The 121,896-nt window shown below is 41.9% G+C and overlaps 1 protein-coding gene and 1 long non-coding RNA gene across 6 annotated transcripts; one reads left to right on the forward strand and one right to left on the reverse strand.

The window, feature by feature from the left end:
• The first annotated feature begins 9,665 nt into the window (after positions 1 to 9,665).
• LOC118099902 (1-phosphatidylinositol 4,5-bisphosphate phosphodiesterase beta-1) lies at positions 9,666 to 120,167 on the forward strand. Of its 3 annotated transcripts, XM_035144699.2 has the most exons (34): positions 9,668 to 10,018; positions 15,188 to 15,265; positions 43,552 to 43,620; positions 70,035 to 70,175; positions 70,802 to 70,881; positions 73,249 to 73,302; positions 76,453 to 76,528; positions 78,149 to 78,249; positions 79,265 to 79,431; positions 83,820 to 83,966; positions 85,101 to 85,258; positions 89,485 to 89,567; positions 89,812 to 89,896; positions 93,848 to 94,022; positions 95,677 to 95,763; positions 96,196 to 96,266; positions 96,505 to 96,601; positions 97,242 to 97,326; positions 97,942 to 98,066; positions 98,168 to 98,322; positions 98,401 to 98,565; positions 98,821 to 98,920; positions 99,202 to 99,306; positions 99,426 to 99,541; positions 101,699 to 101,834; positions 102,311 to 102,364; positions 102,713 to 102,932; positions 103,958 to 104,126; positions 105,313 to 105,389; positions 105,493 to 105,582; positions 105,734 to 105,791; positions 105,965 to 106,051; positions 107,034 to 107,058; positions 117,639 to 120,167. In XM_035144699.2, the coding sequence occupies exons 1-34, from the start codon at positions 9,920 to 9,922 to the stop codon at positions 117,734 to 117,736; spliced, it is 3,633 nt and encodes a 1,210-aa protein (XP_035000590.2). In that variant the 5' UTR covers positions 9,668 to 9,919; the 3' UTR covers positions 117,737 to 120,167. The 3 variants fall into 3 exon arrangements, 2 of the variants coding, with proteins under 2 accessions (XP_035000590.2, XP_035000589.2); XM_035144698.2 differs by lacking the exon at positions 107,034 to 107,058 and having other exon boundaries at positions 9,669 to 10,018; XR_004694384.2 differs by lacking the exons at positions 105,493 to 105,582; positions 105,734 to 105,791; positions 105,965 to 106,051; positions 107,034 to 107,058; positions 117,639 to 120,167 and having other exon boundaries at positions 9,666 to 10,018; positions 102,713 to 102,922.
• Positions 9,667 to 39,287, reverse strand: LOC118099903. 3 transcript variants are annotated; one of them, XR_004694385.2, is made up of 5 exons: positions 38,915 to 39,275; positions 32,225 to 32,326; positions 22,461 to 22,560; positions 11,691 to 11,777; positions 9,667 to 9,792 (listed from the first exon to the last, which is right to left on the reverse strand). It is a non-coding gene; the product is annotated as an uncharacterized LOC118099903 (long non-coding RNA). The 3 variants fall into 3 exon arrangements; XR_004694388.2 differs by lacking the exons at positions 9,667 to 9,792; positions 11,691 to 11,777 and adding an exon at positions 13,096 to 15,241 and having other exon boundaries at positions 38,915 to 39,287; XR_004694387.2 differs by lacking the exons at positions 9,667 to 9,792; positions 11,691 to 11,777; positions 22,461 to 22,560 and adding an exon at positions 29,525 to 32,080 and having other exon boundaries at positions 38,915 to 39,287.
• Positions 120,168 to 121,896: the final 1,729 nt, after the last annotated feature.

A 121,896-nucleotide genomic window follows, 5' to 3' on the forward strand; every position in this document is an offset into this window, starting at 1 on the left:
GAGCCAAACCCTCACTGGTGGTTGATTGCTGTGTGATACAGCTGCATGCAGTCCCTTTGTTGGGTCTAACCTGGTGCGAAATGAAAATGTAACGCTTATATCTCAGAATACAGTTAGATAATGTAACAAGCCACACTTTTATAACACAAGCATTTCTCAAAGTTCTCATAGAACAGTAAAACTGGGATTTAAAGGTTTGAAGACATTTTTTTATTTCTTCTACTCTTTACTATGATGATCTCATGATAATCATTGCATATGCATTAAGGTGACCAATCAACAGAGTGCCTGTGTACCAACGGTCACTCACACACACCTGTTTTTCTCATCCCTTGGGATCATCTGGTGAATGTACACTGAAGAGAAAACTTGAGATTGGACAGGAAATTTCCTCTTTGATAGTGCTTGTTTGTTTAGCTGGACACAGTTGACCTGTGTTGACCTATCTCCTCAAGCTCAGCAGTCCGCAGCCAGAGCCCTGCCCAGCACCCACAGCCATCCACCAACAACACACAATGTATTACACTGCTTTACAACACTGAGTGCATAAATGAAAACACTATCCAAACTGGGGATTTTCTATGGGATTGACAGGGAATATGCACATATCAATTACATCTTCTGAAACACAAGTACTGTTGAAGCAACATTATGTTTGAAGTTGGTCTCCTTGTATTTGACCTATATCCAGTGTCGTATGACTACTTTTTTCAAAGGTAGAGGCAAGGTTCATCAGATTTGGAACCCCATCAGATTAACCTGCCACAGCTGTATGCCCTGTTGATGATCCTGGCTTTCGCATGACCTTTGGGGCACAATGTTTTTTGACAATGCCATTAGATAAACGTTTCAGGAATCCCCCTCAAGGTGTACAGTCAACATGCCCGATTTGTGTGGAATTACAGCTGATTATATCAACAGGATTTCTCACCTGGCCCAGCGCTTATTCTTAGAAGACCAAGTGGGGGACTCATTCAGAATTTATGTCTTCGTGGACCCTGAATCCCTGTGTCAATGACAACACACACACACACACACACACACACACACACACACACACACACACACACACACACACACACACACACACACACACACACACACACACACACACACACACACACACACACACACACACGCATTAAGGAACACACACAAACACAGAGGGGTTAAGGGGTTTTCTTGTTATCATGCAGGTGCCCTGTGGCTGTGATTAAGCGATGTTTTCACTATCCCTCTGGTGTCCTAAAGCTTAGCTAGATGTCACAGCTATGGCAGGAATGCTCGAGCGGAGAGGCCAAGAGGGGGTCACAGCTAGGATGTAAACATCAACATTTTCTTTCTTAAAAGGATTTAGGCACACTTTAAGGGAAAAAGCTCTACCACAGCACAAAGCCTGATCCCTAACTCCACACCTGGCCCTAGGCACAGACCTATAGCCAGCTTACCTCCTCCTAATCCTTCATTTAAAACCATTTGTGGGGCACAAAACTGACCTTAGATCAGCATCTTAGTGTGGCCTAGGCTTTGTCAACACTGGGTTGTTGCTGCGTGTAGGGATTGGGAGAAGGGCTTTAGCTACAGATTGCTATCAGAGCAGACAGGAGTTTTACACCCTCTCTGGAACTGTGCCATAGCGGGCCATGGACAATAGACCCTTTGTGCATTGCTGATTGGCAGATCTACTCATAACAAACACGCTAAATGGTAAAGTCACAGTGAGAGGCGCAATGGTCTGATAAATCCTGGTTTTCATTTAGACACAATGATGTCTGTTGCTTCGTCTCAAGATGTCAGTTTTGAAATGACAATTGGACATTGTGTAACATAATCACGATTAGGGGAATGCCATATAGGCAAACTATGACTGTGAAAATATTAAATAGCTGAGGAGACATAAAACATGTTTCTCTCCCTTTTATTTCTTCCCACTTCTCTCTTCCAGCAGTGTGGAGATGGTTTGAATTAGTCCCACCAACTCCCCAGAGGATGCGCTGTAATGATGCAAATTTAGGGCCTTTCTGACAAGACCTTGACACTTGATATGTTGGTCAACTTCCCGTTCCATGTTGGTTTTACCAAACCATAAATATTGAGTCCACGGGGACTAGTGAAAAGAAAAGAAAAAGGGCTTGAAACAAGAAGATTGGGTTAAATAGTTGGACTCTGTTCTGTTGAAGTGTTACAGACCTGCAGCCCCATCTACTGTTGCGCCACACAATAGGAACCTAAGTAGCCCAGAAGCACAGATGTCTGGGGTGAGCATGTCTCTTAACCCAAAGCAATGCCCCGCTGGGAGGGAAGTGGTCAAATGAATGGCAATCAATTTTATCCGGGGTATTTCTTTTTTGTTTGTGATGTGTTGTTATTGTTCAGAGCTGCACTGTAAAAAAGGAGAATTTCAGTCGCTCTTTCTCCCTCACTCGCTCCGTCTGTGCCTCAAACATGTGACCGTGGTTATGCTAACACAGCATGAGATGTGAACCATTTTTAGGCTGTGGCCACAACCGTGGCATCTGCAACCCTTCCACTGGCCTCATCTGGAAGTTGCAAAATCTGGATTCATGTGGTGGATGGATATATTTAAGTAAATATTAATTCAAACACAGAAAAGCTGTTTTGTTTGTTGCAAACCTGAAATATAGTTTTCATGCCAACTGTAATGACTGTGTATTTAGTTTTTTTTGCTTGTAAGCGCAATAATTTAGATAAAATAACAACATGACAACTGCAACCAATACTTAAAGACACAAAAACAGACAAAATGCAGCTCCTTTCTCCTTTTCATTACTTTGGTCGAATTTACTGCAGGATCCTTTCAGAATAATTAGTCCATTGAAACGCTGGCAGTTACGCCATATCTGCGTAAGTGTAAACACTTACTAGTATTGGTCAGTGTTTTGAAGTAGCAGTGTTTTTCTTCTGTGATCATTCTGACGTGTAGTTAATGAGTTCTTTCTGACAGAGTGAAACTGGCCCAGCTGCGGTTCTGCAGGTGAAAGATGTCTTCTGCTTCCTGGCTGTGAATGGGCTCTGTGTGGTCCCAGTTTCTTTACATCATGCCAAAAGGTGCGCAGATTGGGAGCCTGTCATACGTGTTGCCATTTGATATTCAAGAATACTTAGTTGATTGTTGACATTACCAACTGACCTTTTTTTGTTTTTGGTACCATGTGAATGTGCGTGTGTGTGTGGGTGTAAAGCTTCTGTCGAGGTATATAGTATCCACAGCTGTGAGGTAACTGTGCCTCTAATCTGTCTCACCAGAACTGTGTAACCTGAGTTAGAGTGAGGTTAGGGGTCAGTTATTGAACTTGAATTACACTGGGAGAGGCCTCCCTCGGCCTCTCACCACCCGTCTCAGCCACCCCGTAGGGTTTGTTTGTTTTCTTTCCCAGTCTCTCCCAGAGCTTACCCAGTCCTCTGTAATGAGTATCTAATACACACCCTCAGACATGTTTACACTACATGTAAAAGCACTGCCTGTGTGATCTTACAACACACTCAGACATGTGTGTCAAAGTATATGCTTATGCATGTGTGCGTGTATATGAGTGTGTGTGTGTGTGTGTATTGTTGTGTGCATGTGTATGCATACATTCATGTCTGCGCGTTCCCTTTCATTCCATCTCCCACCCTCTATTTTCCTCATTTCTGAAGTCTGTAGCCCGAGGGGAAGAACACCTGCCAGTTTTTTTCCCTCCTCAATCTCAGATAAGACAATAGAAGTAGTAGAGGAGTTTGGTTACAGAAACAGAGCATGGAATGAGACGTATTAAAACCTCCGCTGTCTCGCCCACAAGGCCGCTGCAACTCTCCAGGTGTGAATAATGTGAAAGAAACACATTTTTGTGTCAGTAGAGTCCGGTTGGAGTGCAAAAAGAGCTTGTGCATTTTGCTTTATACTCATAATTTGACCTGAACCACATGCCCTGGGCCCCCTCTGCAAGCTGTTAAGTTTTTAACATATCATTTTTCACTGCACATGTTCTGTGTTATGTTAGTTACCAGGAATTTGGACTGAATGGACAATGAAGTTCCTGAACCTTGAGAGAAGGATTATTTTTAATCGTAAGCAGAGGAGAGCCACCGGTGACGTAAAGTTAGGCCACAGCGCACTCTGTTGGTGAACTTCCTGCACTTTCCCATTAGAAGCCTTCGAAGTCCCAGTTCGTCTTTGGTCTTTTTATAGGCAAGAAACCACATCCCTGGTGCCTTTGAAGAGCTCGTATTCACTAAGTAGTAGTTAAGCTTGCCAGTACTTACTCACCATTTTATAAGTACGAGTGGTAGAGAATCCCTTTGAACTGTACCCATTTAGAATCCCAAGGCTGATGGTCTCATAATACAGAAGTAAATACACTATACTCACATAATTAGCAGGGATGCCCATGAATTACTGTTGAGTGTTTTCCCTTGCACAGGTGGATGAGAGAAATATAGTCAAAACCACTTAGCTTCATATTTAACCCCCGCCTCTGCAGTTGGTACTTAACACACAAACACACACATGACTGTATGCCTACACCCTAATTTGTAGCGTGACACACACCGCCAGTTCAGGATGTCAATGTGCACTAGAAGCTTTTTTTTCCTTTTCATGTATTTCAATCAAGATAGACCTATATCGAAACAAATACAGAGTAAATTAGAATCAAATTAGATTTATTATTAACAGAAGAATAGACTTTGGTGCTTAGACTCCAGCAGGAAGTATAATGCCATGGAAGCAGTCCTATAAAGTAAAAGCAGCATAAAGATGAGGTGTCTGATGAAGTGTTCCTGGTTGGATGGTTTCAGAGAGATGACCCGGTATCCAGAGTTGAGATGGTGCAGGGGTGGAGGTTGGTCAGTGATTGCAGTACTGAACTGACAGCTGAATGACAGGAGGGAGAGAAAGCGTTTTAAAGTTTGACAGTTTACAGGTGATTGGCTCAAGGCGACTCGTTTTACAATATATTGTAAAGTAATGCTTTAGCACTTTGCTCCAATAAATGTTAAACAAATTATTAAACAGATTACATGCAGGATCCTGACGTGTCTTTATAAAAACTAATAACAACCTTTGATTGTTTTTGAGAGTGGGAGTCTTTGTATGATTTCAGATCAAACTGATAAAGTTTCTTGATTTGACTGGTATTTCCTTTACTGTAATGAAGTAAAGCTAAAACCACCAAATTTTCCTGTCTGGTAATTTAATGTATCCAATTAATTATCAGTAAATGTATTTCATAAAATGGGCTATTTTATGGTTTATCATTACTTATCGATAACTTATACATATTTAACTAATGAGTAATTTATTCATATTGCCCACTCCCTTTTCATTCAAGTGTCTCTTGCACAGGATTTGTCTGTGATGGCAGTTTGTCCTGCTACAAATTTGACATACAATTAAAATGTCATCATGAAAATTGAGTTATAAAATACATTACCAGTCATTCTATTTTATAATTTAGGTTTATTTTTTAAAACCTCGCAGAAACCTGTTCACATCCGATGCACATCGTATGCAATGGTGTATTCAGCCCTCTGTGAAATGTGCTATACGTGCACTGGCATGGAAGATCCAGAGGAGGCTGCTAATGTTCTTTATACTGCAGGATTCTGTTGGGGTTCATAGAGAGGACAATGTGGGCATCAGCTTTGAACAACCCCTTTGCCATTCCCAGAGGTCGTCCTGTACTGCAGTCCTGAACACTTTAGCCCCGTCACATCTGAAGGACCAGACATCTGATTTCAAAACAACAATTCAAAAATCATGAACCATATCAGATATATTTCATTTGAAATGTGGCAGAAACATAAATATTTTTTTTGCAAACAGCCAATTAGCCCCATTTTAAGCTACTGATGTTAATGATGAAGTGCTAGTTTGTTTGAAGTTCGGTATTACATGATAATACCATTTACAATTCCAGCTAGTCTTAACGTCTAAAGCTAAATGATACGAGCAACAGTTGATGTCTGAAGATGAGAGGGTAGAACAGCATGCAGGTCTGAAGTGTTGGATTTTATCCAGCTTAGTTAATGGGATGCTGAGTGTGTTGCTTGGGAGGGAACTGGTGTTAATCTCGATAATGAAAGCTCCGGCATGGCAGTCATTTCAGAAAACCTCTTCCTCATCATGTGCATGTAGAAACACTGCTGCACCGAAACGCAAACAAAGCCAGTGTAAGATCCTGATGGGGGGTTCAGTATGGCAGGTTCTTCTGCGGGTCAGACAGTGACATATAGGTCAGTGCAGCATAATAGATGTTCAGTGTTCAGATGCCAGCACCATTGACCTCAATCACATATTGAGTGCTACAGAGCCTGGGGTCTTGAATACAAAAAACTTCCTGCATTAGCAAGTAGTCAGCCAACCGGTGCTCTTGCCCGACACAAAAAAGGATAATAAACCTTGAACATGATATGCAAACATGTGTCTCACAATGTTGGCTTGGGTAATAATGTATAGGATACATCAACTCAGGGATCTTCTATTGTCTGACTTGTGTCATTTGTGCCCCTCAAAAGATTAATTTAAAGACATGTATATATGCTAAGAGCACATGTGTATATGCTAGGAGCGGCGGAGGACTAGTGGTTACAGAAGAGGGACATCGGACTGGAAGGTCACTGGTTCGAGGTTCAAAGACTGGCAAAACATAATACCTGGTCCATCACCAGACAATGGATCCTTTCCAGTCCAAGACGAGCGACAGATGGGCACTCCTCTCCCTATCCCCCTGTCTAAGTGCCCCTGAGTCTTATTTTCTAACATCTGCTCCCCGGTGCTTTCCAATATATAACTGCCCGTGTGTGTGCATGATTGATGTTGAGGTTTTTGGTGCTGTTGTTCCAGCAGAAAACACTAAAGCCATCTCATCAACAATATAGCACCAACTGGACAGGCCAAAAAATGTCCATCACATCCCTGAAACCCTTAACCCGTAGTCTTTATTAGACCAATAAATATATTTTCAACGAACAAAACAGTTTTGAGGAAGCTGGGAAAGTGTTGATCTCTGTTCACAGGGCCAAACTACCAAATGCAAATGGGCAACTGCCCGGCGGCCCCAAACTCTTCTGGGTTTTGCATGCCTCAGCTCATCCGTGTGGCAATACAAGTTTTTGGTGTTTGGTTAATTACAATTGTTTGTCTGACAACTCACAATTAAGGGGATAGTTCACCCAAAAATGAAAATGCACTCATTATCTACTCACCAGTATACCGATGGAGGGGTGGGTGAAGTGTTTGACTCCACAAAACACTTTGCCACTGGAACTAGCAATGCTACCGGTACTTATCGTGAGTTCTTGCTAAACTCATCTGGCGCACCTTTTTGGCAAGAGCTTGTGTGCGGTTTGTGCACGTGAACGTAAACGTGTCTCCTGGCTGAGGAAAACAGCGGACTAAAAACATCTTGTAAATGATGCCTTACTGACACTTGTTTTACTTAAATTGTATTGGATTTGAATGCAACGCTGTTTACCCCTGAAACTCCAAAAGTGTTTTGTGGACCTGGAGGCTCATTGTTGCCCTGAGTCGTCTCAGGATGCTGCACTTGCTTAAAATAAATTAATCCATACGACTGCTTCCAAGGGACAACCAACCTTTCTGCAAGATGAGATTGATCCCTCCTCTCACTACTGTGCTGCTTTCCAGTGTTTACGAATATTGTAAAACATAAATTATAATGTATGTTTAGTTTTGGATCTCCTTTCACTTTGCTTCCTAAAGCAACCTCCCCATTATCAGTTTCCAAAAAAGGAAAAAGAGAAACACTATTGACAACTTGGAGGACTTGGTTTTAAAAGCTCAGTCTCTCTCGGAATGAAGTTAATGGGGATTTGTGGTCTTAAGTGCTTTTATATACTGACAATCCAATTCTTTGTCCTCACTGTAGGCCTTTGCCTGTGAGAGTGCTGTGGCTGATTTTAGAGTTAGCTGGAACCTCGGGGCTGATATAGGAAGACAGATGACGGATATCAAAGTCTTTGGCATGGAGGATAACAATGACTCATAAATTGTGTCCCTGCAGTGGTGTAACAGTGTCCTGTACGTTTGTTGTTCTTGCTGAACTACGTGGTTCTACTTTGGAATTGTTACTCATCATAAAAATATTGTCTTTAAATAGGATTTTCTTCAATCCAGTACATTTGTTTTCTTTTCTCTACTCTCTGCTTTTCTCTCTCTCTCTCTTGAATCCTTCTCTCACTTCCCCAAGCTCTGGTATCTGAGATACTATTTGGGGCCTGGTCCCCAAACTGTCACTGTTAATCAATCATTAATGACAGGAGGCAAACTCAAACAGACTCCCTATTACGACTGACATGAGACGTGCCAGTCAGAATTTGACAGGTTTGACTAGTCTGACATGTCGGACTGTCAGCACCGGCCAGTGACTGACCACAGAGACACACAGAGCAAAAAAAAACGCTAGGAGGGCTCGGATCGTCTGTAGTCCCTTTTTGGATATGGCAGAAAATAAACAGTGTGGGTGGTGCAAAGCCCCAAGGGCTTCTATGTTTTATTTAATAAGGAAGTTAAACTAAGAAAAGTCCTTAAGGCAGTGACGTACTCTTGACTCATGGAACTTTGAAGAAGTTTAGTCATGAAGAAGTAAAAAGGCCCACAGCCTTGTAGGCGCACTGAAACAGAAATCAGTGTCGGTTCCAGCTGATGGCTGAACGTCCACATAGATACTAGGCTGCTGCTGATAATATAGTGAAAGCAACACCTCTACCCTGTATCCACCTAAGTCGATGCTCAGAGCCTCCCCTCTAGACAGGAAGTTATCACCAGGCCCCAGCCCCTTGACTGTCAGCGCTTCTGGGTTGAGTAAGAACTGTCATCAAAAGAAAAGGGCTGATGGGGGCTGCACATTACGTTTCTCAGCTACACATTGGTGGTAGTTACAGGTTTATAGTCCCATTTGTTTGCATAAAGAGGATGAAAAAACCTACACCTTTATGAAACTATACCTTTAAACCCACTAGATCTTTTTTATTGATTTATGTATCGTTTGTATTTGGCTCTGCACCAAATTGCACACACTCATCGATACAAAACCCCCAAACAAGTCTGCATCAAAGTGCACACAAATATTTAATGCAACCAAAATGTTGAACAATGCATCTCGCAATCTTAAAGGAAGTGATAGGAAATCCCTGAATCTGCCCCTTTAAGTGGATCTGCACCAAACTTTTATAGAATTTAATGGATTGGCCCACATCACATTCTTCCACCAAGTATCATAACCTCCTTGGCAGAGGTAATGATGAGATGGGAGGGTGATCCATACCCGGCATAATACAACGTATAATCAATGTATGAAATGTTTTTTTCCATTATCTTTTGCATGTATTCATTTTACACAAGAGCACTGAACAAACAAAACTGTTGCATGCACCTGCTCTGAGTGTGACATCGCTCCCAAGTTTTCCCACATCCCCTGGCGTCTCCTCTGCGCGGAGACTTGGGGCCGTTAGTGACCACCGTGTTGCCTGGGACGCACGGAGGCGCTAGATCACTTCTGGCATCGATCCTTTACCCGCATTGACTTGTACCATTTTCAACCAGACGTGCTACTCATTCAGACCCCCTCTCCTCCTCCCCCCTTCTTCGCTTTAGCTGCATGTCTCTCAGTCAGTCAGTCAGTGGCCCCCGGTCTGCTGCTGCGCCTGCGTCCGCCTCCTCCGCCGCCGCTCTCCAAAGCCGAGACGCGCCACAGCCACCGCCGCCGCCGTCAGTGCGGGAATGACATATCCTGGCAGCAGCAGTTGTGGGCTTCCGTCCGCCTGCTTCTGAGCAGATCACAACAGGGAGAGGAAGACAAGTAAAGAGTAGAAGACAGGGAAGAAGAAGAAGAAGAAGAAGAGAGAAGTGACTCATTTCCACCGCTGCCGTGCGTCGAGAGGAGCAGATGAGTCAATGGCAGGGGCACAGCCTGGAGTTCATGCGCTGCAGCTCAAGCCAGTGTCCGTGCCCGAGAGCCTCAGAACGGGCACCAAATTTATGAAATGGGATGATGTAAGTAAATGGCAAGAGTGGGGGAATTCTCTCTATTTTCTCTCTCGATCGTTTGTGCACGATTTGTTTGCATGCATGCACCAACCACCGGCATGCATTAGAGAAATCCATAGGCTACTCATGCAACAGTAGTTGACTGACGGGGACTGGCTGCTGGTTTAACATGCAACAGCTGTAGCGTCTCTGCTGACATGTGCGCGGTTCACCGATCCACAGTGCCCTTATGTGTACATGTTTGCGCGTGGGTGAGAGCTTGGTGCGCGCGCGCGTGTGCCAGTGGGAGAATGTGTATTAAACATTTGAACGCCCCTCCCCCTTTCACTGGGAACCTTTTATCAATTAAGTGCAATTAATTAGTGTATGAGGGCTGAACACGCTGCTCCCAGTGTAACTACCAGGCAAGACTCGAATAACCACTGTTTCCTTTTTGTTCTTCCCTTCTCTTAATATTCTATACTGGCAGTCTAGCTGTAGTGAAATGACCTTGATTAAAATTGATTGCACACTGCTGCTGAGTAGCCAGTGAAAACATAATAGTAGTAGCCCCTTTAACAGACAGCCATGGCTGCACTGCACCTGCAAACACCACCTAGTACGGAGAATGGACATATAGCTCTTGCCCTACAAATTCAGTTTAAATGCATTTTGTTTAATGATTGCCTTTATCTCATATTCTGTTACAATAACAGATCTTTATGTTCTGACCGTGACCTTCTGCAGTTTATCTTTCTACATCTCCACACAGCCCATCTCATTTGAATAACTGCTGGCATTCCTCTGTTGTGTAGTGCATGTTTACGGTGGGAGCATTTGAATATGAGCACGCTTTCATTTGCGATGAGAAAACAGCGTAGAGGCGTGTCCACCTGTGTCTGTTTGCTTCACCGTCGCATGTGAAAGGAGAAGCGTGGTTTCATAAAGATCAAATCATACATGTTGATCACCACAGGAAGTCCTGTTTGGATCATTGGAATCTGTGCTGTTTATGTAAGTGACATTTTGAAGTATAATGTTATGAGATCATCCCAAGAAACACACACATACGAGAAATATTAATATTCACTGAGCTCAGGTTATTCAAGCGCAGCGCAGATGGCATTAGGAGCAGTGTTATAGAAGTGTGAGTGTGGCCAGTACAGATGGCAGGAAGGAAATAATTCACACTTGCAAACCTAACCACTCTGTCAATCATCAATCTTCAGCTTAAAGAAGAGAGCTTAAGTGTTTCCTTAACTTGTAATTACTAACGAGCGCTCACCTTTTCAGCTCTGTGGTTGGCGTGTTGTGAGAAGGGGTGGGCTCAGTGTGTGTGTGTGTGTGTCTGTTTCCCCTAACAGCCGTGTTTGTGTACTGCAGTTTGGACACAAGGGCCATATCTCCAGAACCAACTGCCCACCAGGCCTTTCCTGCAAAAACACACTCTCAAACACAGACGCATGCACAGATACTTTCTCTGTTTCATTTCCCACACACTCCTTCCTTCCTCTCTCCTCTGTATCATTTCATGGAAAGAGTCACAGAGATAGACAATGAAATACGTTGTCATTAAAAGAGAGGACTGCATTTTCCACCTATTGTTGTTGTGGCCCACTCTGACCTCTCTCAACCAAAATCTGTACATGCAACAGACACTTATAGGAAGTCAGTACGATGTTGAGTTTTTTTTCTTTACTCCAGAGGGTGCTTTTCGTTTTTCTGGCAGACGCGGTGGCCGCAGGCATTTTCTATTCGAGTTGCTTGTCCATCTGTCAGTCTCATTCTGAGGAAAAGGATATTTCACAAATACGTTAAAGATCGTTTTTCAAATTTGGCACAAAGTGTTCACTTGAACTCAAGAATGAACTGATTCCATTTTTGGCCATAACTCAGGAATTCATGTGCAAATTATAACACTCATTTCTGATGGGATACAAAAATGACTATTTATATCTGAGATGAAAGTGCAACTTAATTGTGTATCATCTCATTATGTTCTGCAAAAAACACCTTTCTGGCCATTTTTCAACTCCATAACTCAAGAACAGAAGGGCAGATTGTGACCATATTTCCTGCAACGATGGCGGATTCGCACAAACAGGGAAGACTGCACATATTGTCACACTGCTGAACATTCAGTAGAGTCAAAAAGTTGTTTCTACTGAGCGAGGTTGGCATAACACACTACATGAACAGCAGCCACGAGTTTTCAGGAGCTGAGTGTCTAAATGGTGAAGAGCGCTGCCAGCACTTCAGCACGCAGCGCTCGGCGGTTCACTGTTGAAATAGAATAGAAGAGCAATCAGAAAACCTCTTGAAATGTTTTCTGAAAGTGGCGGAGCCGCAGACGTCCCCGACCTTCCTCACACAGACATGCACATACATACTTTGTACTTCTGCTGCTGCCACTTGCAGACCGGCTGCCGCTGTAACGCATAAAATACCAGGCTGTGGTTTAAACTATCGCCTGAGTTGTGTTATTATTTGTCAGCCTGAAGAAACGACACATTCAGCACGACGGTTGCACTCTGTTATGAGAGTGAGGGACGGGCAGACATCTGAAATCCTTAGAGCTTTCGTGTTGAAGATCCCTCACGGAGACGGACGAGGTCAGAAATATGTGAAAGACGATGCTGAGTACGCTTGAGCAGATTTTTTAAATCTCGTATCAGGCCCCTCTGGTGTGATGTGCGGTGAATAGGATATTATCAAGCGCCACAGGGGAGCATTAAATCCCTTAAAGTTAAGAGATGCGTCGTTAGCATTGAGAGCAAGAAATATGCTCAGCTCAAATCTCCTCTCTAACATGTCTCCCTCAGGTGATGGCTAATGGTACACACTCTTCGCTGAAAATGTGAGCATCTTCTACCCCGGATTTGTTCCCCTCAGGGAGTCTGTTTCTAACTTCAACTAAAGAGGACGCCATCACCGCCTAATGTCTTCCCATTAATGACAAAGCCTCAAAGTAGTCAAATGACAATAAAAAGCGTGAGCATTACGACTCCTTGTAATCTCATCACTCTGAAGTCTAATCCACATCGTTGTGTGGTTTCTTTGTAAATGCAGACCCATGAGGAGATCTTTGAGTCCATAATGGCTTAATGTGGTTGTAGTGGTGGTCTTAGAGAGATAGCTCATTAAGAAAGAAAGCTGGTGAAAGTAACTGCTCTCGCATCATTAGGCAGATTCCCGGTGCTCTCAAGCCTCCTTCCCGTCCCTCTGACATAACAGATAATCCATCAATCAGTGCAGCTCGCCCACTTAGTGAATCCTTGACTTGGTTTATTGGGAATATAAACTTTGTGACATCAAGTCATCCAACAAATTTATCTATCAATTCCATAAATCTCTGTCTGTCTTTCTGTCTCTCTGTGGAATGCATATCTTGAGAAACGTTCCTCTTATCTGCTTCAAACTTTGCACGTGTATGATTAAGGTAATTAAACTACACTGTAGAATTTGGTGCGATTTTGGACATGTGATACGTTTTAATATTAACAATCTTTGAATAAACAGGTGACCAGGGAGTCATCTGCGTATTATAGGTTGTTGATCCCTACAACAGCACGTTCACAACAATGTCAACAACAACTGATTCTCCAGTTCAGTGTTCTGCATACAAAATCACCTTTATGAGAACTTTGAATAAACAGGTGAACGGCTCTTTGTGCAGAAACAGCTTCAGGGTTCTGTGGACTGAGTCCTGCAGTCGGTCTTTCCTTCCTCAATTACTGCAGTCGGCTTTTTACAGTCTCAGAAAGAAAGCTGCAACCAGCATAAACAAACAGCCCATTAGAAATTTATAGGAGTACCCACAATATTCAGAGAGATATTTATCTGTTAAAATCTAAACTGAAAACATCGAGCCATGGAGTGTAACTCAAGGAGAGATCCGCAGTATGAAGTGTCAACTCTTATGACATGCTGTATCTAAGAACTGCGAACATTCGGCTTTTTTTCTTCCTGCCCTCGGGCTCTAAGTACTGTGTGTGTGTGTGTACGCTGCACACGTTCGATGGTTTGAGCTGCGTCTTTTGTCATTCAACCAAGCCTGTAAAGATTGTGCCGTCATGTGAACAGAACCAAAACGATTCCTCTCGAGTCTCTAATAGATTTCATGGGAATGGTGGGTTGCCATAGCAAGGGTCACTATAGCAAATGCCTCCGATGCAGCGGCGGCCGGCAAATGAGTCGTTTACTTTCCTCTCGTTTCCCTTTTTGAAAATGTATTTCTTCTTTTTTCTCCATGGGTTCATAATGAGGTGGAGTTCAGTGTGCAGCAGGTGTGTCAGGCTCTATAAACCGCACTTGTCTTATTTAGACAGTGTGAAATGATTTCAGAGCACTAATGGTTCTCTGCACCCCGGCACAGACTCCTCTGCTGTCTACCAGCTCGCAGCTCAACCCTTTCATGATGCCCTACACTGCAAGTCGCATTGGGTCGCACCCAAATCTGACAGGCATGTTGCAGATGCAGACCATTAGCGCCGTCTCCAAATGCTGTGATAGGGACATCATTAGAAGCCTTGTGAGGTCACTTTGAAGATTTTCTTGCTCTGTACAGCAAATGCAGTTTACATCACTTTGATCCCAGAGCCATGGCTGATTGAGGAGCACAATATGCTTCTGTTCAGCTGCACCACAGCCACTGTGGACACAGAGAGAAAAAAAAAAGCAAAGGCTCTTTCTTTTTATAGAAGCGTCCAATAATATCTGGCATTGCCATGTAATGCCTCAGGGTCAAGCTGTGCGTGCGCGCCTGTATGTGCGCGGCTTTGAGCTGTCTGCATGTGGGAGCTGTGGGGAAGCATTTGTCTGTTTCAAGACGGGAAAGATTGAAACATCAGCTGTGAAACAAGCGGCAGTTCATGTTTGCAGTAACAAGCGCTCACACACACACGTACACACGCATACGCACACACTCACACACCAGGCTGCTTGGTCATTTGTGGTGATGCCAGGTCATGGTGGGGGAAAGTACCATAGAAGGAAAGGATTGTGTGCATGCTTACAACATAAACAGCACTTCCAATGTCATTGCACACTCTGGTATGCATGCAGTATTAGAAAAACGAGAATAAGAAATTATCCTAAGAAATTAATTACTTGATCACAACATCATGTGCTCATGTAAAAACACAGACGCAAGCACACACATTGACTCCAGATGTCTTTTTTCTTGTTTTCCTGCAGGATTCTACCGCTGTGACCCCGGTGACTCTGACAGTTGACCCCAAAGGTTACTTCCTGTATTGGACAGACCAGAACAAGGTGAGACATGAAACCAACAAGACCAACTGACATGTTTTGGTCTCGAACACAAAGGTCACTCGAAACTGTCTTTGCCCTCCTGACTATTAAATTCTGAGCAAGAAATTCGATCAACAGCTGCTACAACTTAATAACACAACAGGCTGCTGTACTATGGATAGACATTAAGGATACAATTCAGGAAACGTATTGATCAGAAAAACACACCACAAGGAGGTTAACACTCTTAAGCACATGTCAGTTCTGAAATGTTAAAAAACAATTCAGCAAAATGCAATGAGGTAAACACCACAAGGTGTTCCACCTGAACTGTGTGCTTGCATGTATAAGATTAGTGAACACAGTGCGTCGTCACATGGTTTGCATTGCACTGTGGTTAAATGAATTAAAGACAGGACTGTTTTTATATTTTTATCCCTAAGTCCTTTGAAGTCTGCGCACTTGATGCATCAAAAAGTCTTCTTACTGAAATCATCGAGGACACTTGAATTTTTTATTCTTCCGCAGTGGTTTTGTTGGTCTGAGGACTTTAAGTGAGTCATGAAGGAAGTAAATCCCAGAATAAATTTAAGTGCAAGGAGCTTTAGTGCCATCCGACTTGTTAACCCCGATGATTCACTGGGGGAAAGCACGAAAGATACAAAGTACTTTCTGCTTTGAATGAATTATAGTCAATGTGAAACGACCTAACCTTCTATTTTGTTTTGTGTGAACCGGAGCAGGTGTCAGTTCTACAGTGTTTGAATTGTGCTGTCATGTTTCACAGAGCGTTGTTTGAAACTATCCAACTTTATCCTCTACTACTGTCATCGTATCTTTTACTGATATCCATGGCAACACCACGTAGTTCTGTTCTGGCCACATTAGGCGCACATTATAATTATCACAATTAGGATTGTTAGAAAAGGATTATAAAGTAACCTGGGAAGCGTTTACACAATTCTTTTTTTTCAAAACAAAACATACAATACAAACATAAAAAGACAATAATCACAAAGGACAAAAAAAGAGAAAGCCAGACTTACAGAGTTAAGCGACAGCATTACAGCCTATACTAATCAATCAATCAGTAAAAAAATAAAGCATATGGCGAGGAATAGCCAGAATGGGTATCACGCAAAATTTGGGGTGTCATTCGGGAAAGTTATGGCGCCTATAAATTGGGCCCCAGGTGATCTCAAGTTTTTCATGAAAACCTTGCGTGTTGCTCCGAAGCCTCTCAAGATGTATCCCTGAAACTAATTCCATTAACCATCTGGACAAACAAGGAGCACTGGTAGCTTTCCATTCGCTGAGTATTATTTGTTTTGCAACTAACATACCAAACACAAGTGTCTGCTGTACAGTATGTGGCAGTGCAAGAGAAGCCACAGAGCAGCCAAACAGGGCAACCAGTGCATCAGGTTCAATCTGTAAATCATACATTTTAGAATAGCATTTAAAAGTACCCTGCCAGAAGGGGACAATCTTTGGACAAAGCCCAAAGGTGTGGCCTAGAGTGCCTTCTGAAGATTTACATCTGTCACATATATCAGAGATATTAGGATACATTATTTAAATTTTTTCTTTGGAATAATGTAATCTATGCATGACTTAACATTGAATCCACTGCAACCTGGCATTAATTGAGCCCAAATGGAGTTTGTTTACACACTTTGCCTTTGTAGATGTACTGACATGATGAGAACACACAGACTCGTAAAAGATCAAAGATATTTTCATTTGGTATTTCCAACATGATGCTTGACAGATGGATTGTCTCGTGTCTTTGCAGTTTTACGTTGACATATTTGAGTTTCACTTTGCCTTACAGTTACATTGTTTTTAAATCTGTGCTTCACAACACTGACTCATCTTCCTTCCTATCCGTTCTGAATTGAGCTACTGAAAGAGCAGTGCTGAAAAAGGAGACAGACACCTGAACTGCTGCACCTGCACCAGCACTTAACTTGACACCCGTGAGAATATTCCATAGTGCATTGTTTTTTTTTCTTCGCTCCAGTTATGGGTCTCATAATAACAAGGAACAAGGTTGTGAAATTTAAGTCACTTGATACGATCAGGCTGGGTAAATCAAGCACTTCCCTTCAGTTTGACCTTGAAATCGTGTAGATTTGCAGATTTCAGTTTGGTCGTCATTGTTTGCTCCTTTTTTTGTATGTGTTTAAAGCTTGAGTACATCTCTGCCCATCCAGTGCGCCTCTATTCTTCAAAAACCAATCCAACTCCAAACAGCTTTGATGGCCGTAATGTGCTTCTGTTCTATTTGTGTGTATAACTGTATCAGCACCGGCAGTCAGAGGTAGACTAATTAATAGCTACCATTGATTTTATGTTTGCCTAGATGAGGGTATTTCACTGGAGCCATGCGAGAGCATAGACAGGAGTGCTGACTGAGACTTTACTTTACACACACACACCTCTGCACACACACACACACACTCATCATTTATGAGTGTACAACTTCTCCTGTTTGGTGAGAAAGAAAAGAGCTTATTATGTTGGCACCCCACTATAAATTTATACACTGTATGTGGAAAAAAGAGTGAGAGGGTGACTTCTGGGCATATATACAGTTCTGTGAAGCAATCAATGAGGAAACACTTGGTTTTTAAAAAGCGAGAAAGACAGAGACAGAATTCAATGAATCCTTTTGCTTGCTGTCGGTGTATATATGGAAAAGTGTATGTCTGTGGTCAGAGGCATCCAGCATCCAGTGTGATTCTCCACAGAGAGAATTGAAAGAGGCCCTTTGGCATCAATTCGTCATTATTTCCTGTGCCTCAGTCACATAGTGAGGATTTTGAAGGATGAGGGTTTTGTCTGTGTGTGTGTTTACATGTGTGGGTGTCTGTTCTGTCTCTCGGCATCGAGAGCAGTGCTGCTGCACAAATAATAAGTCAAATTGATACCGAGCACAGCCCCGGACAAAACTCTATTAGGGCATAGAGGAAGGCACCCGCTATATTCCTCAGTGCCACAATCAACAGAAACGTGTGTGTGTTTATGAAGATGTCTTGCCCTGTGTCTTTGTGCACATTTATTCATGGCGGTGCTGCACATCTGTTCAGCAGACCAATTTAAACAAGCTACGATGCTCTGTCCAGTTGTTATGTGTGTGTTTGTTAGAGACTGGGCCTGATGGCCTGCAGAGTAAAAGCATTCCTCAGATTCTTCAGGAGCACAGCAGAACTGTAGCCAGTGTGCCCGCTGCGCTAACTTTCAAACAGACATTGTCACTGATGGATACAGTTTGTACAGTTCACTGTGTTTTCAGTTTTAGTATTTCCTGGAGACCTTGCATGAGCTCGTTTTTTTTCCTTGATGCACTTTTTATTCATTATTATATATTCTTTATCCAGTATCAATCATTTATTGACTCATGCTGTATAAAATGCCAAAGTCATTAATCTGATTTCTTTAGAGTTGACAAAATCTAAACAGACCTGCAGCTCAACCTTGACTTTAACACTAATGACTTACCTCACACATTTGCTGATTGACTTGGACTGACATTACATGGGTTTTATACAATTATTTTATAAAAATGTTTCTTGTTTTCTTGTTTCTTGACAACACATTCAATTACATTTCACAAGCAGGAGGGAAAGGTGTTGTTGGCCGTGCACATCAGCAGTCATTTGTTAACTTTAAATCAAACTCTATGAAAACATGAAATCAATGATTCCTTGACACAGTCTGTGACATAGTAACAGATTTTTTAGCAGAAATATCACCCTGTAGAATCAATAAACAATTAGCGATGTTTAAGATAAACTGTCTGTCAGTGTTGGGTAGCCAGCAGTAAAATTAGGCTAATGTTTCCTCTGTGTCTAGTTCCCATTGACTAAAGCTAGGTTTGGTTGTTCCTTTTATCTTATTTGTTGAAATCCTCTTCATGTCCTGATGGCTGTCAAATAAAAAAAAATGAAAAAAAGTGTGGCCATCGCAGGTCAATTAATTTCATTCAGACTGAATGACATGTTTCGCTGGCGCACCTGTCTGTCACCAACCAGCTGGCCTGCTTGCACGCACCCTGCGTGTTCTGTCACTGCGCTTGACCAGAGTCTTCAGCTGAGGAGACATACACAACTGAAGTAGAGACGATAGCGAGTGAGTCATGGAAAAGTCTTCGTCTAGCAGTTGTCAGGAAGTGTGCGTTCATGAGTTTTGGGGGTGTAGCTCTGACCAGAAGGCCGCTGGGAGGGGGTGGGATGTATCGGGTGCATTTTTTCAAACTGTAGCCTGCTCTTGCTAGCTTTTCCAGGATTACCAACCCAAACTTTATGTATTTACACTTTTAGGGACTTTAGCTATTGGACTTGTTTTGGGGCTTGTCTTCTTTATAGTAGAGACTATGTGAGCATGTGTGTGAGAAAAAAAGAGGTAAAACAACCTCAAGCAAGCATAAAAACTTTATGATGCAACTGAATACAATTATTTTTTGTTTCCATCAACTTTTTCTGAATGTGATACTTGAAAATTAAAATTTAAAGATGGAAACAGGTCTTAGACAGAGATGGGAAAGGTGATATAAGGGCTACGCTGTTTATCCAAAGGTTTGTTTTTTCCATCTTGTGACGCGTTCCTCTGTCAGAGTCTGATCCAGCTGTGGATTTCAGCCATGTTTGAAATTCAGAAAGACAAAGTTTAGTTTTGATGGAAGCAGAAAATGTGATGTCAGATTTGTTTAGGCCTCCTGTTCTTTGCTTTAACTTTCTGGCTCGCCTGTAAATTGATGACTCAAGTCTTTAAGAGTCCTGTAGTTTCATCCTGAGGTTTTTGTTGAAGTTGCAGTAAGTTTTGCTGACAATACGGCCTCTGCTTCAGAAAGGTAGTATTCTGTTGAGGACCTGTCAGAACTCTGACATGATACTTTTATTGATTCCTGATTGCCTGTCAGAGTAATCGAGATGACTTAACAATGGCAGCAGCTTGGGAGATGAGCGAAGACATTCTTGATCAAGAGATAAGCTTCATTGGATTTTTCACTTCCTTCCTTCGAATGGTGGACGCTTGCCAAAAGAGCAGCTCGAACAATGCTACACTTGGTGGAGATGAGAAGTTGAAGAAGTTGTTGAAGTTGATACAGTCTGAATACAGTGAATAGGGATTACACAATCTCTCGTTCCCCTCTGTGGATAGAAACAGGTGCAAACACTGTGGATTCTACTGTGAACTCCACCTCCATGTCTGCGCACTGCTGTATTTTTAAACAGGGCACTGCTATGTAAACTCCCACAATCATAACTCTCCCGTGTTTGCATTTGTTTGGTTCAGAGTCCATTTGGCTGGCTTTTCATGTTTCTGCATTCTCTCTCCTTCACCTTGAAAGACCCCAACACCAACACACACACACACACACACACACACACACACACACACACACACACACACACACACACACACAATGTACAAACACTTCCACAGATGGAGGAGCAACATATTTGACAAAAACAACAATGATGGACACACATAATAATAATAATAATTAATAAGAAAGATAAAAAGGAAAAGGAAAGTCCAAGGGAAACGGAAAAGGTTTATGAATCTAAAGAGAGAGTCTTCAATTTGTCAAAGTATTGTATGATCGGCAATGATGCTGTTGATAATAATGTAAATGAGCATTACACTGCAATGAAATGGTAAGAGTGTGTTTCAATGCATGTTTCAACTCATCCGACATTAGGAATACATTTTCAACAGCGTCATATATTGGAGAACAAGTCAGTACTGGTCTAATCATTATGAGTGAAACATTAGTTCAATTCAAAAGAAGGCACATTTCCCACAGCTGTTGCATAACAACCCCTTTTAGGTTGAGAAAGAATCCTGGTGGCGTGCTTTCCCTTATTCAAGCAAAATATGCTGCATTTAAGAACCAGGAACTTGAATACATTTCTAGGTTCCTTCTTCATGGTTTTGAAATAACGCTCGTTTGTCCAGTTTTGGAACAGTTTAGGATCAGAGAATCTGAAATGGGCATTCAAATAGCTTTCATAACATTCCGTCAGTGACACATTGGTTGATTTGCAAAGCCTCTAATTTAAAACATTCACTCCTGTTTACAATGAACTGATGAAATGAGGCAGCAGTAACCAGCCTGACTGGTTTACATGACGTGATCCATAATGGCTATGTCTGCCCTCCACTATTGTTGACAACTTTACGTATCTCAGTTACAGTTCATTGTTAACCAGAGATTAGCCTGAGGTATTTAGAAGAGCCTTACTTACATATATATATCAATTGGCCGATATGATCCATATCTATAGGTATCTGTGTTTGCAGATATTCACTGATACGAAATTTTTTATTTTACAGGATTAACAATGCAACAAAAAATTGCATTTATGTTTATATTTTGGTTTAAAAAGTACATGCATTTACATACATGTACTGTATATGTAATGTTTCAAGTAACAAACATGCATCAACATTTGCACCAGCACCCAACTCATCACACCCATACGCCCACACACAGTCACACGTGTAAGCACCTACACACACACTAACATTCCTATAATGCCCAACCAGGAACAGGTGCTTCTGTCATAGGTTAAAAATAATTTCTCCTCCTGTTGGTGGAGTCTGCTTTCAATGGGAGGAGCCATGAAATGCTGAGAGGTGGACTGACTCAGTCAAATTAACAGCCTTTTGGTTTAGTTGCCTTGGTTGCCATGAGACAGCACACACCTTGGAAATGTCACATTGTCATTCAGCCTCCGCTTTTATTCTGGAGATTGTTGCTACTTTCAAACTGATATCATTGTGTCCTCGCGTGTGTGTGTGTGTGTGTGTGTGTGTGTGTGTGTGTGTGTGTGTGTGTGTGTGTGTGTGTGTGTGTGTGTGTGTGTGTGTGTGTGTGTGTGTGTGTGTGTGTGTGTGTGTGTGTGTGTTCATTTGTTTGCCCATTTGTGCGTGTTCCTCCCGAAGCTGTGGTTATAACAAAAGGTTAAATGCGTTCCCTCGGGGGATTTACGTTTTAGCTGTGAGCAGTAAGCATATGGCCTTGAATGATGTTCAGAGGTGAAAGACAGCTCACCCCAGGCCCAAACCAGACTCAGCTGCTGGGTGTGGGACATTTCTGAATGAGCCTGGAATGGACCTAATGCAGAACATGAGTAAGGCTGTTTTGGTGTTAAACGTGAACCTAATACACACTTGATTCACGTGCACGAGCAAAAACACACACCCTTTCTATGCTCTGTCGTTGTGGAGTTCCCACATCTGTTTTCTCCAACACAGCAGTTTTCTGTGATTACCGGCTGAGCGCTCCTCCACCTCCGTCAGCACTATATAGGAGGGAGAGACAAAGCATAAATCTGCAGCCAATCTACTAAAAGTGAATTGTGACCTTTGCCAAGTCATAGCTTGATGGGCCTTATTTCATCTGTGCCGCGAGTGAGAAAAAAAAAAAATGGAGGGAGACAGATGGAGAAACAGAGAGAATTAGGAAGAAAAGAGAAACAAAACCAAAAAAACTATACAATGATGATCACTGCAAAGAAAATGAACAATTTCGAGCTGGGGTATGGTTTTACTTGAATTAATCACTTTCTGCATTCTGTTGACATAATGGAGATCGTCATTGCATTTTCATTGGCTTTAAGGAGATGGGACCTGCTGATGTAATATGTCCGTACGATTTTTCATAATAACAAGCTTTCAAAGTCACCAAACATAAGGGTATTGGCAGTAGCCATTTGATAAAACTTTGAGTGTTATTTTCAAAAATGCACTAAACCTTATACCACTTTGACATCTTGCTGCCATTGTTAAAATTTTCACATTGTTCCCTGTCACTGACCCAGTTTTAGTGCTGCTTATGTCAGATGAAAGCTGTAACACACCAAATTATCACGAAGATTAAATAGCCTTGTCTAAGAATAACTAATTATAATTAATGTTGATGAATGATGTTGCCTTACTACTTCTTATTTCAAGGGCTTTTATGTTTTTTTTGAATAATTTAAGAAAATGTCGTCCTCAAATATGGATTTGGACGTTGATTACAATGGCAACATTCAAAGCTTCAAAGCCTTTGAGTCAGTCCTAGTCTACAAGGCAGCAACGTATTGAACACAGAATGTCTGGATAGGCAAAAATATATAGAAGATGACATGAAAAACTATGAAATAAGAAATTACAGTTTTCATTTATCCTCATGGAGCCGTGGTTTTATTCTGACAGTGACAGTTGATGGCGTTAATGAGCAAGAGACCAGCTCTGTACTTTTGACACATTAACTGGTATTTGAAATGCTCTGTTGCATTTTGACTTTAATTTTGCAGCTTTTGTGACACATTCACTTTATATGTAGATCTCAGGTCACAAAGTGTCACTGAGCTCTGCCTCAGATGTCTGATGTCTCTTCCGGCACAAGTGTAAGTCAACCATAGCACTATCAGCACTTTTAACCTCAAAAACTGCTTCTTAAAAATAGCGAAATCTACCTTCTCTGTTAGTGCCTTTCTTCTAAATCTCTCTCAAAGTTTTCGCCAATCTTTTTTCCCCATGAGTGAAAAATCCCCACAGTGAAATAGCTCAGTAAGGTGCTCAGACAGTACTATTATCTGCAGTGGATATCAGCCTCACAGGTGAGGTTCAGTCTTTACAGTGAACACTGAATAGCCAGCACTTCAGTAAAAGGTCAGGGCAGCGTTATTGATATCAGTCTTAACTGTCTCTGTACAGAATACTTATAGATGTTATTTATTGGTATTCTGGAGCAGGAGAAAATATTGTCAGTGAAGCATTTAAATATTATGACAGTTAAACCAGACACTCTATGTGATGTTATTTGGGAACGGCAAACGTGTGTACAACAAGGATAGCTTTTTTCAGTCTTGCAGTTTTTATTAGGTGGCATTAACAAAAGCTTGGCTCAGAGCACCAAACCTAAAACAAGAAAATGTAAACTGTTGAACTGCTGTTTAGCCGAGCAGAACTTAAATATAACACCGGCCTATATCTATATGTGGGGACTTGAGGTTTTAAAGTTAATAGCTCTTTGTTAGAGTGTCAGAGGCAGAAAAAGAGAGGTGTTAAAAGAAGAAAAGCGTTGCCAAGCTTCTTTTGGATTAGTATTTCCTGGGTGACTTCAGAAGGCTTTGTTTGCGCTTGAGTTAGTCCTGGATTTCTCCTTGAATTCTGATTAGGACTTCTTTTCCACTGCTCTGTGCTGGTCTGTGCGTAAACAAAAACACGCTCAAGCCTTCACGGAAAACACATAATGCAACACAGTGGAGGAGGTGAAGGAGGAGGGATTTGGTTCTGTTTATTTCCTCCCCTGAACAACTGGAGTACGCTCACAAACGTTGGAGCTGTGGATCCGGAAAGAGGGTTTTTGTGTCCATTTAGAGCCTCTTGGCTGGTTAGAGGCTCTGTCGCTGCCAACGTTGTTCGGCATGAATCTAAAGCTGAGCCTGCCAAGGTAATGGAAGTGACTGGCTCTGACCGGCCAGCTCAGAAGAGGAGCTTACGCATTCTGAATTCAAGTGATAAGCTCAACCAATCAAATGGCTTGTAAATGATGTTGATGGTGCAGCAGCGACTGAAGGGTAACAGTTAATACAAGCCCACAGTCTGTAACTATGGGGATGAACAGGGGTAAGATAAAATAACAGGAAGACCATGAAATAATAACTAAAATACGATGAACATAGTACATTCAAAATATTCAGACCCCTTTCTTTTTTCATATGTTCTATTTTTTCATCAATACCCACTCTATACTCCATATTGACAAAGTAAGTACTTGGTTGTAGCACCCTTGGCAGCGATTTAAGCCTCAGATCTTCTTGGATATGACGAAACAACCTTTTCACACCTGGATTTGGGGATTGTCTTTCATTCTTCTCTGCCGATCCTCTGAAGCTCTGTCAGGTTGGATGGGGCTCATCGGTGGACAACCACTTTAAGGTCTCCCCAGAGAAGTTCAAGCCACGGCTCTTGTTGGTCTACTCAAGGACATACTTTATGTTTTCCTGAAGCTACTCCTGTATTTTCCTGGCTGTGAGCGATAATGTGGCCATTGTCCTGTTTAAAGGGGAACCTTTAGCCCAGTAGAGGCCCTGAGCACCCTGGACCATTCAGTAAAGACATCGATGCTCTCGATTAAGCTTTGCCTCAACCCTGAGAAGTCTCTCCTGTCGCTACCTCTGATGCTGCATCAACAAGCAACATCATGCTTCACCATAGGGAAATGGTCAAGTGATGAATAGTGCCTGGTTTCTACCAGACAAGATGCCTAGAACTTAGGCCAAACAATCCAGTCGTAGTTTCATTAGACAAAGGAATCTTGTTTCTCATGGCCTGAGAGTTCTTTGGGTGATTTTAATGTGTCTTTCACTGAGGAAAGGCTTCCGTTAGACTTCTCCTTCATAAGATGGGAAGTGTGCTGTAGTGACGGTCCATTTGGAAGTTTCACTCATCTCCTCAACGGATTTCTGGGGCTCAGTCAGAGTGACCACCAGATTCTTGGTCACCTCTCGTACCAAGACCTTTCTACTTTTGTTTGGCAGGGCTCTGGTTGTTCCAAAGTTCTTTCATTGAAGAATTATGGAGGCCATTGTGGCTCTTGGGAATCTGCAATGCACCAGAATATTTTTGTAGTCTTCCCCACATCTGTGCTTTGACACAATCCTGTCTTTGAGCTGTGCAGCCAATTCATTTGATCTTATGGTTCAGGTTTTGGTGTGATGCATATCAGAAAGAATGAAAGAGAAAAAACGATCAACAGGAGTGGGAGGTACCAGAGCTTAAGTTCTACTGTCAAAACAGAGGCTCTGAATACTTACTGTCAATGTGATCTTTCAGTTTTTCCTTTTTTTGCAGAAATTTCAAAAATTAGTTAGTTTTTTTCCATTATGAGTAAATTGAGTATAAAATGATTTTATTATGTGAAAAAAGTAAAGGGGTCTAAAATCTTAGCAACTCAATAATTCATTTTTGAGACTGTGAAAGAGCACTGATTTAAATCCATATTGTTTTGCAATTCATTGTATTTTAAGACATTTCTCATATTACTTCACCCATATACTTACTCCTTCAGTGTAGCAATCATCGCCTGAACAAACTGTTGACTTTGCTCAGACGGATGTTTAAAGGACAACACCAGTGTAATTTCAGTATCCTCTTGTCACCGTTATTAGTTCTGATAGTAAACGTGTCATGTTCCTACCAGTCAGAAGCTACTGCCGTCTCCTCCACTGTATATTTGTCTTATACTCTACCAGAAGTCATTATGGGTTCAAACTCGTCATCTCTTGGTATAAATCACATGTCTCATGTTGCTGACGTGTTGTTGGGAGAAGTTTGCCTTGAGGGCTTTCTGCCAGAAAGGCTTACTGGCAGAAAGACTTGCTGACTTCAGCTTTCAATCACAGTTTGGTTGTTTTTGCAGCAAAACTGCTTGATTAGGTTTGGGAAAAGATGATGTTTTTGGGTGAAAATAAACCCATTTACCATCCACGCACACAGAGATTTCTCTCTCTCATGTGGACACTTATCTTTCAGTCTTTAGTCTGTGTACCTGTCCCTCAGAATCTGTTGCATGTGAGAGTGATCTACGTGGGCGTGTACATGCACCCCTCTTACCACCATAGATTGGATTAATTCTTTGAGAAACCCAGTTAGAATACTCCAAAAAGTACTCCAGTGAATTTACATTGTGAACTATCATTAGAACAGTTTTTTTTTATAAATTGTCACAGATTTTATAATAGAATGTACAACAAAATATTTTTCATGAAAATTCTGTAACACAGTATGAGTTACTGCCAACAGACAGCTCGTCTTGTGCAAATCAAAGGTGCTCTGTCAAACAGCTGAGCAAACAGGATAATTAAGCTTCTCGTTTTCTTATGGGTCCAGGTATTTATAACATTTATTCTGCCCTATTACTGCTCCACTCGCTCATTGTGTTGATTCCTCTCATCTGACTGCATTCACACTTTGACATTGAGTGCTCAGTATGACGGAGGTGCGAAAGAGAGACTTACCTTGGACGAGGATGACTTAAATAATTACACTTGCGTTTCTCTTTAGGTGTTCGTCTCACTTGAGCATTGTCCCAAAAACTTATTTCAAGCGTGAAACATTGATAGATGAAGAAAGGGCTTAATGAAATTTTGATGTGGCGCACGGAGATATGTGGTTAACAGTGATGGCGGTAAATTGACTTTATCTCCACTCAGTAGGCTGCAGTGAGCTGAGAGGTCTGCTTCAGTCTCACTCTCAATTCTGTCTCTGTCGCTGTCTCTACTTCTGTCTGTCTGTCATTACTGTCTCTGGACATGCTGATTACTTCTTCATTACAACCTGCCTGCACTCGTATATTGGTTTTCGTGCAATAATAAGGGTAGCTGCCCCTATTTCACACCAGTAATTCTTTTCTTGATGAAATGACAGTTGCTGCACCCTAGTTTTAACAAGTGTTGTTATAAGCCGATAAATAGCTCATCTTGGCCGGTGCCAACCAGATTTTGTTTATTGCTGCCTTGCTGCGTGCAAGCAATAAAACTCATAATCATATTTTCTTCACACTAAAGCGACTTTCAGGCGTGTCACAGAATTGTCCGGAGGGGCTATATGTGAGAACGCAAATGCCTGAGTCCGTTTCTCTGGACAGATTCAGAAACTTTTCCTGCCAAGCCCCTAGGAAAATGTCCCAGTGAGCCCATGAGAGAGTGCAGCACGAAAACGTATAGAAATTCTCAGCAAGTGAGGGGCCGTGTTGATGTTTCTAACTCGCGATGGATTGTAAAACTGGAAAAAAAACAAATATCTAAGGATGAAAGGGAGGAGCCATACACATAGAAGACACTGTCAAAGATGTCAACTTGGAAAGACAAGAAAATTCGAGCGCTTTTGGTGATAAGGTCAGACTCTGTTGTTGAACAAAACACATGCTTTTCGCAGCGGAATTTATGCATCATGTCCTGCCTCTTGCATGCTCTGCCTATACGCCACCCCCACACCTGACAGTTGGACATCATCCTATTTTTTTGAATATTAATATGTAAAAGGCAAACTCTGGAAAATGTGCGGACACTTTTTTTTGGTACACTTTTCGTTGCTGAAAACAGCTGAAGTGACAAAATCTCCCGTAGGCAACTGCAAGTCATTTTATCACAACGCTGTAAAGAACCTCAACTAAAGGTGAACCTTGAACATTTGAACCTTTTACCGTGATACATCAGAAGTAAGGATCTGTAGCTTATACGCCCCCAGGCAGCAGCAGCAGCAGGTTGGATTTGCTGTTCTGACACAGTCATGATTTGAATAGATTTAAATGTACAGCGGAGCCCTGCCTGCTGTTGTAGCTGTCAATTGTATATTTGCATGCCTGAGACAGAGCTTGGTTGAGCTATTTATCACAACACAGTGGAATCACTCAGAGTCAGTTTGCTTTTCTGCTTGTTTTTGCACAGGTCTGTCGGTGCCTGTATTACCCATTCAAACGTAAACAAATTTACACCTAGAATATGTATGAGTTTGTCACATGACCATAATTTGTTGGTCAATATTATCTCTTATCCCTAATTAACACCCATGTCACTGGGGAATTTGGTCACCAGTCAATAAAATGTGTAAATTAGCTGTGGTTGGTATTTGTTGCAATTGCATCACCTGACATTTGCACTGTGGGTCAGCACTCATAGGTTACAGTCTGTCACGGCAGCAGCTCTGATAGCAGTTTCTCTGATTGAGGGCTTCTGTCACGGCTCAGGAAGAATGAATTCAATCTCTCCTTTGATATTATTCTTAATCAATTACAGCAGAGGCTTTCTAGCTCAGACATTTAAGCACTGATGCTTGTATGACATTTGAAATTTGCGAGGAGTTGCATGAGTCACCTGGCTCACACAGAGGCTGACTCCCTCACTTCTTCTTCTCCCATCCCATCCCTTCCACTTCAAACGCTATAACCCAGCCCAGTTGCCATGACAATCCAATCCATGCGGCTTGTTTTTTTGATGCTGCAAAGTACTTAAAACCCCCCTGCTGATGGGATGTGACTGCCATTGCTGTACCAAGCCAGGTGGCAGAAAAAGACGAGATCCAGCAAACAGACTTTGAAGTCCCAGTGTAGACATGCTCTATATCAGAGAGCATCTTGTTGCTCATCACTTTGTTATTGTGCTAATGCTGCAAAAAAACAAAAAAAAATCCTCAGTATGATTAGTTTCTTAATCAAATAAGATACTGCAGCTTTTTGGTTTTTAAATTAAGGGACCAGAAGGAAACCAGAACAAAGGGAAGAGGAGATTTTTAATCACAAGTTGGATATAGGAGACAAACATGTTTAAATTTCTCAATCACGTCTAAGAGTAATGTACTGCTGCTTTCCGAATCAGTTTTCCTGCCAGCCCCCGAGTAGAATGTCTGGAGAGTGAGTCCATGTGAGAAAACAGCAGGAGATTCTCTGGAGAGTCTGATGGCACAACGGATGTAAAACTCACAAAAAAGAATACAAATATCTCAGGATGAAATAGAAGTTACTCGTAGAAGTTACAGATTAAGATGTCAACGTGGAAAGAAGAAGAGATTTGACAACATTAGGTGATAAGGTTGCTGGCGTCGCACAAAAAAACACTGTGCTTTCCGCAGTGGAATATATACGTCATGTCCAGCGTCCTGCATGCTCTACTCTGAATGCTCCGGACATTTTCCTGCTGTTGTGAACGCCTCTGACCCAGACAATTGCCTGCTACGTTCCTCATATGTGAAAGGTAAACTCCACACCTAATCATCTGGACATTTTCATTAGCTCATATCTGAATAAGACTTACAGTACGTAATCACCAGTTCACTTGACTAGCAGCACTGGTCTTGCTACTGTTCAGGATCAAACTCCACAGATAACCAAAGCTGAGATATGAATCCAGATATAAAATGTCAAAGTGCGAAACGCTGAGCTTCCCTGCGACCTGTCTTGTTTCAAAAATGAATAATTACTTCACAGTCAACTGGCAAACAGACCAAGATGAAACAAGTATGCTTTTTTTCCATCGTTATTTACAGTCTGTGGTGTAGCTATGTAGAATACAGTAGAGATTATTCCACTCTCTTCGTACTTATCTGAGAAAGAGAAGCTCACATAAAACTTTAATGTCTCAGGGTTAGATTAAAGATCAACGTGAACAGCTTCTTCAAGCTCATAATTTTTTCACTCCTTTTATAAGTGTGTGCCATACTTATTATAACACTGAGCATGTGCGCACTACATCAATTTTTTTGCCCTGTTAATATATAAAGAGCTGCCATTTGTCTCTCTCCGCTCTGTCTCTCTATTCATCTCAACTAATGCTTCGGGTTTTTCCATCCTCACCGAGAGACCTCAATAAATTTTATTTAATTCATTTTGCTGGAGGAATCAGGGCTTACACTCAAGTCCCATTTGCTGATCTGGCAATTATAGGCTTTTTGCCTTTTCGAACATTTCCCATTATGTCCTGCTGCTGAACGAAAATGACCGACTGTTCAAGTTAACGACTTCAAAAAAAGACAGATGTAGATAGTAAGTAGATAATCACAGTGAACAAAGAGGAAGTTTTTTTCCCCCTTTGTTAATCATTTGCAGCTACATGAGTGTAACAGAGGTCTGTATATTGTGTTCACTCCCACAAAACCCTGAATTAGACTTGTCTCAGGTTCCGACAGCTCTCTCAGACATATTTCACTTTGTATCATCGATTGCTTTGATGCAGACTAATCTAAATAATTACATTAGATTTGCTTCTGATATTTAAGAGGCCTGTAATTCCCACCAGCGAGGGGTTTGGGGTTTTCATGCCGCCCTGCTGCTTCTCATTTTAAGCCACATTCCTTTGTACTCTCGGCGCAATTATCTTGCTTCTGTCTTTCCATTTCCAAATGTTCGTGTCACGGAGCGTTTTAACAACGCTCTGAGGGGAGTGATTTTGGCCTTTATTGTAGATTGTTAACATCTCTACACAGAAACATGAACAAAGTGAATAAAAGTTGGAATAAATCAAAGAAATCTTGTCAAAACCAAATATAAAAGAGCAGGAAAGAACATTTTCCTCAACAGAAGATGTTACATTTCAAACAGAACAGTCTCTGACAGACTTGTTTAGCCTCAGCAAAGTCTTTACTCAGGCTTTTGTATCCACTATCACAGTGTTGTTACCGGCACAAAGGAGGTTATGTTTTCACCTGTCTCTTAGTTAGTTAGCAAAAATAAACAAAAACAACTAAATGGATTTCCATGTAATTTGGGATTCGATTAGGATTAGGATAACATTTTGGTGGGGATCCAGATCAGGGGGCAGGTCCAGGAGTTTATTTTCAATTTCTTTGACATTGTGATAGGGAGTTTTCAAAATTTTCTACAGTTTCCCAAAGAGTAATTTATGTATCATGATTTTTTTTAAATCAGGCACATTTAGGGAGCTGATACCCACGAGTGTGTGAAATTTGGTGCAGCTTGATTGAATCCTAGGGGACTGTTGGGCCTTGGCAGAGGCAGACATGACCTCAATGTTTCTTCATTGGTAAATATAGAGTTGAAGTGAATTCAGAAAGTTTTCTGCCAAGCCGCCACTCTGTTGTCCATCACCCAAATTTTCCTCTCCGACTCCCCTCTTCCTCGATGTTCCATTTCCGCTCGAGCAACTAAGTGTGTCACAAATGTGGGTCAGTCGACTTTCCTTCCCCCCTCTAAAGTCAATTCAATTTGGTGGAGTGATAAGAAGGTATCAAATTTAAGCAGCTCGGAGGTGCTCTGGGGCAAGACATGAGTCACAGCAGTCTGCCACACTTAAAACACCAGCTTCTCTCCAAAGTCTTCCGAGAGAGAGAGAGAGAGAGAGAGAGAGAGAGAGAGCACAGACATCTTGGTTATTAGAAGAGAGGATGAGACGGACAGGGAGAATATTACTTTTCGTCAGTACATTAGCAGATAAGGTGAAGTCGGGGTGCAAGTTAAACCTTTTAGACGGGGGCGTGCCTCCACTTTCCGGCCTCGTTGTTTGCTCTTCGCTCTCGTCTTTACGTCTGTGGCCTATAATTTGTGTCAAACACTTTCAGGACCTGTTGACAAACACACTTAATTGCCGGTGGTTTCTTTGACAGGAAAGAGAATAAAAAGGCAAATGGCTCTGTAGTAACTGTGGGTTGTGAGTGGGGCCTGGCAGATAAATCGACCTGTCTGATGCTGTACACTAATTGGCTGGCTGATTTATGTGGTTTTGTTTTGGATTTACCAGTTGGCGATCATCTCCTGTGACAGACGTGATAGTCTGTGCTCTTGAGGAAGTTATGCCTCAAGAATGGAAAGACCATATGTAACAAGAAGTGTGTGGTACAAGCAGCACAGTGAATTGTTTGGTTCTTATGTCCAGGAGGACCTAGTTACCACGCAGCCTTATACGGTCTATACCCTAAATACTTCAGCTTGGAGGGTTCAGTCATTCACAGTTCTACAGTCTTAACAAAAAGTTTTTCCGAATAGCAGCCGTCAGTATCTCTTGGCAGTCAATTAAAAATGACAAACAAGAACATCTGTCTTTGATCCCCGTTCTTATCGTTGGAGCAGTGGATAGCCGCACTAATAAAATGCAGAAGAAAAGATATCCAGCCCTCTAAAACATTTGGACAAACTGAGAGTATCTTTAAAAATGTTTATTCAAATTGCAACAATTATATTTCTAACATGTAACAAGATCTACAGAGAATCTTGGACATATTTTGGCTAAAAGCTGCTTAAATTAAAGATATTTTCTCTGTTTATGCCTGTGATTGCGTTTCTAGTTTTGCCATTTATCTGTCGTCTATGTAATCTCGCCCTCCTACTGGTGAATTAAGTGTTTACTTGTACTTGTTCTCATCCAGTCGAAATTTAAGAGGAAAACTGAAGTGGTGAGGGCTAAGGAAGGATAACCAGAGAGTGTTTGAGGAAGGATCTTGCAGAAGAGGAGACACAGACACAGAGAGGCGGACACAAAGAGCTTTGCCTCCACATAGAAAGTGAAAAGTGCATTTCTCTTAACCACTTTGTCTTGACTTCAAAGGGCCCATGACTTGCTCTTAGGAGGTGTCTAAATGAGGTGATGTGAAAGATGAGAGCCAGAGCAGCGCTGTATGTGCCGCTGGCAGTGATTCTCAAAGGACTTCAGCAGAGAGCTCAGGCACAAGCCCACACAGGCACACTGATCACTTTCAGCCCAGAACACTGAGATGTGATGTGGTCAGATGTGCCTTTTATCCATTGCTGGAGCACCAGGAATTACATTCTTTTGAAATTGTCAGGCTGTAGTCAACCAAAGAATATTTTCAACTGAAATCAATATTTTACAAGAAAAAGAAAATCAGCATTATAAGAAAATTGGTTGGTTTGTTCCTTTGTCAGCAGAACTACAGAAAAACCACTGAATGGATGTCCATGAATCTTTTTGGAAGGTTTGAACATGGGCCAAGCAAGAACTCAGTACATTTTCGGGGGATCTGGACAAAGAGGCTGATCCAGAATTTTTTTTATCATCATCTTTAACATTGCGAGATATTTTTTTACAATTTCCCATGGAATAAGTCATAGATCTTGATGAAATAAATCAGATACATTTGAGGACTGATTTCTGTGAGGGTGTGAAATTTGGTGCAACTTGATTGCATTTAAAGGGAGTGTTGGGCCTTGGCGGAGGTACGCACCCTACTGAATGCTGTTGTAGTTTGTGTGTGATTATGCATTCCTGCATGCGTGCAGGTTTTTCACTCAGACTTGATCTCAGATGTTCCACTGCAGCAGATAAGAGCCATTCACAGTTTGCCTGAAGGAAGGCACACACATAGAGGAGCAGAGTTAAATGGACTGGAGGTGCAAGGACTGAAGAGGGCAGTGGAAGGGATGGGGGGTGGTGTGTTCGCGTGCCTGCGTGTCGGCAGGGGATCAGGCAAGACAAGACGTGAACCGTCATCCATCAACCAGAGAGCTGCTTTTGAGATTCAGGCAGATGGGGAGCAAAGGATGGAGGAAAGGAGGATGAGGAAAAATAGAGGAGGCAGAGGTGAGACGAGCAGGAAAGAGGGGTGGCTGTCCGAGGCAGCGGAGGCAGAGATGGATAAGAGCGGACGGAGTGAGGGAGGGACGGAGGGAGGAGGGAGGAGGGGGAGGGTAAAAATCCTGCCAGAGGCATAACAAAGACACAGAGAGAGAGAGAGAGAACGGAGGATGATAGGCAGATGAGGGAAGCAGCTTTGCTTTCTCTGTCATCCCACTCAGTTCTGTTATCTATCAGAGAGGAGTGCACTCCCTCCAGTATCCCTCACTACACTCCATCAGTCACTGCGTTTGAATGTGTGTCTGTGTCTGTGTGTGTGTGTGTGTCTGTGATTTAAATTGGTCCAGCACGCTCCAAGGAAAATGGTGACCAGTGTGAGCTGACGAACCAGTCACATCATCGCTCTCAGTCCCCGAGTGTTTACACTGACTGAGCACAGCAGACACTGCAGATTGATGATAGTGACGACAGTTTGGAGTTTGTGCGTTTATGTGCACAGATGTGTGTGTATATGCCTATAAAGTTATCATTATAAGCGTTTGTGTGTGTGTGAGTGTGAATGTGTGCACTACCGTACTAGATGTGGAGATATTAATCGTTTTTTGATCATCGCGATCCGGACTAGACGATTCTGCATCGATGCAGAGACAGATTCATGTTTTTTGCTACGTTCATTTTTTAGCAACGTCCTGGCGCTGCATAATTATCACCACTGCTGCTTCAGAATCAGGACAGACGCACATTAAAGGTCCAGTCGTCTTTTACTGTGTCAGTTTCCTGTCTGAGTGTCCTCCCTCCACTCTCCCGCTGACATGCGCTCACATTAAATTTTAACAATAAACACCGACACTAATCAGAAGTTATGAGGACCTGGACAGTACTGGCGTTTACTTTGTGTTTGTTGATTCACCTTTCATGAGGCATGTATTTAAACACGAGCGCATTGAAGTACTTCCCGCAGATTATCACACAACACAGAGTTTTTTTTTAACTTCCTTTTTGCAGACGAAGTGGCGCCCCCTTTATCCAGGAACATAAATGTTAATTCGGCAGTTTTTTTGTGTGAGTGATAAGAAACCATCAGAGCAGCAGAATCTGTTTTTGACCAGTGGAGTAATGCGGTAATCAATGCTGCCAAGGCGGGGCCTACCTGATGCAGCACCCAAGTCTAAACTGAATGAATTTCGACTCAATGTGGAGTAACAGTAACCTCTATAGCCACTATACCGTACTATAGAACAAAGATTCCTGCGGCCTTTATCTCTGTGTTGGCTGTTTTGCGAAGCGTGTCCTCTGCTGATAGCCACTATCAGCTCCAACCATGCTTCTCCAATCCTCGGCCTCTGTGTTTTTCTCTACATATCCTTTCCTTCGTCCCTTCACTTCTTCCCTGCTGCCTTTTCTCCTTGTTTCCCTTCATTCCTAGTGACCTCTACTCCCTGTGTCCTCTCCCCCATCTGTCCCATTATGAAAACAGATTACCTACGTCAGGTGAAGCCACATATTTGTTACTCAACTCATGTTTTTTAAGACTTATCTTTATGCATGCTATTCTACAGGCCTGTTACAACACAAATAAAGCATATAGGAATCAGTGTAGCCGTAAATCTAACAAGATAAATTTGTAGACAATCACTGAATCATTAAAATTAAATCTTACATTCTGAAAAATAATCTCTCCACAACTTGCTTCGCTGTTATCCTCACTACATTAACTGCTGTGTTCTCCCTACCTCTATTTTAAAAAGCCTGCACTAAATTGTGGCTGGCTGAGCGGTCTGTGTAGTAATTGCTGTCAAAGGGGACAGACTCTGCTCACTAACAAGCAGTGAGGTTTTACAGTAATGGGACTTGATTTGAAGGTTGCAACACGGGAAGGTTTGTCCCAGTGAACAAGTGACTAAAGGACCAATGAAGTGTTTGTTTACAATGCAGAGTGACTGGATGCACACAAATGATGAGGGAGGGAATAAGACCAAAGCCAGTGCAAAGGAAACCAGAAGGGTTCTTGGAAAGTACCTACTATCTTGCCAGGTTAAAGAGAGTAAAATAAATCCTGGATCCATTTATTTACCCACACAAAAATGTAATGGGTTCTTCCTTGGGTAATGCCTGTAAGACCGTAAATAAAAATGGACGACATGACTGCTCCCCAAAAGTGCAGCCAAAGCATTTTGATTACCTCCTGGTGGCTGGCTGCAGTATAGGTCACAAAGATGGCCCCAAATGCACAAAATGATAGTGTCCATGGTATTTTGGCTTCATGTCTGTCAGTAGGAGGAAGTGGACGTGTATCTTTATATGCAGTCTATCATCATGCCCCTTCCACAAGATTTCATGGAAATCAGTTGAGTAATTTTTGAGTGGTCCTGCTGATAAACCAAGCAAAATTAATTAATTACTGGGTATGCAAGACTGACTTGATCCCAATTTGTGGCAAGATGGTATTAAATATGCACAAATCATCTGTTGCTCTCTACCCAATAATTTACCTGGAGAAGAGTTACATTTTGAAGTAGTTACAGAGGCATTTTTTAAAGCAAAATAAAGCAGAGCTCGACTGGGGCCATGCTGACACCTTAGGAGATTTAAGATGCTGACCGTGTAGTGACAACATCCCTCATTTGTCAGGCTGGAGACCTTTGTTGCACGTCCTCCCCCATCTTTGTCTTCCCTTGATTTCTTATCACCTCTATACTGTCCCTCATCTGATAAAGTGAGAATGACCACATATCACCACAAACTAAATAAACATGCAAAGGTCAATTGAAAATTGTCTGGAAGTGTGAATGGTTGTTGGTCCTGTGATATGCTGGTGACCTGTCCATGGTGTTCCAATGTCAGCTGGGATTGGCTCCAGGCCCCCTGGTACCCTTAAAGCCAAGGATAAGTGGTATTGATAATAAATGGATGGGTGGATGGAGGCCAAATGAACAAACAGGGAAATAACTTCTTATTTCAAAGGAAAGCTTTTTGTAAGATGAAGTGGAAAAAATATACTTCTGGGATGATCATGTCCCACATTTTTACAGTTTAAGTCAGACCTGGAAAGACAAGCGCGGGGACCAGGGGCAAATGTTGCAAGGGACATAAAAACAGAAATTGCAAAAGCACCTAAAACATCTACCCTTATACAGTACATTAAACTCTACAACAGTGTGTCAACCACATTATCATACAAGCTCTCTTGTGACACATCTCCACTTGCATTCGCATTCCTTTAAATGTTAAATGTCTCGGTGACATTTTGAGCAGATTCAGCTGGAGTATTATGCATCACTGCTTTAAGATGCCTGGTGGCAGTCACTGGACCAAGAGAGAAGATGAGTCTGTCAGAGCTTGAGAAAAGCTGGGGACATTTCAGCAGAATTTGCCATTGAACCGACACTGGGGGAAATAATCTGTTTTGCTCCAACATGATGGCAGGTTCTAGAAATGGCTGAGGTGGAGGACTGCGCCCTTGAGAGGATGCTAATTTTGGATAGCAGTAAAGATTTGAGTAACAGGCACATAGCAGGTATGCATTTTGACAGCAGAGTACAATTTGTCAGTTTCAATTCACAAAAACCTGGAGACGCCATGTGAATTTGCAGTCAACAACCATCTATTCTGCCAAAATGCAAAAGGAGAAGAAGTTTGATTTATCGCCTTCACCCATGCACTTTCCGAAAACAAATTTGCAACGGGGGAAATTGATAAATGTATCATGTCATTTCAAGAGACAGTACCTTGGCACAGCAAATCCACACAACCTTGATCTTGTATTTCCCAGTCCCCCTCAAAGTTTCTTAACTGAGGGGAAAATGAAAATGGCCTGGGGGGGGGATGCGAAAAATAGAGATTGTGAATAAAGTTAATTTGAGAAGTTCCTAGAAAGTTACTTGGAGAGATTGCCATGCCTCCACATCTTTTAACATGTTTTTGCACTGTCTGCAGTACTGCTAATGATATCACTCATTGGGATCAGCAAGCAGCCTGATAATTGAATCTCCAAGATTTTCTTCAAGGTTGGCATTTCAGAACAGCGGTACACTCTGTAGTCTTATTTAGATACATTTTTCTTTTTCCCTTAGTTCACATGAGAGTAAGAAAATATAACTATGCGGGAGTATATCCTCTTTGAGTTAATATTATTCACATTGTGGGGAGAAATTCTCCTTTATTGGTTGCTCATGACAGCACTGAATAATTTAAAGATTTAATTTTGGTTTTTTGATGTTGCAGAGGAACAGAGGAACGGGGAGAGAAGTGGATACATGGGACGAGGGGATGGATGAAAACCAGTGAATTAGTAGCTCGGTTTAAATAGACCCTCAGGCAGCCTTGTGGCAATGCCCGACTCTCCAATTGGGATCAGGGCTTTTGTTGCACGCCACAGCTCATTTCTCTCCCACTTTTACTGACACTCTGCGCTTCACACTGTGTAATAGTGTTAAATCCATGGAAATAATTGAAAATATAACATGTACTGTTAGATACCAAGTCATCTGAGGCAACTGGCAACTAGAGAAACCAGAGCCTAAACCCTCAGTGCAAGGTCTTTAGAGGTCGGACACACATTTATCTGCACAAATGCTCATGCAACGTGTACTTTCCTGCTACATACGACCATTCTGCTCACCTTCTCTTTTGTTTGCTGCCTTTTTCACTCGCTCTCTCTTTAGTTCAGCCACTTTAGGTGAGTAGGTTTGTGACTTTATCACTGAGGGGCTGCTAGAGTCGCTCCATAGGAACCCATGAGTGGAGCAGCAGAGTGGATGTGACCCTCAGCCGAGTTCAAGCACAGCTCTCCACGAAGCATTTTCCCCCCGTAACAGTGCGTGTTTCCTGGCAGCCGGGTGTTACTGGAGGGCCACTTACAGGCGCAGGCACAGCACCTGTGCAGCTGGAGCGTGTTTTGTCCACATAAGTAATAGCTCTGTTTATGATTAGGGGGACACATCCATGCCCAGAATCGTCTGACCCTGAGGCAGTGGGCTTTTGAATGCTCCTGTGCATAGAGAACGCAGCAGTGTGATTGGTTATGTAGTGGCTTTATTTAGCCCTGCACAACATAAAACCCATTTCCCCTCCGTTTTATTTTTAACTTGTGTTGCTGCATGCATAGATAGAGTCAATCCTGGCTTCCAAAACAGTTCTGTATTTACAACAGCTTATTTTGGTGCGGGGGGGGAGGGCGTGCAGGGTTTAGTAGGCCACTCTGACATGTTATACCAGTATAGTGTGTGTGAGACCTTGTGACATGAAGCGGCAGCTAGTCAGTTGTCTGGTAAGCAAACCGCCTCTAACTGGCCACGGCCTGATTCAAGACATGGACATGCAGGTAGAAACAAATCATCTCTCCCTTTTTTATTATACAAATTTACAAAATTATACCTCTCTACATTTTTATTATTGTCAAAATGGAGCATTCCTGAAAATTGTATCTGTCAACAACCCGCATGTTTCCCCCACTCTGGCTCTGGTACAATAGATGAGGCAGTCCTCTCTCAAACGCATCTATTGTTGCTTGCCTTTACTTTCTGTGTTCCTTGTCTACATTTCTCAGCCCCCGTGGAGTACACACCCACTTTGAACGCAGGGGTTGGTAGTTGAACAAGCTAACCTGTGGCTGCCAGTCTCCCCCACCACCACTTATTCCTTTCTTCGATGATTCCTTTCATTCAACGTTTCCTTAACCTTCGATCTCCCGTTCCTTTCACCAGCACATCCCTCTTTTGCTTGTACCTTTGTTGTAAAACCAACAGCTGAATTTATTTTACCCCATTGTACTCACAAACCACCTTATAACAGGTTCTTTTTTCCTATTGAGCTGACAAAATGGCATATGTCAGATTTAAAAAAAATACATGAAGCAGAGGCACATTTGACAACAAATGATTCTCAGATCAAGGAGGAATTTCCTGAATTTCCAGATCAACACTGCCCTCCTTACTTGATGCTTGGAAAATGAATGGGTTTAATTTTAAAAGCAAGGCAGCACATTGCAGATGTTGTGCGAAAAGCGACTCCACGGACAAACAGGCAGAGAAAACAGGGCCCGGGGCAGGCGTGGGTTAAGCACGTTCATTAATTTCTGTAGTGCTCTCCCGCCGGCCCTGCTTGCTTCCTGGACGTGCAGTAGATCCTAATAGGCTTTAGCAAAGTGGACAATCCCCACTTGCGGTTCTGATGCACACAGAGAGGGGAAATAAAAGAGGGAAAGACAGAACAGGAGGGACTGTGATCAATAATAAAAGATGACAGACATGAACAGATAAAGAACGTTATATGTCATAGGAAATAAATTAGATAAATACATCAGGAGTAATAATGATGGGACTGCTTGACTGAGAGAAAGTCCTTTAATCAAGTATCTCTGCAGCGTTGGCGATCATAAATCCAAGTCAAGATTAATGAAATGTCATTACCATGAACTTTTATTTACATCGGCACAATGAGTTAGCCAATGCTCAGCATCGCATATGCTGACTCAGTCATTCGGAGGTTACAGTAATGGCTACATGTGTCTCGCCTTAGCCACACACTGTGCAAGCAGCCTGTCAACCACGCAGGCTGTTTGCATTACCTTTAAAGAGGCTCTGTAGGTTAACACTTAACCGATGACGTTGAACGAGCTTCGAGCTGTGTTAACTGTGCGGGGCCAGAGGGCACAGAAAAAAGGGACCACATCAGCGAGCAGCTTCCTGAAGCCCTGCTGCTCCTCCAGGCCCCCATGTGGCGTTCCGTCTCTCTAAAGTTACTTCAAAAGCAGGCATTTGCAGACCCGATGTAGGCGTTGACCTTTGACTCAGAGGCTCTCTCTCTTTGCAAACAGCAACCTTGTGCACTACAGCCATGGAATAGATTGCTTTAATTTCTGCCTCTGCATGAACACAGTGTCTCTGCGTCTACTGTAGCAATATGGCAACAGTTTTATGACCCCTTTCTGCCAATATTTATTACTAATATTTACATTTATGACTGCAATAAGTGCTGATCTCAATTTCCTTTTTATTCCGATTTTCTTGATTTAAAAATGCAATTATCGTCCTCGCACCTCTAAATAAGTTTTCTACTTTCACAGTTAGTCGAATTCAATGAAGACAAAAGCAAACATAGAACAACCCCGAAAACCTTTTTCTGAAATTAAAATAGAAAATAATCTCGGGTGTCCACTAAAGTCAGGGTGTATGTGGGCATGGATTTGTAGATAAGGAGAACATTTTCTGCTGCAATTTTCCAACAGCCACATGGCCTTGAGATTGTCAGATAGCGGCATTTGGAGATTGAGTCAAGCCCCTGCGCTCCTTGTCTCTCCAGATAATGCTGAGTGGACACACAGTTCACTCTGGTTAATTTTCCACATCATGTCCTGGCTCCATCAGAGCGATGGAGAGAGAGATATTCCAGACTGATAAAGGGATGTGGTGACTGAAGGAAGACAGCACGGGCCTCCTGTGCAATTGCATTTGGTATATATTTACTGCTAACGGCATTACTGACTAGTTTGCAAAAAAAAGGATGACAGTCGGTCGATGGATTTGGACAGCATGGATTTATTCTGTATGTGTAGAGGGTGTCCACATAAAAGTGGACAAATACACTAACATACAAAAGCTTGAATAACCACAAGGAGACGTACCACTGGAGTGCAGTAGAAAGGGGACAGGTGAAGTGAGAGACACACCCTTATGAGGAGGGGTCCCCCTGAAAGTGGACATAGGGGTACAGGACTTCATCAAACATTTCACATTGACAATGCAGGCCTATACATGTCTGTAATAACTATACAATGACATACATTTGAATGTATGTTGGATAATGCTGCTGTATAATTTGCATGGTTACATTGGCATGCAAGTTACAGGGAGAGGTATACTGCAGATCGCTGAAAGGAAGTTTGACAAAATCACGATTGGACTTTGATTAAAAGACAAAAATAAAAATATTTCTGTGATTCAGAAAGAAGAAATGAAAGTGGTGAGGCTCTCTGCACATTAATGTCAATACTTCAAGGCAATTGATTTGGATTCTGTCCCACTTTGCATCACTATGTTGTGTTGTGAAATGTTGGGGCTGTGAGATGGAATAAGAAGTACTGACATTGCTTCCCACACTGCTGTGTCAATAATGAATCAACAATGGAGCCAAGGTTTCCATTTGTGTAAAATGCCTTACTTAACTTTTTGGTTCAATCATAATGAAGATATTCATGTTGTTCTCATTTCATTTGACTTCATCAAATGGCCTTGTGAGGTCTCATTGCTATTTGACAACCATGCAAACAGCTGAGCTCGGCCAAGCTGGGGCGAGGTGTTAAAGCGGAGCACCCTGCAGCAGCAGAACATTGTGTACAGTTTTTTTTATTCATTGCCAAAAGTGGTTCCAGTGGCGTGTCACAGATGAGTCTGTCATCTGTCATGAAGCACAATTAGCACCATGTTCTTTCAATACAGTACCTGATTTGATGAGGAAGTGTTCAAAAACTATTTTTCAGTATTTGTGCTGTTGGGAGCAAAGTGCTCATTTTGCCAGATCATGAGGCAACATGGGAATTTTATTACAATAACACTTTTGCAGCGCACATTGTCATTAGCATTGCATCAATCTAAACTGAATGACTCCCACGTGGTGTGCGCTATTGAGGCTAATGTTGTCCCTATACACTTGTAGTCTTTTACACATGCACAACAAACAATGCCTTCAGACACAGGTGGTTTGGTGGTGCTTGTTTGGATAGGGAGAGAGCCACTCCCATGGGCAATGAATGTCTTTCTATTCTAAACTGTCTTTGAAGCCTTGAATTAACACAAGCTGTGTGTCAATTCAGTGGCTGCATCCTTAGGAGGCTGCATTTGAAGACCGACTGTGTCACAGCGGCGTGACTAGGCAGGCTCCTCCAAATGAGAAACGAGAAACGAAGGCTCCAACGGCTGGATCCATCTTGGGGGCGAACGTATCTCGGGATTTATTGTGCTTCTGTGATTAGCTGTTTTTTAACAGGAGGGCCTCAACTTAACTAAACAATTAACATGTTAAGAAACAAAAGGGCTTTAAAACGTCCTTGTCGTGTCTAACTGCAGCTCTGTTGCCAAGTGACATCAGTAATGGCGGGATCAATGAAATCCTCTGCAAACTGTCAGTTAGACCCTCGCAGCCCACGAAGACGGCCACCTTCATGGGCCGCATAGACCGCATCATCAGAAAGTGGCAGCCCCTGAATTAGGACACAGCTTTTATTGACACTAACCGAAATGTGCATCTTCTTTTTTACAGGATACAGACCTACTGGACATATCGTACATAAAAGATGCCCGAAATGGAAAGTGTACCAAATCGCCAAAGGTAAGCTCACAATTTACTTATCTGAGTTGGTTGCCCAGCCTCTGTACTTGTGTATGAATATGAAATCGTACTTATTTAGATGTATGGATTCACAAACAATAGACTCCCCTTGTTTGTCTCTTGAAGCTCTGCAAATCCAATGAACAGCATAATGAAAGAAACGAGGGGGGCACTGGGGCCACTTTGGGTGATGATATGTTTTGCAGGTGTTTATTTTTGCACAAAAATGAAAGGCATGAGTGGGCGGGAGCCCGACCATGAATCAGACACAGTCTGCCGCCATCGAGCCAAGAACTCTGCGGTGGAGAGAAATGAAATTGGTTCAGGTGGTTGTAATGACTGACATTTAACCAATTGATTGACATGGTTTGTGTGCAGTATGTGTGTGTAACTGTTCAGCATGTATGGTTTTTACATACCGATGTGAAGACAAAAGTAAAGCTCCAGTGACTCTCAAGAATGAATACAAACCCACACAGTAACAGTACATGGATTATTTCCCAAGAAAATACACCAGTGCAGGGTTTCCAAATTGCGATTTCACAGCTAATTAAAATGTTGGTGATTGTGAGCGATGAACAAAGAATTTGTAAACGCTTTTTTTTTTCTATCTGGAACACTAACTGTCAAGGAATTTTGCACGTTCTGGTACAATTACAAAAACAAATCCTTTTCTCACATTTAATTTCCCATGATTATTATTATAATAATCTGCATTCGTATAATACAGCCCCACATAATATTTTTTTATATAGCGTGTGGACCCAGTCAATCTTGTGATGTTGCTACAGCAGCAGTCAGTTTGACTAGGTGCCGCAGGAGAAGCAGGTGGGGCTCGCGCACTGCTGCTCTATCTGGGGAGTGAGTAATGATGGAATGAGCACAATAACACTGAGAGGATTCATGCATTTCTAAACAGCTTTGCAGAGTGATGCTACCCAGGGAGGAGACATGGCCACGTGACAGGTAAGATGGTCGAAGCATTGGAAATCCATTACTGGGAGATGGAACGGTGATGCACCCTGGGCATTGTAATGGGAGCACCAGTGAGACACAGTGTCTGAGGAGTTGATGAGATGAGGAGAAGCGGGGAAGGAGGGAAGGCGTGGGGGTTGCAGACAATGTGGAGAGGAGAGGAAAGAAAGCAGAGAGAGATGAGAAGGAAAAGGCAAGGAGAGGTGTTTCTTTTGCAGGACTGCACGAGGTGAGAAAAGGATGAGAGGAATGAAAGGACAGAGATAAAACGTGAGGTCAAAGTAAGATGTCAGGTGGGAAGCACAGATTATAGCAGGCGTTTGTAGCTTGAAGTGGACAGCACTTTTGAAGGCTTCCTCCTCAAGCATTTCTCCTTCACATGCCTAAAGGAACTTGTCTGAATGGTGAAGGTTTTGCACAGATCACTGCACTTGTTAACTTTAGCTTTATAGAAATGCAGAAAGGCTGAAACATTTTTGCAGAATTCTTCATCTGCCATTCAACCATTCATACATCGATCACACACTGCGCAACACACGGTGGCAATTTTAGGTTCAGTATCTTGCCCAACTGGGATCGAACCGCCGACTCTTCTGGTTGGTGGACAACCTGCTCTCCTGAGCCATAGCCGCCCCGTTGAAACTGTTGAAAAACATAATACTAATTTAAACAATAAAATTTCAAAAAAACAACTGTTTTGGTTTGTGCCATGTACAGTAAGTGTACTGTAAGTGCTTTAAAACACACAATAATGTGTATATCATGGTAAAGTAGCATTTAAAGCAGCCTGATTAAAAGTGGTGAAAATCAATGAAAATGATCAATATTAGGTTGGATCAGTTTACTCTGTTCAGGGTTGCATCTAAGTACATGACAGGGTAACATAAGGAGGAAGCAGCAGATCCAAAGACAAATTCACTTTTTCTACCAAAGTTCAAACTTCGACTCTGCATGTGGAACCACTTTTATTTATATTTATAAGCCCTTGACTGTTTAAAGCTTGTACTGCTCCCTCTGCTCTTACCCGAGGGCTCTCAGCAGCTTTAATTCATTCAAGCAAGTTAAGGAAAACCAACACACTTGCCAAGATGAGATGAGATGGTGGACCCGCAATGACATCTTGTTAAAAAGCTTCAGAAGTGCTTTCGCTGTGCCACTCAAGAGTCCTGCGTCTCGGGCCAAGTAATGTCGTCCTCCTCGGATTGAGATGCGCTCCAGATGAAAAGGCTGGTTTGACTGGCCTCTGCAGCTCGAGTTACTTCATATTGTCTTTGAGTGGTATTAGAATTTGTGTTTTGAGCGTCATTGAGAGTTGGAGCACGCCGCTGTGCTCCGAATCTGGCTCAGTGCAGCGTGTGGGGGCGGTTCGTCTGACCTGTGATGAACTCACGCCACCCTGCCCACAGGCTCCAGCTACCCAGTTATGATTCATACATTTTCCCTGTAAGGACACACAGATACACACAAAACACAAATACTTTTCTTCGAGAGCAATGGTCATGACTATGTGCACATTGAGCACATAATTTGTGCACACCGCATAGATGCAAATCCCCCACGGAGACTTTAACACACATACGCTGCTGAGGATGACAAAGCACAACATGAGCAGAGCCCTTTGTTCTAGACTGCTCAGGCAAATGTTGCTAATTAGCATGTGTCCACCCCATCATCGTTCAGGCTGATTAGACTGGCCACCTTCGTTTTGACCGGTGGCTCCAGCAACAGATCCCACACCCTCAGGTCTGTTGTGCAAAGTGCAGCGCTAATAATCATCCTCTTCATATGTCCACGAATAGCTGGACAGTTTTCCATATTCAAAGCAGAGAAAAAGGGATGTAGAATCTACAAAACATGTTGCTACCTAATCTCTGATGCACTCTGGTAACCAGGAAGTGTCTATTTGGCACCGGTGTCTGTTTTCAGGGGGATGAACATGGATTTGTTTTTTTCTTTTCTCTATTTTTCATTTAGAATATTTAGTATTTAGTTATTCATCATTAATTGTTCGAAAAAGCCAATATCACTTATTGAAATGCGAGTTTCCAGACAAAATACAATGACACCTTCCTGATTTTAAATACTTAACAATCAAAACCTAATAAATATTCCACTGATTTATGCTGATATGCTTCACCTCAATACTTGTAAAATTAAGTCTGAAATAACGAAAGATACTTTAAAACCTGGATCGAATATGATGCCAAACAGTTCCTAATCTAGAATCATTTCATTTGATGCAAAAAAAACATAATTTAACTGCAAAATGTATTGTTCATTTAATACGGTAGTGGCAGCAAGTGTACTTTGTACACTCCCTGGGAATGGAACTGTAGAAAAAGGCACCCAGAAGGCAGACCTTAAACTTTAATCAACAGTTGATGTTCTTTTAAATACACTTAAATAAGTGTACTGTTTTACATGTGTTAAAGCCCCTGGCTCCTGTAGCCGGCCCCACTGTTCCAAACCAACCTTTAATATTGTCTCTTAAATCAGCCGATTAGCTTGTTCCTGCACAGCATGTTCCCTCTGCTCTCCACCAACCAAACAGCTAAAACCAACAACATCTCGGCCCTTTTTGCAGAGCGACTAACATATACAGCACTGTTCAGATACCCTCCAGAGCATCACTCTGCCTCTCCACACACTGCGAAGGGCATAATTTAAGGCTATCTATCTGTCTGTCTGCTTCTCCGTCAGAAATTGTTCTTAGCAGAGCGGGTAAGAGGAAAATGTAATCAGCATCTCATCATGTTGCTTACAGGAGGTGTCTGACGGACAAATTGTCTGTGTCTCTCAGACTGCCAAACGGATATATGTCTGTGAAATGCCCTGCGTCTGCACACTGCCTGTCTTGTTCAGGCTGTAATACACATCTTGAATTGAAAAATGATCCAGTGTTGTGTACAGCAGACTTCATTCTCTAATCATTTCATTTTTTTAATATTAGAAATAAGACATCAAGCACAGCTGCTGGTTACACTGTAGGAGGGCAGACTGCGGTAACGTAATCCAGTCCGGCTCTAACATGTGCCGCTGATTATGTTGTTGTGTTTGTTAAACAAGACACGAGGAATACATAGTTTATCCATCCCTTGATGCTTGACCGAGTGAAGTGGCTGTACAGATTTCACATGGTCACTCACAGTTGTAGTATCGCTGAATTTCTCACATTCACCTGTTTGTGCGCTCGTAGAGGCTTTCACAAAAGGTTTCATCTCAATCTGTCGAGACGGGAGAAAACTGATTTCTGGAGTGTCGTCCCAGAGGATGGTTTACAAAGGTAGACTGTCTGGACAGATTCAGACACTGTTATCAGCGGAGACACATATGATTATCACTCACAACTGCATAGTAACCACAACTGTGCAGCTACAGTATGTAGTTAAAACACCAAATGAAGGGCATGAGTCATTTTAATAGATGGACAGTTTATTAGAGCTCGAGCATGGTACTTTTTATGGGTCCTGTGCACGAGTGTAGCAGAATGGCTCAATTGCGGCCTCTTAAGACTCAAAACCCCCAGCCGTGTTGTTTAGATAGTGAATTAACATGTGATAGATTTGTGGGAATGTAGAGAGTAGAATCAATACTACATTGTTCATTTCCTCCAGAGCTATACGTTCCTGCAGACGTTTATTGTGAGGTGAGAGGAAGCAGCAACCGGCTGTTACAGCCTGGGTTTCGCAGCGGAGCGCACTGCTGCTAAATACAGAGCAGCCTGTGTGTCCCCAGCAGTGTAACAGGATCTGGGAGAGGCCAGCAGACCATTATCACCACCGTTCTGTCTGGCCAACAAAGTCAGCTAAAGCTCTATCTCCCACAGCAGTAAGTGCTTAACAGCTCCTCCGAGTTCACAGAGAGCCACTGAAGGGTTTAGATCTGCCCTGTGTAATACCCTTTTTTCTATGCACATTGAAATCAGCCATGTTATCAGCGTGTTTACTGCTGTGATTACATAGATAGTAAACATGAAACAGAGCATGCACTATCAATGTCCTGGCGTTTATTTCTGGCTTTGTGAACAAGTGCCTTTGAAAAGTTTTTGATGCCACATCGTTAAAATATATTACAGTGTTTGGAAAGCAAGGCACAAGGCACAAGCTCGGGTAAAACGATTAAAATATGAAAAGAAATTGAATAGTAACAGATCTTTTAAAAACAGTTTATGCATCATCTGTGCTATCAGCATTTGAGGAAGGACTGGGTCACAGTAAGGGCTCCAGCTGCGAGACAGCTCTTCAAATGTATCGATGTAAGATCGTCTGACCCTGGACTCAGCTCGCACTACAAGATGGAAAGCTGAGAAAGCATAGAAATATGAGGTAACATGAGTTCAATATGCTTGGTATTCTGTGCGCTGCGCTGCACATTGTATACAGTCGATACATGTGTCTGCACTTGTTGAAGAATGATTGACAGACGGTCAAGATATATGACCTCTGCTGATGTGTGAAACTTTTCTCAACGGCCTACGGTGTCTGTCATTTAGGGTTTTGCTTTACAGCGGGAGAGATTCTTTAAAAGCAACAAAAGTTCAAATTTAAGTTTGATATTAATCACCAAATATAACCTAACAATAGCTCTGATATGTAATGAGATGCATCTAACCGCCTCAGCTGGTGATGACATTTTGACACGCAATATTTATAGCAAGTTGAGTTGAGCCTTGTTTCAGCTGAGTTAAAGATTGATTTTCACAGTGTGTGTTTTTACTCTTTCACAGTGATGTAATAGTGTCTGCGCGAGCTTGTGTTGTAGACACAGCCCTGTAATATATGTGCAAACCCCTACAACCATCGTCTCGCCCACGTCCCAGGGAGACGAATTGTAATTCAAACCGTGGTCTCACCTGCTGAATTCGATCCCCTGCAGTCAAAGAGAAATAATAGTTGATCCTTGCTTACAGGCCGACATTCAGGGATTAGAGCTAACCTCTGATATTTAGACAGATGCATATGGGCAGCACATCTTGCTCATACTGATAGCCTGTAGATTATTGTCGCATGTTAGAGACTGTGTGTGTGTGTGTGTGTGTGTGTGTGTGTGTGTGTGTGTGTGGCGCATGGCTAAGTGCGTGCATGCGCCGCTTTTTGCTTCAATACCATCCTTGTGAGGACTTTTTGACAGTGTGAGGACATTTTTGATGGTCTTCACAAATTCAATGGTCTGTTTGAGGGTTAAGACTTGGTTTTAGGGTTAGGTTTAGAATTAGGTTTAGGTTAGGGTTACGGTAAGGGTTAGGAAATGGATTATGTCAATGATCCGCAACTATAGAGAGACGTGGTGCGTATGACCTTCAGCCGGCGAGACATATACGCCACTGAAGCAGAGATGATAGCCAGAAGCCAGGAAAAGTCATTCTGTAGCAGATGTCAGACAGTGTGTGTTTATGTGTTTTGAGGGCGTACCTTTTACGATCAGTAGCATTTTTTGAAAGTGTAGCCTGTTCTTGCTAGCTTTTCCAGGATGAACCAACCCTAGCTAATAAATAGACAAAATTCAAACTCATTGAAATACCAAATATCCTCAGCATCTTTTTCTTTTTGCATTTGGTCTCAGAAAACGAACTAAGCACTCAGCATCAAGAGTTAACGGGTTAATGTTTTCTAATGATTAATCACCTAATTGAGAAGATTAATCAATACTGATTGTAGTAATTAGTTTTAGCCCATAACTGAATGAAAGCCTATCTAAAAAAGATATCCAGTTTGCTATTACAGAAGCATAAGATAACCAGTAAATATTCACATATTCAGACAAAAAATCATGTGGTAGAGTAGAATAAACCTCTACAGTGCAACTAACTAAATGAAAACAGGGAGATCTTTATTCGTAGTCATTGTGAATGAGTGCAAGTTGTCAAATATGTCTCCTTTTGTCTTCCCCAGCGAGCTCTGCTTAGAGACATTTTAGTGCACAGAGGCATGAAACTTTGTCACTTGACAGGTCTGGAGAGAGAACTCCCGCACGCTCCCATTTTAGACATGATTTACGCACACATGCACACAACACTCAAACACAATAATGCTCATCACTTTTTATGTTATGGTGGCCACTGAAATAAACATGCCATCACAACATCTAGGATTGTATCATCTCCCCTCCCTGCTGGACTCTCCCTCGTCTTCAGTCTGGCACTCTCAATCAAATAGTCCATTCAGTCAGTGCCAATATGTGAAGAAGAGATTGGATACTGTAGCTACTGACTATCGTTTTCATCAGCAGGATTGGCTGCAGGGCAAATGGCAGCATGCAGTAAGAGGTGATTAAAGTAAACGGTTATATGGACTCATTGATTTTCATAAAAGAAACTTCAGCACCGTTTGTTATCACAGACGAGCAATTGATCAGTGTCACCCATTGATGTAACCTCCAGGCGAGCAGCGGAGGGTAGAGAGTGAGAAAGGTTGCCGAGACCAAAAAAAGGAGAAAGGAGAAGGTTAGCTTGATGATGCCTGATGGGTTTGGGTTTGATTCTTCAGTCAATTACTTAGGCTCTCCCTGCACACAGATGAATTCCCCTGGTGCAAAGCAGGCCATCTCATTACTGCTCATGGAGAAATCGAAGGTGATGCCTACTCTCTCTCTCTGGACTACCTCAGAAGCTGCGCCTGTTCCCTGCTAACACAAGACCGAGCTGCTGGGGCCAAGATGGATGGGGATGAGAATGAATGAATGAACAAACAGATGAAATGGAAACTGGGTAGTGATGAACAGAGCGGGCTGTGTCAGCAGAGAGGGAGAATTACCAGAATGGGTCCAGAGATCACTATCTCGGTGAAAAGGCCAAAAGGAGCACAATGGTGCACCTGTGCAGGTAAAGCCCCTACCTTTAGCAGGACCCCAGATGTAATGTCTCAAAGAATGTACCCAGGAAAGGAGAAGTTCTTCCTGAATGTGTGGATACTTTAGCTTTGAAGTGATGAGAACAAAAGACAGAACAAGGGATATGAATTTGATTTCCTTCTTTATGGATCAGCCAAAAGCTTCATAAACAAGCTGTAACATCCAATAATATATGACATTCACAATATTGTATTTGTTTCTCAGTTGTCCCACGTTATTGTATTACGTTAAGTCAACTCAGTGCACTGTGCATCGTGTCAAATAAATTGAAAGAGAAGATCATTGGTTACATGTAATTACAAAGTCTCATTAAATTATGGAGCATTTCAGATATACAAGAACAGGAGAGGAAGACAAAAGCAGCGTTAAACAGACCAACAAACACAATGGCAGAAATATTAAAGGTAGATTAACTAGTAAAGTGACCGAAAGCCATTAAAAAAGTGAATGTGACAATATACCGTATATATACAGCTTGTATTGATGGATGCTTGAGTTGTGCCATGGGAAATAATATCACAATTTTGCTGCCTCCTTCCTGAAATACAAAAATACTGAAACATATCCATGTGGAAACAAATGAATTGCTGGACTGTTGCCGCGGGATGACCCCCTTTTCTTTAGTCACTGTGCCGGTTTCAGTCTATTCCAGAGGCACTTGGCACTTGTCTCCAAGTCACTTGATGCCCCCAGTGAAATCAGATGTGACATTTTGTTAACCCAGCAAAGGTCGTCCCACTGGAGCTGGAGCTGATCAAATAAGAATGGGTCAAGGCGAGAGCTCACAGCCGTGAGAAGAGGGCTGCTGCCAGCAGAAAGTCACTTTGTGTTTAGTTTGTGAAGAGAAATTGGTGCTAACACAGACACCCATTTTCGTTGCTACAGGCAGAGAAAGGTCATTCCACGCTTAAATGTACAGATAAGTAGATGTGTACCCACACATCTTTGACCTGATTTTAAATGGATGTTTCAAAAGAGGATTATTTTTATAATCATTTTTCATTTATTGTTTTTTTACCACCAACCATTGTACCGTTTGTTGGTGCAGGTGGACAGGTGTTTACTGTAGAGTCAACCTACAGTAATTGGTACCTAAGAGTTATTGTTACACCACTTTGTCATTTAATTAGGGTGGTTGTTTTCCTCCTCAACACTGATATGTGGAATATTTTCAAATCAGAAAGGATCTCTGTGTAGCTTTGGTTGGGAAGGAGAAAGGTCGTAGAGCCCAGAAAGCCAATGACTCCACTGGTTTCAAAAAGAAGTTTCTATCTAAATCTATAGAGATTGACCCTACTTCTCACTTGATTTATAACATCAGTAAACAATCACTAGTTTTAAGTGTTCTCTATTACAGCACGATGTTAATTTTGTAAATAATGCTCCCATTTGTAATTAAATAGATGATAAAGCACAGTATGCATTGGGGCTTAGATATTGTGTGAGTGACAGCTACCACCATCACATGGGCGCAGGTCGCACTTGTAGGTGCGACCTGCAGCTTCTTCAAGCTCTCAGTCAGGCTCATCCCCCGACTCCTCCAAATATGGGTATTTCTGGTTATACAAAAAAGAGATGGTCAAAATGCCAAAGTTAAGGTTTACAGTTAACAAACCAATGGGTGACATCATGGTGGGTTGCCACTCGATTGGCGATAACTGTGCTAAATATAGCAGCCATTAATTGTAATAGAGAGTTGCTGAATAAGCCATTGAAAGGTGATTTTTAGCAGTCCTACTATCAACTTATCCCAATCTAAATTTAGCTCTTCTTCCATGCAGTACAATCAGTGAGTCTCTGTCGATGAACCAGTTGCTCTTTCCCTTCTATCAAGCATGAATCCCAATCAATACCATCATAGCATGCTGATGTTTGACTTCATTGAGTAGAATATTGAGGACTGCCTGTGAAGGACTGGTTTGTTATTGGGTTTTTTGGGTGTAAAATTACATTGTATGAATTAAGTAGTTCTAGCATATCTCTAAATCCCTGCATATCAGAGGAAATATTTTTCCAGTAAAAAACATGCTTGGCAAACAATGGAATTATATTATGTGGAGAGACTCAGTGGCTTTCACACTCTCTCTGTACACATGCGAACAAACTTGCCCACCTTGCAGGTGAGTATGAAAGTGTTATGACTGGTCTGAGGGGTCTGTTACCATGGAAACCACACGGAGAAGAAGATGAACATAGAGCTAAAGGTGCTCTGACACATGGTAACTTCTTGCCATTTGACAGGTGAGCATAGGAACCATCACATCAACCACTGATTAACTCTCTTCTCTTCTCTTCTCTTCTCTTCTCTGTATTTTGGCTAAAGAGCATCAGTCTGGCTGTCAAGGGAGTTTGTTAATCTGCATTAATTGGAGCTGCATTTGTCGAAATCTGTTCAGCCTTTTTCTCAAAGTGATTGAGGAACAAGAGATACATTTTCTCTGCACCACTGAGCACTTGATTCTGTTTCAACGAATGTGACACTTAAAGGCTTGTTCCTCAAATATTCCTCAACCTGCAGTAAGCCATTTGATGGAGTGGGCGATTTGAAGCTCCACTGGCACAGCTTCAGAACCATTTTCGTATTAAAAGATTTTTGGAGAAATGAATCTGCCTTTAAAAAGTTCATGATTTTGGAAGCAAGTGTCTCAAATGACTCATAACTTTAATTGAAAACTCTAATTTGCCTTTCTATCCTAATGATCATGGATGCTAATGAAGCAGCGCTAATGAACCAATGCTAACGATCATTGATCATTTTAAACTCCAGATATTTCATTTTGGAAACAGGCTCTGCAATTGCTGAGTTAAATAAACTTCCAGACATGGCTGCAGGCGACAGTGAGTGTCTCCTCTTTCATCTCTAATTTGTTCAGCTTTAATTGGGGTGATCGATATCTCCTCCAAGTTTCCCACCTTCCTGTTATCATCCATCTGTTCATAACATAAAACACGGTGTGGAGGACTTATGAGAGTAGCTCTTGGTAATTCGGTTAATTGCCACCTCGGTCACACTAGTCAGCTCCTAACACTATTAATCACATAGGTGAGACTGGTGGACGTGCTGCACATGGGTTAGCTTGTGTGATTGTTTCTGCGGCTGGAGCTTCTGTAAATCCGTGCAATAGATTTGTGAGTGGGTGGGTGAGTGTGTGTGTGTGTGTGTGTGTGTGTGTGTGTGTGTGTGTGTGTGTGTGTGTGTGTATTTTAGGGACCCTTCCAAAGGCAAAGAAGTAAAGAGACAGGTGACCTTTCTCACTCCCTGCAAAAATCCCCTCTGAGCACGCAGGCACGCCAAAGACTTAATTGGTTTTCGATAGTAAATCTCGGGAGGGTTAGTAAAGAAAATGTCTGATTCTTAATGCTGCAGCTCTAGAAACCAACAAGCTCTCCCAAACTATTTATTGTCCAAAAGACATAGCAAATAGAGGTGGCATATTCATTTTTATCTCTTCTCCCTCACTTGTTTTTCTCAAATGAATGATGTTGGGGATTAACTAAGAAAATGGGTGCTTTTTTTTCTTGAGATTTCTTTCTTTGGAAGTTGTTTTGCGTTTGTTATGGCCATTTCTCTTTGGCCCTAAAACCAGCTTTCATTCTGGACACCACATTGTTTGGTAGCTGACAGACTCCACAAGATGAACACTTACTAGAGATGCCGACAACACACTTACGGGTCAATTGCAAATTCCTATTTTCTTAAAAGGAAATGAAAGTTCTGTGGATGTGCCGTGTACATTGCGGATTACAAACTTAACTATACCAGCTTTTAACTGGATTTCATTGCCTTTCAAACATTGGCCTTTGTTAACATTCGGTGGTGAATTCGGCCAAGCCGTTAGCATCAAGGAAACCACGATTAATTCAGAATAAACTCTAGCAAAGGCCTTCTGAATTAAACATTCTAAACACAAGCTACTCAGCTCAAACACCTACACATTGTGCCATAGGAAGCATTAGATTATATGAAGCATCTGGCAGGTATTGACCTTGAGTACAATCTAATGGGCAAGGTCAGTAAATACTGCCATGTTCCGTGTTCCCATTTGTTGTCTATATATTGATGGTATTTCTTCATGTGCACTCATAGAATGTGAAACACTAGTAATTAAGTTCAGCAAACATGATGCCGTTTTTTATATACGCTCTACTTCAGGGTGCAAAACAGTGTAGAAGAGGATGGATGTCTGGATTGATTTGGTTGAAATGGTTTGGCTCAGCATGGTAGACTGACATTGTTGGAGAAAGAAAAGGCAAGATTATGTTTGGCCTGCTTCTCGCAAGTATCTGTTGTGACAGTGAACAGTTACTATGTCCCTTTTGATTAGATTAATGTGCCAGTAAAATGTGTGTGCGGTTACTGAGCTGACACAAATTACCACATAGGTTTCTCCATGTTCCTATTACATTATGTTGTCAAGTTTCCAGACTGAATAAGAGGATTAACTAACACAATTTTTATCTTCTGTTTATTTTCGTAAAGGACGACCAAGAAAAAGTGGCAGCGGAAGCCGAGAATTTGACTCTTTCCCTCTTTTTCTGGCTCAAACACAACAAAATCCAAAACTTTCTAAGCACTGTTAGCAAAAAATTACAAGTCAAAGGTTACCCTGATAGTTACGTTAGATCGTCTTTCGTGTTTACAGACGACAGGCGTTTTGTTCACACACATCGTCTGTTCTACCATTAGAAATTGAGACTGAGCTAATTAAGCTTAGAGGTGCTATAGGTGTCTGTTGCCTGGTTCACTGAGCAATCGCGAACTGATAATCTTCGTTCACCAGATCAAAGAAACCAATCAGATACGGAGGCTGGTTCTGTTTGGAGTGTTGATGACTCTCATATGTTTCATCAGCACCGTGGTATCTTGAAATGGACTGTCCCCAGATCACTGTCAGCTCGGTGCTAGCTCAAACATCAACCATGGGATTAAATGGCCATTTGAATATTGTTAAATATCCAAGGACTTGTTTAAACATTCGTTAATCCTTTGTTGGCAGATCGTTGGAGTACACAGATGCCATACCAAATGGGGCGTTATGTGAGGGTGGTAGGTGGCTGGTTGGTTGGTGGCTGGCATAGTCCAGCCTGGCAGATGGTCTGGGGATGTCGGGAAAGCAGGCCCCCTGTGTCACAGCGAAGCTAATAATGGCAAAAGGCTAAATGATGACTACAGACAGAGGATAAATCACAATTATCACTCCATGATGCTTAACAAGCATCCTTAAATGTTTGCACAGGGACTTGGAGACCCAATTAAGGCTGTTTATGCACCGCATTATGTCACCTAGTTAAATTTTACTCTATATGTGAAACAGTGTGTGAGCTGACAGCATGGTGCTAAACAACTGTTTTCTTTTTGTTCTTTTGTTTTTTGTAACCTCCTCACTGTGATAACATTCTAAATAAATTGTTCTGTTGTGATTCCAAAGAATGATGGCATGACAACACATTGCTGTGTTGTAACAGTGGGTACGTCCTAGGAGACTTACCTTAAAGGCATGTATGAATGCTTCATGAGTGTAATTGAAGAAAGAGTTTCCAGTTTGAGATGTATAAAGCCATTTTAAGTGGTCCAAAGACCATGCTGCCTGTATATAATTATTAGACAATGTAAAAACAAGAAAGACTCATAATGTATGGGTTAAGTTGCCTGCAGGACACTGGCTGTACACTTCTTGTTTCTGTACTGTCTTGTTTTAGTCGATACACCTCCACAGTTGTAGACTGAGACCATATTTTGTGTTATTGCACAACTCCTGTGCATCATTCGTAGTGTATCGGACAAAGCTTTGTCTCTGGGATGGATAAAGCCAGGTCTTTGTGTATGTCTCCATAAGTAGAAAGACGGAGCACAGCTTCAGTTTTATTTTATACACCACGTCGACTACTTCTGATGCTGCACAGCCCTCCCCTTCAGTCGTCCAGGAATGTCCCCCAATAAACCCAATTGGTTCTGGTCAGAATTATTAAAGATGTCATTGGGGCTGGAATCTGCTGCATGTCCTCTACGCAGTGAGGAGCCCTGCAGATTTGAGTGTTTTGGAGGGAGGGAGGAAAGGAAGGGGGTTTTAAGCAAGAGATGGCACGAATGGAAACAGCTAGAGGGGGAGGGCATATGCTGGCTCCTTACAGCAACAGTAGTGGCAGAGCATCTACAGCCTGAATACACTGTGCCAACAGGGACTTGTATAAATTATTTACTCCTGGACCTCATTGTGGACATTTCCCCCGCAGGGCCTCTCTCAATGTGGCTCCTGGTTCTTGGGGGCCGGGGCAGGGTGCCAGAGGGAGGACCGAAGGCTGGAAGTAGCCCTCTTTCCAAACAGCTTGATGCATTGTGTGTCTGTGCAGGCTGTTTTGACGAGAGGTTGGTTTTGAAAGGGGTGCAGAAAGCGAAATTGTTCTTCATTTTAGAAACAGTGGGAAGGAGAAAAAGTCCTCTCCATGAAAAGCCTGTTGCCTTCAAAGTGATGGTTCTTTGTGTGATGTCCGATTTGATAAATCATTTGTCCTTTTGGAAGTTGTGTTACTTTTCTCAGGTTCTTTGAAAAGTCACACATCAGATTTTCCTTGTAGCGGGCTGTATCATCCATTGTTCCACCAAATTTTGTAATTGTGTGATTCAGACGTCCTTCTCCAATTGAGAATGTGTCTACTTTTTTGTTTTACTATTACTGAAAACTGAATGTTTTATTGATGGTAAGGGAGGTAAGAGCTCAAGGTCACTTAGAGAATTCATCGGGGCAAAATTCTGTGTCTTGTCCAAGGAATCATCAGAAATTTGGATGCATGTTCCACCAGTGTTTAGTGATTCTGTTCCATGTCTGTCTTTGTTCCTATGTCTTTGTGTGGATATATTTGCATCTGTGCCTTCTTGGACACATGGTTATGCAGCCTCCATGTGTGGATGCACTGTACTGATTGCTCTTCTGGGCAGTAAGCATTTTCTCCGCATTTCCAGGAGTCTGTTCGCACTAATTTAGAACCTCTATATGACTAGAGGATAATTACTGTAGTTATGCACCTGCCGGTTTCCGGTGCCCAGGGGCTGTTTTTAGTGCCACCTGTGAAAGACTGCCACTTGATGGACAGCTTGAACAGAATGGGGTTCATCCACCTCACAAATTGATGCAAATGAGTCACAGTAAGTGTGGGTGGGAGTAATGACCAGAATACCTGTGGCAAGCTGAGATGGAAAAATAAATTTTCTTTCGCACAAGGAGGAAATATCAAGCAAGTTTTGAGTGGATACTTTGGATGAAACCTTAGCTTTTATCTTAAAAGCTCTCAACATTTGGACCAAACTATGGTTATGTTTTCGTCCCTGTCCGTTTCTTGGTCCGTTGGTTGGATGGTGTTTTTGTTTGTCAGCTGGATTGCACAAATCTACTGAACAGATTTCCACAAAGCTTGGTGGAAGTATGGGACATGGGTTAAGAAAGAACTCTAAATATCGGACAAAAGAAATTTTCACAGATTTCCCAGAGAATAATACATGGATCTTGATAAAAAAAGGATCAGGTATTTTTAGGAGACAGAGATATCTAAAAGTGTTTGTAATTTGGTGCAGCTTGATTGAATTTGAGGGGACTATTGGGCCTCGGCAGATGTATGAGCTCTAGTGAGTGCCATTCTAGATTTTATGTTGTAAGTCATTGTATTACACAACGCACTTGTCATGCTTTACCTTCAACCCAACGAGCCGTGTCTTTGATTTGGCTCAACTATTTGGCTTGTGTGCTCCTAAGACCCCAGTTTTGTTGGGTCCTTGTTTTAATGAGAAGTGCTGAGCTGGTGCGTCACAGCGGTTGATTATTTTTCTCCTGCTGAAGTGTATCTGAGGTCAGCTCCCTTCAGTCGGTGCCTCTGACTTCCCCTCTCTGCCCGATGTGAGTGCAGCCAGTTAGAGTGCATGCCAGGTAGACTTCTTCCACCTCATCAAACCTGCCCCTTGCCGCTTCTGTCTCCCTGTCTTTCCTTCACAGTGGTTCACACACAGCGTGAATCGTCCTCTTGCTTCTTTTTTTTCTCCTGACCATCTCTTCTCCCAGACGCGGACCTACCACTAGATGTGTCCGCGCGCTCAAGTGTATGAAAAATTTACAACACCGTTTTGCCGCTTTACCCAGGACATGTGCCCTTGTACGAGATTACTATGCAGGTTACATTACCTGTGCAGTTGAGGTGCAAAGGGACTCTGTATAATTATCCTTGTGTCCTGCCCTCCAAGCTTTTATGTTCCCTGTTAATCCATGCTGGCAGTCTGCTTCCTTCCAGGTCTCCGATCCCCTCCGTTACTGATCCATCTGTTATCAAAGTCTGTTTTTGGCCATTAATGGCAGAATAATCTTGTATTCTCTGATGGCTTGTCAAGGTGTTAGGGTGAGTGATCATTTGGTGTCTCTGAACAAGCTCTGTAAGATTCAGTCAGCTGTTAAATAACTCTATTTTCTATAAAGAAGTCATTCTGCACAGGATAACAACCTTGTGCCCTTCATGTGGCTTGAAAACCAAAATAAAACACATGGTTGAAGTCTGCTATCGTGACAAGCGCCGTTATTTTTAAATCATGATAAATTATAAAAGCAGTGATGTTGCTAAGTAGGTGTCCTGCATCGCTGACACATTCAAATCCGAAAGGACGGAGTAAATTCACTATCCATGCGTCCCAGGGACGAAGAACAATACATTGTGAACAACAAACTTGTGTTAAAAATCACAGTAACCAGCAAAAGAAACCTTGCTGTCAACTCTCTGCGCATCTAGTCAGTGCAGACGAGTTCCCGTGCGCACAGTCTCGCTAGTTTAGCCACTACCACAACAACTAGCCAGTCACCACACATGTCACTTCAACAATTAAGGATACAAACTTCATAGTAGTAAATAAACTCATGTTTCAACTGCTCGATGCCGTGTTCACTCATGTCGACGATGTTTTAACGTCGAGGGGACGGGCCTTAATGAAGTATTAAAAAAATACTTTGAATGGTGGCAGCCATTTTGTAATGTCAGACCAACTCAAATCACCCGCTACATTAAAAACCTATCAACATCACTGTAAATGTGCCTATTTTGTGTCTAAAAGTGCCTAGAAAAATATACATAAATGCAGTTCCAGTGGATAAAATGTTCTATATTTGTCTTCTAAAGCATTGTACTAGCTGATTCAAATTTGCTGGTGTATGAGGGTCATATTATCACAACTGTAGTATAGTCCCTACTCCTCATATGGTTCTCATGTTACCCTGCTGCCAGAACAGATTTGTCGACAAGATTGTCTAATTTCATCCTGTTTCTGGAGCGTCATTCTCATGAAATGCACACAGTCAAGATGTGCAGTTAAAAGAGTTTGTTTTGTTATTTGTCTTATGGAAAGATTGTGTTCATCTTGACCATTGAATGAAGAATGCTTGTCTGGTTTGTGGACACTACACCAAATCAATGAAGCGATGTGAAATGACAATATAGCCATTTTGAAGCACTGAAGATATATATTCCGGTCATGTTGTGGTAATTGATGAGGTATTTTATTGTAGGTGGTTCACACACATGTGCAAACACAGAGGAACACAGACTTATTTCAGCTTGAGAGATACATTATTGAAGAAAAAAAAACACGTGGCAGAGGAAACGTCAGAAGCAGTGAGAACTCTTCCGTGGCCGATTCTTTGTGACAGTGTCCATTGAGTGACACTTAAATCGGATGACTTTGTTTTCGAGGGGGCCGCACATTTGCAGTCTAAGTCTGTCAAGCATTCCTTATTTTTCCCCTCAATAGCACAGCAACCTGAATGAGATGTCAAGAGTTTTTATAAACAGGGTGGCAGATTGAATAAGGATTTTCTACCGTTTTCTGGCCCGGGCTGCAAAGCACAGCTGTCATCAGCTGTCAGACAGCCGTTTTATTTGACTTTAATGCTGTGATAGTTAGCAGGTGACTTTTGTCTACTTTTCAGACTCCCTCAAAATCATGTGTTAGGTGCATATGTTTTGCTCCAAGAATCTTTGTTCTTGAATTCAAAATTAAGTAAAGTGTACAGATGTTTAAATCACGTTGAGAAAAACTTAATTTTTATACCTAGTTATTGTCATCAGGATCTTCACACTGGACATAATGTGACTTCTGTAACGATACATCAGACACAGCTTAATTTATGAATATTCTTCATCCTACATTTTTGCCTGAAGTGTGTATGAGTCCAGCTGCCCTGCAGGCAAAACTCAAATTTAATAAAAGTCTCATCAGTAAGAAGAAGTTTGTTCCTCCCATGATTAGATTTTTCATGACAAAATGAGACATATAGTGCTCTTTCAAAAAATGCACTTTGCTCTTTACCCCCTTAAAGTCACTTCCACTGTGTGTCAGGAGATTATTAGCATCGGGTGTGAATGTTAGGCCACTTCCTGGAGACATTAAAATGGGGCCCTGTCAGCACAAGTTATGGCTGAAGTGTTGGCATTTTGGAAATGGTGTGGTATGTGCTCTCCGTCTCCACTCCGTCTCCACTCCGTCCATCCCTCCATCCCCTCATTTCATGTCTCACTGCTTTGGGGGGTTAATGAAATGCCCCTTTTGAGGAGCTGGAATGAGGGATTGTTAAAGTCTATACCAGCTTTCAACCTCCTCCTACGCATTTCCTCAACCTGTGCCTTGATGCATGAGCGCTGACGACACATAACCGCTGGCAAATGTATTCCGCTGGGGAGCTAATGATGAGCTAAAGCTCTGAAATCCTTTCCCACTAATCGGGGTGTTATTTGTTACTTCAATTCCCTTCTTAACGATTATACCATTCAATCAAACACATGCAATGTGAAAAGGAAATATTCAGTTAAAGACGTTGAACATCTTCAAATAATAGACCTTAAATGATTGTTTTTCAGCTCTTACACTCTTGAACCCACATAGCTGTGCTTACTGATGCCTCACTGATGGACAGTTGCCAGTATCACAGGCCTGCATTGCAGGAATGTAATGTATTCTTTACAGGAAAGAGAGCCAGACGGCTTAAAGGAAAAGGTGTCATTTAAAAAAATTAGCATTAGGTGCATTTCTTTCAACCAGTAGAAAACACTTGCCTGTGATTTTTTTACGATTGCAGGACATGCACACACTAGGCCAAATGTGCACATTTGATTCTATACTGTGGTCAGTGATGCATCACCTGACAGCTGACTGATGAAGCGCTGACCTTTTACTCGCACCCTTGTGGGCAATTCTCTGCTTCATGAAACTGTGCAGTCTGCATGCACTGACACTTGACTGTTCAAATGAATTATGACTATGTGGGAGAATAATAAAAAGCAGCAGTGAGACAGTGAGCCTTGCAGATGAGGGGATGAGAGGAGGATGCAGATGGAGGTAGAATGAGGCAGACGATGCCCCCACCATCACACACTATCACCTGATCCCTCTCTGATTCCCTCGCACCTTCTCCTACTCCCATTCATTATCTTTGATCGTGTTTACAATGCAGTTGTTTACCTGTGGCTTATTCATTGTCAACATCCAGGTTCACCGCCGGCTAGGAAAGTTTGTGAGGCACCTTTCAAGCTGTGGAAGTTTAAAATTTGAAACTGTACAGCAGTAATGGGAGCAGACAGCTCTCTCATCCTCGTATGAAAGGCTTCAGTTATCGAGGCTGAATCAAACAGGCTGTTTGATCAGCAGAAAAGCTTTAAAGAACTGAACTACATGGTGTCCCCCCCCCTGTAGCAGAGATGCTCCATACTGTTGTTCCCCCACTGTGAGGGTGTGAAGTGCAACATTTCTTTCTTCCTGCAGAATTGAAGATGTCTTTGTTTGTATGTCTGTCGTGTGTATCGGTGTGTGTGAGAGTTTGTGCTAGCTCCTACAATCATTTTAGCTGTCGGGCGATTTAACTAGATTTAACTTTTTTGCCTTACATTAAAATATGTATTCATTGCAGTGGTGGTGCACTGTATAGTCACACTCTACTGAGATCTTATTATATAGTTCATGTAGTTTTTAAGGCCCATGCATCATGCATAGCATATCATTTTGTTGGGCAAATGATAGAAAACCTGTGTGTGAGAATAGATAAAACAGCACCTATTTCTTTAGTGTCCTCTGTGTGTCTATTGTGCATGTAGGTTGCAGCTTGCAGTATCCATATGCTTGAGGAATACAATGTCCTCAGTTTTGTGACTGTATAGAGTAACGTATTTGTGCATGCATGCGTGTCGATGATTAGAAAGGCCATTTGCAGGAAATGGCTCGCAGAGAAAGATGGGGCTCTTTGTTCTAATGGGATCAGTGTTTTCGGCGCTTTCTGTCTGTGTAAGTCATGATGTGGCTAATGTTTTAAACATGCTCTGCGGATGTAGCCTGACCCTCTTAAATAAATGACTGCATCGCCGGGAGAGGGAGTCGTCTCCGGATTAGCTTTGCTGTGGGTGAAATGCTCGGCGTGCTCTTGTGTGACTCATACAGGCTGATAGACAACAAAGGATGTGTAGCAGCACAAGGCATCCGTACACAAACACACACACACACTTACTCAAACCCTTCTAAAACAATACATTGATATAAAGGCAATTCAGTTGCATCAGATCATCATTCTGCCATCATTATCTCTTCTATTCCCACACACACTCTAGATGCATATTAACGACAAAACCTATTTGTGTAGCAGAATGAGCACATCACCCCCGGCTTGATATCCCTTAATTTTCTGCCTAATGCCTGAGGCTTCGCACTGCCCCACCAGCAGCCTCTCACTGCTCCGTTAGTTAACAAGGCTAGCCAGCAGCAGGAGAAATGGTGCCCTGCTCATAACTTGCGTTGCAGCTCTGCAGCATCATAGCTCCTCACATTAAAATGTTCTCCTCTGAATCCTGATCAATAACATTTAAAGCCTCATGCTCATGTGAGGTTATGCTTAGCTTTACCTGTGGTTCTCTGGGGGTTGAGAGGACCATAATTGGGTGTTTTGTTAGAAGAAGTAATAAGGAATTCATGAGGAACGTGTAGAAATGTGAGGTCAGAGAGGGCAGTACATAGTAGATGATGGCATGTCAAGTGTTGAAGAAGCCGTGGTCATGTTCTCAAATGAGGGGATGATGGTGCATGGGATGGACTGGTGAGTTGGAGCTGAACTGCAAGGCAAAGCTTTGGATTTACCAGTTGATCTGAGCTCCAACCCTCACCTATCATCACCAGCTCTGTGTAGTGACTAATAGAATGAGGTTGCGAAAAGGGATTGAAAAATGAATATATATATATATAATTGAATATTCTTCTATATCCCTTTACAGCTAAAAATGGTTTCTTACACACTTGTACTATGTTTCTCAAACATCCTTTTGTTTAAGAACTGCAGAAGCCTTCAAATATGTATTGTGAACTGTAACAAGCTTCACACTCTGACAAGGTCAACTCAAGTGCAGCGTTCCTCAAGAAACCAAAGTAAATTTTTTACGCACTGTGATGTGAACTGTAATTCTTGTGAGAGCTCGTCCATTAAAGAGGGAAAAAAACAGACCTCTTCACATTCTGAAGAAACCTGAACATCAATTTGTACACCAGCAGCACCTTCTCTGAACTCGGCCCTGTTCGCTTATTAAAGTAGCTGCCCACGACACCTAATCAATTATTTCAACTGCCTCAGCACTTTTTTTTTTTTTATTTGAAGAGAGGCCCTTAATAAAAAATATGAAATATTTCCACTACTTCTTCCACTTGTCCAAACTAAGAATCACCGGCTCCTTTTGTGAAGAAGCACAGTTTGCATATTTCAAATTCTGCTGCTGGATCCCTGTGGTTAATGCGAGAACTCCAGATTTATAATGTCCCATCATCACAGCACATTTAGCTTTGCGTGCATCGAGCACAGTTTTAGATTTATAGTTAGAAAGTATATTAAAGGCAAGCGTTGAGTGGCCTCTGTGTAGGTAGTTGGTTCATCATCAATCATTCATGTTGACATTTCCCTTGATCTGATGTCCCTCTGCTGTCTGTTTATGCACACACACATATGAGTGTTTGTGCAATCTTATGTACTCTGCTGGGATTTTTCTTGAGTACAGTTTTATGCTTCTCTGCTCTCTCTTGTGTGTGTGTGTGAGTGTGTCTGTCTGTGTGTGTGTGTGTTTTTACGATTGTGTGACCAGGTCCAAGGTTTATGCGAGAGGGTGTTTGAGTTAAGACAGGTACCCCGCTGCAGGTGTTAAAGACTCGAGGTGTGTCTTGCCTCTCTTTGCCAATCTGAATCCCTCTCCTTGTGCCCAGTAGAGTGTGACACGGTTTGAGTGCATGGCCGGTGACAGATACAGCCTTATGACAAACTTAAAAGCAGGAAGAGGAAGTCTGTGTTACTTCAGGCTGCGGCGCCACCTGAATGCTAAGTGTCCGAGGAGAGTTCTCGTACTGACACAGTGCAGCTGCTAGCATGCCTGAGCAAACACATGCTCACAAGCCTGGATACACACATACAGTACGTGACACACATTGTATACACTGTGTGGAAACAGTTGACATTCACATCAGTGGTCCACAGCTATGTTGTAGAAGGGCTCTGAACTTGTGAAGTGAAGTTTGTTGTGAATACATTTCTTATGAAAACTAGAATGAAACATTTTTCACAATAAAAACAAGACTAAAACTAGAATGGCACTCAGTAGAGGAATACCCTCGCCAAGGCTCAACTGTCCTCTTAAATTCAATTAAACAACACACAAAGTTTTTCACACTCTGTGCCTGATTTTTTTTCATCAAGATCCATGAATTCCCTGGGAAGTCTGACATGGACATTAAAAAAAACTTCACCATGTTTAAGAGAGTGATACAAAAATTGGGTTCTTTCTTGGACTGTATCCTATCCTTCCACCAAGTTAATGGAATTCGTTTCAGTATTTCAAGAATAATGGCAACGACGGGCCAATGGACATGTTTTAGTGCAAAGCCTTATTCAACAAGCTTCATGCAACTGTGGCATCCCACATTATATGGTCTGATTAGTAGCCTCAAACAGTTTCCACATCCATATATATTGTGTAATGTATTTTTATGGTTACACTACTATTAATAAGACACACCTTCCAATGTTATGTGTTTGTCAATGATTTTATCTGTCTTGGACATGAATTGTTCTTTGAAGAAACAGATATAAAATTCTACAAAATCCAGTTGCCCTATGACTAACTGCTCTGAAGTGAACAGTACGTAGCTGCAGTGATGCTGGGCTAGCAGGAAGAACTGTACTTAATTACATTAGCGAGAGTGGTTCTGTTGAAACCGACAGTTTGGAAATGCTAACTGGATTTACTGAGGTGATTCAGTGTGTGCTACCGCAGAGCAGAGACGCCATGCGAGAGACGCCTGTAACCACGGTAACTGCACAAAAAGATGGTGACAGACTTAGAAACATCAAAATACACTGCAGAGTGTAGACAACAATTAGATTAACATGTTACTGATGAAAACAAGACGGAAATGTTAAAGCTAATACACAAGTTCATCAAAAGAATAAAACTAAAATCTAAATTAACTTTTAAAGAAAACATCCTCTCACTTCAACCACACCATCATTTCCCAACACCATCCAACCCTTCACTTGTTTGGCTCTACTTCACCCATGTTTGTGGTAACTGGGACATCAGGCGTGCCTCCAACAGCTCCCACAATGCACCAGCACAAATTACATTTCACTCACATGGCTGAGCAGCCCTCTCCTCTGTGCCTCTCTTTTCACGGTTTTCCTTTTCACTTTTCTCCTCTACTCTACTCTCCTCGTTTCGCTTCCAACAAAGTCCTTTCCCAACGTAAACCTGCTGATCTCTCTCAGGTTTATATTTCTGTGAGTGCCTGCAGCTTCCTCCCGGGATCAGCCCTGCGCTCTGACGGGTTACGAGGGGCAGAGCTGTATGTTTGGCTAATAGCTACAAGTAGCATCAAAACAGTATCAAATTGTTCTGACGTTCCAGCATTGTAATGAATGAAATATACATCTTACTGTCATCTCTTCTGTTCTCAGATGGCTTTCATCTTCGGCAAACTGCCAAAACATCCCTCAAGGGCTACTTTCGCATTGTGTGTTAGCAAATTGAAAGTGGCTTTTTATGCTATGATTGATGGAACCGGTGGCATTCAGAATACATAAGTGGACAGTGATGGATTCCCATAAATATGTCATTTGTATAAAACTGACTGATGGTCAAGCCTTGGACCTTGTAAAGCCATTTTCAGACATGAACTCTGGAAAATATCTGCACAATCCAGATCTCGTTGTCATTCCAAGTTGACATCTTCGTTGGCGTCTTCTACATGAATGGCATCTCTTTTTCATCCTGTGATATAAATATATATTTATATATGTATCTATTTTTTTCAGTTTTGCATCCAAATCTTACGGATAATCTCCTGCTGTTCTCTCACATGGGTTCACTCGGACATTATCCAGAGTTTTTACTCTGGGGCTGACAGGAGAAACTCCGGGGAATGTCCGCTGCACGCAGACATTTGTGTTCTCGCATACAGCCCATCTTGATGATTTCAGGAGATTATCTGGAGTTCAGTGCATGTCTGAAAGCAGTTTTAGACTAAACTGGAAATCTCCCACTGAGTGAAAACTTGTAATATTTCAGTGTGAAGTTTGTGCAGGTAGTTATCGCTCCTTTTTCACCCTCCCAGCTTCCACATACAAATTGTGAATGCTTGTGTAAAAGGGAGTCAGATGGACTGTCAGAGGGAAATGTATTGCCTCAGAAAAGTTCAGCATGATATTAATGGGCGCCACTAAGCTGCACAATTTGATTGGGGGGTGTGAGGGACGTGTAGAGGACATTTATCAGCGTGACACAGGACACAATGCTCTTTGTTTGATTGGTTAAATTAGTGGGAGCTCATTTGCTTTCGCTGCAAAATCCTTTACAGGGCTTTTTTTGTTGTGTTAATTAAGCCAGAGCAACCATTTTGTATGCTTCCAGCATACTGGGCAGCAAAGGAGAGAAAAGGATCATTATTATTCCTCTCTTGCACCTCGAAGGCATTGTATTTTTTTTTATATGGTTTGCACCAAAGATGTGCTGCTTAAATGTATATTTGCTAAAATTAATTTGGTTCAGTTTTCCTCAGACAATACCTCCCCTGAATACAAATAGTTTTTTTTGTATCTCTGTGTAAACTGGAATGTTGCCAGCACCGAGTGTTTGGTAACAACAGACAACAGACTTCTTACAGCAGACTTTCAAACTGCTGAATCTGCAGCATTAAAGGTTCCAGGCTGAAGTTAAATCAGAAAAAATGTATTGCTTAGGTTGGAGACACGTTCTGCTCATGAATTCTCAGGATTTGTGAAAGTGTTTATTAAAACTCTTTCTGAGCAAGAAGAATATCCACATGACAGATCTTCAGCTAAGTGAATCCAGTGGCCTGAAGCATTATGTTTCCGGGTTGTACGTCTATCCATCTGTCCACCTGTCCTCCATTCTTGTGAACACGCCATTTCATGACCGCCTTGAGGAAATTTCGTAAAATTTGGTAGAAATGTTCAGTTGGACTCAATGATGAAGTGATTAGCTTTTGGTAGTCAAAGGTCAACATTGCTGTGACCTCACCAAAACATATTTGTGCCTTATGAATGCCATATCTTGGGAACACCTTCAGGGAACGCCTTCAGATTAGTCACAAACGTTCAGTTCGACTTGAGGATGAACTGATTACGTTTTTGTGGTCAAAGATTAAGATCACTTTGACCTCACAAAACACATTTTTCCTCGTGAACATGTTCCCTTAAGATTGCCTCAAGAGAATATTTTCAAATTTAGCCCAAACAAATTTGTATCTATGTTTTAACTTTGTCACTTGTACTCTAAGATTAAAGGTAAAGGACACGTTGACCTCATTTTATTGTGATTGCAATATGTCAGGAATACCTGGAGGGTCTGAAGCTGCTTTGGTTGGCAGAGATATAGAATCGGCGGCTGGAAATGAGCTCTTCTCTGTATCATTTTCCACAGTTAAAATGAAAATGTAATGAGATTGGAGGATGTTCTCACTGAAACTAAATTTTAAAAGAGTTATCTCTCAGGATTTGTTAAGTCAAACTAAAAATCTAAATTTTCTACCGCCAGTGCCATTCTTTTATTATCAGTTCTAAGCCCTCAACCCCTGTTAAATAACTCCCATCATAGTGCTGCTTAACCTTCCTTGTGTCCTCCTCTGATATGAAACTTGCAAGTCACATTCAAATCCACTGGGACTGAAGCCTCTCACCTTGCTCCTCTCACATCTTCTTCAGACTGCTGACCTCTCATTAATCACTCACATCAGCAGCCAGACGAGGTGCGAACTCCAAAATCCTGACAGGTTTTGTTTCACTTCAGTGCATTCAGAGGGCATTTTTTGTTTTGAAACAACATGAGACCAAACTGCTTTGACACAAAGCAGTACTGACTCCGACTTCCTCAAAAAAAGCAGAGCTTGTCTTATTCCATGGTCTGTTTAATGTCATTTTCCATTCAACAGATGGAGCTTTTGTTTGGACTGCTAGGTTTGAGATGCAGGTTGGCTAAAGTATCATCCACGGTTTTAAAACTGTGTGTGTGTGTGTGTGTTTTCATTGTTAAAGGAAGCCAAGCTGCGTGAGCTACTGGATGTCAGCACCCTGGCGGGGAAGATGGAGAACAGGATGCTGACGGTGGTGAGTGGCCCCGACATGGTCAACATCACCTACCTGAACTTCATGGCGTTCCAAGAGGAGATAGCTAAGGTAAAAACCCTGCTTAAAAAAACACACTAAAACCACCCTGTATTATGAGACATTTAAAAGCAGCTATTTAAGACAATATCTGATACTATTGTTATATGAAAACCTTGTTACTCTTTGATCAATTCAGTAACATTTCCGCTGAAAATACTTTGATGGGGTTTCAACTGAATAAAAAGGATCTTAGGTATGCATGATGATAAAGACCAAACAGAAAAAATGCATGAATTAATATTGCTGAAATGAAAGTTTCAAATGACACAAAGGTTAATTAAATAAATGAAGAAAAGGCTGCAGAACACAAATGTGATCAGTGTCTCAACTTCCCTATATTAAAGATGATTAACATACAGTACATGACTTAAAACTTTCTCATTTATTCTTGAGTCTTCCATAGTCTTGATAGATTTGGGTGAGAGATGAGACTCAACATGAAATCTACCATGTGTTTTCTATGTTCAAATGAAAATGACCTGCATACCTACGTGTATGAGCTAAGGTCTTTATTTGTTCCAAACATGTGACAGTAGTAACACATTTAGCCTCTCAGCGGTTATCAACATCAAATCAAACGAGGACTAAGTACTGTGAGTGTGTGTGTGTGTGTTTATTTGTTTTATTTACTGCAGGAATGGGCGGAGGAGCTATTCAACCTGGCATCTAACCTTTTTGTACAGAACATGTCCAGGGAGGCCTGCCTTGAGAAAGCGTATGTTTTCTACACACACACACACACACACACACACACACACACACACACACACACACACACACACACACACACACACACACACACAGTCATATGAAAAATGTAAATCACCAAACCCCGATATGAATATGAAAATCAGGTCTGCTACACACCCAAAAAAAATGTCAGCAATCACCCACATCGCATCAGTTTTGTATTGTAATTTACATAGAATCAAACTGTAGAAAACAAATAAGGCATTGAGGCATGCTATGTAAAAGAGACGTCTGACTAACCCCTAACCCCTAACCCCTGACTGATAAGCCAGAGGAGTGCTTCCACCCCCCTGTATGCAACATGCACATAAGTGTACAGAGTACATTAAAAAACATGATTAAAAATGCACACAGTAACCTTTGCATATACACCCCAGTAAACATGTACTGTACAGGAGGTAAGAATTGAAGTTGCTTTTCACATCTCCACCGAGCAGCCCGAGGGTTCGACTTTATAAAGGTCACTTCACCTCACATCGATGGAGAGAGTTAGGGGAGAAAAACAAGCAGGAAGGAATGAAGGAGGAGGTGGATAAATAAAACAGCTAGAAACAGGTATTAGTTTGTAAACTCGACTCTGTTCACGCTTATCTACCTCCCAGTGCAAGAGTGTATGCACATTATGTGCATGCATGTGCTGCTGTAGCTCATTGGAGCGACATTCCTCCATCCCAGCCTATTACTGTATGTAAATCATCCCTTGCTCTCATGAATGTCTCTTTGTCAAGTAACAGCTTCTTTAATTTGAGCAAACACACTTTTCTGTGGTCCACAGCTGATTATCTATATGTGTAGTGAGCGAAGCTGATGTAGAGCGACCTCAAATATGAATTTTCGAGAATCTGCTCTGTCTGGTAACAAATCAGAGCCGAGCTGTCTGATGTTTATCAGCGAACAGAAGCCATTAAGTCACACCCTGAGGAGCCTAATTGACTTATGAGACAATAAAAGTGGCCATCGACCACACGGTACACGGAGAGTTGAATGGAATTGAATAGGGCAGGTTTTCGCAGTCACGCTGGCTGCTCACAGCAGCGGTGGCTGGGCACTAGCTGCTTACAAATAAGGCACTTCTTTGTCGTACCACCACCACAGCATGAGGAGGCCTCGTCCCTGAAGTGATGTTGATGTTCCTCTGCATGTGGTTAATTCTCATCGCTGGCTCTTAAGGCCATGATTCAATTTTTTTTTGGAGAGGACGGGAAGCGGCGGAAACTGGCACTGTTCCCAGCAGCAGGAAACAAAGCAGAACCCAGCGTGTCTGAAAATGGCTGCTTGATACAAGAGATCAATGCAGCAGGAATAAGGACACTCCTTAAATTACATAGCCTTGAGCATCAGTGATTACATTTAGAATTGCTCTACATATATCAGGATGAACGGTGAAGAACACTAAGTATTTACCACTTATTGCGCTGTTTTGTACATGTTTTGCATTTCATCTCATGCTAGGTTTGTAGATGTGCACAAATAAGTGTTCCTATTACTATAGGTGAAATGGAAACTGACCTTCTTAGTAAGAATTAACCAGAGAGGGAGAGCAGAAAGGGAGGAAGCAGTGAGATAACTAGGAAAGGAGACTGATGTAAGTAATCGGTTTTACCCCCCACTCGTCTAAATGAATAATACAGGCACTTGTAAGGCAGATGAGGGCATCAAGAAACACATTGTTCCCTCCCTCTTTTCTAACTCTCATGCTTTTCATCTTTCCCTACCTTGCTTTCAACCTCAAGTTCTTTTCTCCCACGTGCAGCTTTAGTGATGTCAGCTGTCGTCAACTAGCTCTCTCTTCGTTTCTCTCTCTTTTTGGATAAAAGAAATGCTCCAGACGAAGCCCACTCTGGCCCCGTTAACCATTACAGTCATCGGTGACTTTGCCTATGGCCTATGAAGTGGCCGCTGTAATGGATATTAATTATTAGCCAGCAGCCACTTAAAGCCCCAGCCTGTAATGATGGCTCCTGTTGCAGTTTTGCTATTTATAGCCCGGGCTGCGCGGCCTGTGTTGCTGCTGCTGCATGGCTCGGTGCTGCAAATGCAAGACTTCCAGGGATAAGCCACAATTCGAACGTGTCATGTGAACATGGCCGAATATTCATGGTATGCGGAGAGAAGAAGACACATGCAGTCAGCCGCTGGGTGATACATGTTATTTTACTACAGGGATACATGCACTGTGAAGATGAATATTGCACTTCAAACCCATATAAACACATGGCAAATAGTTCTGTACATAAATCACACTTGTAAACTCAAGCAAAACACACACACACACAAGTATTACAAACTGCTGATTACATATTGTGTGAGGTATGTGCTCTGTCCATTGCAGATACACTCGGCTGAAGCTGCAGCTCAACCCAGAGGGGCGAATCCCCGTCAAGAAGTAAGTCTGTGATTCATCCTCCTCTCCCCTGCCACCTCTCTGCTCTTTTGATCACCACATAGCTTCCTCTGCCTTCTCTCGTCACTCTCAGTGTGTGTCTACACACATTCTCTGTTTCTATGTATGTGCATTTATTAGAATACATTACCCCTCCCTTTTGTTGTCACAATATCCCTCTGTTAGTCTTTCCACAGCTCTTCAGCTCTGCAGCAAAATGTGTGTGTGTGTGTGTGTGTGTGTGTGTGTGTGTGTGTGTGTGTGTGTGTGTGTGTGTGTGTGTGTGTGTGTGTGTGTGTGTGTGTGTGTGTGTGTGTGTGTGTGTGTGTGGGTGGGTGGGTGTGTGGGTGTGTCCAGGTAATGTAAATCTGTTTACACAGTTTCATTATGAGGACTTGTCTTCCTTATTGTCACAAAAAGCAACTCCCCATAACACAAATCATTGAATTTTAAAGTGAAGACACATTTAAGGTTTAGGTGAAGGTTAGGGTTAGGCAATTAGTAACTATGGTTCATGTTAGAAGTCAGGTAAGTCTCCAGGAAATCAATGTAAGTGAGTATAATGTCCTCTGAAGTTATTGAGACACTGTGAGAGACTCTCAGAGTGTGTGTGTGTGTGCGTGCGACAGCTGCCAACAAAAACAGCTGGTTGTTTGACAGCTGATGTTTCCATGTTTCCCTTCTCGTCACAGACAAACACTTTCCCACAGTTCCCACAGTCACTAGCTCCATCTCCGAATGGGCCAGCGTGTGTGAGGATTTTCCTTTTGTGTGTGTTTCAGTTTTGTGAATATAAGTTTCCGTTTTGACTTATCCGGGCGTTTGTCATCAGCTCGTTGAAAAAAAAACGTACTCCCTCCATCTCCATTAGTCAGGTTGAGCTCTCAGGCAGGCAACAGTGAACTTCTGCGATAACCTCCCCTCCGAGCCGCAGAGCAGTGGGTGTCAGCGCAGAGAGGCAGAGAGACACTCCTTGCCGTTTAGGGAATTAACCTCCTAGCTGGGAGGACATGTCAGCTTGACTAATGTCAGCTTGACTCTGCTCTCCCACCGAGCATACAATATGTGCACATGGATACCATACCTCTGCATGTAATTACAACAGGCTATATGGCCAGCAGAAACCGGCCTAAACAGCTCGCGGTAGCCGCAACAACACAGGAGTTTATCGCCATCGATCACATTTATTGTCTATATACACTGGAATAAAACAGAGAATAGCCACCTCTCCCTCTCTCTCTCTCTCTCTCTCTCTCTCTCTCTCTCTCTCTCTCTCTCTCTCCCCCCTCTCTCCCTCTCACCCCCTCTCTCTCTCTCTCTCTCTACACTCTACAAATGACAGATGAGGCAGGCAGGACAGCAGAGTTTTCACCGTCTGGTGAAAACCACGTATCTTCAAAAGAAAAATAAATCATTCACAAACCCAGAGGATTATATGAAAAATGTAGTGTCAAAAACCTGAAAACAAGGCAGTTTTTCTTTCCTCGTGATAATGTGACACTGGAGATGATCAGCTTTCACAGAGCAGCGATCATATGATGGCTGCGCTGCATGAATCCTGATGTTGAAAATATATTAAGTAAACACAAATTTTACGACTGTTGAAATTGGATTTGTGGAATTACAAGTACCATCTAAGACACTCTGATGTTATAACGACAATGATAATAATAAATGACAAGATTGTGGATGCAACTTTATGAGCTCATCTCCATAAATATGTTTGGGGGTATATTGTATATCTGGAGAATTGCAAACATCATACATTTTTTATGTATGTGCCATCTGGAGTTAAGATGTGTGTGAGCAGAAGTAACCCAAGCTGTTCATTCTGCATATATTACACATACCATTCATATTTGATAATGAAATGTTCTTGCAGTGATTATGTTTCGCAGTGTGTGCATGCACACATGACTCACCTTTGCTGAGATGTGTTTATCTTTTTTGCACTCATTTACTTAGTGTGTGCACACAATATTTGAAGCAGCTCTCAGCCTTTAAACTGCACCTAAAGTCAAAACAACACCTTTCCATAACAGTTTCAAACAAAAGTCTGTGTAACTGTTTAACCTTCATCATGAGTGTTCACCCCCGTTTAGACCTGATATTAACATCCGCCCTCTGTGATCTGATCACAAGTGGTCAGTGCTAAGTGGATGTGTGAATGTACCCAAATGCGTCCTCAATTTGTCTTGATTTGGTCACTCTGACCACTTTTGTAGCTGATCGAGGATGCAGGTGGCCCCGTTCTTTTAGTTGTGTGAACTGATCACAAGTTTCGTGTCGCCTCCCTTTTCCTCATATATGATAAGATGGGAGCCGTGCAACCCGGCTTGGTAAGGTTGATGGATAGCTTTGCTTCCGTCTTCCACTAAGAGGCACAGATCCAAATGTGAAGGGCGTCCTCTGACCCGCTTGAGTTTCACAATTAATCGAAAGTATAGTAGACAACATTGTTTGGTCTTTGTAAACACAAAGGTATGAATGCATTTATTTGCATATATAGCGGGTAAGTGAAATCTGATCACAGGTGGTCACAGGCAACACATTTTAATAGCAGGTGTGACCAAATGAACTCAGGGCTGTCCACTTCTGATCGTATCTCTCAGGCTATAAGGGTTCCTTCCTGCACATCCACCTTCTTATTCTGCACATATCACTTTTTCAAATAGGCATTTTTGGTGGTTTACGTTCTCTCTTCACCCACAAACTGATTGCACAATCACAAGTGGTCACAAGAGACACATTCAGGATGTATTTTAATACCAGGTGTAAACCGTTTAACTTCCCGCTGTCCTCTTGTTATCGGATCTCTCAGGATGGATGGTAATGCAGGGGCCATAGACTGCATTAGTTTTTGTTATGTGTGCCTTTTTGTACAGCTACCCTCTTATTCTTCTTGCAACCCTTTTCTGTATCGGCCTTTATTTCCTCTCTGGAGTTTGTGGTTGCATTCTCTCATCACCCACCTGTCATTTGTGTTTGCGGCTCATGCTGAATTTTCTTCTTATTAAGAATATCCTTAATAAGTGTCCATTAAAAGCTGCGGTAAATTCAACAGTTTGACACAGAGGCTCAGCGTGAAACCTTCCTCTGCCTGTGTGGTTTTTCTGTGATTGCTCATCCGAGTGTGTTTTTGTGTCCCCGCAGTATCTTCAGGGTGTTCTCAGCAGACAGGAAGCGAGTGGAGACAGCCCTGGAAAACTGCAACCTCCCTTCTGGCAGAGTGAGTAACCAAAAATACTGAATGTCTTTTCTCAGTGTTGCCGTCTCCTTGTGTTTCCTCTTGTCTCCGAACCCACTCCCATTCGTGAACCTCCTCCTTTCTCTTATCTCCCAGCTCTTTCATCTTCTCCGTCCATCCATCAGTATGTCACCTCTTCGTTCGCCTCGCTCTCTACTCTCCTGACACAGCAGATGATTGCTGCTTTTGCTCATTTGTTTGGAGTCTTATTTTCTGGATGCCTGCATGACTTCCCACTCAGAACTGATTTAGCTTTGGTTGTAATGAAACAAATAGACCCGGAGGGAGCAATAGAGATGACAAAAGCAGTTTTATCTTTACCTCTCTCAGCTATCACTAGAGAGAAGCGGCCCCCTCATGCATAGAGGTGTAAGCAGTCCCTCCAATACAGCAAAAAGTCTCTGTATTCCAGCAGTAGCAAGCAATTTACATGCTGGGAAGTGGGAACTGCCGTTTAATGCAGTTTAATGCAGTTCTGAGTGCATAGTAAAACATCTGCACATACAGTCAGACACACACCGTAGCTGTATTAAATGGCCTCTTAATACAAACATAATTAATACATAATGAAATGCAAACACACACACACACACACACACACACACACACACACACACACACACACACACACACACACACACACACACACACACACACACACACACACACACTGTCACACAGACCAAACTGTACGTAATTAGCACAGGCCGAGAGCAGGATTTAAAAACATGTCTCTGTACGAAGGCCCGCTGGGATTTGCTGTTGTTCCGATGCGCAAGTGATTACAGCTAAATGGTGCCGCTGTTAATCCGTCAAACTCACGGGGGAACAGTGCATACACATGGTAGCTCGCACCAAGGTTCTTCAGAATGAGTCCTTGAGTCTCTGCGGGGCTTGACCTCTATCCTCCCTAGGGCATCCTTCCTGATCTTCTTCCCTCCCACCTCCTTCTAAGAACGCTTGGTTCTGGTTTTGTTCCTTGCCGACACAAAGCTATCGCCTGCTGCAGTGCTGCACACTCACCGTGTCTTTATCAGGGCTGTTTGGCTCTGATAGCTCCACAAGAGGCCCTCGTGGCCAGAGCTTTTTTTTATGCAAGTCCAAGTGCAAATTGCAGGAAGTCGTCTCCTGTTAATTGTTTGTGTTTGAACTGAAGGTCTGTATAATAGCCCCCAGAAGGAGACTAGAGGTCGGGTCAGCTGCAGAACATACCACGGCATTAAAGATGTATCTTTACTACAGAAACGCATGTAGGGTAAACCTGAAATATAATTTTCTATACAAGTCAGTTGGCTTCATACAAGAACTAAGCCCCCAAAGTTCTGAAAGAATTATATTTCTGTCACATGTTGTTGTTCTGTTGTTTTTATTGTTGTTGTTGTTAATTGTTGTTAGCTAACGTGTTCAAACAAACCTTTAATCCCTTTAAGACAAATTTGTGATTTTTTTACAAACAGCGAAGATACAATACCATAGAAAACTAGTGATCGTATTCAATAGCCCAGCATTGCAGATACTATATATTTGTATTTCACCCACAGTGTCTCTACCCATTACTATGCATTGCAGTGGTTCTCACCATGTTGTTGTGTTCTTCTGCAGAATGACTCCATCCCTCAGGAAGACTTCACTCCAGAGGTGTATAACATGTTTCTAAGCAACATCTGCTGCCGATCTGAGCTGGACCACATCTTCTCTGATGTGTAAGAACCAAGTTTGTCTTAAGCCTAGTTCACACTTAACGATTTTCAACCCAATTCGCCGTTCTACGACAATTTTTGCAAGTCGCAGACATAAGCCAACGATCGTTGCATGATTGGCAGTCACCAATCGCTGTGTTATGTATGCATTAGAGAGGCTCACCAACGTGTCCCAGACAAGTGGCAGACTTCAATCAGATTTTCAACTTGCTGGAAATCTAGTCAGAGTTGGCAACAACTCCAGCCAATCAGAGCACAGGACGTGGTGAAGCCAGACACTCGTCAGGAAGTCTAGTTCTAGTGTGAACTACACAACTTTGAAAGTTAAGTAGTGTGAACTCGGCTTTAGTTGTCATTTAGGAATCTTTCCCAGACATAATAATTTTCACAATTTCCAAAGAATATGTAAATTCCAACTTCAGAGTTTTACAAGTTGTGTGAAAATCTTGAATAAATGTGAGAGTGATTAATTTGATTACATTTTTCCAACCATCTGTTGCTATTTTCAGACCAGCAGCTAGATAATGGCTGCCAGCCTTGATGGAGCAATATGGCTTTGCGAGCTTAAGACACCCGCTTTTGCCCATTAGAGTAATTATAAGTAGTTAATTAGCTCAGGGAAGTGTGTTGTATTGGCTCTGGTCGCCACTCCTCTGACTGTATGGCCCCATGTGCTGCAGAAGCAGAGCTGCCCCTTGGCCTAGAGGGACTCAGACCATCAGCCGAGCCTGCGTGCCAGCACGACTCTGACCACTCCGAGTCATAAATCTAGATTTTAATCACAGTTAAGTGAGAAGGCACGAAAGCCAGGAGGATATGGGGATGATAATTTAGTGGAACGGGCAGAGATATGGAAGACGTTTAAATCAAATTGTATGATTTACTCAACACAACATTTTATCCTCTGCTCCTTTGCGTATTAGTCGCTTTTCCTATCTACATCTTTTTTCCATTTTAATTACCCATTTGTATTCCCACCAGTCACGCTACTCTCTCTCGTCTTTACTCTTCTCCTCAGGGGGGCTAAGAGCCGTCCATACCTGACGGTGGAGCAAATGACAGAGTTCATCAACAATAAACAGCGAGACCCTCGTCTGAATGAGATTCTCTACCCTCCTCTGAAACCAGAACAGGTCCAGCTGCTGGTGGACAAATATGAACCTAATGCTTTGCTGGCACAGAAAGGTCAGTGGCTGAAGTGTCTGTCAACACAAACATTGAGACATTAAACATGTCTATTGTTATGGGTAAATGCACACAATGCCCCTTTAAGTGTTTTATAGGAAATATAGCAAAGACCTTATATGAACTTATCTGCACACAATTCTACATTTAGATACACACACACACACACATATATATATATATATATATATTGATATCACTCTCATTTCTGTTTATCTCATGTAAGGCTACAGCAGCGGGAGCAGTTGCCAGGCAACTAGTAGAAGTTTGGCAACTTGTGTATTTGCTGTCATTGAGTCATGACTCCTCTCTGAATAGTGCATTTGTGACATATGTGCAATTCTTTTTTATTTTGATGTGCTCGTGCTTTGTCCATTTGCATGTGTTAATGGTGACTGTGCTACATTCAGAGACTGTTTATGAAAATGGACGTAGACTCCGCGTCTGGAAAGTGAAGCCAATAAGAAAGTGCCTAAATCATCTAGTGTCTCAAATGACCGGCATAGAATTCTATGAGAAAATGACCCAACTTCTCACTTGATTTAAAACGTCAGTAAACATTTTCCCAGGGCTCTCAATCGATAGTTTCAAGTTTTATTCAACACAGCATGATGTTAATTTTTGGTAAATTATGGTCCCGTTTAGAATAAAATAGACAATAAAGCTTGGTATGTATTGGTGCATGGATACTGTGTGATTGACAGCTGGTACTGTCTAATGGCTGCAGGTCGCAAGTGTATGTGTGCGCACATTGTCCAGTACAGTAGGATTACTTCTGGTTTCAAAAAAACAAGATGGCACTGGCCACAATGCCAAAGTCGACACGATAGGTCACGATAGCTTGCCACTTTGTTTCACTGTAGGCTGCAGTTATCAGTGTTTACTGTTAAGACCATCGATCTACCTCTTAAAACTTAGTATCAAAGCTAACAATATGAATACAAATACAAATCAACTTCACATAAACTGCACTTGTGTAAAAGTAAATAAACAGAGAGTTTTAGGTGCAGTGTTAGAGACTCAGGAGTGGAACAGAAAAATTAATGAACCACCTGGATGGGGGAGCAAAGGGAATCCAACACTGCAGGACATCTTGTGTTTTCATGTTGTCTGAACTGTCAGAAGACAGGAAGCTGCCAAAACCGGAGAACATTACTGTGCACATATCAGGCATCACGGTCAGGTATGTGCCAATTCCAATTTTGTCTCTGCTGGAAAGCCTGCTACCACACGTGTGCCAAAAAGGGGTGACTTACTTTACACCATATTATGTTTATTAACTTAACAAATGGCTGGGTTGTCATTTTGCCATTATATTGCACCAAACCATTTTGAAAATATAGTAATAAAGTTGACAATACTACTTCTAACTATATCATTTACAGTTGGTTACACTGTGTTAGATTATTGCCTTCATCATGGGCTAGAAAGCACCAAAATAATGTAATGTAAATTCAACAGATCTGTGCTTTATTGATAACATGGCAAACTGTATATCTTCAGCTTCCCGATCAATAATACATCTGTGTTCTACAATATATGATTTGTAAAATATTAGTACTTTGCGTTTGTTTCAGAAGCAACAACCTGACAGTAGATCATGAGAAGATTGACCTGCATTGAGCTGTTCATCAAAACCCTTCATAACTGTGCTGTAGATCTGAAGTGCGTTACTTTGCATGAGCCAGTCCTAGTTGACAATCGGTGAAAGGCAGGGTACACATTGGATAGGGAATCAGAGACAAACATTCACACTCCAATGAACCTAACCCCAATTTGCATGTCTTTGGACTGTGGGAGGAAGCTGGCGTAATCGGGGGAAAGCCCACACAGGAACAAACTAACATGGGAAGAACCCGGCCGAACTGGGATTCTTCCTGCTGTGACGCGACAGTGTTTCTCACCACACCACACCACTGTGCTGCCCACATCAGTTCATGGATTTATATCTTTATCAATGTATGGAGAACTAACTATTTAGTCTAGAAAGCAAATCTTTGGTGCAGCAAGAGACAGTTTCTGTAAAAAAAGACTGCTCAGAGCATCATCAATATGCAGATCACATTTGCACATTTTATTAGTGGCTACACTGAAACTAAATTGACCCTAACTGACTGAAGCAGATCTTGAGTGCCGCTCCTCTGAATAAAGCACCTACTTCTTCTCAAATGTATGACAGAATGAGTAACAGGTTCCTGAAGTAGTTTCAATCTTTTTTATTATGAAAGCACATTCAAATGTCCCGTTTGACCGCCCCGTGTTTTGACTCTGATCTCAGCGATGTGCTCACACTGTGATGCTGTGTGTTCATCCTGTCCCAGGCTTTCTGGAAGCGTGCCCTTCTCTGTCCCAGTGACAGATTCCTCCATGTGAAGTATTTATCTTGCCGGAGGAAGTGCTGCCATCTGCTCTGCAGAGTGATCCAGAGCTCCACATGCTACCTTCACACACACACATACATTCACAATCCCATTCGCACACTTTTTCCTTCTCTCAAGGACACTCTTACTGTATATGCAGAAATGTATGGTAGCTATGTGCATGCTAAACATGTGCTTTTATATTTCACTGAAGAAGCATTACGTGGAATACAGGCACAATCCTAAGGTCTAACCGTCATCCTGACACTCATTCTTCTTCTCTCTGTTTTCCATCATTCAATATTACACCTGTCATTAATCTCTCCAGTGCTCTGTCATCGTCTTTGACGCCTTTATTCTACGCTCACTCAAGCATCCTGACATTGTTTGAAGGCAGATGAGTAAAATGCAAAATGAAACAAGACACATTCATCCAGAGAATATGACGGCACATCATTGCATTTTCATCTCAAGTGGCTTTAGACAGGAAGCTCTGCATTTCAACTGCAGATTCCTTACTGTCACCAAAACCCAATTTTTTATTTGACTTGAATGTGTCTTATTGATATATTTCATATTCCCTTCCTGTCAGATCTACATTCACCTTTCAAATGCCACCTTTAGAATAACACCTCCAAATCCCCGGCTTGTTAACACCTCTGTTTGACCTACAAACATCTGGGGAAACATTGGAAACGCTGCGTCTATGTCTTTATTGCAGAGGCTAGGACTCCGCCTGGTAAAGGGAGGTCGTAGGTAGTCACCGGGGAGCAAGACGCTGAGTGCGACTGAGCTCAGATGTCAGACAGCAGCCAGCGTTAATTAGTCCGACAACTCTGCAGAGGGCGGCGCCGCATGAATTAGCATAACGTGGCCGGAGGGACCTGCTGCACCCGTCGAGCTTGCATCACTTCGCATATTTAGCACGACGTCAAGTGAGCGGAGGAGGTTGTGTGAGGGGGTGTTTTGGTTTCACGTGGAGCATCTGCTAGATGATGTGCATTCAGGTGTGTTGGGTGATGTGCACTGGTATGGGCAGTTTTATTTTGTGTCTGACTGGTTGGAAGTGTGAGATTTACTCATTTAGTCAGCGAAGTATCTTTTTCTCCAGCACTTTCAGTGAGGACATGAGCTCATTGACGACAGCAGAAAGGCGACGCTTAACACGAGTGACCTTGACGTAGAATCAAAACAAGGAAAGAACAACTTTCAGCAAACGGTGATTTAGGCTTTGTGCTAAATGAAACTACTGATGTAAGCTCAGTGTGGCTTTAATTAGGGATTATGAACATTTTTAGTAATGTAACCTTTGAAAGGGATTGAACACGCTCTTCCGTCTGCTTATCTGAGAGCACATGCAGTACATTCACACAGCACAGTGCACACACTTATACACTTACTCATGGGTTCTCTTGTTATATATTACATATAAAGTATTAAAGGGGGAAAATGTGGCTCAAAGAATATTCAGCATCTGTATTAGAAAGGTTGCACACATAGTCAGGTACCATATACCGTGCACCATATGTTTCATTCAGTAATAGGATAAGGCGGGCAATATTCTATATGTTTGTTACTGTCAGCTAATCCTATTACAAGTTCAAAACTTTAAAAGTCTCTTTCTGCAGCTGGCAAGTTCCTGACTCTGTCCATGCACTCAGCCACCGGCCCATTTATATATGTGCTGCAGATGTTAATCTTGGAAAGAAGCTGCTTGCCACTGCATTTCTCACAACCCAAACAAGAGCAAATGGTGCAGGAGCAGGATGTATGTGGGTTTAATTTAAAATAAACAGATAACAGTGACAGTTTTCATTGTACTGTGTCAACCTGTACGACAGAGTAAAACTTTTTTTTTTACAGCAGTGCAGCTCCGTGTCATAGGAAATTAGTTACTGGACCATAAGACACTTGTTTGTCAGATCATCTTTTATTTGTCTTTATCTTTTTATGGAAAAAGGCGTTTTCACACCTGCAAGTCTGAACCAAGGTCAAAAGGTTGTTGTGTGCTGTGTTGTGTCCACGCAGGTCAGATCTCGGTTGAAGGCTTTGCCAGGTATCTGAACGGGGAGGAGAACTGCATCATCCCCCCTGAGAAGCTGGACCAGAGTGAGGACATGACGTTTCCCCTCTCCCACTATTTCATCAACTCTTCACACAACACATACCTCACAGGTAAATGCAAACGCAAGTCCAAAAAATCTGTTATGTAAGCAGCTCTGTCTGTCTCTGTCAGATTTGTACTTACGCATTCACGCACAACACAATTTTACCCCTGATTTATTGCACACAAGCATCCTCTATTCGTCTCCACATGAACAGATCATTTGTTCATTTAGAAATACAATTACGGTTGCACGAGTGAATACTCCCTGCTTTATGCCTTGCAGGTCAGTCAATCAAATGCGCCAGTGCATATCAGACCCCCTTTTCCTGCATTACCTCTCAAGAGGTTATCCAATCAAGTCATGCCATGGGACTCAATTCATTGATATTCATGAGTTAAATATTTCTTTAGACTGGTAGTCACAGTAACTGGCTCCATGGCAGGCACAATACACAGACCGTTTTCCCTTCAATGGATATTATAATTCATCTATTCAAATCTATTCTGGTGGGAACTGGAGAGCACTGAATCTTTCAAGTGGATCAAATTTCTCCGGCAATGAAAAAAAATTGAATATCTTTAATGGCCTCATAGCCTGCGAAATGAGAAAAACAAACAGGATCTCCTCTTCTCGCAAACACAATTTTACTTTAGGTATTTTTTGCGGAATGTGTTTCTGCCCTCGCAGTATTTGTAAAGATCCATGATAATTATGCTAACAAGAGCTTGTGCAACTTATTCATTCATGTTGATCCTGTTGATCTCTGGCAAATTAGAGCAGTGTTTCATACCGTGTTCAACACTATGACTAATTCAGGAAAGAAACTCTATCTCTGATAAGCGGATAAGGATGTCTATCAGAGGAAGACAAAAAAAAAAAAATGTGAGGAAAATAATGTGAAAAAAGGAATCAGGAAATGAATGAACCCACCTGAAGTGACAACGCGGAGCTGCCTCTCACTTTGACACTGTTGCAAGAGAGCATGGTGCTAATGTGACGAGATAATTACTTCGCTAATGGTGACAGGGCGATGAGAATTGCCAGCTTCAGATAACGACAGCTAAATAGTTTTTGCTGCATGCTAGCAACTAATGAGGTTAATGAGCTCTTGAAAAGCAGGAGGACGTGCTTTTGTAGGCATCCTGTTACTTTGGGAATCAATATAACAGTTACCTGAAGTGTGTGTGTTTGTTTGTTGCAGCCGGCCAGCTCGCAGGGAACTCCTCGGTTGAGATGTACAAGCAGGTTCTCCTGTCTGGATGCCGCTGCATTGAACTGGACTGCTGGAAGGGTCGCACCACGGAGGAAGAGCCCGTCATCACCCACGGCTTCACCATGACAACTGAAATCTCCTTCAAGGTAACACAAGGAGAGCGGGGTAATAGCAACGTTAGGCGAAGGGCAGGGTGGGGGGGCGAGGGGCAGGGTGGGGGAGAGGGGAGCAGAGGAAGAGGGAGAACGAGATGAGAATTTTTTTTCTCTGAAGACGCATTTTAATGTCTTTGTCTACGGACACAGAGAGAGGGGGGTTGTGGGTAAACAGACATCACGTACGGATGATGTAATCCACATGCGGCATCAAACGCTGATTACCTCCGCCAAGGAGGTTATGCTTCCGTTCTTGTTTGTTTGGTTGTTTGTCTGCCTGTCAGTAGGGTTATTTAACACCACTGAACTAATCTCCATGAAATTTGTGGGGCGGTGAAGCACGACCCACGGATCTTTTTTTACTTTCTTTAACAAGGTGAGATAGGGCGTTGGATTAAGTGGTGAGTGCTCTTAATTGGTACGTGTTGGCTCTTCTACTTACTTTTCAAAATGAGCTTAATTATCTTGTTAATTCAAAAAAACACATTGGATTATACATTTTTTTTATTATCTAGTTAAAAGAAAAACAGGGCGGTTTTTCTGAATTAACGATATAGAAATAAAAATTGTATACCTCCAAGTCCTGCGAGGAAGCTCTCACCGGCACGGAAGCTACGGTTGTTGATGCATATCAGCCCCAACCCGACAAGCAACACTCTAACAGTGCTGTGTTGTTACAAGTACGGTGTCCACAGAGGTAAGACACTTAAAGACACAAGTATCTCCAAATGTCTCAAACCCAAACCAAATTAAAACCTGATTAAACTAAACAGGCAGGACATGTTTGCTTCCATGCAAGTGAGAAACTCTTGCTGGATTATGCACTAGACTATTATGTTAATTCAGAAAATCAGAGCAGAATTAATTGTTTTTTGAAGAAAATGATCTCGTTAATTTCGAAAAACATAATTTTTCTCAATAAAAAATCTGCAGTTTTATGGAGTTAATGAGATACGTTAGTTTATTGCTTAATTAGGAAAACAAATTGTTGGAGCACGTTCAGTAGCTGAGATGCATATACCATCATTTCCATCTTCATGCTATACATCAACTTGCAGTTATGACTTGTATTAGTGCAGTTTAATATCACAAAAAAACTCTCCTTGAGCAGCTACTCTGTCAGAAGTCCAGTAAAAAGACCAGACAGACTTGTGTTTCTTTTTTACAGAGCAGCCTAACAATTTTAATAAACGTCAGTCAACCTGTTTTCATGCTGCACGTGTCACAACAACAGTAAAGATGGCTATCATGCAGATGAGTTGTGCAGCTCTTAATCCAACAATTACCTGTTTGTTGCTCCTCGTTGTATTACTTCCTTCCTTCCTTTCAAAAATCGAATTAATCTAATTAAAACCACCCCACGTTTCAACAGTAACATGCTTTAAATGTCAAGGTATAGCAATAGTGACTCAACTCAGCTCTGATACGTAAACAGAGCAAACAATAAACAGATATCTGTTATCGGAGAGATCAAAATGCATTGAATTACATGCATGCATTGTTTTCGTATGAATCCTTCATGCTTAGGTAGGCAGAAGTGGGAGATAACAAGTGGGACATGCATTCAGCAGAGAGCAAATTGTAAAGACACGCACACACTGAAAGATCCTAAAAAGAAGTGCTGAGCGGGGCTGAAGATTACAAGACAAAGAGAAAATTGGCTTTTGTAGCAGGAGTACCGCTAATCTATAAATCATGGTTTCCTTGTTTAACACAATATGAATGTGCAATAAACACAGAGCAAGAGACTCCCTGTAACACTGTGTATTAGAAATTATTATTGTTTAAACTCACGATGCATTCACCAAGGGATTTCAACATAATTATAAAACTGAAGTGCAGATCCTGAACCAAATGAACAAGAAAACAAACTTACGGTTACTTGCATAACCTCAGTTCTCTGATTAGTGAGAAGTGACTTTCTGACATTGGATAACACCCACAGTGTGACCTCTTCAGAAGCTGCTTTTTCATTCTGCGTGTGTCAGTGTCAGTGATACCCTGTGAAGGGGCTTGACATCATCAAAAACACTCACCTACTCCTCATGAAGGAGCACACAGTGGTCTGTTGAGACACTCACTGAACAGGAGCCACACAAGTAACCTATACTCATCTCATAACATCTGTTTGGGTCTCACATCAGGAAATACTGACTCTGCTGGGTAAATATTACCTAGTGGAGGAACTTTGATATTAAATCCTAGCGTACCACCTCATGTTCCACTGATGGGGCTGCGGGAACCGTGACTCTCCTCTCAGTCAAACAAGGAACTTCCCACCACGTGATGCTTCTCTCTGATTGGTTTGTTTCTCCAAGAGACAACAGATTCCTCCAGCAATTCAGGAAAAAATCCTCAGAAGTTGTATTTCTGTCCTCTTTACATTGGGCAGCTTTCTCCCGCTGTAATGCAAGCAACTCACTGACTTCAGGCCATTGGATTTTGAGCTTAACAGCAGTGGACTTGCACACATCCTACAAGTCCAACATGGAGGAAGTCAACTTCCTGTCTCCCACCTGTTCCACCATGGAGGGATTGGGTTCTGCAACCTGGTCCATTAGAGCCAGTTCAGAGTTATCACCCTTGTCAGTCATGCGGAGATTTGTCCCACCATCTGACGTCATTCCCTCCAGATAATCCAGAGGTACTGAAGTCATCTCGTCATCGCATTATTGAACAATCGCAGATATTCCTCATGCAGGAAGACGTGTGAAATTCTCTGGGCAGAGGAGGTGTCATGAGAGAAATAAGAAACGTGGGTGGATCGATTGATGGAGGAAATTTAGATCTAATGAGAGTAACAGAAGAAGTAGAGCAAGCCTAATGGAATTAGTTTGAGAGTGAAAAACAGAACTGTGTATAGGAGACATGGAGGAGAGAGGATAGAAGGAAGCTACAGATTGAGGGGGTGAGTTGGAGAAAAAGATATTTATTGGAGGAGATGCAGCAAATGGAAATGAAAGCATTAACTGAACTGACACCACTGTTAATGATGGTGTAATTGACTTAGACAAAGAGTGGCTTGGAAATCGGATATCAGACACCACCTCATGGCTCAGCCCTCGATTCTGTGGATGATTTCATGCTGGAATTTGTGTGATATGAATTAATGAGGAATTAGTTGTCTACGTCTAGGGTAGAGCGGTCGTCCTCTAACCAGAAGGTCGGCGGTTTGACCCCAGTCTTCTCCATCTGCATGCTAAAGTGTCCTTGGGCAAGAAACCGAACCCACAAATTGCCTCTCAGGAAAAAGTGCTTCTCATAGATGCACTGTATTAAAGTGTGTATGAATGGCAATAAACTGGACTGTAAAGCGCTTTGAGTGGTCATCAAGACGAGAAAAGCTCAGATAAATACAGAGCATTTACCAAATACAGACCATTTTATCCAGAAAATTGACCGACATGTTGATGCCCCGCACTGTCACAATATAGCGTTACATAGGAAATCCACTCTACTGACTTCCACTGATAAACACATTTGGTATGCACAGCCACAAAGATAATTCTTCCAGCTATGGTGTGCACAATCAGCCGAAGTGCCATGTGTCCAGAGGACATGTTGGCTCTGGAATGAATCATCCTGACTATTGGTGTATGCGTTCTCCTGCTGTTATTGATTTCACCAGGTTTGGGGATGTTCTCTGGGGGAGGCTCTCAGGCACTCTGCAAAATGTAGGGAATCATAAAATTGTAATTGTATTTATTGTTGCTGGAATACAAGCTGGGGGATATTGTTGTTTGTTTTTTCTAAGGCTCTACAGCACATCAATATACATTAACCAACAGTGACAAACATTGTTTTTAATGTCACCGATATAACAAATCCTGACAATCTGCCTCTGCAAAAGAGGATATGTTTTTGCCCCTGTCTGTTGGTTGGATTCCTACAAAACCCGGCGGAAAGATGGGAAATGGGCCAAGAAAGAACTGATTACATTTTGGGGTAGATCTGTCTGAAGAATTGTGAGATAGAGACCCATTTCCCTGGATTTAATGTATGGGTCTTGATTTTTAAAAATCAGGCACATTTAGGGGACCAATATTTGTGAGTGTGTACGATTTGGTGCTGATCCAAATAAAAATCCAGATCTAGTGAATTTAAATGTGGTTTTATGAAGGGACTGTTCAGCCTCTGCAGAGGTTTGTGCTCTACTGACAACCATTCTAGTTTAAGTCTTTACTATCCATAATTTTTTCTTTCTGTTCATCTTCTAGGAGGTGATCGAGGCTATCGCAGAGTGTGCTTTCAAGACCTCGCCCTTCCCTATCATTCTGTCTTTTGAGAACCACGTGGACTCGTAAGTCAACAGATCATTAATGTCAGGGGTATAAAGGCTACAGAGTGACTGTTGACCTTATTGATGGGTATTGTCTCATCAATGGATGGTTCATTGATGAACGTCAGTTCAAGCCCAATTAGCTATTCTGCTTTATCTTTGTAAATGTCCGGAGGGGGATTCTTAACATTGGTAACATACATATTTGTGGGTGTGTGTTTGTGTGTTTGTGTGTGTGTGTGTCTGTGTGTGTGATGACTTCCAGGCCAAAGCAGCAGGCCAAGATGGCCGAGTACTGCCGGTCAATATTTGGAGATGCATTGCTTACAGAGCCTCTGGAAAAATATCCTGTGAGTACATAAGATGCTTTTACACACATGCATGTGCTCAGATTCAGATCATTCATGATTGCATGCTCTCTTTCTTTTGCTGCCTCTTTATCACACACACACACACACACACACACACACACACACACACACACACACACACACACACACACACACACACACACACACACACACACACACACACACCCACACACACACACACACACACACACACACACACACGTATACATAACATGGCCAGCAGCGAGATGTTATCGCACAGATGAGTGCACCAAAGAAGTGTCCTTGAACACTGTTGCCTAGCATTCAGCATGCTTCAGATGCACATAAACATGTACATATGGGCGAAAAAATACCATTATATCTAATTCATTTGATTTTATATTTATATTTATATTTGTGTATATGTGTGTCTTTTTTCTCCTCTCCATTTGTCTTTCCCACATCCAGCAACATATCGACATGCCTTCTAGCACCTGGCAAAATGTGTTGTCGCTGTTCTTCCTCTTGCTGTCACTCCGGGCACGCACCTAAATGGCATCCTAGACTTTATCTTGCTCTCTCCCTCTCCCTCTCCCTCTCCCTCTCTCTCTCTCGCTCTCTCTCACCCTCTCTCTCACCCTCTGGTTTTCATTCTCATTTTCAGTCACAGATACACACACATACATACCTGTGGCTGTTTATGTGCCACAGAAGCCGACTTCTAATGATTCACCCCACAATCATTTTTATTTTTGCCTCGCCGTTATCATGGCCGAGACTGCAAATGACAGCCGTGCAAGATTAAATGGAAATGTTTTACGCTGTAATCTAAACGTGGCTTTTCTTGGCAGTCCTTTATCTTTCCTCTGTTGCCATGGCTACCTGTCAAAAGCTTGCTTTGTGTCTTTGTGGCCAAACTCTTTTTTTAAACCCCCCAAAGGAGTCTTTGTGTGTAATGACAAAGGCACTTACATGAGGCAACTACACACACTTGTCGCACAAACTCTCACACTAGCTTGATCTTGAGCACGCAACCCTGCACACATATGTACTTATACATGCCACTTACTCCTCTCCTGTTATTCTCCTGGGACGACTTGTCCCTGTTGGTGTAACACTAAAGAACAGCGAAAGTTCCCAGCAGTCAGATGCAGCATTATCTCACAAACACAGGGAGCTCCTCCAGCACCGCCGCCTGCCAAAGACGCGTCCCACTGAGAATTGCAGGCTTCTGACTGGATTTGACATTGAGGCATTATCTGGGAGAAGCCTTTTGGATGGAGTGGCAGAGGGGAGGAGAAGGAGAGAGATATACAAGGAGGCAAACGCCAAGGGAGAGAGAGAGAGAGAGAGAGGGAGAGAGAGACAGAAAGTGCTATTGAGAAATGAGATTTCTAGCAGTAAGCATGTAATAACTGGGAAAGGTGAGTGCAATGACAACCACTCCCTTCTGGCATTGAGACGGCTGTGTATACGGCGTGGCGAATGGGATATCAACTCTGTTAGTCCATAGGGTCAGGGCCAGATAAGGTTATATAGCTAGATTGGCTCCAGCTGAGCCTAGGGTGAGAATAAAGAGGATTACAGTTTTCTTAGAAACTCGAGTGCCGCCTGTATCTCCACTCCACAAAACCGTCATTTAACCTGAATACAAAAGACTGTTGACAGTGTTTTCTTCTTTTACTTTGTTTTGTTTCTGTTATTGTTTTTCAATTAAGCCGAGAACAGTCAGCTCGTTCCCAAAAAAATAGCTTAAAATAGAGTTACCTCAGTGTAAAAATACTCCTTTTAGTAAACTTCAATTAAAAGTCTTGCGTTCAAATTGCAAAATGTATCAAAATTATGTTGCAGGAAAAGACCCCAGTGTGAGATTATTATTTATTGTTTTAATGAATCATTATCACTGACATGTAAGTGCATTTACAGTGCATTTAAAACTAAACTAATTTCAACAACCTAACGCACTGGTAGTTAAATCCATAATAATGACCCATGTTAATACAGAGTTCACTAGAATGGCCCTCAGTAGAGTGAATCTCTGCCAAGGTCAAATTTTATAAAGATTCAGATTTTTATTTGGATCTGCACCAAATTGCACACACTCATTACTATCACTCTCCTAAATATGCATACTTTTTTCATCAGGATCCATACATTATTCTCTGAGAAATCAATGAAAATGTTGTAAGAAAACAAAAAATCCTGGATCCGCCCCCTGATCCAGATCAGTACCAATGGTTTAATTGGTTTAATGGTTTCTTACCTGACCCATACACTGGGACCAAACCAAATGGATTAACGGAAAATGGAATCAATCAAAGTAAAGTGTTATTTTATCAAACGGGTTTAGTTCTGTGCATTTGTGCAGGGTCCAGATTACATGCCACACTCGGTCCTGAACTGGTTCCATTCAAGTTGAACTGTTTAAGTGAAGCCAAGGAAAGCAGTGTGTCTTATCTGTATTTTATCACCTACCACGAACAAATGCAGGAAGGTTTAGATGTGTGCATGGCAGCTGAGAAAGTAGGCTATTGGACAGAGAAGCTTCGGTTAAGTTTGGTGCATGAGTCACTGTTTTTCTTGCTCTTAGAAGAAGTAGAAGTAAGAGACATTTTAAGTTTGGTCATGCATATAGGTGATAAGTTGTAAAGACCCTGCTTGTGTGTATACATAACATTGGCGCTGACTTTCTCGATAATCCATTATTAATATTCCTAAACACTGTGATCTTAAAGCAGTGTACCCCATGAATAAATCAGAGATCTGCCTATTTCTTGTCTGCTCCCTTGAGAGAGTGTGTATTTGTGTTTAACGCTCGGTTTCCTCCCAGGAGGCTGCTTTTAGTGTTGAAAGTGTAAACTTTTCAGCTGTTACATCAACAGACCTTGCAAGCAGAATCATCCACAGTGAATTTTAGCAAAACAAGATGTTTTTGCCATGAATTCACGCGTTAAATGACACACTCCAGTAAACAGCTTCAGCATTTACATTCTGTAATTAGCTAATTTGTCTCCAAAGTGTTGTAAAATTTACTATTTTAATGTATGGGAGCCTTTCAAGATACGCACACAATATGCAATAATAGCCTAATAAAATAAGTATGTAAGGAAAAACAGTAAACAAAAGATTTCATTCTATTAAAAGCAGTCCTTCCAATCGCCAACAGATTTGACAATCAGGATATTGGATGTCATGGTGGTTCAGTGGTTGCGTCTGTTACCTCACAGCAGAAAGGTTCTAGGTTCGATCCTGACGGGTGACTGGGCCCTTTCCATGTGGAGTTTGCATGTTCTCTTCGTGTCTGCTTCCTCCCACAGTCGTGCAGGATAGGTTAAATGGAGACACTAAATTGCATGTAGACGTGAACCTGAACTCCAGAGGATGTCCACAGAATTGGGTCTGGACTTTCTGCACAGTTTGCCTTTCACATATGAACAACACAGCAGGAGATTCTCCGCTCAGACACGTTAACAACATCACAGAAATATATGGAGCGTTCAGGTGAGGGCTGGTGCAGTGGCAGGATGTAACCTATTAATTCTGCTGCAGAGATCACATGGTTTTGTTTACAGCCCACTGACAATGACGTCGGCCCTTATGACTCCTCTTTTTCATGCGTCATCTTTTTTTTTTTGCATCAGTCGCATGTTAAAAACACCATCAACCCCCCCACTTGCTCACAGTGATCTCCCGCTGTGTTCTCACATTGGAGTTTTTACTGGGGGGCTGAAACTCATGTCTGAAATCAGCTTATGTCAGCCCTGTGATGGACTGGTGAGCTGTCCAACATGTACCCCGACTCTTGCCCAATGCCAAGCCCACAACATCAAAGGATAAGCCGTATAGATGGATGGATGGACAACAGGATATTACATTAATCTGCAGAAAAACCTTTCATTCACTTTATATGAATCTTTTTTCTTTATTTCCATGACCTTTCTGTGATTTCCATGACCTCTCTGTCTCCAGCTGGAGTCCGGTGTCCCACTACCCTGCCCGATGGAGCTCATGGGCAAAATCTTGGTGAAGAACAAGAAGAAACACCACAAGACCGACGGAAGTACCAAGAAGAAATTGTCGGAGCAGGTTTCCAACACCTACAGTGATTCTTCCAGTGTGTGTGAGCCCTCCTCCCCGAGCGCAGGTACAGCACGCACACGCACACACACACACACACACACACACACACACACACACACACACACACACACACACACACACACACACACACACACTCACATCCTCGTAACAGAGCCATCAAGTCACACTGGGACAGCTGAGTTATGATGTTTCAGAAGTAAAATGTAGCCTAACGGTCTGGGTCCATCTGCTCCACGGAGCGACACCTCTGTGCCGTCCAGGAACTGATTCACTGGAGCCAAACAGTGCTATTGTTTATCATTTATCATTTTCATGGCCCTCTCCATCAGCTGGAGCTGTTATTGGCTGTTGCATACGCTGCCTGTCAGGCATCCACCCTGCTAGTCACAGGGGCATCTTAAAGCCTGGCCAGCAGTGTGTCAGTGTGTGTTCATGCAGCTGTGTGTACATTATACTATAACAGGGGTGAACTTTCACGCATCTCAATTCATGGGTTTTTATATTTTCACAGCTGCTCTCTGGTCGGAGTTCTCCATCATCATTCATTTCTGCATATTGGCTGCACTTCAGATATGTTGTGTGTGTGCGCGTGTGGAGTACATGCATGCTTCAGTGTTATTGTTTTACATCATATTTTTTTCAAAATGGTCTGTTCATTGTATCGTTCAGCTTTAAACAGTAATAGACAATCACTTTGAGTTTTCCTAATTGCTGAGCCGCTTGCATCATTCTTACACTAACACACACTGCCCCCTGGTGTAAGAATAAATGCAACACAAGTGTTAGAGGTAGACTGATCTGTGCTCAAGGAATTTGAGCTCGTCTATGCCGACACATTGAGAGACATTCTGTGATAGGCACTCTGTGATCAGTGTAAGCGTGTAGGTTTGATTTCAGAGGTGGGAAAGGCCCTGTGAGTCTGTGATTCAGCAATCACACTAACTGCATGTCTACACATTCATTTATATTAAACAATTAAATACTATGTTATAATGACATTGAGTTGAAGAAAGTCTCATAGATAGAAATCAGAGGCCCATCAGGCAAATTAAACATTTGCTTCCCGTGGCAGGGCGACTCGCAGTGTGACTTCATGTGGAGTTCAGCTTTGGTTATCTTTTACCCACAATATTTGCGTATGTGTGCCAGTACCTTAAGAAAGGCTGCCTGAATTTCAATGTGACTGTTACAGTAAAAGGGAAAACTATATTAGTTTTCATTGATGAAGAGCTGCTGTATGTCTGCCCTGAGATGGACTGACAATCTGTTCCCCCGCCTCTCGCCCAGTGTCAGCTGAGGTTTGGTGATTTTTGCGTAATCAAACACTGATGAAAACATAATTAATCAGAAGTTTTGGGCAGCCGCTCTGTGGCTGGAAAGCTGTGAAAGTACAAACTGGTCTTGTTGCTGCCCACATAATGTGTTGTTCCTCTTCTCTCTGGACACTTAGAGAGATTATAGTGTGAATATCAACCTGTAAATATAGATGCAGGGTGGACAAAAATAGTGATTTAAAAAGTGAGGTGGGCAGATATTACATGGTAATGAACCAAAAGTACTGCACTTGTACTGAAAAGTAGAAACACTACATTACCAACACTTCAAATGAAGCTTTGTTGTGTTCTATACAGTAGTTTGACCTTGTGTTTTTATAGAACGGGAGCTTTGTTCCTCAGAAGTTTGTTTTTTCCACTCAGGTTCGACCAAAGAAGAGATGGCAGATTCTTCACAGCCCTCTGAGGGTGCTGAGCTCAGCCTGAGGCCGCAGGGGAGAAAGTCTATCGGTGAGTCAGACATAGTACATGACCTCAGACTCAGAGGGAAATCTTTAGCAGGGCTCTCATTAGGCCGGCGCAGAAGCTGTAGGTCAGTTCACATTAATGTCCTCAGCCAGCGTGACCTCAGATTCCGTGGCAGATCTTGAGCAGGTCTCTCATTATGTGGGTGCAGAGGCTGTGTCAGCTCCAACAAAACAATATTCACAAGAGTATCCTCGGTGCGTGGGCTCTGTGTATTCAGCTGTCGCGGTTCCCCTTGTTTCTGCTTTAAATGTAATGGAGGAAACTGATCCTAGATAAAGACTTTTTCGAAGGCTTTCAGCCTTCAAAAAAGTTTTCCATTGAGCTTGTGGAAATACCAATTGGATTTAGACAATTTTAACTTTTTTAAGGTCATTTAGCTTTATGTAATGTTATTATCTGTGACTCATGTTTCAGGTGAGGTGGAGGCAGAAAGTGAAGATGAAGATGATGATGATGACGACTGTAAAAAGGGCTCAATGGATGAGGTTTGTCCTTCGCTCTGCATTCAGTTCAAATACTAGTAATGCTTGACATTCATAGCTCAGTAGTGTGCACGTCATGTGCTAAGACTGCCTCCTAGTGTCCGTATTTGATCATGCATTTAATCCCTACTGTCTTCAAAGTTCTTCTCAATGTTTTTAAAATATTGCGTGTGTGTGTGTGTGTGTGTGTGTGTGTGTGTGTGTGTGTGTGTGTGTGTGTGTTTGTGTTTGTGCGTTACAGGGCACAGCAGGCAGTGAGGCATTTGCCACAGAGGAAATGTCCAACCTGGTCATCTACATCCAACCAGTCAAGTTTAACAGCTTTGAGGCTTCCAAAAGTAAGTGAGAACATAATACACATGTAGTCTAAAAACAGACAACTGCTAACAACTGCTATTACTATGGAGTATTGGGGCAATTTAAAGGGGGGAAAAATCTTGAGATTTCAAGGATAATATTTAATATTATTAGCACTCTGTTATATTAATATTACAAAAAATAAGTCATTTAATTACTAACAAAAAAATCATAATTAAAAAGAATATAGTGAAAATGTTAAGTTACATCTCATTTTACGGGGGGATATCAGAAGATCAACTTGTCGCCTGCGTTTAAAATGAGGAATGTGGAGCATCTTGTTAAGTTAAACTTTGGTATAAGTTCCATAAATAATGAAAATACTGAACCGTTTGACTTATAAACTCCACATTATTCTCAAAATATAAATCTTTCTAATTCAATCCAATTCTGTCCTATGATTGAGCAGATATTAGTTTGTGAAGTCATAAGAAATCTTAAAATATTTTGCTTACAAAATGATATTCACTAATGTCTCAGGGTTTGTTTTCTCTTGGGAAGTTTTGGAATAATTTTTTGAAACAAGTGTTACAGCAGCGGTACATTTAGACATCAATGTTTTAATCTATCTAACCGTTCGATAATTCTGATCAGTGTATCTCTCTATCTATCTGCCTGCAGAGATCAATCGCAGTTACCAGATGTCGTCCTTCGTAGAGACCAAAGCTTTGGAGCAACTGACCAAATGCCCTGTCGAGTTTGTGGAGTATCCTTCTCACTTTTATGGAAGCAGCGAGTCGTACAACTTCATATGACTCACAGTAATTCAATCACGCTAAAGAAACCTAATTAAAATGAATGTATTCAGTCAACAGAAACGCTAGAGTGCTTTTACTTTGAAACAGGTACTGGAAGTGTTGAAAATATTTATCTTTGTGACACAAATACACGTTGAAACTGTGGCGAAAGATCCTTTTCACTCTGTGAACCACATGCGGTTCAAGGAAAAATAGGCGAATCCCCGACTCTAGAAGAACCAGGACTGAGACACGAGGCTCATGCAGAAAGTGATAACATGGGCGCGGAGATGAAAAGCAAGACGTTCCATGAAGCACATATGCTGCTTACACATCCAGTTTAGCCAGCGTGTTATGGTAGAAACAGCATCATTCTGCTCTTTACGGTCCCTTTGCATCTGTAGCTCATCCTGTCAGTGGAAGTAACGGATAATAAGATAATAAACTAAAATCAATAATTCAGATTTTAATGCAGTCTTACAAGTATACACGGCTGTACTTGCAGAAAAAGGGTAGAGGAGATGGTGGCAGCTGCAGCAGTAGCAGTAATTTTTAATGCTCTTCCTTAACACAGCTCTTTTCAGATACAACAAGCTGCAGCTGAGCAGGATTTACCCTAAAGGTACTCGAGTGGATTCATCCAACTACAACCCTCAGCTCTTCTGGAATGCTGGCTGTCAGCTGGTGGCTCTCAATTTCCAAACCATTGGTGAGGGACGATCCTTCATTCCATCACACTGCTCGGAGCAGTTATTGCTATTATTAAACCGCGTGTTTGATTTGACTGTGATTCTAATCTTCGCTCCACAGATTTGTCCATGCAGCTGAACCTGGGCATGTACGAGTACAATGGCAAATGTGGATACCGACTCAAACCAGAGTTCATGAGACGACCAGACAAACACTTTGACCCTTTCACTGAGAGCACGGTGGATGGGATAGTAGCCAACACACTGTCTGTTAAGGTATGTGTTGGTCTTTTTTGTGTTTGTGTGGCTCTGTGTGTGTTTGAGTGTATTTATCTCTCTCCTCCTTCCTTCCAGATTATCTCAGGCCAGTTCCTGTCGGATAAGAAAGTGGGCACATACGTGGAGATCGACATGTTCGGCTTGCCTGTGGACACCAAGAGGAAAGCCTTCAAGACCAAGACATCTCAGGGCAATGCCATCAACCCTGTCTGGGAGGAGGAGGCCATTGTCTTCAAGAAGGTGAGACGAAGTGGTCACATTTTATTTGAACAGTTTACGTGCTTGGAAGTAAAGTTTCAGGCAATTTTATCGGACAAGTATTACGACACATACAAACTGGAGTGGTACTTAATAGAGCACATATGTTCGTCAACGTCCAACACTCCAACAATCAAGTCGCACCAAATTGCTCTAAATATGCCTAATTGTTTTTTCATCAGGATGCATGTATTATCAGGAGAGGGAATGACCTGGGTGTATTTTCTATTTCCTCAGGTTGTTCTGCCCACACTTGCTTCATTAAGGATCGCTGTGTTTGAAGAGGGAGGAAAGTTCATCGGCCACCGCATCATTCCTGTGTCAGCCATCCGTCCAGGTGAGTTTTCATTTGACATCCCCTCTGTCTTTATCTATGTCTAAGACCCATACATAGAACAATAAAATAATGCAATTATTATAAACAATAAAAATTGCATCAAAATGACTATGGTAAATGTACATTTTGTGTGAATCATGAACCAGAGGATGAAATGTTCACATAAGCTACAGTTTGTCCCTTAAATGTGTTTAACTTATTGGATGCTATGCTACTGTGTAGGTTACTCTTCTAAATAAGCTTCTTTGCTGATGGATGTTTCTCTCACTCAAACCCTGCAGGCTATCACTACATCAGCCTGAGAAATGAGAAGAACCAGTCCCTGACGCTGCCCGCTCTGTTTGTGTATGTGGAAGTGAAGGACTATGTTCCAGACACATTTGCAGGTGAGTCAGGTGAACGTTCTCAAACCAAAACTTTAAATGTTTTGAACTGAAAACGCTGCAGGTTCAAAGTCAGGTTTGTTGTCACAAAAAAACCCCCTCTTTTCTTCCTTTTCCCCCAGATGTCATTGAAGCGTTGTCCAATCCCATCCGCTATGTCAACCTGATGGAGCAAAGAGCCAATCAGCTGGCTGCTCTCACTCTGGAAGAGGGAGGAGAGGAGGAAGGTGACAAAGAGGTGTGTGTTTATACTCATTTCTGCAGAGTACATAGACATTAGTTTTCTTATGTGTGGAGAGCTTTGTGCCATTAAACAGTTTATCAATAAGATGAGCAGCCCTGTGGTCAGCCGGCTGCTGGTATAGAAATTCATGCGGCCCGGAGTCTGAGAAGCTGCAGAAAGAGGTGGAGCTCCTTTGCTTTAGTACGAGGAGGGTTTTCTAATAAAACCACAAAGTACTTTAAAACCCACAGCCAGCACCACTGCAGTAGAAGATGGATGGTGAACCACTGCTTGTTTCCACCACAGATATAATCAAAACACTTTGTTTGGGCTATTTTTCATTCCCAGTCCCTCTATGATAAAGTATACTGCAGCCACAGCCGTAGCAGCACTGTTGCTGTATTTAATCAAGTCTCTTCCAGCATCCGCCTGCAGGCCCTGATACTGGGTTTCCTCTGGGGGGTGGGTTCTTTAAATGTGACTCTGTGTACTTTCATTATTATTCTTAAAGGTAATTCCTCACAGGGAGTGACACGAGTAATTAACAGTATATACCACTGGAAGTCAGACACTGTCTCTTCAATATAATACAGCAGGTGAAGAAATATACAATTTACAGTTTCGAACTCGTTCTGTAGGTCCAAGGCTATTTGGCTCAACTCAACTGTCCAGAGACAAGTTCAAAAACATGTTTTTTCCTTTTTGTTGTCTAACCTTGACTTCGCATAAAGTTGCTTTAACTAATATATCCATATTTGCAATTCATGAACTTGTTAGTGTAAAGAGATCATCTAAAAAGTTTAGCTTCCAAACCCCATAGACTATCATCGCCGACCTCTGCCTGACAGAACATTTTAGAATCCTTCAGCCCATAATTTTAAATTACCTGCAAGTTCACTTGTCAAACATCACTCCAACTGAATGCTAATGCTGCTCCATTTATGTTGGATGTGTACATAGGCAACGGCATGCTAACACATTAGCTATACGAACTTTTTAAGACTGTAATGACTGTAATCACCAATGTGATTTAATAGCAGTTTACGTCTGACACTTTGAATTTAAAAACCCTCCCACACTTGAAGCATAATTTATGAACGACTGACTAACTGGATCCATGTGATGTGATACACTTCACACTGGAGCTATACCAACTGCTGTATATGAATCAAAACTAGAGTTGGCAGTGACCTTTAACTTCAGTACAGGCTTCATTTCGGAGGGTTGTAACAACGATTACGCTGCATATATGTTACACTCATGGGACATAAGCGTTATAGTTGAAATGATTTTATTTAACGTGTTATGTTGTAAATGGGATGGTGAAAGTAATTTTAAATGGATCTAACGGAGAGAACAAGTAGCCAAGGAGTAATGTGGGTTGCAGTGCAATAGAGAACAGGGAAAGTGATGAAATCTGATCAGAGATCTGAACAATTTCCAAGACTTAAGTTTGGATAAATTTAGGGTAAGAGGCCAGGCAGGACACAGGGTTATCTGAGGTTATTAGAACAGGGGACTGGAAAGAAGGGTTGTCCCTGAGGGGCTCCGCTTATCTGATTTGCCAGCTGATAAGATTTCCCACAAGGGGCGGCTGACAAAGAGCGGTTTCATGCCGTGACCATGGCAACAGTCGTCAAAAGCGGTAGAGCATTGAAAGGCAGAGCACAGTTCGCCGAGATGAATATAAAGAGGAGCAGAGGAAGAAAGGAGAAGGTCCGGCTATCGTGACTAGAACAGAGATTGCCGAAACTGCATTAACCTTTCAGAGATAAGAGCGTTTAGTCGGAGATACGTCCGAGCCAAGGGGAAATTAAGACCTGCTCCGCCTCGGCACAGGACGCAATGCTGAGAGTGGGTTACCAAAGCTATGTCTACAAACTGTCCTGCAGGACCCAGGTACAGCAGGGGACTTCCGAAACAGATACGACCACTTGAGGAGGTTTATACTCCTCCCAAAAAAATATGCAGCAGAGATGTGTGTTGCACTTGATGTGTGTGTGTGCGACACTGCCGTCAAACTTTAAATGCACTTTCCGCACTCTAACTTATTCAAACAATTTAACATTATTGATTTAAAGACTTATTAGGTTTGGTAAGTGGTTCTGCAGAGGTATCAGCGTTGAGTAGTGCAATCATTTGTATTGACTAACAAGTGGGATTGATCGACAGGTGGAGGCAGGAAGCGACGCCCCCTCAGAATCGAGGGTGGACCAGAGGGTGACGACGCCGACAGAGAACGGAGTGAGCTCCACACCCATCATCGCCCCTAAACAGCCGTCACTCGTCGGCCAGAACCAGTCTGCAGGTGCTCCATAATCACACGTGCAATAATTCACAGTCCATTGTACTGTAGGTGCATAACAAGTTGATTTGTATTTGTTCTTACATTGCCTTAAGATGTCACATTTAGTTTACTTCATATTTAATTTAATTTAAACATCACAGTCGCATTTTGACTGCACTGTAAGAATATATGTCTTTATTCTGAAATGATTATTCTGTCTTTAATCATAATAATACACTTGTAATTTATTTAAAATATCATATGGAGAATAAATCTGGGTCTTACGGCTTAATAATGAAAAACACTAGTAAAAAATTTAGTTTGGCTTCAAGATTATTAATCAGAACAGAAAATGTTTGCTCCCCTGCTGATCTATTGATTTGCTCTGACTTTGATTCTTTGGGGTGATAAATAAGCTTCTACTGTTCATATAAATGTCAAGTTCTGAGATAATATTGTACAAATTACTTCATTAACTCTACTTGTTTTGTCGCCAGGCTCACTGAAACCACCAGTGAAGAGTGAGGACATCGTTCAGAGTGTTCTCACCGGTAAGATGACGGTTTCAAACATCAGATTTTATCGAAATGATTCCTGATTTAATGTGAAAGCAATGATGGGTGTTGAAGGGTTATTCATGACAAACTATGATAAACTATGATCATTATTGTTGTTGCTACGTCATTAATATGATTCTGTGATTGTCTATATTGTATTTGTGCTGTGGCAACACATGTTAACGTCTTGCCCAAAAAAGACTGAATTTAATTGAATTGAAATTGATAAATGAGTTAAACATAGTCTGGTATCAAGAATATTTTTTTTTTGTTTAGTTTACTTGTGTATTTCATCATATTTTTGCTCTCTTGACTTTCGTCCTCCATCCCCTTTCCCCGCAGAACTGGAAGCTCAGACATTGGAGGAGCTGAAGCAACAGAAGGGCATTGTTCGGGAGCAGAAGAAGCAGTACAAGGAGATGAAGGAGCTGGTTCGCAAACACCACCGCAAGACCAGCGAGCTGATCAAAGAGCACACAGCTCGCACGTCCGAGCTGCAGAGCCAGCATCAGCGCCGGCGCTCCACCCTGAGGAAGAGCCACAAACAAGACGGTAAGAAAAGGTAGGTAGTCCTCCTCTTCTCCGCTTCAAGCCGTTCTACTTTTTCATTTCCCCTCCCCTGCTTTTGAGATTTTGGCATTATCAAATCGCATGGGCTTCTGTGTAAGCTCCCACGAGACATTTTATTTTCTACATAGCAGAGAAAACTATGGAAGTACAAACATAACATTTTCAGTAAGCTCTTTTCTCTGAGCTGTAAAGAGCATGTCACTTGCAGATATATTGTTGTCACTCTCCATCTGCACACACTTTACATGTGTCCATGTGTATGTGTAGCTCACAATTTTGACGAGGTCGCTTCTTTTGGGACATTTAAAAGTCATTCTGGGATATGCAGTAAATCTCAATCTAAAATAAATAATGAGGCAAGTTTTGCAAAAGTGGGAATGCCATTAATACAAGATTTTCAACACAACATCAGAAGTTAACTCATAGTTAACTCATAGTTAACTTCTGATACCCTCCTACTGTTTTTCTTCTTTTCCTCCATCTACACAATCACACAGTCAAATACATATTAAATCCAGTGTTGCATGTTAAATAGCTCGGAGACTAAAAGTAAAGGACAGAAGTTGCCCTCCTCAGGAAGTAAAGAATGAGAATCAGTGGATACATTTTCCCCCACACCAGGGGGACCCATTCAGGACCCACAGGACTCCATCGTACACTGACGAATCAGAACTCACCGCACACAGGACCTCAGAGGCCCACAGGAAAAGAAAGATAACACATTGAAGCGAGTTGCTTTGAGATAAGAGTCCTCTGTGATGTTTGAAATTACTTCAAAACCCTGACGTCAGTGTTCTTAGCACCACAGCCTGAGGGGGCTCTGCAGACATGTAAAGAAGGTTATTTCAATTACCAGCCAAACCGTTATCGAGGTTGCTCTGAGGAATATAGCACTTTTAAAAAATATAAATATGCATATAGCGTGCATTTATTAACTGTATCTGTATAAGTTAGGCACACTCTTCTGTCATTGAAGCAAACTCATTTGTGAATGTGTGTTTGCATGGACTCGTGCAGCCGGTCCGAGCACTCTCTGTCGACCCTGGACAAGGATCTGTGTGAGCTGGATCAGGAGTGTAACCAGCGGCTTGCTGAGCTGAAGGAGCAGCAGCAGCAGCAGCTCCTCACGCTTCGCCAGGAGCAGTACTACAGCGAGAAGTACCAGAAACGAGAACACATCAAACAGGTGCTCACAAACACCCACAACAAATACATTTCAAGTGAATGGGAAAGCAGTCTCAAAAGGGTTTTAGCTCTGTATCAGTCATAATCCTCATCCATAACACACAGGAAAACATGACCAGTGGGAGATTTCAAACCGAAACAGGGCCTGCATTGTTCCCTAGCCTCACAGAAGTAGTGTGGACGGCAGGAGTAACAGTAGCAACAGTGATGAGTTTCAAAACAAAATAGGAGTTCATGTTTTCATTTAAATATTTAGAGATACCATATCTACACTTGTTTCCCTACGTATGATCCCTGGTGTCCTCATTTGTTGCTGACTATATGTAGTATGAACAAATCCCTTTGAAATTGTATTTACATGCGTATGCAAGTCTCCAATTCACTTTAGAGGCTTATAACAGTTTTTTGGTATTGAAACCTTCTATCTTGAATGTCTACTTAGTATTTTGTAATAATTGTCAGGCACACATATAGATATAGAGGACTTGCAGCCTTAGTTCACGCCCAGTTTTTCCTGTCATCTCTGTACATCTCTGTAAGTTTCCTATTATCGGCCACCAACTTACAGCTAATTTCATACTTGTCACTGCACGTGTGTCGTTATTAAACTTTTGAAAAGGGATATTTTTTGTATTATTTAAAAACATTTCCTTATATGTACTTCTCCAGAATTAAGGATACCAGTCAGAGTAATGCCAGTTCCTACCCAAACAGTACACAAGTACAGTGGGATAAACAAAAACACATGTGCCCCACACACACACACACGCACACACACAGGAGCTTGCCCTGACTTGTATTGGATTTGATATAGCGCTGACTGTCCCAAAGCTCAGAGAGGCTAATGCAGATGAACCAGATGAAGCAAATAATGAATAAATGAATACTGCAATAAACTCCACAGCACCCCCCACCCCCTCTCAGAATATTACTGCAGTCGTTCTGCTGCCTGTGCACATGTTCTGGTGCTTGGTGTGGAAAAATCAATGTCTTCTGCTCCAGTACACCTGTGCTGTGAGCACAGCTGAGGTGTCAGAAATGGAGGTTGTGTTGTTTCCCTGATTTGAGTGCAGTTTGATTGGGATCAGAAGGTCAGCAAATGAAGTGAAATATTAACTTGATTTATTAAGAATGTCGTACAGACTAAACAAAAATGTTGCTCTGTCCGATTTTGACTTTGTCTCCAGCTGGTTGAGAAGCTGACCACCATAGCAGAGGAGTGCCAGAGTGCTCAGCTCAAGAAGCTCCGAGACATCTGTGAGAAGTAAGTGCACAGCACAAACACACACTCACAAAACCGCACAGGAACCCTGTTCACGTTTTAATTCTCTCTCTCAATGCTGCTCTCTTTGTTTCATCACACACAGAGAAAAGAAGGATCTGAAGAAGAAAATGGACAAGAAACGGCAAGAGAAAATCAACGAAGCCAAATCTAAAGACAAGAATGTGACGGAGGAGTAAGTATTTGTATTTGATCAGGTGAATGAAGTCAATTTCAGTGTGGGTTTGGTTGTTATACATAATATGACCACTAGATGTCACTGAAGACTAATGATTTAGCACCACAGGGGCTGGTAAATATATTTGACTGTAAACTTCTTCCGTTAGAGAGAAGCTGGAGATCAACAGATCGTTTGTCAATGAGGTGGTGCAGTACATCAAACGGGTAAGAGATGATCATAGAAAAAGTATATTATGATAGAGAACTTTCTGGAATCAATATCACTGTATTTTGCACCATCAGTAGAGTTACTACAGGCTACAGTTCATACACCCCTATGCTTACTTATTTATGGGTACATCCTTTGTGTTTGTGTGTTTGTTTGTGTGTGTTTGTAGTTGGAAGATGCACAGAGTAAAAGACAGGAGAGACTACTGGAGAAGCACAAGGACATCCGCCAGCAGATATTAGACGAAAGGCCAAAGGTACGACATTTATGATCTACTGCATATCAATATTTTTGTCACAAATCCCTGGTCTGTCGACTGACATGATCCACCAATGGGGTGTCAGGGACCAGTGGTCAGGATTCTCCTTTGGTCCTCACACATGCAAAAAATGAACACATTGTGTCATATTATAATTTGATGTGGCTACAAATAGAAATCCAGTTGCACAATCATCAAAAAGTATCTTAAATCTGAAAACAAATCTATGAAGAGCTTTAAAAATAAGCAAATAAACTAATGCATTCTTGCTATGGATAAATAAAAGTCTTTATATGTGCGGTTAATGTACCAAAGAGCACCTTATGGTTGTTTATAAATATATTTCCAGAGAGTTTTTATATAAAGAGGGTTATGTGTCAATATTGCTACCACAAAGGTAGATGCATAGACTGTATATAATAATATATGTTATCTATGTTACTTAAAGGTAGATGTTATTTTACACATATTCAGCATAAGTAAGTGCTTTAAAGCTTTTTACACAATTTTATTTAAGTTATTTATTGTTTTGATAAGAAAAATAACTTTGGTTTAGTATACGTCTCTAAAACCAATCTTTTTAACCAAACACCAGCTTCTCATTTTCACCACTAGGTGGCGACATTTACCAGGTTTAGTTTGATGCTGCTTATAGATGCTGCACTGTCTGGTACTTGTGTGCAAAATGTAAAACATTACCGAATAAGAAGCTGTTGCCGGTTTAAATGCTAATTCCTGCTTCATTGTCCATGGTAAATAGTTCATCTACATGTAAGAGTTGTGCATTTGTGTATTAGTGAAGAGCGGGTAATTGCTCCTATGCTGTAGCTGCAACAATGGCTGTAATACATTTATGGCACTCATCCAGATGCTACATATACTTGGGTTTATTGTGAGGTGAGCACTTGTGTGTGCCTGTGGGAGTTCTGCTTTTCTTCTATATGAGTTCTCAACCTTGACATTGTGACTGTCATTGTAGGAGGGCTTTGAAGCTGAAGAGCATGGTAAGACCCTTGTTCCATCCCTCTGTTCAGTATTAATATAGCATCAGTGCAGCAGCATTAATATGCAAGCTTGTATAAGCCTGGGCCACTGACTGGCAACAAGTGAATGTGCACTGCATCTCTATGATGTTTGAATTATTGCTAAATTTTTTTATATAAGAGCAAGAAATAGGCTGCGTTACTGTAATTTAGCAGTAATTGGCATCGCATGGCGGCATAACAGCGGCAGCAGATTGGCCTGTGCAGTGAGATCACACCCCAGTTGGAGTGTTCAGATTTCATCCCACCTGTCAGTGTCCTTGAGCAAGATCCTCTACACTAATCAGAGTAAAGGGGAATTAACTTCACCATTGTAGGCTTAATTATTATTGTATGTCTACACACTACACTAACACAGAATGTTGTTCTCCTGACCCTATCAAGAGGCGCAGTCATCTCACATGTAACATATCTGTAACATGAACCCATTACACAAATTATTAGCGTGTATTGTTGGAGTGATCATCATGAAAATATAATATCTCTCACTCTCTTGTTTTCTTCATCTCTTTCAATGAGCTTGATAAGATGTTGTTGCATTGCAGTGAAAGCCATATTACATCCCAGTGCCAGTGTAATGAAGATTGCCTCTGCTCTGCCAAGGAAACACTCTGCCGTGCTCCTCCGATCATGTCATGTTGTCAAAGGAGCACGGTGCACATTTAAAATACTCATGAGAGAGTGAGTGTGTGTTTTTTTAGACATATACATTAATACAAAGTCTCCTGTTGGAGACAGTTCCATGGCCGCCCACTCTCAGAGTGACAGCTCCCTGTTCCTTTAAACCTCTCTGAGTCGAGTGTGGGAGGTGCAGCACAGACGTGCACCTCAGTGCAGCACAGACAACCTCATGTGAGGCGCTGGGCTGTGTTCCACAAAGCTGCAGTAGGGAGAGATGAGGTGAATATGTGCTAGAGAGAGACGAGTGTTTAAAACGAAACAGGAGGATAAATTCAGAGATAACTGTATTTGCCTTGTCAACCAGTTGGTTTTCGTGTAAATGACTCAGGCTACTGTGTTCCTGTGGCGACAGTCGTCATCTTTAAATAGCTGCTCGAGCATCTTTGACAATAACACGCCGATTGCACTGATTTCACCAATATGTGCTGTGTCAACTAGTGTCATTAGTGTCTAATCAAGATTGAATTAAGCAAGTTTCCTTTGATTAGAGAGGGAGGCACATGCTGCTCCGCTTTCTTTTTCTTTTCTAGCTCACTTTAATATTGCAATCAGATTTCATTCTGTTAGCAATTATTGTTTCCCACAAAATCGTAACTGATTATCCATCACCTAGCCCGCTGTCACAATCTCTCCTCTAAATTGACATCCGCATCATGGCAAATTTAATTTGCCGGAAGAGGGCTATTGCATAGTAATCAACCACCTCTGCAATATCTATTCCCCTGCTATGGCTGTCATCTGTATGCAAAATATGCAAGAGATGTCAGAGGGACACGGCTCTGGAGACAACGAGCAGAAGATGCTCTGGGTTATGTTTGTTTAAAAAATCAGGACGCTTCCCACAACACCCAAAGTAAAGAATCCATTTATTGTGTTACATGATTCAGTTAAATCGTATTAAAATAAAGCGACAGAACCGTGTCGAACAACCTGGTATCATTCATACCTTAAAGAGCAACAGATCTCAGGGAGAGCTACTGTATATGGGGAAAAAGGTGAGGGAATAGCACAAAAAGTTTGAGAATGGAAAAAGAAAATCTGGAGTTTGAAGTGAACTCACCAGACCTCTAAAGTCCCCTCCACATCTTTGCATCAGGCTAAAGGCTCGAGGCTACGATCAGTCTAGTTCAGCTTTAAACTTGACCCCCCCCACACAGTGTGTTGAACCCAGCCGTGAGCGCAGAGCAAATCATGCTTCATCTGAAAGAATCATAACTCACCGAACTGTCTGAGGTGAAGGCAACGTGTGGGTAATGCAGGTTCCAGGTTTTGATAATGAAGAGGAAGATGTGTAGTTAAATCGATTATATTTTATATTTTTTCATTCATCAATTATATTTTTTTTATTCTCAACTGTCCATTATATATCTGAGAGTGTTAGAGCAATGCTGACGCTACAGAGTGAAGTTAAGAAGTTAAGGCAACTAGGCTGTGATCTACACAAAACCAGATTTTTATTTTATATCATGATGAAAGCCAGAAAAGTTCTAAAAAAATATAGAAAGATTTCACTGAAAATAATAAGAAGTGAGTCAATATATAAATCAGATTTTGAATGTACAAGTGCACTTCATCCTCTCGTGGCTGAAATGAGTTTTATAACAACAAACGCACACAAATCTTGAATATTTATAATACTCAGTGTTGAAAACAGATAAAACCTACAAATATAAAAACCTAGAGAAATGAGCCTGGAGAAAAGATTTTCCACTGGAGCTCAGGACTTCGTTAGAATCACTGACTGGTCTGCGTGTCGCTGTCAGCAGGCACCACAGTGGGGGATTTTCACAGCCATGATATCCTCTGTCTTATGCCCCGTGAATCTGAGCTGTGACTCTTCTTACATGGTCTTTCTCATTCTGCAGGTTTTTGGCCTGATTATACGTTTCACTTTCACTCTGTGAGGTTCCTGTCATTTATTTTTTATTTTTCTTTTAGCACCTGAAAAGACTTAGTTAGCCAGAGTCACTGCATGTATGACTGAACCTTGTCAAAATGACTCTAAATATGAATGTCGTAAATTTGGATCTAAATTAGGAAACACTGTTTCGTGATCAATATCAGGAACAATATGATATGATCATCGATGTAGTCAGCAACATGGCTCAGTGAGTTTGATCAGTGTATCCTTAGATAGTCATTGCCCAGTTATTCCAATGTTTGTCGGTTACATTCATCTAAAGTAATTTATTCCAGCTCTGTCTAAGTCACTGAACCAACACTGCTATGAGCAGGTCACTGGCCTTGTGACGCAGCCCCATCTGCGTATACGTGTGTGTGTGTGTGTGTGTGTGTGTGAATATGACGCACTGTTAAACACTTAATAATGAAGATGCTATCTGAATGCAGTCGTCTGGTGAGTTAGCTTTCAGGACAAACTGTCATTAAGTCCTGATGAGAGTAAACAACAGCAGAAAGATGGACAGATAAACATAGAATGCTAAAGGACTGGATGACAGGATGTAGACAGCTCCGATTGGGGGCTAATGGATGAGCGAATATATAAAAAACATATTTTTGTTGTGTGCGTCTATGTTTGGTGTGTGTGTGTTAGTCATAATGAATCACAGACAGAAAGATACAATATACGTACTTTCCTGGAGAGAGTTCTGACCCAGTTTCTCCTCCGGGCTCAGATCAGCCACTTTAACCATCCCAAGTTGAGGCCCAATACAATGTGTGTGTACTCACATGCATGTGATTTATCAACCCAACCTATATATATATTATATATACTATATATTTCGTAAAAGGTGACATGATCACATGTTTTTATCTTTAGATAATTACGACTGTCAACAGGTAAACACAAACAAATGTAAACAAAGTTGTCTCCACTACCACCTGTTGAAAAATGAAGCTCAAATATTCCGGCTACGGGTGCTGCCATCTTGCATTTTTGGCATCATTTACCATAAGCATTTGCACGTGGACCAACATCAGTGTGTTAGGAACTACCTAAAATGAAAGAGACCATCTTGAAGAAAAATGTATTTAACCTTTACTTTGACTTTTTATTTTAGTCCATGTCCCATCCCCTTACATGTGGGAGGTGGGGTTAATGACCTATACTGCAGCCAGCCACCAGTGGGCGATCAGGATGAAATGGCGTCACTTTTGGGTAGCTGTCATGCCGACCATCTTTATATACAATCTCAATAGGCACAGGCACCAAACAATTTAAAGGTGAAGTTATGTCAAATGTAAGAAACATATAAGCTTCATCTCTATTATATAAGAGGCTGTAACTTTTATTTGTTAAAGTCTGAGTGGGTGAAGGTGATCTCCTAAACGGTAAGCAAAGGGAGAAAGGGAAAAGAAAGACATGGCAACATATGTCGTCACTCGCAGCGTGTGCACTCAGGTGTCAGTGTCCTGCAAATGATCCAATCAAAACGCCCCCCGGGAGCCAGCAGTACCCAGCACGATGGCAAGTGCAGTTTCGACACACCTCAAGATCTTATATCCTGTCATGTAGCCTCCTCTCTGTTCCCGTCTTGCTCTCAGACGCAAGGTCAAGTTCACAATGACAACTGTTATTATTCACACATTAAGTCAATGTGGTCTTTTTATTAGTGGGTAAAGGAAAATACAGACTCACTTTTTATGAAGTTTATGATCTTCTGAGAGTGTTTTGTGACTTATAATCGTACTAGCATTTCATTTTTATATTTGCAGCTGCATATTAAGAATTGTACCTTTTGATTTAAGTCAGCTCTTGTCCTGAATACTAATAGCTGAATAAGATTAGGGAAAGTTAGTTACTATAGAGCAGCTTTTTTTTTAACATAACCGTTTTTGACATCAATTTGAAGTCAGAGGAATTTTGTGCTCTTTGTCTGATAAACTGTAGGAGCTAGTAGTCAGTTCACAGTTTTATTCAACCAGACTACACAGTAAAAGATAGACGTCCAGTGTAAAGGATTGCAGCATTTTAGGATTGTTCTCTAAAGGCTTACCACACCATGTGGTAATACCTCTGTACAAGGCATCCCCTCCACACATTATTTTGGCAGTGAAAGGGATATGAAATAGTGATAAGGCAATATGTTTCACAATAGTGTGCGTCGGTGTGTGTGTGGTGTGTGAATGTGTGTGATTTATATTGGAGAGGCGCTGATTCTTTCTACTTAGATCAAAAGGAGGATCTGATCCTATGGTGTCCCCCCACTGTGCAAGCCTTTAACCAACACGCATGTATGCACACACACACTCATTCATTAGACAAGCAGGAGTCCTTTGCGGTCGTCATGGAAACTCCCCACCCCCCACCCCCCCTCCCCATCTCCCATATCCCCTTCAATCCCACTCTCCGCAATCTGTTAATTTGGAACCGAGTCCTCGTGACGCAATTTCAGCAATGGTTACTGGAGGTGGAGGACGGGGAGAGGAGGGAGGGATAGAGGGGGGGGGGGACAGGTTGGAGGAGACGCAGAAGAAGAGAGCGAGTGTGAGCCCACCCTCCTTTTTCCTCTGTCTCTCTTTTTTTTGTTAACGTCCCCCTCTCTTGCACTGGTTGATGAAGAGGTGGTCACTATGTTGCCTCATAAGAGAAGTTTGATCTGCATCATCTCTGGGTGGTCTGTTTGCATCAATAATGAACTTGTGCCCATGCACACACACACACACACACACACACACACACACACACACACACACACACACACACACACAACACACACACACACACGCAGGGAACACTGTGTGCAAACCAGGGGGCAGTGAAGTAAAATCCATGGTGAGTTTGTGAGTGTGCGAGTGTGCGCACATGTTGCACACATGTTGTTACCACTCTGCTCTATTATGCTAGCTGCTATTTTAGTGCACGAGCGTTCATTATGTATGCCCACGTGTGCTAATGAAGCTCTCCAGGGTTGTGCTCCGTCTGAGGAACATTCCCGACTCCTGAAACTATCCCTCTCTGCAGTGTAGTTCTGAGGTTTATGGCTTTAGCTGGAGCAACGTGTCAGTTGAGAACACCACCTCTGGGGCCTGATAATATGCAGAAGAGAGAATGGGTGGATGTGAAAATAATTAAAGTTTAAAAAATTGACCAGTTACTTCAATTGTAACGGATTTTGCTGCACCACTGTTCACCCCTCCATCGTCATAGTGGTGAGTAGATAATAAGTGACTTTTCCTTTTTCTGTGAACTATCCCTTTAAGCTTTACAGCAACGGGTTGTTTCAGATGAGAAAAGTCAATGGAACTTTAAAAACAGTGGTGGTGACCCTCATCTCATTTCTTGGACATGGGATCTTGGGTTTAGCCTAATTGGGCTGTGTTTAGATATGCAGTGTTTCTCAAGGTCAGGACACACATAGCGTTACACGTCACACGGTCTATGTAATGAGGCTGCTTCGGTGGCCTGGCTCCGTGTCACTGAAGACTATTTCCAAGCAGTGACAGCATCTTATCGTGACAGTAAGACGTTGCGCGGTGTTAACGTAGCTGCATACTGGAGCTGTGGATGCGGTGGGCTGCCAGTAGAAGAGGTTTTTGGCAGCGCTGCAGCAGCAGGCGTTATGTCATGGCTCAAAGCAAAGAATTAATTTGGCTCTTCGGAGGCCTTCTCCACTTCCCCTGATAGATCTTCAAAACGAGGACAGCTGGTGAAGAAGGTCACTGAGTGCTGTATTTTAAGAAAGGCAGAAATTTGTGTGTATGCGTGCGTGTGTGTGTGTGTGTGGGGGGTTGTTGATGATGGATGACAGATCTTCAGAGATGAGAGGCAGATTTAAAAGCTGGCTGGATAGCTGCCGTGGCTGGTTTGTGTCCAAACAGAAACTGGACCGCACACACACACATCTTTAGGCTATATACACTATGCAGAAGTACACACAGCGAAAGTGCACATGCAAACGTAGAATAGACAGGAAAATGCACAGTATTCTAACCTTAAAGGACTATTTGTTTCGACCTCATTATACAGTGGCTCAGAACATTTGTGCAATCGATGTCTCAATCAGAATTTAATCCGATTTAGCAATGATGAACCATTAGCTCTACGAAGCCTGAAACGTATGTTAAGTGAGAGACATCTTCACTTCACGAGAAGAATTTCACATGTTTGGTGATGATCATTAAGGCCTAGATCAGGAAAACTATCAAAAGATTGCATCTCTAGGTTTCTGTTCTCTCATTTGTCCATTTTTCTATCATTCCTTGAGATTTCCCTTTGTGAATACAAAGTGCGGGCATTATCGGGATCCAAACTCTAACAGACGGCTGTCACTGTTTGCTTCTGAGCTGTTGATTATACTCACAGGACATACACATGGATACAAGCAGTTAAAGACGGACACATGTCTTTCTGGTGAGTGCCTGGTGCCTGACTCCTCTGCCCCCTGCTCCCACCTCCTTCACATGTCCCATGGTGTCGTCAGATGGGAGAAAGATGACAGCTTTAATCATAGGGTGTTTGTGCCTCAGCAGGCAGGCTACAGGCAGGCTGTACACACACACACTCACACACACACTGTGCAGACTGTCCCACCCCTAAGTAGGTCATGCGCAGTGCAGAGCGGGGAAAGAGAGACGAGCTTTGGCGCATCTTTAGCCATCTGGTTGCGACGTGCACGATGGCCGCTGTGTGAGACCCACAGAGAGACTGAGAAAGAAAGAAAAGAGGTAAAAGAGAGTGAGAGGAAGGCAGCGAGGGAGAAGGAGGGAGGCATGTTTCGGGGAAGGTGACCTTGAGATGCCGTGTTTGGTGGGGGCTCTCACACACGTCAATGAGGCACTCAAAACATCGGAAAGACACAAGTCAAGAGCTCCTTCATTTTGCATAAAGACAGACGGCATCTTTGTGGTAAATACAGCTGATGAGATGGAAAAGTAGTCTGTGGATTTCTTGTGAATGTTTCATGAATTCTGATGGAAATATTCATTGTATTCTAACAACAACACAGCAACAGACCGTGAAATTGAGTTTTGAAACTACTGAATACCAGACAGTACTTTTTCCAACGTAATTTCCCCAAGATGTGACAGGGCACACCATAGCCTGTGTATAAAGATGGACGACACGTCTCCACTTCCTCCCACTATCCAGAAATGAGGCTAAAATGTCCCAGATATGAACACTGCCATCTTGTGCGTTTGAAGCCTTGATCTGGGCAGAAGCGATCGGAGGTTCGAGGTGTGGAGGTCCTGCTGATACAAAAAGTCAGTCTCAGCCGTCAATCATGATGGTTTACCCAGTTTTTATAGCATCAAATATTAAACTTACCTGAAAAATTTATGCTCGAACAATCCTCAGCGTTAAAAGGACTAATTAAAATGACAGAAACCATATTTGAGAAAAAATTATTTGATGCATACTTTGACATTTTAAGATTAGTACGTATAGCGCAGTCAGCCACCAGGGTGCGATCGAGATGCTTCGGCTGTCTTCCATATTCATATTATATAATAATAATAATAACTTAATAATAACTTAATAATAATTTTGGCATAATGACAATTTTTTATTTAACAAAATATCTTTAAGTAATATATAAGTCTAAACTCAGGAAGGTTGCCTGGTATAGATCAAGAAATATCTGATCAAATAATAAGTAAAGAAGCTTTGGAATATGAGCAGAGGTAATTTGATACTTGAAATAGTAAAGTAATAAGTTTGAATACATGCAGACACATCTTGATCTGGACTCAAACCCTATTGAGCCCATCCTCATACATACAAACACACTCATAATATACATAACCCAATATCATATGATATACCTCTTTCCCAGTATAGGAATTAATTTACTAGCAGTCAAGTGCTTTGTAACCGGTTTTCTCATTTTGTTATGCAGAGCTCTCAAATGAAATTAAAGTGCCATCTTATAATATATTAGGTAGAGAGGGCAGAAAATGAGCCAGTCCAGAGCATGATGACAATCCTTAACCTTCATCCCCACTCCCCTCCTCGTGTTCTCTTATGAGTCAGAAGTGTGGTGTGAGTTTGAAGTTGGCCCTGAGTCGATTAACAAAGGCTTCTCGGACAAAATATGGATCCCAGATAAAGCCTGTCGGAGCTTGCAGGTATTTTCGACCTCTCATAATGCTGACGTGACTGTATTGAGCTATGAGACTCTGACACCATTCGTCTTAGCAGCTTTTCTTTTAATTACTGCTCTCCCGTGGGAGCCTGTCGGGTAGTTAAACAGAGAAATCAGCATTACAGCAATTATTGGCGCACAATGAAATGAATACAATCTTGTCATCTGTAATCATTGGGGGCGTCTATGCCTGGGAGAAAACAGCTTCTCCTTTCTAGTTCTCGGTGAGAGAAGGGAGTGTGGTAGTAAATGGTTGCAGAGGGGTCTACGTCAGCGGACCGAGGCTCTTGTCAGAGCTGAATGTCAGGGTTCAAGGTCATGTCCTATCTGTCACTCTGTCCCTAGCCTTTCTTTTCAGTCTCCACTGTATGTAATGGAATAAAGGTCCTATGGAGTCCTATGAAAAGTCCTATGAAAATCAGTTTTTAGATAATAGTCATGGTAACTCTTGCAGCATCAACTATACCTCATCATATGCAACACAGCAAGGCAAGTGAAGAAATCATTAGAGATGCTGTAATCAGTATTACAATGGGTCAGGTGACTATATGTAATGTGAAAGTTGAATCAAGATAAACAAGCAGTTCCCTTTAGTTCCCTGGAACACTTCATTACCTTTTAGCTATTTTCCTTGGTTTAACATAACTTTAAACTTTAAACACCAGACAAAGTGAACACTGTGGTGCATTGAGCTGCAAATGAGCCAAATGTTTCCATTCGGAGTTGGTGGAGACCAAACACAGAGCTAAAAGGAGAGCAAATAATGGAATTGCACTGTTGGGTTTCTAGAATAATGACTTCCATCATGTCTTCTTGATTTGTAATTTAACAAAAGTTTGCTCAAATGTTCACCAGAGCTGATGTGTTTACAATGATCCTAGCAGAGTTGTTTAAAGTTGACTGATTCCATTCCTAAAACAGGAATAAATTGCATTTAGTTTTCATATAGTTTGTGTTTTTCTGAATTGTCTAAGCCAAGGTATGGAAATCTGTGACTGTCCAGCTATCGTTCTACGTCTATCTGTATGTATCCCTGTCTTGTTACATTATGCTTGCATGGCATATAAACAGGAAGCAGTGACTCCTTTGCAAATTGTTGCTGAAATGTTCAAGAAAAAGGAGATCTTTTTCTTGAACGGGTCATGTTCCTGGGTCACGGGTCATGTTCCTGGACCCAACAGGTTCACGACATGTGGTTGTTATTGAGTGTTTGCCTGTCGAACAGCCCTCTTTGTCGATTAGGCAGCTCATGATTGTTAACTCTTCTAAGGAGGTTGTGTTTTCACCCATCTTTGTTTCTTTGTGGACTTGGTTCTTTTCTTGTGAAGAGGGTTATGCAATAAGCACTGATTGGTGGAAGGATGTGGCATTGGCTAGGGAAGAATGCATTAAAATTTGATGTGGATCCAGGGCACTTTCTTTTATCACTTCTCATAACATTGCAAAATAAGACATTTGCAATATTTCCCTCTGGTTCTCGTGAAATAATGTCTGAATCTTGACGTAAACAAATCAGACATATAAGCTGTATGAGTTTATATGATTTGGTGCCGATCTTCAAACTAGTTTTCCTGATATTTTTCTATTATAAGAGCTAGATGGATGTAAAGCATTGTTTGGTCTTGGCGGAGAAAATCACTTTACTGAGTTCCATGCTAGTTCAGTTTATTCTCTTCTGAGAATTGCTTTGCGCTTTATAACCTCCTTTGTCACATATATGACACACTCCACATTAGAGATTTAATGTTCTAGTGAGGTTATTTTCCCTGATGTCGAGATTCTCCGTTGATTCCAGTGTTCTTCTCTCTGCAGCTACAGAGCGATCTGGACCAGGAGTACCAGGACAAGTTTCGCCGGCTACCTGTGGAGATCCAAGAATTTGTTCAGGACAGCAGCAAGGCCAAGCTTAGCGACGACGGCGTCAACGCAAACCTTGTCACGTCCTCGACAGCGGAGAAGCTCAACCACAAGGCGTCGCAGTCTGAGGACGACACGGAGGAGGGCTCGTCGGAAAGAGTATACGACACATCCCTTTAGAGATTTGATCTCGGCGCTGTGCTTCACACTGGGACACTGATTGCTGGATGTGTTTGTGGCGACAGATGTATCATGAGACTGCCCCAACTTTGGTCCTAATTTTAACCAGAGGGAGGATTAGATCAAATCTGAGCCTGAAGTGGTGAGTAGAGGTTCTCTCTACGTAGAGTGCAGTCTTGTCCACAAAACCATTCTTTTTTGTGTATTTGTATGTTACCTGTATTTTGTCGTCTCTTTCGATTCGGCCACAGGATGTGTTACAAAGCACTAACTATTTGCAGGAATTAACTTACTTGAACTATTGCACAGAGAGAGTAGTTTCTTTTTATGATTTTCTTTTATTATTATCATGATATTGACAGTAGTAGTAGAAGTGGTCAGTGAGGTGTGTGGTGCCAAGGTTTTGAATTAACTTACAGTGCTCATGTCAGTAAAGTGGAGTCAACTTGTACTGTAGAGAAACCACTGCATATTCAGCCTTTACAGCTTCCATCTTTATAAGATTTAGATTCACACATCCATTGCACTGAAGGCTCACTACGTAACTATGTAACTCTTACTTAAACCCAGAGGCACTGGTGGCTTGCTGGTTCTCTATTTTGTTCTCACAGAACTAAGCCTTTGTGTTGCTGCTATTTTGTTTTTAAAACCATCCATTTTTAACCATTATTTGGTTTTGTATGATATTTGGCATGATAATGTTATGCAGTGGTCTGTCATCCATTTTTGTTTCTTCTTTTTTAATCCTGGCTACTTTTTAACGAGTTTGTTTTGACTGTGGGCAGCTCTGTCCAGAGCGGGAGTGAAGGGAACATGTGCTGTACAGTATCTGCATGTATTTGACCAGCTGTAAACGTTACACTAGCTCAGTAGCAGAGATGTTTATTACATGTAAATCTATTTTCTCTTAAACATTTAAAACTGAACCTGCAAAATAGTGGACCCGGCGTGGCTTGATGCATCACTGTGGTAAAAAAACTGAAAAAGTTGTTTTTAACGACACACCTTTTAACGACAGATCCAACATCCTCCGGCTCGAGCTAACAGGTCACTCATTGTAGTCTCTACCTTTGTCCCCTTGAGCTGAAAATGTCAAACCAGGACATTCAAACACAAGAGGATCCTTCTGTAGTTCTATAGAAGTGGCTTCCTTCTTAACACTGTTCACTGTGCACCTGCCCAGTACATGCACGGGACAACAGGAGATACACTGGCATTACTCCCAATATCTGCCCACAATTGGTAGCTCTAGTCTGAAGTGGGGGAAACAGCTCAGTCATTTTTCAGCAGACCCCCAAAACGCTTAGTGCAGAACACCAGCGTGAACATGATCTCATGAAAAACGGAACTATCTCCTCTTTAAAGGTCCAGACCGTAGGGATTTAGTGACGTCTGATGATGATGATGATGATGGTGCAGATTGCAACCAACAGAATTCCACTCATATATACCTTTCCTAGTGTGTTGGAAATTCTAGAGCGGCCTTCAGATAACATAAATACCCGAAAGGTCCTCTCTAGAGCCATTGTTTTGATTTGTCCACTGAAACATGGCGGTGCAACATGGTCGGACTCCATGGAAGAGTCCATGGCTCATTCTAAGTGAACGAATATACCGTGCTTTTGAGTTTTAGCTAATTAAACACCAATGAAAACAGAATGGTGAATATTATATTCAAGATCTCCCAATAGATCACCCTGAATCCTGCACACTGGCCTTTAACTGTGCTGCCAGTAGCCACACGGAAGTGTTTATTACTTCCTTAACTGTCCGGTGCCACTTAACTCATTTGTGTGTCATTTTATATCAAATCATATTTCAGCTGAGTTTCCTTTTAGAGAAATACTTGTTGAAAGTGAAAGGATAACCTGACATGTGAGTACAAACTACTTAAAAACAACAAAAAAAAAGATGATGTTGATGTGAGAGTCCTGTGCCTTTGAATTGGTTTGCCTTGTTTGATGTTGAATGTGTGAAATGCATCATTGTTTCAAATGCCATCATACTATACAAAGCTGTCTGATATTGAATAGACCGTGTGCACTTTTTAGTACAGTACCACTACTGAGTAATGCTTGTGATGAGCAGTATTTGACATGTGTCTCATGAGAAATGCGAGACGTCCTTCTTTTCGTTCTGTCTTGAACCAACTTTATTTAACAGCCCCTCCTCCCTTTTCATCAAGTGTATGCACTCTGGAAATGTAAATGTATGACACAAAGGATAAAATATGAAGTTGATGAAAAAAATATATAGTGTAAAGGGACTTTGCCTGTAATTAAAATAAATGTGGCTATTATTGTACTTTGCTGGAGTGGAGTTGTGTGTCTTTTAATTTGCCATTGGTGGAACTAATATTGTGTTTTTCATATTTATTCCTACATCCTAAACCCTTTATGTCTGTGTTTGTGAATTACTATCATTCGTTTATCCTGTTGTGTTCTTTATTTTCATAATTTTATTCGTCTTGTTTTTTTTTTATCCAGAATTAATGTCCCAGTCTGTGATTGCTGTTTGTCTGCATTTAAATGTCACATGTCATTGCTTATTGCTTGACTAGGAATAGACATTTCATTGTTGAGTCTTTGGAACGAGGCAAAGACTGGACGGTAAAAAAAGAGACTGTGTATAACTGCACTGCAGAAATCAGGCCACGTGTGATATAATGATCCATAACCAGCTAGATAGAGAGAGTGTGTGTGTGTGTGTGTGTGTGTGTGTGTGTGTGTGTGTGTGTGTGTGTGTGTGTTTGGATGTATCTGTTGGGGGTGGTGGGCATATAGATATCAAGGGCAGGGGGAAGCCGGGAGAAAGGCTCAATGACCTAGTTCCTCATCACCTAGGTAACAATATCTTTGAAATGACCCTGAGAGGAACAGAAATTCGAGAACTTACGTAATTCCCTCACTGATTGTCACTGAGAAGCACTGAAATCAAACAGAAGTGTTAGTTATTTCGGACAAACACATCTGAGACGCATACGTTTCCTGTGATATTAGTCACTATAACACCAACTGTGTCACGTACAGTAGTAAACATATTTGTGCGCATGTTTGTTGTGTACACTCTTTGCTTATTTGACTTCCCTTGAGGATTCACTGTATTTCAACTTCAAAATCTGCTGGAGCTCCTGATGCGTTTCACAGTGAATGGCATCAGACTGTGGAAGTGAATTTCACCTGGAGTATGACCAATGATTTTTGCTCTTGATCACAACAGTGAGTGCTACATAGGTTTATTTCTGAGTATTTCTGTGCTCATACTGTAGTTTGTATTACTACGTGTGTGTGTTTTCCAGACTTCATAAACACTATGTCCCTTCTCAGTCTCAGCTCCCCCACCAGAATCCCCAACAGGCGTCAGGAGATAAGACAAGCCCGGTCGTCCATAACAACCACTGCGACCATTCAGAGAGGCCTCGGCGCATACCAGCGACTTGGAAGTCGAGCTAATTAACCCAGAGTTCAGGACGGAAGGAGAGCGGCGTTTTAATAAGATTCTCTGAGTTATATAAACAGTGACGCCCCTCCAAACTCCCAGGAAATCATCGCCCTGTGTCAGTCCATCTGCTGCGAGGGAAGAGGAGGAGGAGGAGGAGGTGTCCTGTAACTGGGCTTTAATGAGGGACGCCAGAGGAGGAGAGGACCACAGGGTGCTGCTTAGAAGGTACAAGGAGCAGACACACACATACATGGATGCACACATAAACACACAAGACTTGTACAGACATGTAAAAGTGCTACATGAAAACATCTTCAGCCCTGATCGTAGCCCACGATCCATCTAAATATCCCAATCCTCGACCTAACACATATCCTTAAAGCGATGTTAAGACTAACCTGGATCACACTGTGGTTGTAATTCTAATATTATCCCCAAGACCATGTCCTACATTCTAAAACGTCCCCTCTAAACGGACGAGGAAAGGCACAGTGACCTTGCTTTGCAGGGTTTTCCTCGTTCTATCATAGATGACTTTTTTAGGCCAATTGTGAAAGACAAGGAAATTGTGATAAAAAACTGTACAAAACTA

The sequence above is a fragment of the Hippoglossus stenolepis genome, chromosome 20 (assembly GCF_022539355.2).
Source record: "Hippoglossus stenolepis isolate QCI-W04-F060 chromosome 20, HSTE1.2, whole genome shotgun sequence".
Classification (NCBI taxonomy): domain Eukaryota; kingdom Metazoa; phylum Chordata; class Actinopteri; order Pleuronectiformes; family Pleuronectidae; genus Hippoglossus; species Hippoglossus stenolepis.

Excerpts from the sequence above, each read along its gene's own strand:
- LOC118099902 (XM_035144698.2), top strand. The coding sequence starts at position 9,920 with ATGGCAGGGGCACAGCCTGGAGTTCATGCGCTGCAGCTCAAGCCAGTG. Across the intron at positions 89,568-89,811 it reads TTTGAGAACCACGTGGACTC|GCCAAAGCAGCAGGCCAAGA; the intron begins GTAAGTCAACAG and ends GATGACTTCCAG. Across the intron at positions 96,602-97,241 it reads CAGCTTTGAGGCTTCCAAAA|AGATCAATCGCAGTTACCAG; the intron begins GTAAGTGAGAAC and ends ATCTGCCTGCAG.